The sequence below is a fragment of the Ornithodoros turicata genome, chromosome 3 (assembly GCF_037126465.1).
Source record: "Ornithodoros turicata isolate Travis chromosome 3, ASM3712646v1, whole genome shotgun sequence".
NCBI lineage: Eukaryota > Metazoa > Arthropoda > Arachnida > Ixodida > Argasidae > Ornithodoros > Ornithodoros turicata.
Window position 1 is genome coordinate 39,215,623 of NC_088203.1, and position 144,179 is coordinate 39,359,801.

The following is a 144,179-nucleotide window of genomic DNA, read 5'->3' on the forward strand; positions in this document are numbered from 1 at the left end:
AAAAAGAACAGCGATTTTCAACACACACATCACAAAATACGACAATCGTCGCTGCAACAACGATGGCGATGGCATGATGATGATGATGTTGGTGTCACTTCCGCTGGATTGGCATATGTGTTATTTAACTATTTAACATTTATCCTCCACCACCCAATTATAATGAACGGCCACAGAAATTAAAGTATTACAAAAACATAAGTACTCAAAAAGCACGAGCTAAAGCAATGGCAATGACATCTGCCCGTCTACCCAATCATCATCCATCATCCATCCATCCAACCAGTTCGAACCAGTTCAGTTTCAACGGTTGAAACTTCAAACTTTCCAGACGCGCAACGGGTAGCAGTTGGGGTCTTCGCGGCTGCATTCCACTGGTTGTTATACGAAAATCTTTCGAAGTTCTAATCTCCGGCGCGTTTTGTCTTGCAATTTTTGAGCATAGCGAGAACGTACGCCGTGCTGTCCAGTGATAAAAGCTGTTGAGCGCAGCAGAGCTCGCAGAGTACTGTGGTGGACAACGTTTCTTTGTTCTCTGGCTTTCAAGTTTAAGGGGTGAGTTCACTCTTCATTAAAGTATGTGCCTGTTTCTGTACACCAAATCGCATGTAGTAGATATGCGTGGCATAATATCGGAATATCGTTTCCTCTATTTCGGCTTCGTATCACCGATTGAAGCATATTGGAAGTGTGGGTTGACCTGACTGCACTTGCATTCAAAGTAGTGATTAACGTTGTATGTTCGGCAGTACAACGTTTCATTAAGTGCCTTGGTTCGTCTTGGTGCTAAAACAAATACGGTATCACTAATTAATCATCGAGATTCACGATTTTTCGATGACTGTTGAAGTCTTGAGTAAACGAAAGTCGACAGTTACGGTTTGCAGGGCGGACATGCCGGAACATAAATGCTGGTTAGTACATTGTCATGTCAACCCGACTTCGGTTGTTGCATTTTTCGCTGGTAGTGAAACTACACACTGAAAATTTTGCGCAAGTACTTTTGTTTGCATATCATGGTTTCATAGCAATTGAATTTTTCTCTTTATAGGTGCTTGGACTATCTTGCATCGGTGGATATGAAAATAGTGGTAACCTACCCTACGAAACAGCTATTTGCACATAAGCTTAACAGTTCCCTGTGAGGTGAGGGGAAGCAGTTGTCTCTGACGTGTGACTGTGTTGTCCTCCAATGTTCCTGATGTTCGATGTGCCCCCGAATCTTACTCTGGAGGGAGCCTCTTTAAATTTTTTGTAAATACAGTTGGTGGAAGACTCTAACTGCTTTCCATTCACATGGTTTCGAAATTTTTTTCAGATGCTGTGAAAGTCAGCAGGGAAGTGCGATGTAGAAGAAACGACTGCCAGAAGCTTGCTAAAGAACCGCACAACATGTGTGAGCAGCAGACAAAATATTCATCAAACGGTACAAAACTAGTATTTTTGTGCTTTGTCGTTTTGAGACATCCTTGGTATTGTATGGAGAACAGCGTGACTATGTCATTCCGTCTTACTTCACCCAAACAGCTATCTGGTAGTAGTGCAAGATTTGAGTTCCTAAAAGGTTTATTCACTGAAGTCACCTCAGCGCCATACTATAGGTCCCTCAATGTTTAGTCCTTGCATTTGTTCGCTGCATTATGCTTTTTAGGTGACTATTAACACAAAAAAATATGGAAATTGCTTGGATATTCTACAAATCACAGAGCAACAAGTTTTAAACACCAGATATGCGGTGAGTATAATATGGGTAACAGCTTGACTGAAATCTACAATCGGGCCGAGATCTACCAAGGCCGATGGCAGCAAATCTGCTAGCGACAGTGGCGGTCTCCTGCGGATGACGTCATGTGAATAAACTTGTATACTACTTGTACGTACTTATAATATTTGACGTGGTGATACAGGTTTTGCTTTGTATTGTCTTTTATAATATACACAGTGTTTATTTTTATCCTGTACAGAATTTTTGCACCAAAGTTATGAGAGCACCACAGATGTTGTTTTAGCGTAATGCAGTGATGGAAGTGCTGCGCCAATCATGCAGTGCTTAGCAGTCGCCTGCTCGACCAGGTAAGGCTGTGTGTCACGAGAAAACGCCTGTCACATTGATGTACTTTAACAGCGACAGCTGTTACATCCTCATTTCCCTGAGATCCTGGCAGCGTCCGCTAGAGCCCTGCGCAGATAAGATTTTTAGCATCTGCGTGCACATTATCCGATCCGCACCGTTGCATACGCAACCGTTTAGGTCCGCAAGTTTCGAAGGACGCGTAAACACAGCCGGAAAAATGTTGGTATAATTTCGGATGCCTCCATGCTCTCATGGAAGGACTCACGCCAAAATGCCTTCTCTCCTGTCTTGGCCGTGCATGGTCAAAGGTGAACCTGGGCATGCGCTTGCTGTCGGTGCGCAATACAAATAAATTGCTAGTAGAAAAAATACAGCATGCATCTGACCTCGAGCCATCTGATCCGCACACTGCAGAAAGTGATAAATTCTTGTCCGAATCCGCAAGTATCTTACGGATATCCACTTCCATCCGCAGATGGTGCAGGACTCTAGCGTCCACATCAGGTAGTGACGCGCAAACAGATTTTTAGCTGTTGCTGCAATTTGTGTTGCGTAGCTGTAACAGTTCTGTGATTTTTGTACGTGCCGCTTCTTTTCTTTGTGTCTCTCAGGTCAGTGTTGATACAGCTTTTACTCTTATGTGGCCAGACAAGCATCCCGTGAAAGAGTGTGCATAGCCACTAAACAAACTAGTTAGAACTAGCAGGCTACATGATGCTTTCTGACATGTTTTGTTCTATTTTCTAGCCACAGTGAGTCATTGGAGGCAGTGCTGCAGCGCCAACAATCACTCATTGGAAGAAAGGAATGAGGTGGCCATCAACACCCTGCTGCCAGTTCAACACTCCTCAGTCAAAACACAAGACGCCTGCTTGGCGGCAAAGTCAATCCAGTTTTAGACAGAGTTTTGTACCGTAGACTTCGTGTGTGGTTTACTGCAAATAAATGTTTATGTTGAGATCCGTGTTGCTATCAATTATATCACATTTCTGCATGAATGCATGCCAGGACGGTAGCAGGACTAGTCATGGTCTAAAATAGGTCTAAAGGTGGCTAAAGTAAGGTACAGGAAATGTATAACCCTAGACCTGTCGCCTGAATGGAGGGATAAAATTGGTCTAGCTGTAGACTTCATGTCTAATACATGGTTAAGTGTCTGACCCTGTTCCAGACATTCAGGTCAAAAGAATGTCTAAATCACGGCTAGACATCAGATGTCTAGGGCTAGATGGCTAGGTGGCGTAACGTTAGACGTGTTATTTGACGTCTAGTGGACGGATACTAGACATTTGGTCTAATTGCCTAGACATTCTATAGACATTCCTTATCTCTTTTTTTAGACGTTTACTAGCCCACCATGTGCTCCCTGGGTTATCTCAAGTGTGTTTCTGATTTTGTGTAGCACTAATAAACAAATAAACAAAGTCCTCGCTAACTGAGTACTGAGTACCTTTCAGTCTGAAGCAGGACCTCATGACTTCTGACTTCTCAGAAGAGTTATAGAACTTCAATATCGTTGGTCTCGGCTTGTCACTGCGGACGGAGTTGAGCCTATGTATGCGTTCGATGGAGCTGACTTGAACTTTTAAGATGTCTCCAAAGATAGAATCTCTAACTTTAGATAGCAAGTCGTCCTGAGACTCAGATTCCTTTTCCTCAATACCGTATATGATTAGGCTATTCCGACGGGAACGACTCTCGAGATCTTCTACTTTCTGCGATAAGGATGTTATGGTCTGCTCCAAAAGTGTAATACGCGAGAAGGAATCCTGGACGGCAGCTTTCACTGTTTCCAGATTTTTTACTTGGGATTCGATCTCTTCGACTTTTTTGGTAAGACCGCTAAGAGAAGCCTCCGTTTGTTTCTGGCTAAGCTGTATGGATTGTAAGAATTTCCTATTGGAATCCTGGTTGGCCAGTATCTGAGCTAACATCTGTTCCGAAGTAGGCCCCGGATTCTTCTCAACGTCCCCAGATAACATAAGTAAATCTAGAAACATGTCAAGGCATGCAAAAGGCAGGGCAAGAACACTCTGTGGGCACGGCAGGACAACAAGAAAAAGGTCATCGCTCTTGTAGGAATAAGTACATGAGTTTCTGAGACTGACCTGCAGTGCAAAACGGAAAGGTGTATCAGAGATCATGCTTTGTTGCGTGCCGTGCCCACAACTGAGATGATGCCGCAGTTGAAATCCGTTAAGTAGACTTCGGAGCATCACGTGGGCGGATGACGTAGCCGATGGAATATACACGAGGCAGCGTTGTAAATTTTCATCCACCTGAAGCGGAGAAACTGGCTGTGGAATCCAAAGTGGGACGCGGTCCAAATCGGTTGCCGTCGCTAACAGCGGGCTGTTGATAACCAGATAATCAAGGTGATACGTGAGCAGGCCTAAGGACAGCATCTGCAGTGCAAAACGGAAAGGTGTATCAGAGATCATGCTTTGTTGCGTGCCGTGCCCACAACTCAATTGAACAACTCAATTGAACCACAACTCAATTGAAATACAGAATCCACAGACTCGTTATCTGAAACCTCCACGAAGTTCGCTTTTGTCTGCCGCTCTTGCTTTCCACACATTATTTTCAAATGTCCCACTTTCGCACATTTGTGACACTTGTGCTTATTATACCAGCACTGACTTGGGCAATGCGATTTACCACATCGGTAACACTTTGTTTCAGATATACTCTTTTTCCTTCTTGCGGGGCCTTTCCTATTAGCCTGACTATACCCTTCGCCCTTCCCTTGTTTGCGAATTTCATTGACCTGCTCCACCCTTTTCACTTCGGCATGCATCACCTTAGTCTGCCGTTCCGCAAGCTCATGCTCCCGAGATATTTTGCACGCTTGTCAAATGTGAGGTCATCAACTGTAAAGAGCGCTCGTTGGGTTTCCTCGCTTCTCAGTCCGCTACTAGCCTGTCCCTTAGTGCTTCTGATAAAAAGGCGTTAAAATCGCATTTCCTTGATGCCTCCTTTAATGAAACGATAAAGTCGTCAACACTCGCACTCCTTGTTCCACCAAGGTTTCGGTCGCTTTGGCAAACGACCGGAAGTTACGGGAATACATTGTGTTGCTGCGTCAAGGATGACATTGGTAATGACATGGTTTGCTTCGTCAGTTGTCATCCTATCAACGGGGATTAAAGATAGGTCGCATTTTTCAGAAAAAGTGTTCCAGTCGGCTTGCTCCAGTTTCCACCTAGTGGGACACGTTGTCAAGATATCTACTTGAGGCAGATATTTCAATACTACTGGAAAGTGATCACTTCCCAATGGATTCTCTTTTACTGACCACTCTAGAACCCCGAAAAGAGATGGGCTACACAGGGATAAATCTAATGATGAGAAGGACTGTGTAGCGGAATGTACATATGTAGGTGCCCCTGTATTCAAAAGACCAGATGGATGATGAGAGCAAAAATTTCTCTAACATCTTGCCCCGACAATCAATCCTTGTACTACCCCAGAGGGGATTGTACGCGTTAAAATCGCCTAAGAGAATGAAAGGGGTTGGTAGTTGGCTGCATAAATCTTGTATGTCCTTTTCTGTAATGCTTGCTGTTGGCGGCAGATAAATGGAGGAAATGGTGACTATTCTGTCGAGGCACACCTGCGCCGCTACAGCCTCCAAATCTGTAGCAAGATTAACTGCCTTGGCTGGAAAAGATGCTCGTGTGACAATCGCCACACCACCGGATGCGCGATTTGTATCATTTCGATCCTTTCGGAATATTTTGTGTCTGCGTGAAGGAGTTGGGGCGCTTCTATTCAAGTAAGTTTCCTGGAGACAAAAGCATGCTGCATTGTAAGTATCGAAAAGATCATGAACATCATCCAGGTTTGAAAACAAACCACGGCAATTCCACTGGAGGAGATTCATAATAATGACTACTCCAAAGAGAAGGAGAATGGAGCGCAGCACTTGGTTACGCCGACTAAGAAACACCTGTTCCATTTAGGCAGGTTGGACCCTTCGCAGGGGTTGCTTCTGCAGTTCGCCAGTCTTTGAACCTCTTCCTCTGCCTTTTTCCCGTTTTTCTTTACCTTGTGTATCAAGGAGGCTTGATGATGACTTTTGTGACATTTTGTCGTCATCATCTACCTCCATACTTTGTAAGCCTTTTGGGAGGTGGCTTTAACGCCCCCGTCCCAAATGGACTCTGCGCCATCGACCTTTGAGCAGGCCGTTGCCGCTTCTTTGTGGCCAGTTGGACGGCTGGCCTCCGCAGGGGACACCTGAGTGTCTCCAGCTTTCTGTTGGGGTGTGACAGGTGGAGGCTCAGGACCAGGAAAACAGGTCTGCGTCTCCACGGACTTCCTCAGTGGTGCCACTCCCCTGCGCACCACGTCGGAAAAGCTGCCTTTTTTGTTAAAGTCGAGCTGTGCTCTTGCTGCTTTGTAAGATATGTTCTGTTTTGTCTTGATTTTCAATATCTGTTTTTCCTCTTTCCAACGCGGACAGGACCGAGAATATACTGGGTGGCCAACGTCACAGTTTGCGCAATGGAAGTCATTAGTGCAGGACTCAGGAGCGTGTTCTTTTCCTGCACATTTGGGACACACCAGGTGTCCTCGACACACTTGAGAACTGTGGCCAAAACGCTGGCACTTGAAACAACGGCGAGGATTAGGGATAAATGGTCTCACATGACAGTTCACATACCCAGCTTTGATGCTCGAAGGGAGTTGGTGCAATTTAAAGGAAAGGACGATATGCTTTGTGGGTATTTCCTTGCCATCTCTACGCATAACTATTTGCTTTGCGGAGACGACGCCTTGGTCTTTCAAACCCTCCTCAACCTCCGATTCAGTGCAATCGATAAGCTCATCTTCAGAGATGTCTCCTTTGACAGTGTTGAGTGTACGATGTGCTGTGATGGACACTGGTATCGTTCCGATGTTCATTAGTGACTGGAGTGCTGTACTTTGTGTCTTGTTATTTACTTCGGCCTGAAAGGACTTTCCGATCACCTGTTCAAGTGACCTTGCCACTATAAACGGAGATACTTTAGACAATGGTTTTGCTTCAATATCTGAGTGGATTATCAGGAATTTTGCAAACCATGGCTCTGGAGAACTTATGTCGAAAAAATTCAATGATCGTTCCTCGGTGCGGCTCCGTTTTAGGTGCCGATCAGATCTTTTGGAGTTTGTAGTATCCATAAAAATATAGAAATATGTTCAATGCAGCAGGTGTGTCGCCCACCATCGAGCCCAACTGAGGGAGTGTGCCCTGCACACAAACACTTGCCTCTGCACTATACCCTAGTGCAGCTTCTGGAGAGTGAAAGGACTGCCCAAGGTTGACCCTTGCCGCCAAAGAAGGTGAAGGGAGGAAAAAGAAGATAGTGAAGGGGTGGAGAAAGAAAAAGTAATGAAAGGGGAGATGGCGACTAGCTGAATAATCCTGGCCGGGACTTCCAGGACCACCCGACTATGGGAAGCAGGGGCCAAAGCGGTGTGTTGCTTTTCCGGAGGGGCCCCAAAGGGTCCTAAACAACCTCCGGGTCCGCTCAACCACTAGGATACCCCTTTCCCCAGACACGGGAAAGTCACGCACAGCTATACGTGGGGGTCTCCCTCCTGCTGCGACACAACCGTGAGTGCAGGAGGGGGCTACTGCGGCTGCTGCCGGGCGCCGCATGATGGAACTGTATAGAAAGGCCATCGCGGTGCAGTGGAATCCTCGCAGGGGGGAGGGGGCACAGCCTACGTAACAAGCTCCCAGATTTTAAATCTCATCTTTACCAGTACAAGTTTCCTTTCATAGCTGTATGCGAACATGGCATGGATGCAGCACATCGCGCTACTGGTTATACAATCTATCGATCTCATCAATCCTCTGCGAGCAGAACAGCGTTATACATTCGTAATTACCTCGTTGCTGCTCCCATAGTGTCAGTTTGTCATCGATCTTATGATTATGTCTCCTGTAAGATCCGCTTTGGGCACATGCTGTTAACCGTTGTCAGTATCTATCTACGTCCCGCGGTACAGGTTCTGTGAACTGACCTCCACCGCTTATTCAGTTCACTGGAATCCCCAGCTCTCATCATACAGCCTGGGGAAACCGTAGAACGAAGGATGGGGGAGGAGATTGTTAGAAGCAATGGAGGCTGCTCACATGTGCCTCCTAAACAACCGTCAGCTAACTTATATGCCATCACTAACGTCACTTGATGTCCTGGATCTTTCCTGGTACTCAGCGTACATGTCGTGCGCTACCGATGTCGACACCCGAGGTAGTGACCACTCCCATCTATATTTCGCACCAAAGACTGCCTCTGTCACCCACTGCTGGACTGATCCCTTTCACGAACTGGGCACTCTTTCGTGCTGGCCTCCGAACATCTGTGCACACCGGCATGTCCTCAGAGGTCCTCTTGCAAGCCATTCGTTCCGCCATGCAGGACGCGGTAGTCCTGTCTAAACAGGTGTAGGTCACGTCCGTCATTCTCCAGCAATTAGCCACCTCAAAGCATTACGTCGCCGAGCCGAGAGAGCGGCTCGCCGAACTGGGCAACTTCCTGACATTGTGGCGTACCGCCGGATGAAAGCTAAAGTAACATGAGAACTTAAGAAAGAGGACCGGGAGCGTTGGCGTAAGTTTTGTCAACACCTTTCACCATTTAACCCCGCCACAAAGATCTGGAGGACAATTCGAGCTCTGAAGGATGTGCCCCCACAAAAGAATCCTCTCGCCGCATTGGCTATCGTTAAGGGAGTAGACGAAACCACGCTAGCGACAGATTTCTCCGTCGTCCTAACGACACCAGCGGCTGCCTCAACGTCTGCAGTACACAACAGTTTCGTCCAGAGCCTGCAGACAGAAATCCACCAAGACTGGCCCCGTCCACCAGAGGTTATGGACCGCGACTTTACTCTCATTGAGCTGAAGACTGCGTTGAATCTTGTGAATGTGCGATCGTCCCCAGGACCAGATAAAACCACTTATGTCGCACTGCGAAACCTTGACGAGCCGTCACTCCAAGCTCTCCTTCATGTTTATAATACGTCTTGGCGACAGGAATCCGTACCATCTACTTGGAAGGAGCCTTTAGTTGTTCCAATCCTGAAACCAGGCAAACCCCCATATGCCCTATCCTCCTTTCGCCCCGTGAGCCTGAGAAGCTGTATGGGAAAACAGATGGAGAAAATGTAGATGGGTTACGATGGGTCACGATCCAGCGAACCGGTAGAGATGCAGGAAGGGAGTTGCCTCAGGACAGAAGCCGCCGATATTTCGAACAGAGACTGTTCGAAATATCGGCGGCTTCTGTCCTGAGGTAACTCCCTTCCTAGATGGAGAAAATGGTTTTGCATGGCCTCGACTGGTGGCTCGAAAAACAAGCTGCGTTCCCTCAGGAAATGGCTGGATTTCGCCGCCACCGAAGTTCTATGGATCCCGTTCTCGATCTGGTCTCTACAGTCCAACATGCTCGTGCTCATCGGCGGATCGTTGTATCGGTCTTCCTGGACATGAAGCGCTCCTATGATACCGTCTCGCACATCTGTGTGCTCCACAGGTTCCTTCCAGAAGAACAAGTAAATGACACTAGACGTGTTTGAAATTCAAAATTACAGATTAAGATGGCTTCTATGGCTGCACGCATTGAAACAGATACTCATGGAACGATGCGACAGCACCAGAGGACACGTGTTTCGCCGTGTTTGCGGCTCGTCAGCTCTGGGTGGCTGCGCATCGTTCGCGATTCGCAAACCAGGGGTCGCTCAGCGAGCGATATACACCTGGGAGGGTGACTGAGCACTCCTCAATGCAACAGTGCAAGCCAGTGAATTATAATGCAGGAAAAAAAGCATTGATGAGCATGTGGCATTGAGGAGTGCTCAGTCACCCTCCCAGGTGTATATCGCTCGCTGAGCGACCCCTGGTTTGCAAATCGCGAACGATGCGCAGCTACCCAGACCTGACGAGCCGCAAACACGGCGAAACACGTGTCCTCTGGTGCTGTCGCATCGTTCCATGAGTACATATATATACAACGCAACGTTTTGATGCAGATCCCTCATAAAACATATAATTTATTGAGTAATATTGAGGAAGCCCGACTTTTATACCTCTGAGCTTGTCGTATTGTCGAAGTGACACTCGGATTACACTGTGGCGGCGTGACCGCTCAGCCACATGGTCTCAAAATTCGCTGCACTTGCCTGCTATTTCCCCTGACTTCAGCTGCTTTGTAGCAAATTCATTGACCACCCCTTGATTTTTCGGTTTAGTATCCAATTTCCCTGGTAATCACCAGCTTTTCCAAGCTTTTAGACCATGTAGTTGTATATTATAGCTACTTGCATAAATGTCGTGACGAATCCAATGTGATTACTGGTGAATAATTTGTATATAATGTATATATTTACATACAAACATTGTTCTGATGACTCTCATGTGTTGAGTAGTTAACTTACACTCATGTAAAGTGCTGCCGTACGATTGCATTCCTGTAAAGGAATCCATCTTGCTGCCCCTTCGTAACGAGGCACCATTACAGGGTCGTCGTCGTCGGAATCGCTGGGGGACTCCCTCACTTCGCTGCCGAACTGCTTGGCGATGTTATGCAACACGCAGCACGCCGTGATGATGGGGCAGCAGTGCAGGGTTGCAGCACACAGTTCAGAGTGAAGGCAGTGAAACCGCCGCTTCAGCTTACCAATCGTCCTGCACTGCATATCAACCATGTTGTACAATGAAATGTTACAAAAGGTACAGGGTCAGTCAGCTTACCGTTCAACGACAGCCCGCGTTGTTGAATGCGAAGAGTTGTAATTCGCTTGTGGCCTGTCTCGTGGCTGGAGGAACGGAGTCATGAGCCAGCGTTTGCATGGGTAACAGCTGTCCCCCAGGAGAAGTCCGGTGTGGACCCCACGTTCAAACTCCCTGCCAATGGTGCTTTCGCGCAAAATCCGGGAGTCACGGGTGCTACCTCACCAGTTGGCGACCACATCCAAGATCCTACATTCAGCCTCTACGATCAGTTGAACATTGATCGAATGGTAGTTCTTGCGGTTGACGTAGGATCCCTCGTGTTCCGACGGTGCCTGGACGCGGACGTGCGTGCCGTCTGCAGTTCCCACGACTCCAGGAAAACCAGCCAACTCGTAGAAGTCCTGCTGCACTGCTCTTACTTCCTCAGCCGTTGGTCATCTGAAAAATACAGGTCATTGTAGATCGCAACAGAAAGTAAGGGCCCGAGAAGAGCAGAGACGTGTACTCAGGGGATGTAGCTGTTGACGCGCCTGCAAAGTGCAGCGACGACCCTGTGCAGAACGCGGCACGCCGCCAACTCATGCACAGTCACTATGTCACCTGCCATGATTAGAAATGTCCCGGTTGCGAGATACTGCAGCGTGAGGAGCGGCTGTAGCGACGGCGGAAGCGACTGACTTCGACGGGTCGAGGGCTCGATGTCGTAAGCGACGAGAGAGGTGATAAAAAATTATCCCTTCTCGCGTAAATCGAAACCTTCTTTGCAGTTAACCGTCGTGCAGGTACTCCAGCGGGTTCTCTGGGTCCCGATACACTCTCTGTCGTGACAGGAACAATGCGAGATACAGTTGGTGCCGACGACGAATCCTCGCTGTTCGGTCCATGGCGGCTGCCATGTTAGTCGTAAGCTTTAGTGCAGCTGTTTAGGGTGCTCCTAGGACCCTTAGCCGGCGCTCTAGTTTGCGCGGAGGTAGCGCCGCCACTTTAGTGTTCTAAAAGTTTCGTGCAAGCCACTTACAGCTCCAGCACTACACTAAGTGGAATAGTCGTTAAGTGTTGCGCTAAATACGTTTCGTGCAAGCGGGCCCTGCTGCGCTTCCGCGCCCCACATCCGGGACGCTCTCATGACGCTACTCTCGCAACCCGACGCCTATTTTTAGCTACAGAAATGAGAAACTTTTTCGATATGATGTTTTTTATTGCGGTAACTGAATGTGATTCCTACTTTTGCCAAATGTTGCATTTTGCACGCCGACAAAGGGCTGAGATCATTAGTATATATCCGTAACTTCACCTAAGCCAATAAGAACGTTCCAAGAATCGTCTGCTATCTCTATGAGGCGGTTCTCGCGCGCATTTCAGGTACCATTTGCAGCAAGTTTATAACTTGCACCTGGTAAGTTGCCTAGTTATATTTGGAAGTACCGCTACTGTGGCATAGCGGTTGTTTTGACCCGCAAACGCGAAAAAATGTTTGATGTACGTACTTCCAGCTCAAGCGAAACGGCAATGTCAGAAGCGCAGAAAATGCAGCTCCAATCCAACATGGAGGAGTTCCCGGAGCTGTGCAATTACCGGTAGTTGAAACGAGGCGAAACAACGGAGGACAGCCACAGGAAATGAGAAGAGATAGCGTCGTCTTTAAATCCTCTAGGCGGCATTATCAAGACAGCTGCCGGGTGGCAGGTGTTGTGGCGCAATCGGCGGTACCGAGTCCGCCAAAATGCACGGGCGACGTCGCCAACATTTTGAGTACCAGCGGAGGTGGCGGCATAACTGTCAACGACGGGACGGAGCCAGAAGACGAGGGCACAACGCGCGTCATCGACGTCGCTTCTAGGCTCCAGGGTCTCGATTCCCGTGTTATAGTACTACTGGGCTGGGACACAGTGACAGGTGTTGCCGGGGGTGCCAACCTTGCAGAAGATGGGACGCTCATCCCACAAGAAGTACGTAGAAGTAGTTTAGCGCTTTTGTGAAATAGTCAGTCTGAAAGTGTTAAAAACGACATGAAAAATACGTGCCAGCTTCAGGTACATCACGAGAAAAATGAAAAATAAATACTACATATAGCGATGCAGTTGCAATTACACGAAGGCTACCCAGGGGTGTTTACGGCAACGCTTGTCCATCTTCTCTTGAACTGAACGAATTATGGTGCACTTATACTTGGTACATGTGCCAGCATGCAATGCCAGTGGCACATATTTATTAAGGAGTACGAATACGAACAAGAATAGAAAATGCGACATTTTATTGTTGTAGATGCACACTTTGTTGGTGTAGCACACACTCTTGTCAACACATATTTACTCTTTTTCACGCACTACAGAGGCCACTATCTATCTACAAAACACTCGAAGATAAACACTGTTCTTGTTATGCAACACAGTGTGCTGTTTTGCAGATCTGTCTCCAGCCTGCACAGGACATCCAGCGTCAGGACAACCCTCGAATCATGGTACACAGAAGGTGACATGTCACAAGCAAGGGGAGACCGATAAGATATATGTTACAGGAAACTGCGGGACCAAGCCGTTCCACCTCTCCTCCCTTATCCAGTAGCGACCAATGTTACTAGGCCGCAAACTTCGACAGAGGAGCCTCGAGTGCAGCGACCACGTCAAGAACGTCGCTGCAGGCGCAGAAGGGTGCCCCTTCCTGTGGCTGACAGCATAGTAAGCGCGCAGGAACGGCTGACTAATGAGGTGGCACAGCTAAGGGAGGTAAAAATATCATTGGCACCAGGCTGCTCTTGATATTTCATTGAATGACTTCTGCACAATCACAACTCATTTCTTTACTGAGAAAGCCCTTGGTGTTACAATTACATTTCATTAGTTTTGGCTTGTTATGCACAGGTGCTTACGCCCCTCATTGACCCAATGACTGAGTACGTGACGTTATTGCTAGACAGAGAAAGAGGCATGCAAGCATGAGGTAAGTTTCATCCTCAGGACTCCTAGATTAGCCAGCCTTGCAAAACATGATTACCACTGGTTCACTTCCAGCTACGAGGGGTGTTCAAGTCAAACCGTGACTTTCTGTCTCCTGAGTGTACAAATGGCTCGCGCCACTTCTTTTTCGTCATTTTCACACGCGACAGGCCTCCGTGTTCACCATGTGGTGGTCCAAAGTTCGTGCAAAACAGAAGATTCATGCTGCACAAGATGGCCGACAACGATGTGAGCGCGCACATCGAACAGCGAATTGTCATGAAGTTTCTCTTGAATGAAGGCGTAAAGTCGTCTGAAATACACAGAAGACTTCAGGCTCAGTATGGCCACAGCCGCAGCAAAGCGTTTGAGTGGTGAAAACGGTTCCGAGACGGCCGTACATCAGTGCAGGACGATCCCGGCTGGGGCGGCTCAGAGCCCAGTGTCAGAGTTCCTGAGAACATCCAACTTGTGGAGCGCCTGATCCGCAAGGACCGACGGATAACATGTCTCGAACTGGCTCTAAAGACGGACCTTTCTGAGGGAACGTTGAACACTATCATTCATGAACACCTCCAGTTTCGGAATGTTAGTGGCCGTTGGGTCCCGAGGCAGCTCTCCGTGTTTGACCGGCAGAGAAGACTGGAAATCTCCCAAAAGCTAAGGTACCGTTTCGACAGTGAAGGACAGCCGTTCCTTGATAGGTTCATCACGTGCGATGAAACGTGGGTGCACCATTTCAGTCCTGAGTCTAAACGCGCATGAAAACAGTGGAAGCATCCGGGCTCACCACCTCCCAAGAAGTTCGCAAGCACTCCGTCTGCGAGTAAGGTCATGGCCATGGTTTTCTGGGACAAGGCTGGCGTTGTTCATGTTGATTTTCTACCCAATGGTACCACCATCAATAGTGCATATTACTGCCAGGTTCTCAGGGATGTGCATAAGGCGCTGAAGCAAAAGCGGCCGGGCCTCGTCACCAAAGGAGTCCTCCTCCTACAGGACAATGCACGCCCGCATACCGAGCATGTCACGACACGCACCTTACAGGAACTTGGCTGGGAGTTGCTGCCATATCCCCCTTACGGTCCAGACCTCGCCCCCAGCGATTTCCATCTCTTCGGGCCACTGAAGGTGTTCCTTGGGAGCCGCCACTTTAGCTGCGATAACGAGGTCAAGAATGCGGTCCGATCATGGCTGATACGCGCCGGTAAGGATTTCTACGCTGCTGGCACCCAAGCCCTCGTGAAAGGCTGGGACAAGTGCATTAGTGCAGCTAGAGATTATGTTGAAAAATGAAACTAATTTCTCGCCTGTAAGTTCATTTTACTTCTGCGAAAAATGACAAGTCAAGGTTTGACTTGAACACCCCTCGTAATGCAGTGCATCCCCGTTAATGTGACCCTCGATACTCACTTTATGACCGTTTCACTTCGGCACCTTTCTGTCGCCATTAAGTCCGCGTTGTCCGCTTATCTGACTATGACCAACATCTGGAGCTCTGTGAAGATGTATATTTCTTGATGTCGCACGGTAACGATATTGTGAGTAATGGTACGGTGCTAGCACTGAACTGTCAACAATATTGTACAGAAGAGTCCACCCCTCCTGACATGACAGTCGACAGTGCAGGAAGCTTTGCAATGCAGAGTGTTGCCACAGCTACTTATAACCCAACAAGTTGTCAGCAGGTGATATAATTTCTTATGTGTACCCTTTGATATTAGTAATACCTCGGGCTAACTTTTCACACCACTGGATTTTAAAAGATTATTGCACAGCGTGTTGTAATAAATGGTTTGTGTGTATTGTCGTCTTTACACGTGTCGTTCCCTTTTAAGCATCTGCTGCATGCATTGAATGTAACAATTAGTAGGCATTTTTCAGTATCCCATGCTATCCTGCACCTCCTGGGGGCTCCTGGAGACGTTGCAAGTGCCACTTTGCAGATGCAACGGAGCAGCAACGGTGGTGTCTCTGAATTTTCTCCTGTGATAGCAAGTAGCGAGGTGAGTAATGTGTGGAAGTCATGTGTGTAAAGCGTGGCGCAACTTAGAGAAACAGTAGTCACTAATCAGCAGAGGCCTGGTTCCTGGGCTTATGCCTAGATTTTCCGTGTCGTTCTAATAGTAGTGCCTTTCCAATACAAGAGCATGAATCGGGTGCTGGTGAACCTTCTGTATCATTTCGCTGGCGTCTCTAGATGCCTATTCCAGCATTGGTACTACCTATTTCGGTGCAAGTTTTTGCAAGTGTTTGCTTCCACATCTGTTGCATGCACGTACTGTAACGAGGCCCATATCTTCAGGTAGCTGAGTCACACCCTGCTCCATCTAGTCAACAATACATCTCCCAGTTCTCAGATGGAGCACGGAAATGTTGGTTTTCAATTTGCTGCTGCAGCAGCTTCTGTTTGGGGGCAAGGTGAGTAGCATCCCCAAAATTGAAAGTTCGATATGATTGTTTTTTTAAGTTATGGTTTCTGTGCTTTTCGTTTTACAGAATGGCGTAAATTTACAGGGACAAGAACTGCCTGAAGCCAACTCCACAAATGAGGCTGTGTTGCTCCCCGCAATGGCTACTGTTGACAATAAGGCGAACACATCCGTGCCCATATTTTCGGAGTTATGTTACTGACATGGTAGAACAACATCAGTTTCTTGTCTAGCAGTGCCTGACATAGGCAGAGACTTTTCAATCTGCTGTAGGAGGGTGGGGCACAACAGCCCCACCTTTGCCTTTCACACATACAGGCAGGATGTCTACACCCCCGAAGTGCTTGGGAGGGGGAGCATGTCCTAATCTTCCGGTGGTGTCTGTGTCGTCTGTGTCGGGATGGTCTATGCTTGGGCATTGGTGAGGCTTAAATGTTGGGTCATTCCAGTCAAAACCAGTCAGGGGTAAAAAAAAACAGTGTGCATTCCCTCAGGGGTGGGTATGTCAGATATCAACTTTTTTCTGGGGATTTTGTTTTCGTGAGCATTGGGGGTGTCTTGAACTTGACCCAAACATCAAAACGTGTTGTCCGTTATACGTGTACCCTTCTGACACATAGAGACAGCATATCTGCGTATACAGTGGAGCATGGTTACGAAAAAAAAAAACGGATTTTTCTCGGTTAAGGAAAAAAACTCCTCTACATTTTTAATATGTCATATGAGAGGGTTTGTCCTACAAATGGTACGACTTCCTAGGCGACCTCAAGTATGTGAAAATGCTATCTTAAACGTGTCATTTGTGACGAATGATCGATATTCTTGATTGCTTACTTAAGCAACGGCCACAGGTCATCTCCAGATCTTTACGTGAAGCGAATCTCCATATAGTAGCTTATGAGTGTAAATATTATTGGGCTCCTAATCGAAGGCTAACTTGCCAAAAAAATATCGTAAAGTTGGCCCGAAACGCGCTCTGTTTTTGAGCTCTTACGGCGTCACTGGATTTATTCTCGTTTCATATGCTGTTCAGGACGTTAGGCGGGCCCTGGCCCTCTAACACCAGATAAAGAAAGCACAGAAATGCTGTCTGTATGTGTCAGAAGGCATTCAGAACGGACAACACTTTTCCATGTCGAGGCACCCCAAATGCTCAAGAAAACAAAATCTTGCGAAAATTTTTTATCCTGCATATATACCCAATGAAGTATACTTATATAGAGTGTGAAAAGTCAGGTCCAGTAGTAGAGCAGACATTTGAAAAAATGGCAATGAAGCTTCCTAAAATTTATTACTTTTCTTCAGCGCGGGACAGCACATTTCGGCACTCCGTGTGGCGCAATGCGTGGACCAGCGTGACCCACGACCACGTGTGATTCAAAGTATTATTGCAGTCCCTCGTTGGATGTGTTGTTGACGTGCTGAATCGTCTTAAACGAAGGTTCTTGTCTTTACTCTTGTTTCCGTAATCTCCGACCATCACTCCTTCCCGAGGACGGGTACCAATTGTGCTATGGCTACAAAAAACGCGTTTCGACTTCTAGCCTTTGCTAAGCTTCCGAGAACCCTAAATTATGACGCAGCCCATCGTCTGTTTTTGGGAACCGTTGGTGATCGGTGGCACGAAATCCGGTGTCTTTTCTTGTGTTTTCATAACCTCCGGTCACCCCCACTTCGGCAGCAGATGCCATCACACGAAAGAGAACGAAGATCACTGATGTAAATTTCGAGTATCAGCTTCTTGTAAAGCGCAATTTCTCATTAATAATGAGTTGAAGGCAAGTGACGGTATGTTTGTTGGCTCCTTTAACTATGCGGCGGTAACGAAAAAGTAACTCGTTACCTGTGAGTAACGAGAACTCGTTACTTTCGTATGTTTGTAACGAGTAACGTATTTAGTTACTTTTTTCTGAAGTAACGGGTAACGGTATTTAGTTCCTATTTTTTGGTAACGGGCACAAGTCTGTCCGTGAGGAAGTGAATATGGCGCCTGATAGATGATTCTTGCAACGGTCAGCGCTGAATACAGAGGCCGACCAGGATGTCTTACTATTTCATTTTTCTTACGAACAGGGAGAGCTTAAGCAGACAACAGGACTATAGTACATATCGGAGGAAGAAAATCTCTTAGTGTTCTCTTACCCTCCTCCCAATATCTCTATCCCCTTTTTTACTTTTCCATGTACAGTTGTGCGAGTTTGCCCTTTCATTTTTGCCTGATGAAGCGTGGTCCACCACGCGAAAGCTCGTAATAAATTTGAGGGAGCTTCATTACCGTTTTTCAAGTGTCTACATATATCATAAGGGAATGCACACAATTTTTTCAGCGAAATCTGAGGGGGTCGAGCTACACCTGGCCGGTTTTGGCTGGAATTGCCAAGTTATGTTTGTCTGAATTATTCATTCAGCCTTTGTTGTCGTTCCTCATCAATATTTTTTCACAATTGCCCGTTTACGAGGCCCCCCAAGGGGATCTGCTCCATTTATCTCAGTTCATGAAATATGTGTGGCATCGCATAATCTAAAACAAAACAGCTTTACGTTCAACCAGTCCTCCATCTTGACCGGCCACCATTTAGTGGGATTTTACTCTGTATGTCCATTTGAATGTCGTATATATTTTGTTGTCGAAAAAATTTCACGTTTACATTAGCAGTGGAATATTTATTGCAGATGAGAAGATGACCTGAATGATGAAAACAAAATCAGATTCAAAATTTTTAAGAGAGCTGGTGCGGGTGATAAGGTCACCTGAGGAGCTTCGAGGTCGGAGCATCACGGGCAAGCCCTGTCAGAGGCCATTGAAACATGGGACAACCACCATATGGGCACTTACTCCTCGCAAGCAACTCACTTATGCTTACATATGGCTGTCACAAGCACGTATACTATTGGTGGACACCCACTACAGTACATATGATACAACAGTACTTGTTGATTGCTTTTCTTCACCAGCGATTATTACTTCACCGACAACTACAGCGACTACAAGCGACTACTTCACCAGATGGTATAGTAGTCTCAATCTCCTTCTCCCTTTTGCCATTTTTGAAATTGCTCTTTTTAATCTCCTTCTAGACGCATTTGAAGCATATGTTAACAAAAATGCTTGTCGCAAAGGCCTCGCCGTGCAACAGCGAATAGGAAAGAAAAATCGTCTCCTTGCTGACTTTCTCAAGACGATGTGATGTGTCGTGTGTTGTGCATAGTGTTGTAATAAAGTGTATTAAACTTATGTGCAATTTCCTACTTTTTGATATAGTGGATGGTTACTTCCCTCATCAAACGCCGCCTGCAAAGCCTCATACAGCTTGCAAGCTTTTTGCTGCAAGCTTTTTTCGTACAAGCTCACATGCATAATAGGTACAATCTACATATATTGAGGCTTTGTATGTATTTGTCCCTTCTATGTTGTTCCAGCCTCAGAACATCAGTTCTCTCATGTTACACAGTTGCCGCTTGCGTCGATCCCTGTCGTATGAATGTGTGTATGAGTGAGCAAAAATGTAAGAGTGAAATGAGGATGAGTGAGAGAGAGTAGCTGGTTTGTCCCTTCAGATGACACACCCTGGAAGTAGCTGGGAAGGCGTGTTAGCGTAGCTCAATTGGTAGAGCCCTGGACCGGTAATCCAGAACATGTGGGTTCGAGTCCTACAGCTGGCTAACCTTTTCAGTAACTTTGATCTTTCATCGTTAATTTCTTAGGCAATTTGAGGCTTTGTATGTATTTGTCCCATCTATGTTGTTCCAGCCTCAGAACATCAGTTCTCTCATGTTCCACAGTTGCCGCTTGCGACGATCCCTGTCGTATGAATGTGTGTATGAGTGAGCAAAAATGTAAGAGTGAAAAGAGGATGAGTGAGAGAGAGTGACTGGTGAGACCATACAACCTCTGCATCCTCCTTACAGCCTGTATGGTCCATACAGCCAATGGATTTCTATGATCTAAGCTGTCCAATAATTCTTTAAAGCGGGCGTACGGAGAAAAATGATATGGTTTGTTCTCATAGGGGCGGGCCCTTGAGTTAAATTCCAAAATAAAGATTGCCAAGCGATCAGAGTGGTTCTGTGGACGGCAAAATATCCATGATATTCTGCTTTCTATTTCTCTCGCTGGCTCTGTGGAATCTATGGAGCGGAACCGAAGGACATCAAAATTTATAATAGAAACGTACTTTTTCTAATCAGCAATTGTCACGAAGTCCACGCGATAGAGTGGTATGTTACCGTAAAGCAACCAATGCTGGCGGCATCGCTCGTTGTGTCGGTAGTGCAATATTGATCGTGCCTATTCTGCGAAAACTAATGCCATTCTTGGGCCTTTTTAGTGCCTTTTGAGGCGCCTAAAACGCACGTTTTTAGTTCCTTAAAATCCGCTTCCTAATAATAGGTCATGGTACAGCTTCGTCCAAACTTAACTTGGACACGGCGCCGGCCTGCGGAGCAAGAGGGACGACACCCTAGCGGCTCTAACTGGAATTATCGGGAGAGAGCGTTGAGGGCTGTCCTACTCGCATCACGGGGGTGCCCGTCTGAGAACCGGTGCTCGGCTTCGAATGGGCAATGACAGGAGACGCAAAGCTTCAGCTTGTTTGTAGTGATTACGTGCCCTTGTGCCACCTGATATCGCTGTGAAGCAACATCAGTTGCCTGAAAATGCCGTTTCCTTGCTGTAAACAGCGCGAGAGAAGCTTTGTGCGTTCAAGCGCTACAAGATAATTTCACTCGCATAACGAACCCGAGTTATTCTTGAAGCAGCATAGAAGTGGTAATGGACAGTGAACACGTGAATAATGCGAGCGAGTAACCACATTGTGATGTCGCATGGATAATTCCATTCTTACGACGTTCTACAAGGCCTTCTTTACCATAAATTATTTCGACACATAGCAAGCTGCTCATCCACGTTGCTGTTGTTTGCAGAAATAAAGAAAGAACGCTGGCTACTCCACATTATTTAATTAACATGTTTAACTTCTTCGCTAGCACACTGCGACACAAGGGGAATCACTGGGAGAATGGAACAAGCTTGACAACTGGCTGGCCATCGCGAACATATGATACCACGTGGCGCAGAATGCGGTGCTTTATGCAACAATCTTTTCCAGCATAATGCATTTACGTGTATTATTATTCCATTGCTTTCATTCTACTGCTTACTTCCAATCAATGTGACGCCGCTACAGCAATATGACGCATACCAATGACATGGTTGCTAACGGCGCGGACAATCACTATCAGATGGCGAAGATTTCAATCGCCCGCAGCAATCTCCAGAACAGACTGGAACGATGTGCAGATAACAAATATCAATGTAAAAGTCAGCGCCCGCTCGAAGCGGAGCACCAGTTCTCAGACGGGCACCCCTGTGATGCAAGTCTCCCGATCTCTCCCGATAATACAGTTAGAGCCGCTAGGGTGTCGTCCTTCTTGCTCCGTAGGCCGGCGCCGTGTTAAAGTTAAGTTTGCACGAAGCTGTACAGGCTGAAGAAGAAGAATTTGTGAAGCTTCAGCGCCATCGCCATTTATGGTACCTCTCTTATTGTATTCCACGTCACTTCTGAATTCTGTTGTGTCCAAAGGAACTCAAGAAGGCTTATTGAAGCATGGAGAAACGCTCCTTGAACATAGGAACCATTTTTTGCACAGCCTTCTGCTGCTTCGCTTTTTGGCACCGTAAGTTTGATAGTTGAAGGGTATGTTTGACCTGTACAGGCAACCGTTCTATTTGTCGTCCTTTGAGGTTACGAGGTTATAATCACATTGATGCAACTGCACTTATCTGAGCACCTGTCGTTGCAATGGCCTGTTGTAGTTCTACGGAAACTGCCACATAGGAAGCCGACCACCGTGCCAGATTCTGGAAAGCTACAACGTGGAATAACCATCTATGTGGTCACGCCGACGTACTACCGAGCTCTCCAAATTCCGGAACTCGTTCGCCTCTCGCAGACCTTGATCCTCGTGGAAAATTTGCACTGGGTCGTCGTGGAAGACTCGTATTCTTTACGTCCAAAGGTGAGGGTGTATTTATACTATCCGCTCTAGTGTTGCGAAAATGGGGGTGCCCGGAGGTGCACGGAATATAAGCCGCTTGTGCTCTCAGGACCGTTCCATACCTGAAAGTAAGCTTGCGGTCTTGGTGTGCGAAGTAGAACGAGGACCGCACTTGTTAGCTGGGACCTGGGGGTCGACAGCAGTAGGGAAGACATATTTCATTGCTCTCTTTCAACCACCTAGTTCCCAAGAAACCTGCTTTGTTCGTTGCGGTCAACCCTCAGTGGACTGTGAACAGCAACGTTCGGCCCATGGTTCGGCCTTCCATACTCAATAAGCGATATCTCGTGGCGAGCTCTCCTCCTGTCAAAGGCCCCTCACCTGGGAGGAATGATTGCTTATAATGTTTTCCCGGCTCATTTAAGCTCAAGAAGCTGAATGAGGCCAGGTGTGGGCTATATTATCCTTAATGTAATCTAAATGAAACCCAGTGCAGCACCTATGTGTTGGCGGAATCGGTTAAACAGAAAACAGAGAGAGGGCGCAGACAAGCTGGTTCATGATGACAAGGACGCGGGCTCGAATCTCTGCTATCTGAGGTTTTCCCTGGCTTTTCCGGCAGACGAATGTCGGCGCAGTTCTCCCTGAAGCCGGCCGAGGACGCATAATAGCCCCCACTCCATCTCTCCATCAGCCCACGTTTGCTCGCCGCTCACAACCATAACTGCTTCGTGGCGATAATACGGAATTTAAAAACAACTAAGAGACGTCGAGTTAGGCCTCTTCGTTCGCCCTAGTATTTCTGAGGAATTTGTTGTCTGATGTTTATTTCCCTGCCTCGGGTTGCATCCTAGTAAACAAAAAATACTTTATTCACTTTTGATCATTAAATGAATCATTACGAACGTACGGGCTAATGAATCATTGACATTAGTCAACGATAATTGCAATTTTGTGCCGACTGTTGCTCCTTCTTGTAGTGTTTGTGGCGCCACCTGTGTGAGTGGTGCAGAATGATTGGCGGGATGCTGCCTGGTGGGTGACAAATAAAGAGATCTTTGACAAAATGGCACCGTCTTATCAATTCCTCCACATGTTTGTCCATGTTTGGCCACCATACTTTGGTTCTTAGCAACTGTTTCGTCTTAACAATGCCTTGGTGTGTCTCATGAACTATGTCCAACACTCTTACCTGGAGTTCACTGGGAATTACAATTCTCGTTCCTTTAAGGAGTAGTCCCTCTTTCTCCGATAACTCAGACTCCACTCTTTTGTAGACACTGTCTTCATTGTTTGGTTCCCATCGTCCTTTCCGTACCTTGTCCAGTACTCTCTGCAGAACAGGATCTCCTTTCGTGGCTTTCCGAAGTTCATATTCGCTCAGTGCTTTTGGCGTTGCTTCTTTGATCACAAAGTTTACGTAGTCTTCAGACGCAGTCATTTGTTTCTCACTTCTCTGTTGCATAATTCTTGATAACGGATCCGCAATGTTCGTCTTCCCTGGCTGGTATATCACCTTGTACGTAAATGGCATCATTCTTAACAGCTATCTTTCAATCCGAGCTTAAGGTTTCGACCTTGGTCCGTAGATTATTTCTAAAGCTTTGTGGTCAGTTATGAGTTCAAACTCCACGCCGTACAGGTAGAGGCTACATCTTTCTACAGCCCATACGACTGCTAATGCTTCTTTCTCTGTCTGAGAATATTTCTTTTCTATGTCCGTCAATGCTCTGCTCAGATACACGACTGGTCTGAACATCTCTCCTCGTTTTGCTTGCAGTATAACTGCTCCTACTCCAGTGTTACTGGCATCCACCACGAGCCTTGTCCGTGCATTTTTATCGTAGAAAGCCAAAACAGTCTTGTCGGTCAGACAGTTCTTAAGTTCTGCAAAATCTTCATCATGCTCCGCTGTCCATTCCCACCTGACTTCTTTCTTTATGAGTTCTCTCAACCTTGTAGTCTTTGTAGCCAAATGTGGTATGTATCTAGCACAAAAGTAGATCAATCCAAGGAAGCTCCTCAACTCCGAAGCATTACTGGGTGTCCTTGCATCACGTATTGCTTTAATCTTCTCAGTGCTTGGACTGATGCCGTTGCCAGAAATGGTATGTCCCATAAAATTAAGTTTACTCAGCCCAAAATGGCATTTGCTTCTGTTAAGCGTTAGATGTTTCTCTCGAAACCTGCGAAGCACTCTATCCAGTCTATCATCATGTTCTTCTTGGTTTCTCCCGTACACAATTGTGTTGTCTGAGATGTTACGCACTCCTTCACATCCTTGCAGCACATCTTGAATAATCTTCTGAAATACTTCTGGTGCACAAGAAACACCGTAGATGAGCCTCTTGAATCTAAAATTTCCAACATGTGTCGAAAACGTTGTTATATCCCGTGATGCTTCGTCCAACTCAATATGGTGGTATCCTTCTCTATGATCTAATTCCGACAGCACTTGTGCTTCACCAATCTCCTCTAAGACGTCATCCACAGTCGGAATGGGATACCTTTCCCTTTTTACAGCTTGATTCGGGATTCTCATGTCCACGCATAATCTTATTTTGTCATTCGCTTTGGGCACCACCACAACGGGAGATGACCACGTGGTTGGTCCATTGACTGGCTCAATTACATCTTCGTTCAACAATCTTTGTAACTCTTCTTCCACTTTCTTTCTCAGCTGAAAGGGGATTCTACGATGTGGCTGTGCTACAGTCACTACGGATTCGTCTACATGAATCTTCAACTTGTAGTCTTTCAGTTTTCCCAAGCCTTCAAACACTTCTGCGTTTGTCGCAATGACGTTCTCCATCCTTGTCTTTCCTAGCCTAAATTCTAGCCTGTCTTGTGGTAGTACGACGAGTTTTAGATCAATGCTTGTTTGCTTTCCTAGCAAGGATACCGACTTGCCCTTCATCACGTGGAAATCAGCTTGTACTCGCCTGTCTCCTTTTGTAACTGGCGCTGTAAACTTTCCGATCAGCGGTAAAGGCTGTTCCATTCCGTAGGGAAACACCTTGGCACTTGTCTCGGACAGGTAGAGACCATGTCTCTGAAGTATGTTCCATTGCGCTTCATTGATAATGTTCAGCGAAGCTCCCGTATCCACAACCGCTGGAATGTCAACATCGTATAGCTTCACCATGACTGTATCATGGCAGTCCTTCGCTGTCACTTTGAACAGTTGATACTCGTCGCCCGAATGTTCCGTTGTTGTTTCATTCCTTTCCATCTCTCCTTGAACATTGTAGGTCTTGAACCTTGGTCGGTTTCTTCCGACGTTCGTACGACAGACACGTGCAAAGTGTCCCTTCAAACCACACTTGCTGCATGTTTTTCCTTGCGTTCGCTGACATGAATCTCCAAAATGTCCTTGTTGTCCACACCTGGTACACATTTTCGGTTCTTGATGACCTTTTATGTTGAAATGTGGCATTCCTTGTGTATACCTCTTCTGCGTCTGCCGATGTTCGATTCTAGGCCTAGACTTCCTGCCGACCAAATTTACTTCTTGGCGTTGGATTCCGTTGTTTTCTTCCATCACAGTAGCTTGTTTATCGCTTTGTTCCAGCAGTTTTGCCAGTTGTACTGCTCGTTCCAATGTGAGTTTTTCTTCTTGAAGTAGTCGGCGTCTTAAGTTCTTGTTTCGGCACCCATGAACAAGTTTATCTCTTATTACATTCGATTTCTCATTCCCGAACTCACAGTTCTCTGCAGCCAACTTAAGTCTTTGCATGAGTTGATCCACCGTTTCTTCTTGTTGCTGCTCAATCTTGTGGAATAAGTAGCGTTCATATGGAACGTTCTTCTTGTCTCCGAAGTGTGCGTCCAGCGCATCCAAAGCTGTTTTGTACGTTGTTCCTTGATCCGTCAGTGTAGAATACACTTCTTGGACTTTCTCTCCAGCCAGATGAAGAAGCAAAGCTCTCTTTCGCTTGTCGGGAATTTCTGGTTGTGCATCGATGAAGAACTGCCATCGTTGTTTCCATTTGCGCCATGCCTCACTTGGATTCGGGCCATCGGGGTCGAAATTATCCAGGTTTCCAAAACATATTGGCACCTCGATGTTTGTAGATCCTGTATTAGTGATGATAAGACAGTGCCCATCTTGTCAACTTGTAACAATAGAAAATCAACCACAGCCCATAAAGTCGACTCCACTACCTGCCAGGCCTTGGGAAGAGTTAGCACTTGATATTTGTAGACCTTTGCCATCTGCAGAATATGTTTTGGTTTTGGTGGACTATCATTCAAGATGGCCGGAAGCTGTGATCGTCAAGACGACGACAACCAATGTGATAATTACCTGGCTAAAAGAACTATTTGCAAGATTTGGTTACCCTAGAAGTATCAAGACGGATAATGGACCTCAGTTTGTCTCGAGAGATTTTGCGGAATATTTACAGCAGTGCAACATAAGACACGACAGGACTACACCTTATTGGCCGCAAGCGAATGGCGAAGTGGAAAGACTGAATAGATCTTTCCTGAAAGCACTGAAGATTGGTCGACTACAGAACCGGAATTTAAAAGGCATGCTTTTGAGTTTTCTTCAAGCGTACCGAAGTACACCACACTGCGTGACAGGAAGGTCACCAGCAGAACTTCTAATTGGAAGGTCCATGAGAACAAAGCTTCCAGAGGTAAAGATTGAGGAGAAGCGAGGAAACGTCGATGTGCATGACAAAGAAAGGAAGTTGTATGAAAAGCGATATGCGGACAGGAGGAGAAGAGCGAAGGAAAATGATATCCAAAGAGGAGACGAAGTATTGCTAAAGAGAATGACAAAGACGGACAAGTTGAGTACGGAGTACTGGCCGTAGAGGTGGAAAGTTGTTAATAGATATGGACCAACAATAACAGTGCAAGACAATGAAGGTGTTGTGCGCAAGCGAAATGTAACCCACGTAAAGAAGTTCTTCGGTGGAAGACTTGGCGATACTGAGCAGTATGAGGATGTATTTTGTCCACACACCGCAGATACATCGGAACCAGAGGGGCAACAAGTCACACAATGTGTGCCGGCACAGGAAAGATCCGAAGTTACGGAACGAGCCGGAGGAACAGAAACATTGGTGAACAGGCCGCGGAGGCAGGTACGCCAACCTACAAGATTTCAGGATTATGTGCTCTACCGCACAAACTTTTATTAACTGCAAGTGCGTGTTAAGTTTTGGGACTTACGGGACTAGGTGTTTGTGTTAACTTTTGGGACTTATGGGATTATGGTTTTCCGAGATAGTTAGATTGGGATTATTCTTATGATGGATGTTTGTGTTTGGAAAGAAAGAAAGAAGATGTAGTGTTTGTGGCGCCACCTGTGTGAGTGGTGCAGAATGATTGGCGGGATGCTGCCTGGTGGGTGACAAATAAAGAGATCTTTGACAAAATGGCACCGTAGCGTCGAGAAGTGTATGAATCATCAAGGGGGGGTTCAATCCAGGACATCAAAGAAACGACACTACACTTCTGTTGTGTCTTTGTGCATGTAACATACTCTTTATGTTATGCATCCTGAGATCCATGGAGGTGGCTTTTCACATCAGGGATTGAATATTGTATATCCCTGGCATTGAATTTGTCAAAGCCGTGTTTTCGTGGAGATTAATGCTGATATTTGACGTCCTTGCCACTGCACTGCTTATTTTGCGGCATTGCATCATTGGGAAAATTTTAATGGCAACTGCAGGATTCCCTCGCATACCGATTCGAGTTTCTTGCATTATTGATTATATTGTCAATATTTAATTGACTCTAGTCGACTTGTTAGTCGTTAGTTTTGTTAGTTGTGATTCGATTTATATGTCATTTTTGGGTGCTAAATTTCGATTGTCGTCTTTGGACTTCCACGCATGCTTTAGAGTTTGACGTATTTGACGCAAATTTGGCTTAGCCGTTCTGCTTTTTTATCCACGTAGTCAAGAAATATTGTTGTGTTATCCTGTGTTGTGTTTCTTGAAATCAATGACACACTTCGAGTGGCCTCTAATTTATTGGTCTCTCACTGTTTTCTGTTCTGCGCTTTGCTATTTCTTTCTTCGATTCTCTCTTTTTTTTTAGTGTTGATTGTCTACTGATGGCTTCTGGATGCCGTTGATTTTCAATTAGACGGCGATCCGACATAATGCATGAATGGAGACAAAAAAAAAAAAAAAATTCGCATATAGTTTGCCAGATTTCCGAATCTGAGCAAAACCGGCCAGTAACGGAGAAACAGTGCATTCCATTGGATTGGAGTTGTCGAACGTAATTGTGAGTTCCAGTGACGGTATCGAAGCACACAACCGGCAACCAGAGAAGTGTGGGAGCTCAAAAAGCCTGTTAGATGCTATATCTCCCGTGATTCTTCTTGGCTTGAAAACGATGTTTCTGCCGATCTACAGCTTTTACTATAACCATGTTTGGCGCATTATGACCTTTGTAGTCGCTGAGCTAGAAAAACCCTAATGATCATCATCATCATCTACAGCTTTTACTGCGTCATTTTTGAGGGCGAGATGGAAGCATGGTAGATTTTAATTTTTCCCGGATGTAAGTGGCATGGATTCACCAACCCGCTATTCACCTACTTCAATTTGATTCGGTATCGATTCACCTAGTTCAATATCTATATTAATGATGTAGTTAACATACCTCAGACAGATGAGAACACAGTTAAATTCAATTTCGTTATATATGCTGGTGACACTGCGTTACTTTTTACAGGACAGTCAATGCAAACAATAGAAAGAGTAGCAAATAATACCTTAAACAATTTGAAGTTATGGTCGGAGTGTAACTCACTAAACATTAATGTAACTAAAACAAAAGCTGCGTTATTTCGACCCAGAAACAAATTAGCTGGTGAAAGCGTAAACATCTGCTACAATAATAAACCTGTTGAAATGGTACATTTTTTTAAAACACTAGGTATAATATTCTCTCAACATATGTGCTGGGATGCGCACGTGAACTACATTGCAAAAAAGCTGGCCGTAATGAACGGAATCCTCGGTAGAAACCGCCATTTTCTGCTTGAAAGAGTAAGACTACACATATACAATTCTTTGTTCTCATCAAGGCACAACTATTGCTTCCTAGTATGGGGAACGACCACCATGAGGGATATAAATTATTTGCTTCGAATACAGAAAAGAGCATTCAGAATAGTAGCAGGTCTTGGCCGTCTTTCACATACAGCGGATTTGTTTCAACGCTTTAGGGCAGTGTTTCCCAAAGTGTGGTCCGCGGACCCCTGGGGGTCCGCCAGAATGTCCGTGGGGGTCCGCGACCGTTTCTCACATTTCAGTGAGAATTTTCGTCCCCACAAACACGCGCTCGTACATGCTGCCCGATTTCCAAACACCCAGAACTTCCAAAATTGCTACAAGCATGCTTCAACGGCTAGCTTCTAATTTCTGATAGGAAAGTCCTGCAATGCACGTTTGTCCGCGTCACACACATACAAACAAGAAGAAGAAACCAGTGCGGAATCGTTTCTGAAGCTGTATCGAAAGCACGCAACGGCTGACGACGCTGCTGGTTATGCACTGGCTAGCATGGGAAATACAGTGCGTCATATCGTTTTGCTTCGAGCTCGAACTGACTGAGAGTGTTCCTGTGTTTAGCGCATTTTATATTTGGCAGCCTGCGGACCTCTTGCAGCGATGGTGGCACTACAGATGATACCTCGCACTGAACGCGGCGTTGGAAGTCAACTTTGCTTCTGTCTACTTGACCATGTTTATGCTTGCACAAATGTAATTTCGTTCTTTGTTATACCCTGTCGCGCATATTAAACTCGGTCTGCAATGCAGTGTACACAGCGCGTATCCCGGTATATTTGTGGGGGGGGGGGGGGGGGGGGGGGTCCGTGAATTTGTTCTCATCGCTTCCGGGGGTCCGTCACCGCCAAAAGTTTGGGAAACGCTGCTTTAGGGTAATCTCTTTACCCAAACTGTGAGACTACAAATTAATCCTTATTTTTCAACCAGCACTCGATATAACAACAAAATTTATTGCAATTATGTCAACTTAAAAAGCGAGTTTCTAACTATTCGCTTCGAAGGGAAGAATGGCATATCCCTTTTTGCCGGACAAAATACGGCACACCTCATCGTCATTATTTAGCTATTACACTGAACAAAACATAAAAAACAGGAAAATAAACTGAAATTGAAATTGAAATGCTCATTGTTTTCAAAGGTAATGGAACCCTCGGATACCTTGGAATTTAAATGTGACGTTTTTAAGGTTTGGGAAACAGTTTTACACAGTCCTTGAAAACACGCGATTCTGCATCTGTTTCTTGCGCTCACGAAGCTGCTAGTGCAAATTGCGCTCATCTAGAGTCAGTCGAAATCCACAAGAGTTAGCGCTCTTTACAATAGGAAACGGCAGCTGAAGTGATTGGCACCCTTCGTTGCACTAATCGTTTCTTTTCTTTCTTTTTTTTTTCATTTTTGACATATGACCTTTAACATTAAGGAGTCACCAGTCACGCTTGTGAACGGATCGCCATTGTGCACTCGTGCGTATTTCTTCGTGCGATATCTGTTGCTTAGAAATATTTTTGTGAAACATTGAAGCCATGAAAGACGAAAGCCACTGAAAAGGTTAGCCAGCTGTAGGACTCGAACCCACATCTTCTGGATTGAAGCCATATTGAAGCCATGTTCAGAAGCTGTATTTTTGCATCCTGGTAAAACGATGGCTAGTACTTAAATGGTCCTTGAAAGACCCTGAGATTTTTGTTCAAGAATTCACACCCTTACATCTAGTGAAGAACCATCACAATCTCCTCTTCTTGCCTATCAGTTTTCGCGGAGAGAAAGCATATTCATTCCTTCTACTAGCGCGGATGGGTACCTTTCGTGGCGATCATAGGAGCACGAACATCTTCACATGTCTTCCGTTCATTAGTTATCAATCGATTTTCACGGAACTTCAGAAGAGCCTAATGAAAGCTTAAAGCTTAGGTTTCGAACATACAGCTTAGGCTCTGGATTGTATTTTATTGATTAACGTGATACTTATTACAGGGCTTCAACGAAGCCAAAACTCATCTCCTGTTCATACATCTTTTCCCGCCCTCTTCCCTAAAAAACTGCATATTTCGTCCTTAGGTGGCGCAAGTACTAGAAGAGAGCGGCTTGTCTTTCACTCACCTCGTGGGTCCCAAACCGACAGAGTACAGCAGAGTGTGGAAATACGGCCGTGGGGTCTCCAACCGCCTCCGTGCTCTGGAGTGGATAAGACAGAACGCCTCACTGCCGGGCGTACTCTATTTCGCTGACGACGATAATGCCTACGACGTTCGGCTGTTCGAAGAGGTATTTGTGAACACTACAATGCCCGTAGAAACTTCTCGGTAGGACAATGTCCAATTGGAGGAACCGGTGTGACGAACTAACTAACAAAACCGTCAGAGGGAAATAACTCTTCTGGGGCTGATACCATAGGTGGTGTTTTTTTATTTTTTATTTTTTTATTGAACCTGGCAACTCGTATTTACTCGAAGCGAGGGAAACTACAGAGTTGGCCAGGGTAGCGGGAACTCCCCTGCGAAAAATTACCAGGATCTAAATGCCACCCCGGACTCAGAAACAGCCTTTATTTTATTTAGTCCATGAAAAGGTGCCTCAAGGATTCTATACGCGAAATTTCAAACCTGAGGGGCTTAAGGCGGAATCAACCCAATGTATTCTCTATGGGCATTGCTTTGGGAAGTTCATCTCGAAAACTACCGCAGTAATGGAGCAGTACGCCGAGCTGGTAATACATGGGCAAATTCTGCACGTCCTGACATATTTTTTATCTGAATACAGCAAATAGGCGAATTTAGACGATTTTTTGTTTCTGTGAATGCGAATACATGGAGTCCTATGGGAGCAGCAAAAATCACTTCCTCAGATCTTTCAGCGACGAAATAAACGCCTGAAAAATATGTCAGGATGTGCATCTGTGTCCCCTGATGACAGTACAAGCTAAGTTGCAACGTTAACCTTCGTATTATTCAAGAAGAACGGGACAAATGTGTGGACATTTGTCGTCTGCTAGCATGGGCTGCATTGTGCTGCCCCCAGTGGGCTTCCGCTCCGGGAGAGGGGATACATCGAGATGGGAGGTGCGAGAGCGAGAGGGAAGGCAAACGGCTACGTGCACTGCGTGAGGTTGTTGTTTCAACCTGCCTTGGCGACGGGACAGAACGGCGCGTGTCTTATCATGGTGAATGACTTTGCCTGCTCTGTCCGGCGTCAGCGTCGTGCATCGATATTCCTCACGCATGGCCTGTTACTGCGACCTCGGCTGCAATCAGTAGGACATAAATTGGCGTAATCGTGGCGTAATGCACGATACAAATACGTGTTGAAGTGAAGGTACGTCTTGTACTTTCTGTGTGTCAGTTGCGTGATGTTTTCGGGGATGCGCTTGTTTTATTACACTGGTTCACGACCCAGTATATGCTTCAGTCTAAATATGGAGCGAAGGACAGTATTCATAGCTGAATCTGGCATGGTCAAGATGTGCTGACATCTCATGCGACCAACACAAGTGCACGATAACATGAGGTGTGCGTGATAAGGTGTCCAGGATGTTACTAAGCTGCCGCTACGGGAAGGATCGCCGTGAAATGTGGCTTGAGAACGAGAAGACGTGCCTTGATTTTGAACAAGTGTGTCGGAAAGACGCTTGAATTGTGTACCATTATTAATGTGTAGCATTCCACTCATGAGGACCTTTCGAACGCCGTGTGCGGCTGTCCTTATATACAACAGCAGGTTCTGTTCGTCATAAATCAGACCATCTGTTTATGGAATTTTATCGTGCATGTGCTTCTCTTCGTTCCTTAGTGCCACTTCTATGTACTCTGGGTCATTCCTAAGTGTGGGAGCTATGTGTACTAGTTGTCAAGAGGACAAAATTAAAGGCAATCAAATGGACTGTTCATCTGCATAGACAAGTGTTATTCATTTCTGCTTAGTTGCACCACGTACACACAGGTGAGCGCAAATAACATGTATGCGGGTGACCGTGACTACAAGAGGTACAAAAAAATCCAGCTAAAGTTATTGACACTGGGCATATAAGACGACGGTTGATCTTGCCTGCGCCTTGCTCGTTATGGATGTGAAAGAACTGATGTTCTGAGGCTGGAACAACATAGAAGGGACAAATACATACAATCCAGAAGATGTGGGTTCGAGTCCTACAGCTGGCTAACCTTTTCAGTGTCTTTCATCGTTATGGATGTCCGTTGAGTTTTTCCGGGTCTCGCTACAGGATTTGTGTGAGACCTACCACACGGCTTCATCCACAGTTATTCGCGTGCTTGCACCGATGGTTCAGCACATCATATTTTCGGCCGAGTACCTATGTTGAATTATGCGATTATGATACGTGAAATAACAGACGCAGGCAAGTCATGGGGATATTCCTGCCGTCACCCTATCCCCATGGTGTGATTTGCAAACATTTCGATGGGGGGATGGGGGGAGGGCGGATATATTGAAAGGAATATATATATATATATATATATAAAGAATGAAAGGGAAGCGCCAGCCATGCACAGTCAGATTGCTCCCGCAGTGCGCTCACAAACAGGAGCGTATACAGGGTGTTTCAAAAAACGTGTCATTCGGACTTTATAAAAAAAACGGGGCGACGGAAAAATACGGGGTAAACGGCATTTGTGTGGTAACTGAATTTGCCACCTTGTAAAAATATTTTCATTTGATTTTAATTAAAAGAAATTGAATTTCTTTAATTGAACTCCAAAATTTCCCAAGTCAACCTAACGTTTTTTTTTTTTACAGAATTAGAGAGTCCGTAGCGAACTTAGTCAGATCCACCAGAAATCCGCTCGATATTGCAAATGGAACTGCCCAAAAAAAGTCCCGAAGTTGAGGCTTCGGAGTTTCGGGTATTCAACGGCGCACCAAATCAGTCGCAAAGATGCGCGAAGGGCAGGACATGTTCCTGCCCCCATGGAGCTAGAACAGTTTATCGCCGGACCGGCGTCCAGCACAAGACGCGCCGATAACAAGGCGGGCGACATTCCACCATACGTTGATAAGCGGCAAACAAAATGATTCCGCCTCTTTTTTCCCGCCCTGCTTTTTTTTCGACCTTCTATCTTTCATGTGGGCAGGAGCAAGTCCTCCTCTCCACAAATCTTTGCGTCTGATTTCGTGCGCCGTTGAATACCCGAAACTTTGAAGCCTCAATTTCGGGACTTTTTTTGGGCAGTTCCATTTGCAATATCGAGCGGATTTCTTGGTGGATCTGACTAAGTTCGCTACAGGCTCTCTAATTCTGTAAAAAAACGTTAGGTTGACTTGGGAAATTTTGGAGTTCAATTAAAGAAATTCAATTTATTTTAAATAAAATCAAATGAAAATATTTTTGCAAGATGGCAAATTCAGTTGCCACACAAATGCCGTTTACCCCGTATTTTTCCATCGCCCCGTTTTTTTATAAAGTCCGAATGACACGTTTTTTGAAACACCCTGTATACAGTTGTGCATAGCCCGGGATTGCATTGCATGCAGACTGAGTCAGACGTGTACAAGATACTCGAAAATGTATTTAAGAAAATACAATAAATACTAACGTTAGATTGTAATTAAGATAGAGTATAAGCACATGAAAATCGAAGTATTTAAGATAGGGTAAAGTACTTCATATGGTATTTGAAATACAATTAAGGTACTATTCATCCTTGAACGCAAAAAGTCACTGGTCAATGCGGCAAGTTGCTGCTATGTGACATGAATCACCTAAACTCCGCGCACTACGCTAGCCGCCTCTGTGTGGTAGAAGTCATCTAAACATAAGTCCCAAAAAGATGACAAAGAGGTACCACATAACTCCACTAAGTATATGTGACCCAAAACAAAGCCAACTTCTAGCAGGTCCCTGCTCGACGAGGTCAGAATTCGGCGTCACCGCGTCAGGGCACACATAATTGAACCCTCACTGGCCAAGGATTAGTACACACAGGGCAAGATCTCTAAATGGAGACTTCCAAGAAGGGCCAATTTCCGGGTCAAGTCCGAAGCACTCAGGAAATTTCCACTGAACAAGCAAGATAATAGAAAGACGAGACACAAAGTCTGAGAGGGAGATCTAAAATATGTAATTAGGGTATGGAGTAGAAAATACCATAACATGCATTTTAAATAGCGTACAAATACACAAAACAAAACGTATTAAGTAGAGTGCCAAAATACCGCTAATGGTATTTGAAAGACATTATTTTAAATACAGTACTCAAAATACGTACAAGTCTGGACTGACCGTATACACACACGATATCTACACTCACTGCACGCGAATAGCATTCTTATGCAGCTTGCCAGGATGATGAAGTTGCCACAGAATTTAAAAAGTTCGTCCAGTTCGCTCATGTCCACTGCTTTATCCCGTAGTTCCATGTGTCTCGTGAATCGTGGATCAACTAGCTCAGGAATCATATATACTACATAAAAGTTCCTAATGTCAGGCAATATTTTTTGCCAGAACGCAAGGTTCCTATTGATGGTTACAACTTGCAGGTCCGTCGACGACCACACTGCGAGTGTGCAGTAGCGCCTCTTCGCAATGTTTAGCTGAGCTAGTATTTGATAGAAGTACTTGTGTGATTCTGGAAGATATAAGCTGCTGTCTTTCGATATTTTTACGCCGATGGAATGGTTGCGAGCGGTTTCTGCGATGGTCATGTAATTCTGTGCTGTTACAGGGCATCTTATTTCGAGGATTCCGTCGTTGTTGATAAGGCTGTCAGGAGTGGTGCATACTATCAGGGTCGACGAAAAGGCCACATTTTTTCACTTCAACGTTCGGGCATCTCGCTTGGAATGATGATGCTGCGTTTTCCTCGTGGTCGATGACGTACTGACAATCTTTGCTGCGGAACGACTTGGGATACATTATGACCTTCACTAAAGAAGAGTGCTTGAATGTTTTTCTATGTGGGCGACATATACTATGTATTCAGGTTGATGATATCCTCATCTTTCTTTGTGAGTGCCATAGGTCGGACTTGTTCTGTTCTAGTGTAGACTTCTGCAGACTGTGAGCTTCCTGGCTGGTCAACTGTATGCCACGCACAGAGTCTTTAGCTTTCTCAATAAAAATTGTCCTGTCAAGATCGGGTCTTTGAGACTGTCCTCCATAGCCCTTGTCTTCAACAGTACTTGCGAATTTGGTTGTTCTCGACATTGGAGCCTTTGCGCGTTTGTCTTGATGTTATTAGTTTCTTCAGAGCGGATGATGGACTTTTCGCGACGAACTTGCGCAGATAGAAGTCGTGCCATCTTTCACCTCTCATGTTGTATGCAAGTGCTGCGACGCGACATCTGTTACCGTAACTTTTACCCTTTGCCTAGTCAACGCGTTTGCCACCGACTGTACGCGCCACCATGCTCATGTAAGTCTCAGCGGCATTACTTGTTGCGTCGAGGAGCAGCATATCGGATCTGTCTGCAAGTACGTCTATTGCTTTCTTGATTTCAGTCATCATGTTGGATCTGAGAAGAAGATTGCCCTTTTCCGTTCTGCTTTCAAGTTCCACGGCATCTCGCCCCCCTTGACGGATCAGTGCTCGCTTGGACAGCCGCTGTGGATACTGAACAGGCGTAAGGAACCTGTTCCTGGACTGCAACGAAAACACTGCTATCTCCAATCAATGTAGTGTACCTAAGGGCGTACATTTCTTCACTTTCTTTGAATCCCTGTACAATAATGTCTCGCTCCATGGACGTTGAAGACGATTACCAGTTGCAAGAAAACGAGTGTGGTAGAGGCTCCTTATGCTCCTACTCAGCGCGTCGACAGGTTGTGCAGACTTGTTGCGTGCTCCGATGTAGAGAATCTTGCGCGTGTAACGACCGACAATGACAGCCACCCCGCTATTCGCATTGCACCCATGGCCGAAAGATCGCTTGCTCCATCCATCATCCATCTACAATGACTGGGATATTCGAAAAGCCGTCGGGATCGCGACACTCCTTCCGTTGTTTGGCAAGCTCAACCTTTTCGGCCGCGGCTCTCTTCAGGGAGTCTAATGTCGCTGACTGAAGGTTTTCCACAACTGTGTTCCCACATTTCTGGTAGAGCTTACGCGACAGGAATGGGAGGCCGACTGATGCTGTTAGTTCTTGTGCCTGCCTGTACCCGATCCCGATGGAAAGGCATCCTCTAACAACATCAAAATTTATGCTGTCGTTTGTGGCGGTCACTTTTTCCATCCACACGAAGTGAGTGAAACTGCACAGAGGTAACTTGGAACAACGATACTCCAGAGTGGAGATAAGTCCAACCCTGACTTCTTTGTACAACTGTATATATCACACCACAATATAGACAGTTTTGCTGGTGGTTCAAGGCAAAAAAGAAAGAAAGAAAAACAAACGATTAGTATTAGTTAATAATATAAAATATGTATGGAATAGAAGAGGTCACCCTGTACTTTGTTCGAAAATGCATTGTCGAAAGCAGAAGCTGTCCGCGGGAACAGATACAAATCTGTCGCAGGCGCCTGTTGTTTTTCCATTCTGACCTTTATGATTACATATGCGAAGTGGGCTTATTTTTTTCAACCTCTTCAACCTCCTGATATCAGTCATTGATGCGTTTCATTAGTGCAAAAACAGTACGAAAGAACAAGATTACTTCGTGTTTCCAGTGCACTTGAAAACGTTCACACATTCCGTGAACTTCCCATTCCATCGTCATTTCATTATTACGTGTGTGCGTGAGAGTATGTGTCAAGCAAGAAGACCGCTTCGTTTCATTATTTTATTTTTTATTTATTTGTTTTGTGTTCCACTATTCTTAAACAGGCACGCACACTCAAAATAAGGTGAGGCGCATGGCACGTGAAATCATAGCGATAGTGCGCCGCTGTGCAGCCTGTACTGTGTCTCCAGCCATAGTCAGAATGTAGTGGTTGTTTGGTTCCCCAAGTTCGCTATCTCCAACGCGTGGGCAGTAGAAGAGAAAGCCGGATACCAACATATAAACAGGAGACATGACCAGTGACTATGTCCATTCCTACCTTTATCGTTGCTCATAAAGCCATATAGGTGTGATTCCAACTGGGACTGCAGCAGACAGGTACAGAATACTGTGCTTTCTCTGTAATACGCCACGCATAGCTACTTGATAGATTTGTATCGCCTAATCCGCATGCTGTAATTGTGCACAATGTTATCATCACCCAAATTGCGAAGAACGAAAAATCAGACACAAGTTGGTCGCTCGGCTTTGCTCAGTTCCGTCTCCCCAATTAGCGTCCCTCATTCTGTAAGCAAGTCCAAATGTATTATCACTTCAAGCCGTTCCCGAAGCGGTCAGCAAAACTGCGAAGCGATGACAAACCAGCCGAGACGATCGGAGCAGTTGAGCCATACACGCCACATCTCGCGCACGCGCCGCCACTAAAAACAATAAAAGCATCGACAAATGTAGGAGCAAACGACACGTGAATCATACCTCAAGGTCAGGCCGCAACCCGCTTGCTCTCGACGGCTCCGCGCTTACTAGGAGGAAACCGTCACTTCCATAAAGGAGAGCAAGGAGCGTGAGAAAAAAAAAAGAAAAAGCGAAGCATAAAAAAATAGCTTTTTATACACCGATTGTTTTTTTTTTATCTACAGCCTTACATCACAAGCCTAGGGGATCCCACTTACTGGTCGTGTGTTCGAAAGAACGATTCTCAAAGGGCCACCAAGGCTATTGCATTTTGTTGAAGCAGCTGTATGCGTATATTCCCCCTCTCTTGATACTGTCACCATTTCATTCCACCTCTAAAAATCAGAATATTTCCCGAATCATTCAAACTCCAGAGTTTCAAGTCTGCAAACAGCCACAACAACACATACGGGATGATGATGACTGAGGAAATTCCACACTACAATATTGGACCACTACCCCATGGCTCACAGGGGGGTTATGAGATCTGTAATGATGATCATAATGAGAATGTGATGCGCAGAGCAGAAACTTGAGTTACGAGCCCAGGGTTGATGTAACACGCTGGACGCATGCACGACGTCATGGCCGACGAAAACAAAGTCCGCAAACTTGGACTGCATATTGCAGAAAACGAAAAGGCGCCAATGAAACGAGAAAAGTTTCGGCGCAATAGCGGCGTCAGGAGAGTTTCTCGTCTGTGCGCCTCACAGACGCAACACGGATCCCATTGAAACATATGGAATTGAGAGCAGCAGTTGTGTGAACAGTCCCATACACATAAATATGCTCGTGCTCGGCCCATGAAAACTTGTGTGAAACCAGCCTCGTTGCCACGTTCCCTCCGAGCGAAGGTTTCGGAAAGACCGCCGCGCGAGAGACAGAAGACAATTTCCTCCAAAGCCACTGCGATCTGCGACAGCGACACATGGGACATGCGCAAGCGGGATGCTCCGCCCCCAGCGCCGAGGGAAAAAAATATGAAGAAAACAATTTCGCAGCGGTGCTGCCATCCCTCGATGGTAGCGCGCAAACAAGGAGCGGAGAGCACAGCCTTAATCGCTTCATCGTCGTTACGGTCGTTACAAGCTAACGAGTGGCGGGAAATTCAAAAAGGCGGGCGGGAAATTGAAAAAAGTGGGCACGTGATAAAACACGTGCACGGCGCTCTTCGCGTGATACGTGAAGGCCGTGGTACACGTCACGCGCAATGTGTCACGTGCCCACCTTTTGAATTTCCCGCCACTCGTTAGATTGTAACGACAGTAACGACGATGAAGCGATTAAGCCCCCTGTTTATGAATGCTGTGCATTTCTGTCAATTTTTGGAAGATCAGCTGAGCCTCCACAAGTTTCGATGACGCGACGAGCGAGTGACGTAATCATAAGCCCACAAGTTACAATGATGTCATGTTCTAGAGAGGGCACTCGTCTCCTAGCAACGACGCCGGCATCCGCGGAGGGTAATGCGATCGAGAAGTCATGAGGCTGACCGAAAGAAGGGAAAATGGGAGAAAGGTTTTCTCGCTCCTTTGTGTTTTCTCGAAGGTTGCAGCGCTCGGATGATATGGCACGTGGGGCTCCGCTAACGAAGCGCAAAAGGTCAACCCCCCGGAAGACACGAAGGGTAACAACGAGAGCCGGGCGCTCCCTCGGAGGCCAACATGAGGTCACAGTTCTCAAAAATAAAAATTATCTTTCTCTAACTTTCGCGTCACGTGGAGCCAAAGTATTTCGCAGGAATATAAAGGGAGCCAAGAAGATTTCAATAACAGAAGTTTGTATGATTCTGAAGACACGAGATCTTGTCCGTAGTGGTACTTTAAGGCGGACTCACTTCTTAAGGAGTCTATGGGGAATTTTTGTTCGCAGGGTTCTCCTAAACATCGCTAAATTTCTACACAAAACAGGTGCAGGCGTGTTGCCCTCGAGTTTATCTAGGGAATGACATATTTTTGGAGGAAGGCATGACGCTATCCACTGATTGTTGGCGAATTAAAGCTTGTCAAATTTTCAATACAGGGGAGTCTATGGGAGATGAAACAAAATCGCTTCGCTTGGCCCGCTCGCCCGCGATTTTTGGTGCAAAATGATGTCATTCTCTACAGTAACAGTCAGGGAATTGATTGCAATCAACAAATTCCAGAGGCTTACTGCAGTTTTTGAGAACCTTGCGAATGAAAATAATGGTTCTGTCGTTTGCTGTCATGTTCTGCACGCTGGCGCCGATTACATTACTTCCTTAAAGCACGGGAGGAAAGCAAAGGGAAGAAACCAATTCTGCGACGGTGCAGCCAACTCTCTTGGAAAGCGAACGTTAACTGGACCGCATGAGTCCGCCTAACCCTGAACAGAAATTCTCTTCCAAAAGTAGAGTAACTGGGGTATGACGTCACAGCCACCCACCTGCATTCGCTTCGTGATAACCGAGTTTTGAAACCTTTACCTGTAGAGTTAGTGTAGGGAATTTTTCCAGTGTTATCTCTGTGGCCTAGTGCAAGATCACTACCTACATAGCTGAAGATCGAATCAGAAATGTAGACCACTTTCAGAACGTGCACAATGTACCAGCGTCTGCACCAAAAAGGGCTTGTTTTTTATTAACTGGAATCGCTAATATTTTGCAGTTCTGTCGGCGAAATTATACAGAACGTGGTTCTTATTCATAAGGTACGATTATTCGGGAGGGACTCGATATTCCCGGTTGCGAAATTCCTGATCTTTTAGAAATTCACGGCCTCGAAACAAGGACTGATGGTCGATTGCTTCGTAAGATCACAGTCCGTGTTTAAAAAACGCATATCGCTGATTAACCTCTTACCTTCACCAGATATCCGTCGTAGTGGTTTCAGCGAACGACAGCCAAATTTTAACGGCCATTATGCTTAGCAGAGCGGACACGCCAGCACAGTATGTCGGTTAATTTATTATTAGTCGGTTAATATTATCCCGCCCTTGATCCTGCTTCGCTTACAAGTTTATGCTAGTTTATAATGATTGCGAAGAAGAAAGGTAGAACGTTAATAAATCAGTTAGATGCGTTCCTTTGTATAGCCCCACTGTTAAAACATCGACAGGGATCGGACAGTGTGTTGTGAAGAAAAAATGTTTCAAAAATTTCGTGCATTTCATATGCATCTTCATATTTCAGTGCGGATATTTACTTCTTGATGTGTAACAACCTCGTGCAATACATATCATGTATCAAAGCAGTTGATGGAACACCAGACGGAACTATTGGTCCTGCGGGGTTTCGTGAGCCTAAAAATACAGGAGCGCCGCTGTGGACATTTGATGAAAGAGATCATAACCGTCTGTGCTATCATTTGCCCTCTGATTTGTTGAAATTGGTAGAAATGCTATTTAGTTAACATTGATGCTAATGAACAATAAAAGCTGCACACCATTCAATGAGGAACATAAAAGCTGCCGCTTGTATTGTGCGGATTGCGTCTGTTGCTTTTGTTCCGCTCTCTCTCTCTCTCACTTGCTTTTATTTTGCTGAGTTCAGGCAACCCGACAAAATAGACGATTTCAGAAATTGCATGGATGGCCCACCAGAGAGCGCCGTGTTGCTAAAGCCCGGGTGCACCTTGGGATTTAGTTTTCATGAGTCAAAGAGAAGAAGAAGAGCGCAAACGGTTTCAGTTTTCTCTCTCCTTCACCTCCCGCACCTTCGAGCAACAGGCAGACGAGCACGAATGTAAACTATTTCCCACGACGCATTGCGCGATGCGCGTGACTTGGGCGACGGAAGGCCCCCGTGCGGAGCACAAGGGCAATGTCTGAAATCGCCTTTTAGGAAGCTATACTTGAGCAATAACATATAAATCGTGACTATGACAAGGGGTGATTCACCGCTGGTGAGTCTCCGAGGTCCTGCTAACGTCAGCGTGTTTCTGGCACACAGGTTGGGAAAATGGCATGGAAGTATTAGAGGGTAGTGAGCAAAATGGCACGTCACCTTCTGCATTCGTACCAATGAAACTAACGCATATAAAGGCTTTAAACTGAGCTCACTATACCGAGGCTCCGACTTCACGCTCGCTGTACGTGGGTGCCGACGGATATAGTCGGGTGTAGTTTCAAACTCAACCTGGATTTTAGTATTTTCCTGTTGATCAGGCACTGATTTTGCGGTTGTTCTCTCATACTTTCTACATCGATGCACAGTATCTTCAGCTGAAGCGGAGCTGTAAGGGCAACGAAACAATGAATGAGTTGAGTACAGCTTTTATTGTCCATAAACTTCGACACAGGAAAGATGCAGGGGACAATAGTAAGCCCCGTGCCTTACCAACAGCAGAAATATACTAGCATCCAGCGAACGATATCGCTAGCGAACTACTGCAGCGAATATTACTTTTATGTTACTCATTGAATGACGTGTAGATTTCATTTCCCACACATGAAAAAAAAAAAACAAAGAAAGAAAAGAATGTCTCCCAGCTTCAACAAATCGGGAGAGCGAATGATAACACTTGATGGGCTGTGATGTTTTTCGTCAGCTATCATCAACTACGCCCCTGTATTTTTAGCCGCGCAGGCGCCTGCGGGACCGTTTTTTCCTACACCCGTGCAGGGAGAAATAACTAGAAAGCAAATTATTCAGCGCCCGTTTCTGTCGGTCCCTTATTTCTCCCCTGCCTGGGGCTCTAGCGTTTCTAAGCAAAGCAGATATTCCACAACATTCGAACTTTTCAATAAAGGACTGTTAGGCAGCAAGTATTTTAGCCACGTGTTGAAGGTCGACGACCTATGAAAATTGACCTACTTGAAGTCCACCTACTGTAGGTGCAGGACGTTGAAACATGAAATAATGAGACCCTTCACAATACGTTTGGAAGTCCTGTGGTGTGCAGAAAGGGTGAAGAGAGCCTTGAGGGCACAGCGTTGATGTATTGGATGTGGCCAGGAACCAAGCAATTTTGTGAGAGAGAGGGGGCGGGAGTCTAGCTCGTTGAGGGATCCGGAGGGTACGGTTCGGGAAGGTTTGTAGTGCTGACAATGAAGAAGAACGCGTAGCGCCACCAAGCGCTGAACATTGTAACGCTGTCGTTTAATTCAATGCTCCCTACAACTCGGCATGCTTGGTGGCGCATGTTCAATGTAGCTCAATGGCCATTGGCTTAAGAATAGTTGGAAAGTATGTACCTGTATTACAGGAGCCTAAAATGGACTTCTCCTTAGGGTACGATTTCGACTGTGCCGGCGTGGTGACAGGCACTTATGATCGGTGAAAGTAGTTGAACGAGTGACGGCACTTCGCGCTGTGACGTTCGGTCCGCTTAGCTATTTTGTTTAACTGCTGAGTCATCTGCGTATCTATTTCTTTCGTAAAATCAAGTGCCTCACAAACGAGGAATAAATAATTGTCCACCCTAATATATTAGTGTGTAATTCCTGGGGATCAGCAACAGTAGTGCGGCCTCGTTGAACCGCTATGTTGAGTTCACGCTCCCTTTGACGCTTACGGAGCCTTTTGCAAGTAACACGTATCATCCTCCAACTTCTCCTCCATCCTCTATCATCCTCCAAAACTCTGACTAGCTGAGACGGATACGTGGTACAAACCGGAGGGCGTGTACGATTCTCTAGAATTACGGTCTTTCTGTCCGCTGTTGCCAGTAACCTCTGTAAGTGCAATATTTTCCCCGTTGATTTGCAGTCTGCCGGAGCGCAGGCACGGCTGACAGTGCTCGATGGAGACAAGCCAGTAACTCCAACAATGGCTTCCTGCGCAAATTGAACCCTTAACTGATCTCACACAGTGTTTTGAGCCGTGCAAGGTCTAAGAATGTACGCCGAGAATACACAATGCCACACTAACACGCGGTGTATTAGTATCGCATGTAACATGACTTCTCAGATGACATTCAGATGACGCACCCTTGGAAGTCGCTGGGGAGGTGTGTTAGCTTAGCTCAATTGGTAGAGCTCTGGACCGGTGATCAAGAAGATGTGGGTTCGAGTCCTACAGCTGGCTAACCTTTTCAGTGACTTTCATCTTTCATGAAGTTCTCCTTTACCCACTGTCGCACGGACTACTGCAGATTCGCAAGACACGGAGGGTGTCTGTGTTTCCAGTTGGCTTGATGGCCAACATGGGCGTCAGCACGCCAATTGTCTACATGGGCAAAGTGGTTGGTTTCCACGACCCTTCTGCGGGCCGAGTCTTCATGGTGGACATGGCGGGATTCGCTGTCAACTTAGCAGTCCTGATGGGTGTCCATCCTGTCATGAACTACACGGCTGGCCTACTGGAAGAGACCTTTCTCCAGAGCCTCAAGATTACAGTCGAGGACCTGGAACCTTTGGCAAACAATTGCACCGAGGTAGGTTATGTACCTATTATTAATACGGATTAGTCAAGGATTGACAAAAGGGTACACAAGACTAAACAAGAGAAGAGGGTGTCGTTTTATTTGTAGGAATTTACGAGGGCTATTTCTGACGGTGTCGGCCACAGGAGTTGTATATTCTGTCTGTCTTTTCACTTCTCATTGTAACCCTCAAGAAGGATACCACACCTTGCAGCCCCCCCGCCCCCCAATATCATTGCTGCTTTTGTGCCCATAATCATCAATCATCAACATTCACGAAGGTCACTGCACCTTGTACATCACCACACAGTAACTGTGGTCATTCCATATAAGTTGGAGAAATGAAGGAACGGTTCGATACAGTGATATGTTCACACATCAGATGTCTTGGGATCCAACAGACGTTTGAAACATTGGAGACAAGAAAACATGGAACGGGTCAAATCAGCTAAACATGACAGATGCGGCTGCCCTATGCACCAAAGTTCGACCAATTTCGTTGGTGTACCAGCGAAGAGTGCGCTAGTAAGCCTCCGCTGCACAGATTGATTAAAAAAGCTCACTTGCATCAGCTGTGGAAGCTGCGAGAAGGACTTTGCCTCCTACTAACCTCAAGCCGATACGATCGTTCTCTGGACTAGCGGAATACTACGCGAAAATTATTCCATATACGCCTAAGTAGCGGAGCCGATGCGGGAGCTAGTGAGAAGCGGAGAACCATTCGCGGTGGACACAGAAAATTGAAGACAGTTTGAACCTTGTGAAATCTCTCGTTACTTCGTGCCCTATTCTACATACGTTCGACCCTCGCCTTCCTGTCATTGTGACCACAGACGCATCCTATTGCGTGCTAGGAACTGTCTTACAGCAACGGCAAGGATGTACTGTTGCCTTTGCTTCGCGAACATTCACCTCTCAAGAAAGTACTCCGTCGGGGAACGTGAAGCGCTCGCATGATTGCGAGCTTGCAAGCACTGGCATGTATATCTTTTGGGACGCGAGTTTACTTTACGTACAGATCTCCAAGTGCTGGTAGGTTGGTTGGGGTCTCAACGAACGGGCCATCGCCCACTACGTATTTTAAGATTGAGCTCACGACTTCATTACTACAACTTTATAGTAGAATACAGAAGAGGAGAATAGAACTCCATTACTTCGGATGATGAAATTGTTGGCTTGCTATCATCTGTAGTTAGAAAGAAAAAAATACAAGGAACATCAAGTATCGACTCTTCAATCTGCGAGGCAGTCAATTTTCAATCACGGCAGCATATCACCTTCGAATTTACCTTGGCATCTTTTGGCGTTCATCATTGTCGAAGCGAACAATGTTCCATGGACAGGCTTCTCCTCTGGGGAGAGTCGCGTTATTATTCCCGAAGCCTTACCAGCCGCCCACTGTCAGCGGTTCACGAGACTTACACAGACATCGTCCGCTGCAAACAACGGTTGAGACATCTCTACTGGTGCCCAGGAATGGACCTGTTGAAAGAGCAGTACGCTCCTGCTCTGTTTGCCAATCTTCTGACAAATCGGCAAAGGCCGCAACCTTTTCTTCCAGTGCCGTTTCCTTAAACAGCGTCGCCGACATTAGGCCTAGACATTGTTGGATCGTTTGAGGTGAGTTCATGGGTTCACTGCAGTGCCCTACGCCATGACGCTGGTGGATCACCACAGTAAATGGACAGAAGTTTCATTTGCATCGACTGTTACAGCTTTAACGGTAACCATATTTCTGATGCATGTTTTCAGTCGTTAAAGGTACCCAGAAAAAGTGATTACCGACAACGGACCACGTTTATTGCAAAATAATTTGAAGAGTCTCTTCTTCAACGTGTCACGCCCTTGTTTCAGTGTACTATCTTCAAGCCAACGGGCAGGTTCAACGTTTCGAATGTGTTCTCAAGGAGTTCAACTTGTTATAGTCGAGAATTAGCCTCTAAGATCTACACATCTGGAACACCTTACCGTACACACGCCCACTCTCCAAGCAACTGCTGGAGTGTCACCCTCAGTCCTCGTGCACCGCAGAAGTCTGCGATTCCGTCTAGAACAACACCATAGTACAACACAAGTACAACATAGAAAGGCGGGGGAGGATCGGAGGAGAGCAAAGGGCTCTTGAACGGGGCTCTTCCCTCTGTCAATGTAGGCGCCCGGGGAAAACCATATTGAATCACCCTAGGGCGTGTCCAACAGATGTTTCTGCAGACCGCTATATGTGCAGCGGACAGAAACGCTCTGAGGTACTTAAGGTACCAAACTGCTCCTCAAGAAGGACAACCTCTACCAAAGGTCGAAGTACGGAGAATGACTAGGGAAACGTCTCGGATGACTCCTAACAGCTTTCTCCTTGCGACAACCCTAGGTCATCATCTTCGACTGTTCGCCACACATTACTGGGTTACTCGAGGATTTTATATACGTTGATGACCCTGGGAGCCCAAAACGACGAGGAGGCTGTACAGAGATACAAAGACATACAAGCGATATTTCGCAAGGCCTCTATGTTACTACAATAATGGAGTCCCAATAGCTATCAAAAGTGTGAGAAATTCAAGGCAGAACCAAATGTCCTTTTTATTCCCACTACCACAGTTCTTGGGGTGACATGGAATCAAGAATGTGACACACCATCGCTACCCGTCACGGTTAGTCTCAAACCCGTGCTGGAGAATGTTGTCACGAAACGTCAAGTCTTTCGTCTTACTGCACAGATATATATGACCCGTTAGGACTTCTTCTACCCCGTACCGTCACTGGAAAGCTTCTGCTCCAGTTGATATGGAAAATAGAACTGGTTTGGGACACTCCACTATCTCCTTATCTCTACCATCAGTGGAGAGTTTAGTACAGCGATCTGCCTCTTCTACAAGACTGTGGCAAGCCTTTTCTACATACTTTAAAATCCCATGATACCATGGACCGTTTACTTCTGATTATACAGAGGCGGAGTTAGTTAGTTCTTTTCGGATGCTAGACCCTGCGCCTTAGGAACCGTCGTCTATCTTCGTTTAAATTCTGACCCCGAAACATATTCTGTTCAGCTTCTGACTGCAAGATCACGGATTGCACCCATGAAGGAGGTGACGCTGGGTAGGCTGGAGCTAGTAGGCGCACTAATGTCCGTACGTCTCTCTAAATATTTGCAAAACAACTTCAAACGGAAAACGCAGCATCACTTCTGTGCCGATTCCACCACTGCACTACATTGGATAAGAGGAGATCCAAGTCGTTGGGCACCGTTTGCGCGTAATAGGGTATTTGAAATACAACGCACCGTCAAACGAGATTGTTGGCGATCCGTTGACGGATACGTTGTTGACGTGAACCTGCTAGCTAGAGGAAGATCCTCAAGACAATTGCTTGCAACGCAGTTGTGATGGAACGGGCCGTCATGGCTACAAGCTCCCTCGAACAAGTGACCCATATTGGATACTCCAGGTAACACTCGAGGTAAACAACACCGTGTTCCATACCGTCGAATCCAGTTCAAATGCACTCCTGTACATGGAACGATTCAGCAAAGTAACTTTCTTTCATCGTGTGACAGTCTAGATTATGCGGTTCACCGCGAGTAGTAACCGCAAAGTAACCAGTAACCACAGTACGTTCGAGAGTAACCACAAATCTCACATGTCCACTTTCAGCGAACGAAGTTCAACACGAATAACGCTATTCGATTCAGTATCTGCAAGCTTCCGCATTTGAAAATGAAATCAGCTGCGTACCGGACAATCAGGTGATATCAAAGTCATCCAGGTTGCGAGATCTACGACCAGTCCGCAATCGTTTGCGTCGCGACACCATATCATCATTCCAGCTTGCACTCATTACGGCAAACTGTTGATTCTCGAAGCGCATCGTCACGTCCTTCATTCTGGTGTGCGTGACACTGGTTCAGCTTAGAAATCGTTTTTGGCTAGTGCGTGCACGTCAGAAGGTGAGGCAAGTTAAATGGAATTGTGTTACCTGCAGGAAGAACGAATCTAGGCGCATGGTTTCAATTACCAGTAGAACGTGCCACCATGCCCCACCTTTTGCCGGAGCCGCTCGCACTGAAACGAAGAGTTACCACAAAGAATATGTTGTTTTCTTCACCTGTGAGTTTACAAGGGCCGTACACCTCGGACTGTGCGAAGATATGTCGACCAACCAGTTTTTATAGGCCTTTCGCAGGTTCATTTACCGCAGAGGCATATATCGGTCGGTATATAGCGACAATACTAAGACGTTCCAGAGAGCGGCCAAAGAGCCCCGTGAAATGTGGAAGATAATTAAAACTCCACTCATCCAAGACCATTCTTCATCCAGAGGTACCCACTGGTACTCCATCGCATCCGTGGTGGGGTGGTTTTTATGAGCGCCTAGTACGGCCTGTAAAACCGGCCATCAGGGAGAAACTATCCAAAAGAAATGCAAACCCTGCTGATTAAGGTGGAGGCGACGATTTACTCCAGGCCGACAACTACGTCTATGACGAATGAACAGTACCCGTCCCCTTATCATGGGCAGCCATTTTAACGGGAAACCGACTCAGGGTTCGACTTTCGGATCAGCCCTCTCCCGAATTAAGCACATGTCGGATGCCACACAATCATCGGAACTAGTGAGAGGCACCTGGAGGGAGCACCAAGAACATATCAAGCAGGTACGGGACAGGTAGCACCTGTCCTACCTGGGAAACCTACCTGGGAAACAAATGAAGGGTACTCTGAAGTTTTCCGCCCATCTCAAGGTCATCGCATGGTCCGTGGTCATAGCTGCACGAGGACCATTATCATATCTCTTGGAAGATGGAGGCGTCCGTCACTCGTCCGTCAGTTTGCCCGTATCTCAGGACTCGTGATATCAGGAACGCAGACTAGCAAGTAACTTCCTCACCGTACGCTTGGTGGACAATTCCAAACGACGATATTGCTGAAATATTAGCAAAAACGTTAATGGCAACATTTAAAATATAAATTTAAATACCTCAAACCTCATGGTCTCAATCTTAGCCCAGGTTCCCTTATCAACTGATTTAAGCTTTTAGCCATTAACCTTTTTAAGATGTTCAATCACATGCAACTGCAGTTGTAGGCAACTTATTCCCCTTGTTTCATCAGCTTCATACAAGGCACCTAGGCAATCGCGCCTGATTGCTAATGTTGCTAAATGTCCTATTATTGGATATCTTTTCTCCCTTTGGTACATTTACAGCGCGCTATGGTGGATACGCCGCTCTCAACAGTCATGTCTAGTTAAAACTTGATCTCTTGACGTTTGGCAACGTGTCCCTGAGCTTGTGGAAAAGTGAAAAGACCAAATCCAAGGTGAATAGTTCAAGGCTCAATCCAGCAATAGAGATTTTAAAAGCGTAAAAATTTCAATATTAGCAGGTTCTGCGCAAGAAACCACAGTACGGGAAGGGGATGCCACTTTGCCCTCTGTGTAGTAGCTGATATGGCGTGAGATACCTGATTCATTAAACGGTTAGCGCTGAGTAAAACAAAGCAAGGGCCATCCAGACCAGAAGAGTATATTATAGATCGGAAAGAGAAGCTCTCTTGTTATACAACCCTCGCATTCTTACCCTCTTCCCAATACATCTCTCCTTCTCTTTCGTGTCCACGTATGCTTGTATGAGTTCACCATTTCATTCTCTATCTGATCTGATGAAGCGTGATCCGCCATGCGAAAGCTTGTTTCGGCCCAGTTTGTACTCATTATTCTGAATGTTCTACGGCCGTCTTGTACTTGACTCACCCTACGGCCGCTCTGACACTTAGGTACATGCTGTTAGCGTCGTTCACTACGTTATTGAAATGTACAGTGACCGTGTAAGAGAATAAACTATGAAAACAAACGTACCAGTAGCGTTAGACTGTCTCAAGACAAGCATTACTGAGGCGCTAGGTGGTACGCGCCAGGCTTTGCACTTGGTGATATTCTTTCCATTAACCAGACCTTACACCAGTTACAAGTCGCTGTCAGCAGTTAATTTTCCCCAAAATAAACATTTATTTAATAGCGACGACTGAAGCCTCTGATGCGGACGATCCGACGATTCAGGTACAGGGTAATGATAAATCATGACGACCAGCCTAGTAGTAAAGAGCGCGCAATCTGCAAAGATGAAGCATATTAGTAGGGTGTACCCCCTTGCTTTCTTCGAGGAACGCCCATGACATGAAATGAGCACAGCACAGGTGTACTTGGCTGCGATTTATATCCGCCGTTTATGCTGCACGACATATCCATAGTGTTACATCGACAGAACCATAGGCGTCTCGAACCTCGTGATCACGAAAGTAGTACGATGGACCGGAGAAAAAGCGGAGTGAATAAAAGCCTGCAGGATGAAGCACATTTCATGTACCGTTCAGCCACCTATAGGGTACTTCCAAGTATTTTCAAAAGTATACTGTGAGCAAGGGGCTGTAGAACTACCCATCCACAGACACCTATAGAGGCCGACGACGAAAGCGTTAAATGTGAGAAAAGCATACTGGCATAAAACCGTAAAATAGCAAATAGATAATACGCAAAGGGCGTGAAAAGAAGAAACATGTTTTGCAGGCCCCTCATAATCTACGGTAGGTGTTCACTAGCCACAACTAAAAAGCATAACGAGAGCAAAACGAGCAGTATATTCATTTGAACCCTCGAACGTGCTCCGGAGGACATTTCGTCAGTGTCGCTTCTGTGTGCCTCTTATGCGCGCGGAATGGCATTTGCAGTCCAAAGACACTGCTTATTGGAGACCAATGTAAGGTAAAGGTAATTATGCAACGCAAATGGAACGTTTTGTGAGTGCTGAATGTCTTATGAATTAATGTCTGAATTAATCCTTTGCAGGTTCAAAACATAGGATGACCTCTTACGATTAGTTTTCTCTTTATACAGGTTCTGGTATGGCACACGCAGACGCTCAACCCCTTGCTGGGCAATACATCACGCTCCATACCCGTGAACCAATATCCAAACTCAAACCTCAACGAGCTAGCAAAAGCACTGTCATATTGAATATTACCGGCCGCCACTGAACCAATAATAACAATTTTCTTATTCACACACTGGCTTTGTCTTTTACGTACCACTGACGATTGTCCGGTTTTGTCTAGCACAAGCGACGGTGCCCGTGGCAATTTTCTGAAAATGTGCTGCTAGCAGGAACGAACTGTGGAAACCCGGTACATTATCGCGGTGATCTTGAAAGCGGAAGTTAGCAAGCTATCTAGTGTAAACTTCGTCTAGGTGTCATAAACACAGGGTTATGATATCTCGTTACGACAAATCGGACCGTGGTTCGTATTTCGCAGCGGTCACCACACAAACATCTGGTGATCACATCGTAATGAAGCGCTATTTTAGGTCTACTCGTCCGCACCTGAGAACCTTCGTGTCTGTGTAGATAGAGAGAGGAAGAACAGATCACTGAGTAGCGTACTGCAGACAGATTTTATAAACAAAAAGTGGATACCTGTACAGTACATACCTGAGAACCCTTTACTGTTTGCGGTTTCGATCCCTTTATTTGTTTTATTTATACGGTATATTTGAATACAATCTGGACAATTTGTGCTTACGTACCCCAAGAACACGCTGACATCCTGTCAGTGTCACTGTGGGACAGAAATGACATCCTGGGAATATCACAAACAGGATCCTCAATTTAGGATGAGACGGGTTAGAATGAGACTCTAGGGATGATCCTAGGGACAACATCTGGGGACAAAAATAGGAGTCTCAGGATGATGACGATGATTAGTATTTTAATGGCGCAGCAGCGACGGAGGCTATAATACGCCAAAACATTGCCAAAAGTGTACTTGTTAAAAATGGGGGGGATATGTTTATTATATATAAAAAAATAAGAGGGAAAGGTTAGCCACCGGTATGGCGGCTTGCTATTCCCAGGAAAAAAGGGGAAATGTTAAAAATGGAATAAGGTTAAAAACAGTGCATGATACCAATTAACTCAAGTACTGTGTTTTCAAAAAAAGTTTCCTTAAAATTACAAGGCGTTTAAAAAACCAGTGTCTCTAATAAAATTATAGACTCTACTAAACGGTAAAAGACCGTCATCACCCAGCAGTAGTGCTGGGTGGAGCGGTAGGTGATTTCTATAAAACTCGTGGAAGTGACGATGGCGCAGAGGTTCATACAGAGGAGTCTCAGGAGCATAATAGGATCATGTCCTTCTGCATGTAGGTATAGCGACTATTCTTTCATTTCTGTCTTTTAGGAGTGAGCAGACGTTTATAGTATATTAACTCTTTTTTGCAGTTTTCCAACCTCGGCCACCAGCTTGTCATTTTATGTTTCTCCTCTTCGATTGTGTTTGGTGACCAACAATAGGCGCCGCGGTATAAAAAGCAAAAATATAATACGTCCTCTGCCACTAGGTCTTTGAAAGAAATATGCGACAGTGGCTGAAGTAGCTAAGCTTAATTCAATTTCATGTGTATGCAACACTGCAGTGATGAATTCCTTGTAGTATTAGGTTACGACCAAGGTAACTTCCGTGTTTCTTACATCGTTGATTTAAAACATCCATCACTTTCCTGTACCTTCCACGAGCATGCTCCGTGTAGCATTCTGTCAGGGAGCTTGCTCGGATGTTCATGGCAGCACGATCTCAATGAGAGATATAGCAAGCTGTATTTTATCGCACATTGAACCCAGTGCATGGAGTATCCATTGAAATAATTCAGTTTGTATTTGTACCGCTGTATCATTGTATTTTCTCTTGGTAGTATTTTAGTAGTTTATACATGATTACTGTTGGTTCGGTTGAATTTGGACAAACAAACCGGAACACTAACTAATGGGCATTGTAATGCACAACGCAGTATTAAAGTTACTTCCATATATGTGCTCCGGCTAACGTACGCAGGACGTACGCAAATGACTATCACTGGAAGATCCCATGATGACACACTCTGGATGTTCTCCGGCATCCCATCACGGACGAGGACACGATGACACATTGAGGACGTCCTGAGGATCGCGAGTGTTCTTTAAATTTATACTTTGTAAGTACATGCAGGTACCCCGAATGTGGTCTAGGACTACGTTTCCAAAGTTCACTGCTGCAGTTTCATTTCAAAATATATGTGCAATATGTGCTCGTCACAAGCTACATACATGTGAGAAGCACATTGTTGCGACTGTAGCATAGTTTCCCTGTTGGCCCCTGGGCGGCGTTCATGTGAGTTGGTTTTGCTGTACACAAAATCTTATTACTCTGTCTTCAAGGCATCACCAATTATTTATGATGTGTTTGAGACGAGCGCCACTATATTCACTTTCCGAAATGAGCTTCCGTTCTTGCCTCATCTCTCTCAAGGTGCTCCTCACTCCCCCCCGCGTCATCGCGACGTCCTGAGACGTTCATCTTCGTCTAACACTGAACACCTCTTCGAAATTCGCCGGAATACACTCAACGGAAAGGTGTCCTCGGCCTCAAATATGTCTGCACGTTTGAAGAGGCACAAATGCCTTTTACGGCGGCTTGCCTACAATAGGATCTATAAGAATCCGCAACGTTTGAATTTGTCTCAGTAGTGACGACATGGCATTCTTTCGTCGGTGGTTCCTCGTCTGCTTTCCACCGTATTGGATTTGTTTGCTTCGTCCAATGACCAAGAGAATTGAAACGACATCTGTTATCGGTACCATCCTGTCCTCGAAGGAAAGTGAAGAATATTCAGGTATTTTAGAGTGACCGGAAAATACCACTACCTTTCTGCACTCCCCAAAATCATACATGACTAGAGCAGCCCCAAACATGTTACAAACGTTGGGCATCCGTCAGAAGGAAGTTCCGCTAACGAGCTGAAATTCTTTAATAGCAATGGAGGAACCTGTCGAGAAGAAGCTGAAAAGTTTTTAAAGATCTCGGAATGGTGTAGGTCACCTAAAATTTACGTATCGCTGCTGAGAAATAGCTCGCCTCCTGTCCTGTAGCTAGAAGATTACGATGATGATTATGATTGGAAGTTTAATGGCGCATTGCTTAATGCGCCATAAACTGAGGTATGATTGAGACAGTGGTGATGTTATGGTTATTTAAGAGTAAACACGATGACTAATAAAAGATGAGTGTATACGTGTAAGACTACAAAAGGCTAATACCAACGTCTCTCAGGAAATCAAAGACGCTTGTAGGTGGTAGTGGTGGTGGTGGTGGTGATGGTGAAAGGGCTTGTAAAGCCGCTTGTAAAAGGGACGAGAGCCTCTTCACCAAGCAATAGGGCTGGGTGAAGAGGTAAGAAGTGTTTATAAAATGTTGATGTTTATAATTTTGTGTTTATAAAAGTGATGTTTGCGATGTATTTCATGATGTGTGCATGTGATGAGTAAGTGTACAACAGACAGCAGCTGACCACAGTGCGCACACTGAGGTGGCTCCTCTCCCCGAAGTAAGAACCCGTGTGTAAGGTATGTATGGCCTATACGTAACCTTGCTCGTAAAGTGCACAACAGGCGGTTTTCCAGCCGGTCTCCTGTATCCTGTATGTGAGGTTTAACCAAGTGGAGCTTGTTATTTGTCTCTGTGTTCCAAAAGGCTTGCCACAATCTGTGCAGTGATTTCTTGAGTGCCGATCTCACGTCTTGCACGGACATCTCAAAAGGTGTGATGTCATTTTGGAGAGCAGCTGCTTGATCTGCCAACTCATTGCCTTTGATGCCTACGTGGCTGGGCACCCACCATAGGATGAGGGAGTACCCCTTTGTTCTTATCAAACTGGCTAAAGATCTTGCTCACTGCACAAGAAAGTTCTGTTGTTGTGTGCTGACTACAAATTGCGTTAATGGAACTCAAGGAGTCTGTATATATAACAGAGGACTTTATGGAATCTTGAAGGATGTAGTTGAGAGCCAAGATAATGGCGTAAACCTCGGCAGTAAAAATTGCTGCAAATGTTTCTATACGATGAGATCTTGTGTGTGCTCCACAAATCATGGCACAAGTCACTCCTGCACTAGACTTGGACCCATATGTGTAAATCTTAGTATGGTTATCGAAGCTGTCTTTCAAGTGTGCAAACTCTTCTTGAAGTACTGTTTCTTGTATTTTGCCAAAGAGGTGTCATACCTTGGAGATGGTTCCCAGGGTGGGATCTTTCTGCTGAACTCTACGACTTGAAGGTCACAGGACGACAAACCATGACAATCAAACTCTGATGTAATTCGTAAAGAGAATGGAGGGACAACAGAGAGCTTGATAATAAACAGCTGTTTAAAGCGTGTATGCTTGACGCAAGTTGAGGCTGGATTTTAGGGTAGACTACGAATTCTAGGTGCGTATGACGTACCGAGGTAAGAACGCTGTCTTTTCAAGGAGCATTCCTTCGATTCAACATACAGACTCTCTACCGGAGACGTTCGGAAGGCGCCAAGCACGAGCCTGAGCGTGATGGACAGGGTCTAAGGCTTTCAACACAGACTCTCGAGCAGAGCCGTACACAAAGGACCCATAATCAATTTTGGAACGAATACATGCAGTATACACATGGTGCAGTGTTTCCTGGTCTGCACCCCAAGATCTGTGAGATATAATTTTTAGAATGTTTAGTGACTTGACACACTTTATCTTTAGGTTCTGGACATGTGCCTTGAAGGTCAGCTTCGAGTCGAAAGTGATGCCAAGAAATTTGGCTTCTGGTTGAACAAGGATATCTTGTCGGTTAAGCTGCAGCGTAGGCGGTGAAAACAGTCCTCTAATCCTAGAGAAATGGACACACAGAGTTTTCTCAGCTGAAAATTTAAATCCATTTGATGAAGACCACTTGGCCATATTATTGATCGCCACCTGCATCTGTCGTTCGCATATTGACAGGTTCGTGGAGCAACAAGATATTTGAATGGCATCCACGTACAAGGATAAAGATATGGATGGTGGGATGACATTGGTCACAGAGTTGATTTTCACAATAAATAAGACAACACTGAGAACGGATCCCTGCGGGAGAGACCACTCATTGGTTTCTACGTAAAGGCTCTCGACAGGCGAGGTCCGGAAAGCTCCAAGGACCAGGCGCAGTCCCAGGTGATGTACAGGGTGCAACATTTTCAGAGCAGAAGGGTGCTGACCCATACACCACACAACCGTAATCAAATTTTGAAAGGACAGTGGAGACATAGATCCGGTGTAATGTATTACGATCTGCTCCCCAGGATTGGTGTGAGAGTACCTTTAAAATGTTCAAAGACTTTATGCATTTTTTCTTGAAGGTTTTCAGGTGAGCTGAGAATGAGAATTTTTCGTCGAAAATGAGACCGAGGAATTTGTGTTCAGATTTCACGCTTATACTTTGGTTGCACATAGAAAGAGTGGGCTCTGGGAACTTCCCCGAACCTTCGAGAAACGAACACAAACTGTCTTGTCGGGAGAGAATTTGAAGTCATTTTCCTGAGACCATTTAACCGGTTTATTTATTGTGAGCTGTAGCTGACGTTCGCACACCGATAGGTTAGAGGAGCAATAAGAAATCTGAACATCGTCGACGTACAACGAGTATTTGATTGATGAAGGGATAACACTTGCTAAAGAGTTAATCTTTACGATGAAAAGGGTCACGCTAAGTACGGATCCCTGCGGGACACCATTTTGCTGGATGAATAGACGAGATAGTGTTGTCCCAACTTGTACCCTGAAAGTTCTCCCCTGTAGGAAATTGGTGATACATTGGAACATTCTGCCACGTATACCAAGTACATGCAAGTCTCGAAGGATACCATATCGCCATGCTGTATCGTATACCTTCTCTAAATCGAAGAAAACAGGCATACAGTGCTGTTTCCTGACGAAGGCTTCTCTAATGGTAGTCTCCAAACGCAAAAGTTGGTCGAGTGTTGAGCACGCAGCTCTAAAGCCACACTGATATTTATCTAAACAATTATTTTATTCTAGAAAATACATAAGACGGTTGTTGACCATGCGCTCAAAGGTCTTTCCCAGACAACTTGTCAGCGCTATGGGTCGGTAACTGCACGGGTACGAGGGATCTTTTCCTGGGTTCAGCAGTGGAACTGTGGTTGCCTCCTTCCAGCCAGAAGGGAAAACACCTTCTCGCCAGATAAAATTGAAGAAATCCAGGAGAGACTTTAATGAAGTTAAAGACATATGTTTAAGCATGGAGTACACTATGCGATCAGGTCCAGGTGCCGAATTTTTAGGGGATGACAGAGCCCTTTGTAGGTCCGCCATTGAAAAAGGTGAGTTGTAACAACACCTCTCATCTGACCCATTGTCAATTGCTTGCCTTTCAGCAGATGATTTAATTTTTAGGAAATCTTTGCTGTAATGGGATGAACTTGACACTTGTTGGAAATGTTCCCCGAGGGCATTGGCCTGCTCCTCCATACTTTGACACACTGCACCATTTATTTCTAACAATGGTACACAAACAATGGTTGGACGCGAAGGCAAGCAAAGAAAGAGTCTTGGAGAAATTTCGTATCATCCTTAAATAGTAACACCCCATCAAAAATAATATGGGACAGACTAAAGAAAAATAAAGGGCGACTATACAAGCTTGTATATATCATGGAGCTTGTATAGCCGCCCTTTATTTTCTTTAGTCTGTCCCATATTATTTTTGATGGGGTGTTACTATTTAAGGATGATACGAAATTTCTCCAAGACTCTTTCTTTGCTTGCCTTCGCGTCCAACGTGCTTTCGCCCGAGCTCTCCTGAAAGCAATTAGGTTTGTTGTAGTGGGGTGGCCGTCGAAAGACACCCCACGCCCGGTTTTGTTCTTTGCGTGTGCTTCCACAATCGCTCGTCCACCAAGGCTTGGAGCGCTTGGGGAGGCGGCCAAGTGTTTGCGGAATGGACTGTTCAGCGGCATTTATAATTGTATGAGTGATCAACTTATTTGCCTCCTTAACATTCAAACCCTGAAAAACAGAAGACAGGAAATTTGCTTCTCTTTCAAATATGTCCCAATTTGCCTCTTATAATTTCCACCGTGGTGGACGAGTTTTTATGTTGTTAGTGCAACCATGCAATTTAATAATACCCGGAAAATGATCGCTACCTTGGGGATTCTGTTCAACTCTCCAGTCCATGCAGTGGAAAAGAGAAGAACTGCACAAGGAGATGTCTATTGCGGAAAACGACCTTGATGCAGAGTTTACATATGCTGGCAATCCCGTATTTAGTAAGCAGACAGTCCTTGCAAGGAAGACTCGTTCCAACATTCTCCCACGACTATCCGTTTTTTTGGCTCCCCCACAAGATGTTGTGTGCATTGAAATCTCCAAGCAGAATGAACGGTGGGGGAAGCTGGTCCAAAATATGTTCTATTTGTTTCTGTTCAACAGCTATCGAAGGTGGAAGATAAAGCGAACATACAGTTATTACATTATCGAGACAAATGTGAATAGCAACAGCCTCAAGTGTTGTGTTTAGTGGAATGTACCTTGCAGGTAGGTGTTTTCGTGTCAGAACTGCGACACCTCCAGAAGCCCGTGCTGTGTTGGATCGGTCCTTCCTAAAGAGATTCCATTGTCTGAATGGGTTAGGGTTACAGGGGTTCAGATAAGTTTCCTGCAAACAAATACAGGCTGCAGTGTGTGTTTCACAAACATCGTGATCATCATCTATATTTGCGAGCAGGCCTCGGCAATTCGACTGAAGGATATTGCTAGGATTCACTAAGATAATTACGAGGAGGAAAAGGAACACCCGCATTGTGTAGTGTGTGTGTATTTTATGTGAGTTTTGTGTTGTCTCTGCATGGCTTTATGGAGCCTGTATTCTTGGTGGGGGTATTTTCTGCTGCTCCTTATGCTTTCCTCTACCTCTACCACCTGACTTCTCCCGCTTGTCCTTCCCCTGAGAAGAACCAGCTGGAAGACACGACGACGACTTCTGTGATGAGCGGTCGTCGTCGTCAACTTCCATTGTTATGGTTTGGGACGGATAGCTTGTAATCTCGTCCCAAACAGAAGGGGAGCCAGGAACCTCTGATGAGGTTGTTGCCGTCCCGTTTGGGCTGGCAGTTTGGCCAGCCTGAGGGGACACTTCCGTGACCCTCTCTTTTCTTTGGGGAGTGTGGAGTGGAGGTCCAGGAGTCTGGGTCTCCACAGATACTCCGAGTGGTGCCACTCCCCTGCGCACCACTTCGGAGAAAGTGCCTTTTTACTGAAATTCCAGTTGTGTCTTAGCTGCTTTGTATGTGATGTTTTCTTCTGTCTTTATTTTTAAGATTTGTTTTTCTTCTTGAAATCGGGGGCACGACCTGGAGTAGACGGGGTGCTCACCACGACAGTTTACACATTTTACATTGCTTTGGCAAGGCTCTGGTGTGTGGCTGCATTGTGGGCATGTTGCATGTCCCCTGCAGGTCTGCGAGCTGTGTCCAAAGTGTTGGCATTTAAAGCAGCGCCTCGGGCTAGGAACATATGCCCTTACTTGACAGTTGATGTATCCTGCCTTCAAGGAAGAAGGAGTGTATGGAGCTGAAAGGACAGGACTAATCATATAGTCCTGTCCTTTCAGCTCCATACACTCCTTCTTCCTTGATTGATGATTAGTTGGTATTTCCTTGCCTTCCCTGCGCATTAGAATTCTTTTTGCGAGCACGACTCCCTCATCTTGTAAGCCTTCTTCTATTTCGGTATTTGAGCATGGGAGCAATTCATCCACAGAAATCACACCTTTTACAATGTCCAGAGTGCGATGTGCTGTGACAGATACAGCTGCATCGCCAATTTTTCTTTAGTGAATGGAGGGCTGCGCTCTGTTGTTTTGTCTGAACTAGAACCTGAATGTCACCTGTTTTTAGCTTTTTGGCCTCATAGGATTTCTCTATTAACTGCTCTAGAGCCTTTGCAGTCACAAAGGGAGATATCTTTTCGAGTGGGCAGTTCTGGTCTTCTGAGTGTAGGATAAGAAACTTTGGGAACCAGGGTTCTTGAGTCACATTAAGAAGACTCGTAGTTAGTGCCTCGTTGCGGCTTCTTTTAGGAGGCCGATCACGTCTTTTAGAGGTTTGAGTGTCCATGCAAAAATATATGGTGTTCAGTGCAGTAGGTGTGTCGGCCACCACCAACCCCAACCAAGGGAACATACTCTGCACATTAACACATCCCTCTGCACTATACCCAAGTGCAGCTTCTGGAGAGTGAAAAGACTGCCCAAGGTTGACCCTTGCCGCCAAAGAAGGTGAAGGGAGGAGAAAGAAAAAAAGTAATCAAAAGGGAGATGGCGACTAGCTGAATAATCCTGGCTGGGCCTTCCAGGACCACCCTTCTATGGGAAGCTGGGGCCAAAGCGGTGTGTTGCTTTCCCGGAGGGGCCCCGAAGGGTCCTAAACAACCTCCGGGTCCACTCAACCGCCAGGATCCCCCTTTCCCCAGACACGGGAAAGCCACGCACAGCTATACGTCGGGGTCTCCCTCCTGCGGCGACCCAACCGTGAATGCAGGAGGGGGCTACTGCGGCTGCTGCCGGGAGATGGGGGCGCCAATTTCCCGACGCCGGGCGATACAAATTCGGCGACAACGTATCGATTGCATTAATCAACGCTGGATTCAAGCGGCCGATAATAAGACATCATTATGTAATACATTCCGAATTCATCAATCAAGACAACAAACGAAAAACTTCAAAGATTGGAATAGGACAGTTGTAATTTATCGGAATAAACAAGCATATAACTGAAACAATAAATGTAAACTTTGTCATCATTATAATGAATTCTACGCATCACAATGAAAAACACTTCGCATTAGGCATGGCTAGACTGAGAACAGTGATCGCTAAGGAAACGAATATTCCACACTGTGTGTAAGAATTCTCATATGGAATCAGAGCTGACAATGAAATAGGATTTACCCGACTACACTCTGTACAGGTTCAACACCCGAAGGATAGAATTGCCGGAGAAGGATCGGTCATTGAAATTTAGAGGCATCATACATCAGTCTATGATTACAAAAAAAAAAGGATCACTAATCTTTTGTGAAAACGTATCATCTTTCATGAATTAAATTCAGTGAATGTATATTTCTCAAACAGTTGCACTAGCCCAGACGTAGGAAAAGAAGAAAAGGCGTCTTTGACAAGCAACCCGATTGGAGTGCGGAATAAATATTTTCATCAACACAGTTGTCCGTTTGTATGACTGGATAGGAAAAATGAGCCGTCGAAGATAGGGCAAAAGACAGACATGTACAAGATACTCAAAAATGTATTTAAGATAAGATAATAAATACTGACGTTAGAATGTAATTAAGATAGAGTATAAATACATGAAAATTAAAGTAATTAAAATAAAGTACGAAATACTTCAAAAAGTATTTGAAATAGAATTAAGATACTATTTATCTACTTGCACTATTTACTGTTACTATTTGAACGCAAAACGTCACTGGTCAATGCGGCAAGTCGCCGCTATGTGACATGAATCACCCGCGTACTACGCAAGCCGCCCCTGCGTGATAGGAGTCATCTAAACACAAGTCCCAAAAAGATGACAAAGAGATACCACATAACACCACTAAGCACATGTGACCCAGAACAAAGCAAACTTCTACAGGTCCCTGCCCGGCGAGGTCAGAATTCGGCGTTACCGCGTCAGGGCACACAAATAGAACCCTCACTCGCCGAGGATTAGTACACACGGGGCAAGATCTCTAAATGGAAACTTCCAAGAAGGGCCAATGTCCGAGTCAAGTCCGAGGAAATTGTCACAGAACAGGCAAGGTAATGGAAAGACGAGACACAGAAAGTTTGAGAGGGAGATCCAAAATATGTAACTAGAGTATTGAGTAGAAAATACCATAAAATGTATTTTAAATAGAGTACAAATACACAAAACCGAAAGTATTGAGTAGAGTACCAAAATACCGCAAATTGTATTTAAAATACAGTAATTTAAATACAATACTCCAAATACGTACAAGTCTGGGCAAAACGGGAAATAAGGCAACATAACTGATTGCGGCGGGATAAGTCAGAGCGTTCGCGACACAGTGTCATCAACTTTTACAATTGCATTCGGGTTCAGTGCCTGCGAGATAATACGAAGCCTTCGCGAAAAGCAAGTCTATTATCAAATGCCGCGATGCAAGTGGAGGATTTTACAAGCATGATGTGCAGGTGAAGTCTACATTTCTAATCACGTAATCTTCGTAACAGAACGGCACACAAACGTATATGAAATAATTTCCAAGTGGCAATGAGATTTTGGGAGGAGCGGGTTACACAACTGTCATCAGAAATGCTTAACCAATATACAATGAAGATGAGCATTATGCATGAACACAATGGAAGATATGTTATATTAATTATAATAAGCAGATCAGCACAGGTCACACATAAACGTCGATACAATTCACAAAATATACTCGAGATTTCCCGTAGCCATACTGAAAAACTTATTTTAGTGTCATAGCATCCGGGCACTACAAATGGAAAGGCCATACTTTAATTTTATAAGTTTTTAGCTCATAACGTTGTAAAGCGCAAACTCCACATTAAAGATCATTTTCTTCTTTAAATTTCCGAAGTCAAAACTGCAAAGCTATTTCTTGCATTTTTTTAAATATACAGATTAAAAAGTTGTGCATATAGTCACACATGCTATAAAATATATTTGATTGTGGCTTAAATTTATCGATTCACATTCAGGAGAAGTGGTGACTACCACACATCAGTAAGATTAAATTAATTTTTAAATTAAATCTTAATCAATATATATATATATATCAATAAATATAAATCAATTAAATCTTAATAATTAAAATTTGAACAGGTGTTGCGATTTACGATCAGTGTTGTAGAATGTGTAATTTCACAATACGCAAGCTTTAGCGCGCTCACCTTGACGAGCACTCTTTCATTATTGACAGAGAATGTAATCGAATGGATTGATATTGTCTATATACGGCTATAACGTAATACGAATTCTCTATGTCGTGGATATTAAAAGTTACGAGTATCTTTCGAACGAAATTACTCAAAACTCGAAGAAAGGGTGACCCTCGTCGACGATCCCGTTTCCGGAAAAAGCAACACGCTCACGTGCAGTACCGCGTTAACGCGTCGGGCGCAGAATCGCGTTCGGTTTCTGGTACGGCGTTGGGGAAACGCGGCCTGGCGTGTTGCCGAAAGGTCTTCGCGGACGCGGGTGACCCTTTCTTCGAGTTTTGAGTAAATTTCATTCGAAAAATATTCGTAACTTTTAATATCCACGACATAGAGAATTCGGATTACGTTATAGTGTATATAGGAAATGTCAATTCCACATACATTTTATGTGTCACGGGGCCTTCCTGCAGAAAAGGAGGTAGAGATGGAGAATAATACGCACATCATTCTGCCCAATGTAGCAAGGAAAACCCTGTTTTACTGCACTTGCAATTATAAATGGTGTAGTTGTCCACGAAGCGTGGCTGTTGGTGGGAATACTTTTATACTTTACTTTACTTATACTTAGGGTTCCGAGATTTCGGAGTTTTCATTTTGGAAAATTCGGAGGGTGTTTATTGGAGTTTTCAGCTTTTCGGAAATTCGGAGTTTCTCGGAGGAGTAAAAAGTCTGAAAAATGAACGGCGCCGATTTCGGAGTATTGCGCACCAGTCATCGCAGAGACAATGCAAAGAAGGATGTGCAAAAGTGACTGGGACCACACGATGTAACGCACGGATGTTTTAATACCCAGCTAGAGCTATTGAAGTAAAAACAAGCGTACTTGCACAAATTGTGAACGGTACGCAGACTAAAAATGAGTAGCAGCTGTGACGAACACACAACTGTTCTGTGCCAAACCAGCCCAGTACCCGGGGTCAAGTAGAGTCACTAGGGTCGAGGATACATAGAATAGATCGGACAAGTGCGTATAGTATCCTCCTTGTGTGCATAGAAGCACCACAAGGGCTCCTTGCAGATGAAGGAGGAGGCGAGTGCCCCCTTCTGTAACTGCTCAGGTGGTGGTGAGCAGCAGCGGAAGCTCGTCGATGAGCAGAAGAAGGTGAGGGACTCACTAAACAGACTCTGTGAGGTAAAGGGAAAGCATTAAATGCAACGACGCACACAGAGGACAGTGATAGATAACAGAACTATGATTTATTTACTTTGAGGGTTATAGTCCACTTAACACAGCAGTTCTGTTGTCATAAACATGTATACAATTTCTTGAGTAATGATAGCTCTACACTGTACTGTACAATACTAAAACTGCAATGAAATAGTTGCTGGCACACAGTTGTGCCTCATTAATAGGGGCTCCTTTAGTTCCCATCAAAATTTTCCATAAAGCAGATAGTCCCTATTATCGAGTACTAAGGAAGTAACAGTACTCAATGAAACAGTTCAAGCTTGACATTACAGGTGAATGATGCCTGTCATGGTACGCTCCCAAGATTTTTCCCTCAAAGTTCTTGTGTCCTCATAAAGAAAATCACAATAAAAAAAATGGGCGTAGCTTTCATTTGTACAAGACACTACTTGTACTGTAGTGTTTTCAGAAGTTCTCCTGTTCAATATGGGGAGAGAGTTGCTCAACTTCTCCTGCCTCAATGCTGATACCAACCATAATAATGAGCCAGAAAACATGAACTACATGGGGTTTTTACATTGTTCTACTGTTCATGGGGTAGAGTATTGCGCTTGGTGATGGAACTCTACAATCACCATCGTAGCAAAGGTGTCGGAAAAGCGAGTTTCCATATTAATGAGGTCCATATTAACCAGGCACATGTGTGCTTCTGTCTATAGTAGACGAATGAAAAATTTACAGGGTCTGTGTATAGTTCTAGTTGTGTATAGATAGTATATCCTATTTACAGCTATTCTCTGATATGAGTTCATACTTTGCTCATGCAGGAGGGCAGGTTCCAACCAGTGAGGTGAGTCATCTGAAACACTGTCCGATAAGCAGGCTTCTGCGTTGTGATGCAAGATTTCTCACGGACACAGGATCAGGCTCATAGTCTTCTGCTCCCTCCTCCTCCGTTTGGCGCCACCTTCCGCCCGTTCCTCACCAGCGTCGTCCAGGGGTTCAACAGTGTTGTACACTAAGCACATGTTATGGAGGACGGCGCATGCGTTGATTATCTTGCAGCTCCGATCCGGAGCGTAGTGCAATGTGCAGTATCTCTGGAGGCACCGAAATCGCATCTTCAGTACCCCAAAGAAGTGATCAATGTACACACGGGCCCTCCTGTGTGCAGTGTTATAACTCTGTTCCTCGGGTGTTGAGGGCGAACGGACTGAACGGACTTTCATAGTAAAATTAATTATTCTAAAAACGTACATTGTACAAATGTACATGCTCAACTGCAAATAAATGAGTAATGCATGGAATAAAAATTAATCATTTCTTGGCACTGGTGCAGTGAGTAACAATTACTAGGCATGGTATGCTTTTCAGCCAGTTACAAACAAATCATTTTCGCAATAAAGAACTCAGGGACAATGTGCTGATGCCAGGGTTCGAAACCTGGATCTTTCTGGTCAGATATGCTACCATTACGTGTGTTTGTCGTCCCTGGTGAAGCCTGCCTCGGCTAATACATGTTGGAGTCTTTTTCAGTATTTAAAGGTGCCAGAACTCAATATGCAAAGCTGCGTTGTTGTGCGTAATCGGTACACAAACATCTCATACCACGTAGCAACACTCCATCTTCGAATACAGTGGCAGCTGCTTGGTGCAGATTGCAGGCTGTCCATGCAGATGCATCGTGGCATGATCCGGGAAACCTTGCGTTCGCAAAAGAATCCGCCTCGAGGAGGAAGAAACCTAACGGGCGTTAGTGTTGTTAACTGTCGTGACATTTATCCTTGGTACATAAAAGGCAAGAATACCACATATTACTACAGATGAGGCATGGGATAATAAATAATTGTGTCTCTGCAATAATGGGTTCAGCTGAAAAATGTCTGTTGCAAAAAAGCTGAAGCACCAAAATGCTCTCCAATCTGCACCCAGCGCTAACAGCACTGTAGTGGTTCGGTTCACACAATGCTTATGAAAATACCCCTATAACTTGGTCAGCGTCGCTTGACTTGCAAACACTCCTACTGTATGCGACATATCGAGAGATATTATGCGATATTTTTGGGGAGTGTCATTAAATTGTGGCTGGCGTTGCAGTGGCATATTAAATAAATAAGCACGTACCATCAAGACGTTCATGGAGTGATAGCCTTTATGGCAATAGTAATTACCATCAGCAAACCGCGGACCAGAGAGGCTTGGCTGCATAATTGCGAACTGCGTACCGCCGATAGCCCCTGAAAGTAATGCACAGAATTACACACTGTGGGAGAGAGCCCCTCTGCTTTGTTAATAAGATCAACCAACATATGAAAACACATGAGTTCACAACAAACTCCAGTCTTCAGAATTAGTGGCCTGAATCGTGTACTGGTATTCACGATGAATAAACGTTATACCCAGTTAATGGTGCACTTATAAGTTATAATCTACATATTATTCTATATTCGTTACGTAATAAATCTACAGGTATTCCCGGTGATTTTAATCCAAGCGTCATCGAAATTAATCCACGTGCCATGCAAACTTTATGGGGCATGGATTAATCTGGCTGGCACTTGGATTAAAATCGCCGGGAAAACCTGTAGTTACAAATACGCACTCAAGACAAAGCATGAATAATACAAAATAGGTTGTTCTGAGTAGTAAGTACTGACCACGCTTATCCGGAAACGCTACAAGGCTTCTGGACGCCATTAATTAGCAATTAGAGCTAATTGGGACCCCCCACATTAATCAGCATCATCCAATGAGTCATCACACTAATTGGGGAGCGTCTAACTAGTGTCCAGACCACCCTGTGCGTTTCCGGATAAACGTGGTCATAAAAAATAAAAAAATAGATAGAGATAGAGTGGAGAGAAGGAGTTTAGTTGAAGATCAACGACGCCATCTTGAAGGAAGCGGCCCGGAAAGGCCGCTGACCATCGCCGGGCGACGGAGCACAGAGGCAGGTTGCAAAGCATCCCAGCTATGACCACAAGTTCCGGACATCCTGTGACGTCAGCTGTGACGTCATCATGGCATGTCTGGGCAAGTTAGGACAGCTCTGGACATGCAAGGAGAAAAACACTCGTAATACAGAGGCTGGGAAAGCAAGAGTATGCAAACCATCATTAGCTAACAAGAAAAAACAATTAGTTACACAACAAATGAGCCCACCAGAACAGGAGCGCAGAACCATGCGACTGCTCCATCCGAGAGGCAGGCAGAAACTGACTCGTAATGCTTTTTTGTCCTGTATAAAGCCCCGCAGCTGCACCCCCTAGCGGTTACTTTCTCAACTAATCTCACAACAAAATTATTAAGAATCACGCCAGCGCTACTCCCGGTCCCAAGGCAGAAGATGATAGAAAATGGCGGGAACGCCCGGACAACAGCAACCAGCACTGGCACGAAAATCGCAAACAAAGCGGGAACAAAGTTGACGAAAGCATTAGTTACGCAACAAATCACCTCACCACAGCAGGAGCGCAGACCGATGCGACTGCTCTCGTCGACAGCCAGGGATCAAGTGACGACGGAGCGAACGACCGCACGTCTTTTCCCAACGAGAGCCAGAGGTGGACTGACGTAAGCGCCACTCTACGGGTGCTACGCATGCGCGCGCTCGTAGCGCCCTCTGCGCGCTCCTACCGCCACCTGCGAGAGGCTAAGAGAGAAGAGCATTCCTGCGCCCCCTGCTGGCCGTTCTCATTGGTCGTGAGGCTAAGTGAGAAGAGCATTCCTGCGCCCCCTGCTGGCAGTTCTCATTGGTCCAGACATCATCCTATTGTCTCAGGGCTACACTGTTTTTTTCCCACTAATGCTCCTTTGGTCAATCTGCAGTGAAGCCACGGTATGACGTCATCATGCACCTGCGTGGCTCAAGGACGCGTGCGCTCTAGACAGGGGACCTATTATTTATTGAATCACTATCACAAGATTATTTCCTTTATTCTTCTATAACGATTGCATAGGAAACTATTGCAGAAGAGCACCATGCATGAAAACTGATCGTAGGAATTCCAAAGTCTTACTAAATGAGACTTGCAAAAGAACAAAACATCCTAACATGTAACTCCATCAATGGCTAATAAGAGGACTAGGCACTCAACAAATCAACGCGCGCAGAACTCGGGGCAGCACTATCGTCAAGACGACAATGTTCCTTGTCAAAAAAGAAAAAAATACTAAGCGTCAACAAAGGAAAGCATGCATATCGGGGCATATCAGGACAAATTCGTACGACTGCTGGGCAACAGAGGAAAACAAACACTTGAACAGAGTGAAAAAGGCACTCACCATCATTTTTCCCGTTCACAGCATTCCCTCATTGTAAATCCGCTCGTCACAAAATCCACCTGCATCGTCGAACACCATTCACCAGTGACGAACCACACATCCGCACCCCATCAGAGGCAGACAGAACCCCACCTAAGCTACGCTCTTCCACTGACGGCCAACGCCAGGAGCAGAATTTGCGTGTCGAGACCCGTCAGTGTCCAAGAGAGAAGTGAATCCTTGCGCCCCCTGCAGGCCGTTCTCATTGGTCGTAACGGCATCCTATTGTCTCAGGGCTACACAGTTTTTTTCCACTAATGCTCCTCTAGACAAGGTCAACCTGAAACAATAGTCTCTCGGTATGCGGTCATCATGCAGGTGCGTGGCTCAAGGACGCGTACGCTCTAGACAAGGGACATATTATTTATTGAATCACTATCCCAAGATTATTTCCTTTATTCTACTATAATGATTGCGTGGGGAATTATTGCAGAAAAACACCATAGACAAGAGGAGATTGTAGCATTTCATTCCCAAAGTCTTACTGTACAGGAAAAAAAATGGTTCAGCAAGACATAAAGTCACACACCTGTCCCCCTCGCGGTTACTCTCTGAACTAAATGAATCGCAAAATTATTAAGAATAGCTCTACTCCCATTCAAGGCAGCACTATCGTCAAGAATATGTCTTGTACAAAAAGAAAAAAACTACATGCAGAAGGAAAGCATGTCAGAACAAGCCCAGGCATGTCAGCACATGTTTGTCAGACAAGGGGGGAAAAAGCGAAAAGAAACAAAGAAGGAAACCAGCATCAAACTATTTCTTCTTATTCAAAAACAGTGCTCATCATAAATCTGCCCAGGACAATACACACCATTTTTCTATTGCCACACTTTTTTCCAGTAACGGTCAATGCATTGCTACAGACTGCGTGACGTCATCACATCCTGTCCGAAGAAGAAGACACCGGCAAAGACTCCTATTATTTATTGAATCGCAAGATTATTTCCTTTGTCCTACTCTTAATGACATTGATTCTCTCATTAAAATTCAACAAAAAAGCACCCTGCATATTAACGATTTTCACCCCAAAGGCTCATCATGGTCATTAGAATTACAGTAAACTACCACTGCTCTTTAAAATAATAAGTGAGTCCACTCCACATCACCTCCAGGCCCACCCGAGAGCCAGGCAGATAATTGAATAATGATGCTTTGTTCCTCCTGAATAAAGTCACACAGCTGTCCCCCTCGCGGTTATACTCTCTGAACTAAATGAATCGCAAAAGTATTAAGAATAGCACTATTCCCATTCAAGGCAGCACTATCGTCAAGAATGTTTCTCTTCAAAAAGGAAAAATCTACATCTAGAAGGAAAGCATGTCAGAACAAGCCCAGGCATGTCAGCGCATGTTTGTCAGACAACAAGGGGGAAAAAGCGAAAAGAAACAAAGAAGGAAACCAGCATCAAACTATTTCCAAGCACACGCACTCCTCTTGTTCAAAAACAGTGCACATCATAAATCCGTCCAGGGCAATACACACCATTTTTCTATTGCTACACTTTTTTTCCAGTGACGGTCAATGCATTGCTACAGACTGCGTGTCGTCATCACATCCTGTCTGAAGAAGAAGACAGCGGCAAAGACTTCTATTAATTATTGAATCGCAAGATTATTTCCTTTGTCCTACTCTTAATGACATTGATTCTCTCATTAAAATTCAACAAAAAAGCACCCGCATATTAACGATTTTCACCCCAAAGGCTCATCATGGTCATTAGAATTACAGTAAACTGCCACTGCTCTTTTAAAATAATAAGTGAGACCACTCAACATCACCTCCAGGCTTATGTAATACGTGACCCTTTCTATGCTCATACATTCGTTGTCTGAGGCTACACCCGCGAGCAAAAAAGGCGCGGAAGCCGGGTGGGCAAAGTTCCATTCGCGCATTGCGAGCATGAAGGCGGGAAAGGCTGCGAGCAAAGTTCTATTCGCGCATTCCAAAGCACAAGACAGAACGCCTTTACGGGAACACGATAGCATTCCTATACTATATTAATGATTATTGCATTGCAGTTTAGAAAAACTACAACTAAACTATAATTTTAGGAGCCCATTAAAATTCTACTTTCTATGGAAACTATAATTGCCCTATTACTTGGATCGCTACTAATGAAGCGCTCCAATTTTTTCTCTCTTCCCATTTCAGCCTTGTCATGCAGGGAAGCAGACTCATATCCAACATAATTAATTTACACTGAGGGTGCCGTGCTTCAGGAATTCCTATCCTGCGCTCAGGTGCAAGCATTTCTTCACGGATACCTTTAACAGCTGACTTCCTCAACATATCGAACACCCAACAAAATCAAACAAACAATCAGAGAAACCCTCTTCTCAGCTGTACCATGCGACTGTCTTCTTCGTAAAATCGGTGATCTGAGGAAGAGAGCAGCGAAAAATTGCGCGCACTTGTGCTTGACTTAAAAAAACCTGAAGCATATGCCAATAAACCAAGAAAAGGACACTCATGTCTGGTATCTGATAGTGCCACATACACAGACGCATTGTCGCAAAGAAAGCACAGGACAGGGATACACAAATTTCCTTAGGTGAGCAGGGAAAAGGCTTAAGACCTCAGGAATAATCGGAGAATCACCGCTTATCGCTACGCGGCTAACACAAGATAACAAGATAATAGCGGCGGGTAAAATTGCAACACTGCTAAACAAGCCCCAACATGCCATCATGACGTCGCAATCCAGGAAAAAGAAGCACGCGCGCGCACACAGCAGCTCAGGAATGCACAAGGAGAGGTGCTTTATAGGAATTTCTACTCCACACACTCAGATACCAGCATTTCTGCACAAATACCTATAACGGCTGACTTCCTCAACATATCGAGGAAAGCGAATACTAACACTCAACATATAACAAAAAACAAACAAATTCCATTCTCATGAACTCTCTCCTCTGCCGAGCGGCTTTCTCCTGCTCTACCTGGATGCTGACTGTTTCCCCTCATCTACATTCTGAGTAAAAGCCGTGAAAGGAGAAAAGAACCGCGAAAAATTACACGTATGTGTGCTCCAATAGCTGTAACTGCAAGAAACCGTAGCGCACGCCAATACACTGAGAAAAATACGCCTATTTCTGCCACCAGATAATTCTTGCATAATGCCACATACACAGTCGCATTACCCTTGCGTAAAGAAAGCACAGGACAGGGATACACAAATTTCCTTAGGTGAGCAGGGAAAAGGCTTAAGACCTCAGGTCACCACACATCGCCACGCGGCTAGCACAACATGACACCAACAAGATACTAGCAGCGGGAAGAACTGCAACACTGCTAAACAAGTCCAGACATGCCACGAGGACGTCACAAATCAGGAGAAAAAAAGCACACGCATGCACGCAAAGAGGACAACGCATTAAACACACGGAGCGCTCAGGAATAATCGTAGCGTTACCGCACATCGCTACGAAGCTCAACGTCTAACACAAGACGACAACAACAACAAGATATTAACGAAGGGTAAAAATTGCAACACTGAACAAGTCCAGACATGCGACATCGCATACAAAACACTGCTCATCGGGGAAAAGGCCTAAGCCCGCGGCGGATCATCATAGAGCATACACAACTTCATTTTTCTACTTCGCGTAAACTAAACGCGGTCTGCTTGGAAAACGACGTACAAATTTTCTTAAGGAGCAGAGAAATATAGAAATTTCTACTCCGTGCTCAGATACCAGCATTTCTGCTCAAAAACCTGCAAAATTAAGCACTGCTTACTTCGTCAAGATATCGAACACCCAACAAAATCAAACAAACAACCCCACTTCCACTGGTAGAACACTATTCAGCTTTTACGCAGGAGGCTTTCTTCTACATAAAAGTAGAGAAAATAAGAAAAAGAGCAGCGAAATATTACACGCACTTTTGCTTGACTTAAAAAACCTGAAGCATATGCCAATAAACCAAGAAAAAGACACTCATGTCTGCTATATGATAGTGCCACATACACAGACGCATTACCCTTGCGTAAAGAAAGCACAGGACAGGGATACACAAATTTCCTTCAGTGAGCAGGGAAAAGGCTTAAGCCGTACCGCCTAGGAATAATCGGAGAATCACCGCTTATCGCTACGCGGCTAGCACAACATGACAGCAACAAGATATCAGCGAAGGGTAAAAATTGCAGCAAGAAAGACACTACTGAACAAGTCTAGACATGCGACATCGAATGCCAAAACACTGGTGATCGGGGAAAAGGGCTAAGCCTGCGGCGGATCATCATAGAGCATACATAAGTTCATTTCGCGTAAACTAAACGCGGTCTGCTTGGAAAACGACGTACAAAGTTTCTTAGGGAGCAGAGAAATATAGCAATTTCTACTCCGTGCTCAGATACCAGCATTTCTGCTCAAAAACCTGCAAAATTAAGCACTGCTTACTTCATCAAGATATCGAACACCCAACAAAATCAAACAAACAACCCCACTTCCACTGATAGAACACTATTCAGCTTTTACGCAGGAGGCTTTCTTCTACATAAAAGTAGAGAAAATAAGAAAAGAGCAGCGAAAAATTACACACACTTTTGCTCGCATAGCAATAAGAGAAAAAAATAAAATAAAATAAAATATCGACACACACGCTAATAAACTGTGACAAAGACACCCATTTCTGCTATCAGATAATTATTGCATAATGCTAAATACTCATTTGCATTGTCCCTGCGTGAAGAAAGCACAGGGCAGGGATACACAATTTATCTTAAGCGAGCAGGGAAAGTCACTTCTACTCGAACAGCTTAATACCATAAAGTCTGAATTTTTGCAAAGCAAATAAAGCTTGAACAGCGCTACGAACGTGACAGACACATACTAACAAACAAACAAATAAACATACAAACAAACAAACAAACAAACACTTCTATTCATTTCTATTGATAAAGGCGTAAACCACACTACAAGAACAAAGCACGCTGCTTCAGGAAAGCGTATCAAATGCATCGCAACAGGACCGGCTCTCATAAAATAGCCTGCCCAAAACGAAGACTTCACCAGGTTCGCGAGGTAATTCCATTAAAAACGCTCTCGGTCTATCCTACAGATAGCAATGCAAGCGCTGCTTCCCTTATTTTTTAAGCCACTATTCCACGCAATGGTACATAAATGTATCACTCGTGTCACATGAAAAAGCACACACAAAGAACTTACTTGTCAAGTGGGATCCCTGGTTCAGGAAAGCGCGCGCGCACACACAGACACACACTCACATTTTCACAATCACAAACACAACGTCTATTCTCACAACCACATAAATCCATATTATTCCTCAGGTCAATAATTATCCTACCATCGTCAAAAGATGGCTCACTCTTGTATGCGATCGCAAAGCGATAGGTCCTCGTTCCGGATGTAATAGGATATCGCCACTCGGCCGACGCGAACCAAAAAAGAAAGAAAGGAATGCGCGTTCGCTATACCTCCACAAAGAAAACGGTGCCGTGCTTCTACGCAGCGCTCATCATACAGGAGTGAATTGTCTTCTTCGTTTTCCTTTTATTTTCTTGCACCCATATACTTTGCAAGAATACTATAGAGCAGAACGGACAAATGTGAACATCATTCGCTACACACTGTAGCTCTCATCATTTTTAAACCAAACCACTTAACATGTGTTCATAGGTCTTCACTAAATAGGTGAGCCGATAATGACTCAAAATGAAATGAAATCAAATAAAATAATCATTCCAGCATCGCTGGCTGCAAGCTTGGGTACCCTGCTTGGGTCTGCTGGCGCTGGAATAAAAGATTTATCGCGAGGGTACTACAATGGTGAGCTCTGCTGCTGTTTAAGTGATAAAACAGTGCACCTGCTCGGGGAAAGGGATCGCGCGCGTCCAAACCGCGAGGCCCGCGTTGCGCTCGCACGGGGAATCGCGCGCGTCGCGTCCCGAGAACGGCTCCGCGCGCGGCTCGCGTGGGGCGCGGTTCGGGAGCACTGTTTTATCACTTAAACAGCAGCAGAGCTCACCATTGTAGTACCCTCGCGATAAATCTTTTATTCCAGCGCCAGCAGACCCAAGCAGGGTACCCAAGCTTGCAGCCAGCGATGCTGGAATGATTATTTTATTTGATTTCATTTCATTTTGAGTCATTATCGGCTCACCTATTTAGTGAAGACCTATGAACACATGTTAAGTGGTTTGGTTTAAAAATGATGAGAGCTACAGTGTGTAGCGAATGATGTTCACATTTGTCCGTTCTGCTCTATAGTATTCTTGCAAAGTATATGGGTGCAAGAAAATAAAAGGAAAACGAAGAAGACAATTCACTCCTGTATGATGAGCGCTGCGTAGAAGCACGGCACCGTTTTCTTTGTGGAGGTATAGCGAACGCGCATTCCTTTCTTTCTTTTTTGGTTCGCGTCGGCCGAGTGGCGATATCCTATTACATCCGGAACGAGGACCTATCGCTTTGCGATCGCATACAAGAGTGAGCCATCTTTTGACGATGGTAGGATAATTATTGACCTGAGGAATAATATGGATTTATGTGGTTGTGAGAATAGACGTTGTGTTTGTGATTGTGAAAATGTGAGTGTGTGTCTGTGTGTGCGCGCGCGCTTTCCTGAACCAGGGATCCCACTTGACAAGTAAGTTCTTTGTGTGTGCTTTTTCATGTGACACGAGTGATACATTTATGTACCATTGCGTGGAATAGTGGCTTAAAAAATAAGGGAAGCAGCGCTTGCATTGCTATCTGTAGGATAGACCGAGAGCGTTTTTAATGGAATTACCTCGCGAACCTGGTGAAGTCTTCGTTTTGGGCAGGCTATTTTATGAGAGCCGGTCCTGTTGCGATGCATTTGATACGCTTTCCTGAAGCAGCGTGCTTTGTTCTTGTAGTGTGGTTTACGCCTTTATCAATAGAAATGAATAGAAGTGTTTGTTTGTTGTTTGTTTGTTTGTTTGTATGTTTATTTGTTTGTTTGTTAGTATGTGTCTGTCACGTTCGTAGCGCTGTTCAAGCTTTATTTGCTTTGCAAAAATTCAGACTTTATGGTATTAAGCTGTTCGAGTAGAAGTGACTTTCCCTGCTCGCTTAAGATAAATTGTGTATCCCTGCCCTGTGCTTTCTTCACGCAGGGACAATGCAAATGAGTATTTAGCATTATGCAATAATTATCTGATAGCAGAAATGGGTGTCTTTGTCACAGTTTATTAGCGTGTGTGTCGATATTTTATTTTATTTTATTTTTTTCTCTTATTGCTATGCGAGCAAAAGTGTGTGTAATTTTTCGCTGCTCTTTTCTTATTTTCTCTACTTTTATGTAGAAGAAAGCCTCCTGCGTAAAAGCTGAATAGTGTTCTATCAGTGGAAGTGGGGTTGTTTGTTTGATTTTGTTGGGTGTTCGATATCTTGATGAAGTAAGCAGTGCTTAATTTTGCAGGTTTTTGAGCAGAAATGCTGGTATCTGAGCACGGAGTAGAAATTGCTATATTTCTCTGCTCCCTAAGAAACTTTGTACGTCGTTTTCCAAGCAGACCGCGTTTAGTTTACGCGAAATGAACTTATGTATGCTCTATGATGATCCGCCGCAGGCTTAGCCCTTTTCCCCGATCACCAGTGTTTTGGCATTCGATGACGCATGTCTAGACTTGTTCAGTAGTGTCTTTCTTGCTGCAATTTTTACCCTTCGCTGATATCTTGTTGCTGTCATGTTGTGCTAGCCGCGTAGCGATAAGCGGTGATTCTCCGATTATTCCTAGGCGGTACGGCTTAAGCCTTTTCCCTGCTCACTGAAGGAAATTTGTGTATCCCTGTCCTGTGCTTTCTTTACGCAAGGGTAATGCGTCTGTGTATGTGGCACTATCATATAGCAGACATGAGTGTCTTTTTCTTGGTTTATTGGCATATGCTTCAGGTTTTTTAAGTCAAGCAAAAGTGCGTGTAATATTTCGCTGCTCTTTTTCTTATTTTCTCTACTTTTATGTAGAAGAAAGCCTCCTGCGTAAAAGCTGAATAGTGTTCTACCAGTGGAAGTGGGGTTGTTTGTTTGATTTTGTTGGGTGTTCGATATCTTGACGAAGTAAGCAGTGCTTAATTTTGCAGGTTTTTGAGCAGAAATGCTGGTATCTGAGCACGGAGTAGAAATTTCTATATTTCTCTGCTCCTTAAGAAAATTTGTACGTCGTTTTCCAAGCAGACCGCGTTTAGTTTACGCGAAGTAGAAAAATGAAGTTGTGTATGCTCTATGATGATCCGCCGCGGGCTTAGGCCTTTTCCCCGATGAGCAGTGTTTTGTATGCGATGTCGCATGTCTGGACTTGTTCAGTGTTGCAATTTTTACCCTTCGTTAATATCTTGTTGTTGTTGTCGTCTTGTGTTAGACGTTGAGCTTCGTAGCGATGTGCGGTAACGCTACGATTATTCCTGAGCGCTCCGTGTGTTTAATGCGTTGTCCTCTTTGCGTGCATGCGTGTGCTTTTTTTCTCCTGATTTGTGACGTCCTCGTGGCATGTCTGGACTTGTTTAGCAGTGTTGCAGTTCTTCCCGCTGCTAGTATCTTGTTGGTGTCATGTTGTGCTAGCCGCGTGGCGATGTGTGGTGACCTGAGGTCTTAAGCCTTTTCCCTGCTCACCTAAGGAAATTTGTGTATCCCTGTCCTGTGCTTTCTTTACGCAAGGGTAATGCGACTGTGTATGTGGCATTATGCAAGAATTATCTGGTGGCAGAAATAGGCGTATTTTTCTCAGTGTATTGGCGTGCGCTACGGTTTCTTGCAGTTACAGCTATTGGAGCACACATACGTGTAATTTTTCGCGGTTCTTTTCTCCTTTCACGGCTTTTACTCAGAATGTAGATGAGGGGAAACAGTCAGCATCCAGGTAGAGCAGGAGAAAGCCGCTCGGCAGAGGAGAGAGTTCATGAGAATGGAATTTGTTTGTTTTTTGTTATATGTTGAGTGTTAGTATTCGCTTTCCTCGATATGTTGAGGAAGTCAGCCGTTATAGGTATTTGTGCAGAAATGCTGGTATCTGAGTGTGTGGAGTAGAAATTCCTATAAAGCACCTCTCCTTGTGCATTCCTGAGCTGCTGTGTGCGCGCGCGTGCTTCTTTTTCCTGGATTGCGACGTCATGATGGCATGTTGGGGCTTGTTTAGCAGTGTTGCAATTTTACCCGCCGCTATTATCTTGTTATCTTGTGTTAGCCGCGTAGCGATAAGCGGTGATTCTCCGATTATTCCTGAGGTCTTAAGCCTTTTCCCTGCTCACCTAAGGAAATTTGTGTATCCCTGTCCTGTGCTTTCTTTGCGACAATGCGTCTGTGTATGTGGCACTATCAGATACCAGACATGAGTGTCCTTTTCTTGGTTTATTGGCATATGCTTCAGGTTTTTTTAAGTCAAGCACAAGTGCGCGCAATTTTTCGCTGCTCTCTTCCTCAGATCACCGATTTTACGAAGAAGACAGTCGCATGGTACAGCTGAGAAGAGGGTTTCTCTGATTGTTTGTTTGATTTTGTTGGGTGTTCGATATGTTGAGGAAGTCAGCTGTTAAAGGTATCCGTGAAGAAATGCTTGCACCTGAGCGCAGGATAGGAATTCCTGAAGCACGGCACCCTCGGTGTAAATTAATTATGTTGGATATGAGTCTGCTTCCCTGCATGACAAGGCTGAAATGGGAAGAGAGAAAAAATTGGAGCGCTTCATTAGTAGCGATCCAAGTAATAGGGCAATTATAGTTTCCATAGAAAGTAGAATTTTAATGGGCTCCTAAAATTATAGTTTAGTTGTAGTTTTTCTAAACTGCAATGCAATAATCATTAATATAGTATAGGAATGCTATCGTGTTCCCGTAAAGGCGTTCTGTCTTGTGCTTTGGAATGCGCGAATAGAACTTTGCTCGCAGCCTTTCCCGCCTTCATGCTCGCAATGCGCGAATGGAACTTTGCCCACCCGGCTTCCGCGCCTTTTTTGCTCGCGGGTGTAGCCTCAGACAACGAATGTATGAGCATAGAAAGGGTCACGTATTACATAAGCCTGGAGGTGATGTTGAGTGGTCTCACTTATTATTTTAAAAGAGCAGTGGCAGTTTACTGTAATTCTAATGACCATGATGAGCCTTTGGGGTGAAAATCGTTAATATGCGGGTGCTTTTTTGTTGAATTTTAATGAGAGAATCAATGTCATTAAGAGTAGGACAAAGGAAATAATCTTGCGATTCAATAATTAATAGAAGTCTTTGCCGCTGTCTTCTTCTTCAGACAGGATGTGATGACGACATGCAGTCTGTAGCAATGCATTGACCGTCACTGGAAAAAAAGTGTAGCAATAGAAAAATGGTGTGTATTGCCCTGGACGGATTTATGATGTGCACTGTTTTTGAACAAGAGGAGTGCATGTGCTTGGAAATAGTTTGATGCTGGTTTCCTTCTTTGTTTCTTTTCGCTTTTTCCCCCTTGTTGTCTGACAAACATGCGCTGACATGCCTGGGCTTGTTCTGACATGCTTTCCTTCTAGATGTAGATTTTTCCTTTTTGAAGAGAAACATTCTTGACGATAGTGCTGCCTTGAATGGGAATAGTGCTATTCTTAATACTTTTGCGATTCATTTAGTTCAGAGAGTATAACCGCGAGGGGGACAGCTGTGTGACTTTATTCAGGAGGAACAAAGCATCATTATTCAATTATCTGCCTGGCTCTCGGGTGGGCCTGGAGGTGATGTGGAGTGGACTCACTTATTATTTTAAAGAGCAGTGGTAGTTTACTGTAATTCTAATGACCATGATGAGCCTTTGGGGTGAAAATCGTTAATATGCAGGGTGCTTTTTTGTTGAATTATAATGAGAGAATCAATGTCATTAAGAGTAGGACAAAGGAAATAATCTTGCGATTCAATAAATAATAGGAGTCTTTGCCGGTGTCTTCTTCTTCGGACAGGATGTGATGACGTCACGCAGTCTGTAGCAATGCATTGACCGTTACTGGAAAAAAGTGTGGCAATAGAAAAATGGTGTGTATTGTCCTGGGCAGATTTATGATGAGCACTGTTTTTGAATAAGAAGAAATAGTTTGATGCTGGTTTCCTTCTTTGTTTCTTTTCGCTTTTTCCCCCCTTGTCTGACAAACATGTGCTGACATGCCTGGGCTTGTTCTGACATGCTTTCCTTCTGCATGTAGTTTTTTTCTTTTTGTACAAGACATATTCTTGACGATAGTGCTGCCTTGAATGGGAGTAGAGCTATTCTTAATAATTTTGCGATTCATTTAGTTCAGAGAGTAACCGCGAGGGGGACAGGTGTGTGACTTTATGTCTTGCTGAACCATTTTTTTTCCTGTACAGTAAGACTTTGGGAATGAAATGCTACAATCTCCTCTTGTCTATGGTGTTTTTCTGCAATAATTCCCCACGCAATCATTATAGTAGAATAAAGGAAATAATCTTGGGATAGTGATTCAATAAATAATATGTCCCTTGTCTAGAGCGTACGCGTCCTTGAGCCACGCACCTGCATGATGACCGCATACCGAGAGACTATTGTTTCAGGTTGACCTTGTCTAGAGGAGCATTAGTGGAAAAAAACTGTGTAGCCCTGAGACAATAGGATGCCGTTACGACCAATGAGAACGGCCTGCAGGGGGCGCAAGGATTCACTTCTCTCTTGGACACTGACGGGTCTCGACACGCAAATTCTGCTCCTGGCGTTGGCCGTCAGTGGAAGAGCGTAGCTTAGGTGGGGTTCTGTCTGCCTCTGATGGGGTGCGGATGTGTGGTTCGTCACTGGTGAATGGTGTTCGACGATGCAGGTGGATTTTGTGACGAGCGGATTTACAATGAGGGAATGCTGTGAACGGGAAAAATGATGGTGAGTGCCTTTTTCACTCTGTTCAAGTGTTTGTTTTCCTCTGTTGCCCAGCAGTCGTACGAATTTGTCCTGATATGCCCCGATATGCATGCTTTCCTTTGTTGACGCTTAGTATTTTTTTCTTTTTTGACAAGGAACATTGTCGTCTTGACGATAGTGCTGCCCCGAGTTCTGCGCGCGTTGATTTGTTGAGTGCCTAGTCCTCTTATTAGCCATTGATGGAGTTACATGTTAGGATGTTTTGTTCTTTTGCAAGTCTCATTTAGTAAGACTTTGGAATTCCTACGATCAGTTTTCATGCATGGTGCTCTTCTGCAATAGTTTCCTATGCAATCGTTATAGAAGAATAAAGGAAATAATCTTGTGATAGTGATTCAATAAATAATAGGTCCCCTGTCTAGAGCGCACGCGTCCTTGAGCCACGCAGGTGCATGATGACGTCATACCGTGGCTTCACTGCAGATTGACCAAAGGAGCATTAGTGGGAAAAAAACAGTGTAGCCCTGAGACAATAGGATGATGTCTGGACCAATGAGAACTGCCAGCAGGGGGCGCAGGAATGCTCTTCTCACTTAGCCTCACGACCAATGAGAACGGCCAGCAGGGGGCGCAGGAATGCTCTTCTCTCTTAGCCTCTCGCAGGTGGCGGTAGGAGCGCGCAGAGGGCGCTACGAGCGCGCGCATGCGTAGCACCCGTAGAGTGGCGCTTACGTCAGTCCACCTCTGGCTCTCGTTGGGAAAAGACGTGCGGTCGTTCGCTCCGTCGTCACTTGATCCCTGGCTGTCGACGAGAGCAGTCGCATCGGTCTGCGCTCCTGCTGTGGTGAGGTGATTTGTTGCGTAACTAATGCTTTCGTCAACTTTGTTCCCGCTTTGTTTGCGATTTTCGTGCCAGTGCTGGTTGCTGTTGTCCGGGCGTTCCCGCCATTTTCTATCATCTTCTGCCTTGGGACCGGGAGTAGCGCTGGCGTGATTCTTAATAATTTTGTTGTGAGATTAGTTGAGAAAGTAACCGCTAGGGGGTGCAGCTGCGGGGCTTTATACAGGACAAAAAAGCATTACGAGTCAGTTTCTGCCTGCCTCTCGGATGGAGCAGTCGCATGGTTCTGCGCTCCTGTTCTGGTGGGCTCATTTGTTGTGTAACTAATTGTTTTTTCTTGTTAGCTAATGATGGTTTGCATACTCTTGCTTTCCCAGCCTCTGTATTACGAGTGTTTTTCTCCTTGCATGTCCAGAGCTGTCCTAACTTGCCCAGACATGCCATGATGACGTCACAGCTGACGTCACAGGATGTCCGGAACTTGTGGTCATAGCTGGGATGCTTTGCAACCTGCCTCTGTGCTCCGTCGCCCGGCGATGGTCAGCGGCCTTTCCGGGCCGCTTCCTTCAAGATGGCGTCGTTGATCTTCAACTAAACTCCTTCTCTCCACTCTATCTCTATCTATTTTTTTATTTTTTATGACCACGTTTATCCGGAAACGCACAGGGTGGTCTGGACACTAGTTAGACGCTCCCCAATTAGTGTGATGACTCATTGGATGATGCTGATTAATGTGGGGGGTCCCAATTAGCTCTAATTGCTAATTAATGGCGTCCAGAAGCCTTGTAGCGTTTCCGGATAAGCGTGGTCAGTACTTACTACTGTTCTGCACAGCAAGCATACACTAACACAATAATGGTAACATACCAACACAGCCTGGGAAGCCGGTCAGTTCGTAGAAGCCACGCTTCACTTGTAGCTAATCCTCTGGCGTGACCGGGAATCGCAGGCACTTCTGTGCGAGGTTCTTTGACTCGGTGACCTCGTGAATAGCCTCCGGTACCGCGTGTTTGCTGCAGGAGATTGTGTCTTCCCTCGCAAGAGTCCCCAGAAATGCTCCAGTGGCGGCGAAACCCGTTTACTGTGTCTACCCTGGTGCAGGAACCGGGTTATCTGAGCATGCTCGCGAAGCGCACCACGTAGTGCTCTTGTTGCTGCGGCAACGGGGACGCACGACGCGAGATCGCAATGGACCTTTTCCATATTCGCGTCGCCCCTGGCGGCGGAATGTCGAACGTCGTGTCTATCCCTCTAATAATGGTGACGCTTTACGAACTGGCACGTACGTTGCGTGGGAAAGTAGCCAAAGAAGATTGGAAGAAGACTGCGGAAAGAGTGAAAGCGCATTGTACTCATTACCAGACCTCAAACGTCCGCGTAAGTAGTAAAGAGGCGGTCAGCAACTACGACAGGGCACTACGGCACCCCTGCCCCTGAGCCCTGCGCGTATTTTTCCCAGCGCGGCGCGTGTGCGGAGGGTTGTCCACGTGATTATCGGCGGGGGAGGGCTGCGTGCGCGCTTACCCTCTCACATTTTTCGGCCTGGGCAGACTTCTTTGGCCGACCTCAGATATTTTTTCGATACAACAGGTGAGCCGTTTACATGCAGAGACATGCAAAGAAGTGTCATACACAAAAAAGGACAAGTGAAAATATATTTATTAATGCCAATCAAGTTGAGATATATTTATTAAAGCCAATAGTGCTGGGAATTGTGTCAATCAGGTGGAGGAGAAAAACCCAGCCGAAAAACCTTCACCACCTGTAACAGGGCGGTGCTCGGGTGGAGGGTTGCTGTGGTGGGCGGAGCGTGAACGGAGGGCTGCGTGCGCGCTTACCCTTCATCCTGGGCTGACTTCTTTCACCATTTTCCTACTTGGGTCGACTTCCTTCCCGCGACAGGTGGGCGGCGCTCGAGTGGAGGGCTGCTGTTGTGGGCGTCGCGTGGCCGGAGGGCTGCGTGCGCGTTTACCAATCAGCCTGGGCCGCCGACTTTCGTCATTTTTCAGCCTGAGTCGACTTGAATCGTAATTTTTCCAGCTACAACAGGTGTGCAGTAGGCTGTCTACATGCAAAAGATAGCCATACACAAAAGTACAAGTGAAAATATATTTATTAAAGTCATTATGAATTATGTTATGACTCTGCGTGAATGGGAAAAACTTAGCCAAAAATCTGAAATACAAGGAACACAATACACGTAACAAAGAATATACTTATTACAGGTATGATACATTAGCATTGAATAGGTATCACAAATCAAACACAATATTTTTATTAACAGTAATCACAAGTTTTCAATGAATCAGAAGTGATAACACAATTAATCAAAGAAGATATTCTTAATCAATATGATTATAAACAAAATTACAAATTGTATTATAAAAAGTCTAATATTCCTATACGTGAGAACCATCAGTGCAATAGCGGGAAGTTCTGATAGTTGTATGTAATTAAATGTGAACAGCACAGACCCTGGAAGACTATGGGACACGAACACAAGATTTAAAAAAAATCTATACCACTACATTGATTAATCAAAACAACATAGTAATCTATCATTCAGAAAATCAAAACAAGAAAAAATCAAACTCATCAGAAAATAGACGTGTTAAAAATGTCTATAAAAAAAACTTCACCACATAGCACACTCCTAGCCAACTACCAGGTCTGATTATATTTACCCTGATTTGTTGAAGACGGCTGCCAATAGATGCATGGAAGACCACGGAACACGAACGACAAGAACGACAAGAGGAAATAAAATCTATACCACTACAAAGAAGATATTCCTAACCAAACAACGGAGTCATCTATCATTAAGAAAATCAGAAGAAAAAATCAAACTCATCAGAAAATAGACATGTTAAAAATGAACTTCACCACATAGCACGCTCCTAACCAACAAACAGAACAAAGAACGACACGAGCACAAGAGGAAATAAAATCTATACCACCACAAAGAAGATATTCCTAATCAAAACAACAGGGTAATCTATCATTCAGGAAATCAAAAGAAGAAAAAATCAAACTCATCAGAAAATAGACATGTTAAAAATGAACTTCACCACATAGCACACTCCTAGCCAACAACCAGATCTGATGACATTTACCCTGATTTGTTGAAGACGGCTGCCAACAGGTGCATGGAAGACCACGGAACACGAACGACAAGAACGACAAGAGGAAATAAAATCTATACCAGTACAAAGAAGATATTCCTAACCAAACAACAGAGTAATCTATCATTCAGAAAATCAGAAGAAAAAATCAAACTCATCAGAAAATAGACATGTTAAAAATGAACTTCACCACATACGTGGTCCGTACGTCCCAAGGCCAAAGCCCTCAGTATCCTGTTCCTCAAGTAGTCCCCCATGGAAGCGTTCTCAGCCCGACACTCTTTAACGTGGTGATGGCCGGCCTACAATCAGTAATTCCTCGCAGAGTGTCGTTCTCCGTGTATGCAGACGACGTCGCCCTTTGGACAGTAGGCAAATCACGCCCGGCTCTCCAGCGCCGCCTGCAGCTCGCTTTAAACAATATCCATACGTACCTCACGCACCTCGGGATGGACCTTTCACCCGAAAAGTGTGTCGAGCTCCCTTTCACGCGTAAAGCTATGGCCAATTTCCCTCTTTGGCTTGGTTTAAAGAAGCTTGAACCGGTACGCTTTCACCGCTTCCTTGGCGTGGTAATTGACTCGGACTTGCGCTGGGCTCGGCACATTAAACACCTTGAAACTAAAGTGCAGCGATGGCTCCCCGCAATTCAACATCTTTCTGGCTCAGGATGGGGCTGTGATCAGCGTTCCCTGCTCGCGGTTCACGCGGCATTGGTAAGGGCAACTGTGCTTTACAGCCTTCCTATTCTGCACAGGATATCAACAACTTCATTAAATACACTTCGGTCCCTGTTTGCTCGAAGCCTTCGTCGATGCCTCGGAGTTCCAAGAATGGCTGAAACACGGCAAGTACTGGCTGAAGCTGGTGAGCTCCCGATTGAAGTTCTCCGTGAACGGGAAACGGCTCGGCACTACCTCCGTTTGCGTGCTCACATTCCCCGCCACCCGCTACTCAGGAAAATTCGATACCGCCCTGAAAGCGACTTCTATCTAGTAGCGCAGAGGACACGCCAGACTCTCACTGGTTTCATAACTAAGGACACTATACCTCCGGAAGCCCCCTGGTCTCTACCGGTACCTCCCACTTTTGTACGCCTCCCAAACCTTCTGGAAATAAGAGATCAGGTCCCCCCTCAAGTCCTCCGAGCCCATTTTCATGCTCTGGTAGACAAGAAGTTTTCTACGTTTACGGCAGCATATACTGATGGCGCATCCCGAAACAACAAGTCCGCCTCAGCCTTCGTCATTCCATCCGAAGGCGTCGTGCACGGAAGACGCCTTTCACATCCAACCTCCTCCACAGCTGCGGAACTCTATGCCGTCGTTTTCTTTCTACAACACATCGCTGATTTTCCACCCCGGGAATGGGCAGTCTTTACAGACTCCAAATCTGCACTTCAAGCAATTGAAAATTCCGGCATACGAGGCCCATCCGCACCCCTAGTCACAGACGTGTTAATGGCTTACCACACTATCTACGCCGCAGGCCACAGGCTAGTTCTCCAGTGGGTTCCAGCCCATTGTGGTGTCGTGGGGAACGAGCAGGCCGACAGCGCCGCAGAAGCAGCACTCTCGTATCGGCAACGGACCCGTATTGTTCTGCTGAGAGGAGACCGCCGTTCAATTCTGCGACGCCTAGTGACACCCCTGGCTTCCCGCCAACGGACAACAGACATTCTTCCCCCCTCTATGTTGAACAGAGTTGATCCCACGCTCGCTTTCCGCATGCCACGAAACACCTCTCGTCAAGATGCTGCATTAGTCCACCGAATGCGCCTCGATGTGGCCTTTACAGCTCAGTGGCGTTACCGCTTGAGACAAGTTGACTCTCCCTCCTGCTGCCACTGTGGTGCTCTTGAGGATCTGGAGCACATTCTTCTTCATTGCCCTCACTACGAACCTTACCGAACCACACTCTCCGGGTCTCTTCGTCAGCTGGACTCTCGCCCTTTCTCCCTATCGATTTGCTTGGTCCCTGGCCCAATCCAGCCCAGCAACGCTCTGCGCTCAAAGCTCTTCTAACATTTCTGGACACCATCGGACTTCGATCGTTATTGTGAAGGGACTCGTTACTTTATTCCCCCCATTTCATCCAGCAATGGGGTAGAGTATCGCCTGTGGAGATGAAACTCCCCACTCTCCAAGGTCGAAAATAAAGTTGTTGTTGTTCACCACATAGCACGCTGCTAGCCAACAAACAGAACAAAGAACGACACGAACACAAGAGGAAATAAAATCTATACCACCACAAAGAAGATATTCCTAATCAAAACAACAGAGTAATCTATCATTCACAAAATCAGAAGAAAAAATCAAACTCATCAGAAAATAGACATGTTAAAAATGAACTTCACCACATAGCACGCTCCTAGCTAACAAACAGAACAAAGAACGACACGAACACAAGATGAAATAAAATCTATACCACTACAAAGAAGATATTCCTAATCTAAACAACAGAGTAATGTATCATTCAGAAAATCAGAAGAAAAAATCAACCTCATCAGAAAATAGACATTTTAAAAATGAACTTCACCACATAGCACGCTCCTAGCCAACAAACAGAACTAATGATATCTGCCCTGATTTGTTGAAGACGGGTGCCAATAGATGTATGGAAGACCACGGAACACGAACGACACGAGGAAATAGAATCTATACCAATACAAAGAAGATATTCTTAATCAATACGATTACAATCAAATTGCAAGTTATATTATAAAAAGTCTAATATTCCTATATGTGAGAACCATCATTGCAATAGCGTGAATATCTGTCATAACATTTCGAGCGCAATAGGGAATCTTAATTTCATATTCCAACATTACTCAACTTTTAATTTCTTATTAAGTGAATAGCATAGACGTAAGGAAATAGCGAGAAACAACACAATCAACAGCTACAATTAATAGAGAGCCAAAACCTGCACACCATCCAACACATAGAGAAATAATAGCTAATCAATCTATCAAAGGCGAAATAGCACAGACTTAACAATATAGCACAGACTTAACACTGAAGAACAGAGGAACACGTATACAACAACAGAGGAAAATAATCAATCAATGAACCATCATAAAATCGACCAATATACAATTTTCATTCTAACAAACATTACGAACCTTGATGGAGGTATCCAAGACGTAGAAAATATGTACTGTTTTCACTCTTTTCCTCAAAGCCAGGATACTTTATGTCTCTATCTATGTGACCATAGCACCGCGCATGCTTTATCACTCAAAGGGTTATGGGCTATATTACTTCGTCCAGCAAACGGGACGCTCTAGATGTCAGATCAGAGAGTTCAAAGGCGATATATTTTATTGTACAGCGCAAATAGATGTCGATATCACTCGCTGGGGTCACTACCTTTTCGCATCCTTTCCCTGAAACGGAAATCTTTCGTCAAAGTGGTTGACAAGTCGGCTAAGTTTGTAGAGATGCGATATTGTTATTGAAGATGTAGAGAAAGTCCAAATTATTAATTGGCCACAACGATTTCATTACATCAATTTTTGTAATATCTTGCAATAGAAATTTCTAATGAACCACACAGAAATATCAAATGTGAAATGCAACTCAGAGTTATGAGGCATTCCCATATTAGAGGTACTTACTTATGTCAATCGAGTGAACAATTGAAACAAATACAAGACAATAATTATTTCGAGCGGTAAGTTCACAACGCATAGAATATCACTAGAGTGAATACTTGAAACAAAATCAAAACAATAATTCTCACGACAGGTGGAGATTATAGCATTCTAAACCAGATAATAAAATTTTAATCAAGAAAATAAACATAGATATGCTTTTAATTAAGTGTAGATGTGCACTTGAAAACAGAAGAGACAATTGCTCTACATTGAAAAGATGGACAGATTTTGTACTCGATACCATAAGTCATGGGAAGATGTGATAAAAAACTGCTTCGAAAAAGAGGAGCCGCGAAACGATTTCATTATCGCTGCATTTCAATACGTCCTAGACATGGTCGTATTCGGGGATATGGTACAAACTACAGAACTGAAGGTGCAAGAATTTATATGCCGCATCTACAATACTTATAAAAATATCTGCACATCAACGTCGGAAGGGCCACTAGGATTGATGGCGGAGTTTTTGAGATTTGCTAACGAAGAATACGAATAATTGAAATACACTAGACCAGATGTAATTGTAATCATTGAAATGGGCATTGCCTTCATCAAGAAAGCAGTCGGATCAAATTATCATATACAAGCGGCCTATATCGCACGATTCATTACGGATTTGTTGAAATTACACATATGTGAGATGGAAAGTACATAAAATTTTACCACATGATATGTTCCACTACCACGGCAACGCAATTATTTTATTCTACCAGTCTCTGCAAAGATGTCGAATGAACAGAAGTTCAATATTGTCGTGCAAGGTCTGATGTATCATCATTTATTGAAACTCAACAAACATATCAACTGCGGTGGACCACCGGATGATTTTCATCTAATACTCTCTTGTACGCCATTCAAAAATCTTCATACAAAGAAATGAAACATCAATAAGAGACTGTGGAAGTTCATCGCGACAAAGTGCAAGTTGTTGAAGCAATACAAACACGGCGACAACATATCGTGCGTTACAACATATATGCGTTAATCAACGCTGGATTCAAGCGCCCAATAATCAGAACAAACTACATAATGTCTTCGGAATTCATGAATCAAGACAACAAACGAAAACTTCAGAGTTTGGAATAGAATTGTAATTTATCGGAATAAACAAGCATATAATTGAAGTAATAATTGTATTCTTTGTCATCATTGTAACGTATTCTACATATCGCAACGAAAACAGTTTATGATTAGATTGAAGATCGCTAAGGAAACAAATATTCCACAATTTGTGTAAGAATTCTCATATGGAATGAGACCTGCCCAACAAATAGGTTTTACTTGACTACACTCTGTACAAGTTCAACACCCGAAGGATAGAATTGCCGGAGAATGATCGGTCATTGAAATTTAGAGACATGATACATCAGTCTATGATTACAAAAAGGATCACTACTCTAATGTGAAAACTTATCATATTTCTCAATCAGTTGCACTAGCCCAGACATAGTAAAAGAAGAAGAAAAGGCGCCTTTGACATGCAACCCGATTGGAGTGCGGAACAAATAAATAAATATTTTTGTCAACACAGTTGTCCGTTTGTATGACTGGATAGGAAAAATGAGCCGTCCAAGATGGAGCAAAATGGGAAATAAGGCAAGATAACTGATTGCGGCGGGATAAGTCAAAGCGTTGGCGACACAGTGTCATCGACTTTTACAATCGCATTCGGGTTCAGTGCCCGGGAGATAATACGAAGCCTTCGCGAAAAGCGAATCTATTATCAGATGCCACAATGCAAACGAAAGATTTTACGGGCATGATGTGCAGGCCAAGTCTACATTTCTAATCACATAGTCTTCGTAACACACAGCACACAAACGTATATGAAATAATTTTCAAGTGGCAATCAGATTTTGGGAGAAGCGGATCACACAACAGCCATCAGAAGTGCTTAACCAATATACAATGAAGATGAGCGTTATGCATAAACACAATGGAAGATATGGTATATTAATTATAATAACCAGATAAGCGCAGGTCACACATAAATGTAGATCAAATTCACAAAATATACTCGAGATTTCCCGTCTTTAGCGTCTTTAGCTCATAACGTTTTAAAACGCAAATTCCACACTAAAGATCATTTTCTTCTTTAAATTTTCAAAGTCAAAACTGCACGCTATTTCTTGCATTTTTCTAAAGATATAGATTAAAAAGTTGTGCATGTACTCACACATACTATACAAGATATTTGATTGTGGATTAATTGCTAAAATTTATCGATTCACATTCAGGAGAAGTGGTGACTACCACACATCAGTAAGAGTTTAATTACAATTTGAACAGGTATTGCGATTTTTGATCACTGTTGTAGAATGTGTAATTTCACAATACGCAAGCTTTAGGTCGCTCACTTTGACGAGCACTCTTTCACTATGTCAGAGAGGTTATTCGAATGGATTGATATTTTCTGTATACACTATAACATAATGCGAATTCTTTATGTCGTGGATACTAAAAGTTACGAATATTTTCCGAACGAAATTTACTTAAAACTCGAAGAAAGGGTCACCCGCGTCGTCGAAGACGTTTCGGCAACACGCCGGGCCGCGTTTCCCTAATGCCGTACCCGAAACCGAACGCGATTCTGCGCCCGACGTGTTAACACGGTACCCCACGCGAGCGGTGTTGCTTTTTCCGGAAACGGGTTCGTCGATGCGGGTGACCCTTCCTTCGAGTTTTAAGTAAATTTCGTTCGGAAAATATTCGTAACTTTTAGTATCCACGACATAAAGAATTCGCATTATGTTATAGTGTATACAGAAAATATCAATCCATTCGAATAACCTCTCTGACATCGTGAAAGAGTGCTCGTCAAAGTGAGCGACCTAAAGCTTGCGTATTGTGAAATTACACATTCTACAACAGTGATCATAAATCGCAATACCTGTTCAAATTGTAATTAAACCCTTACTGATGTGTGGTACTCACCACTTCTTCTGAATGTGAATCGATAAATTTTAGCAGTTAATCCACAATCAAATATCTTGTATAGCATGTGTGAGTACATGCACAACTTTTTAATCTAATAATAATTGGGTGTTTACGTCGCGAGACAACTGAGATCATGAGCGACGCCACAGCGGTCGGTCTGTGGATTGCTTTTGCCCACCTGAGGGTTCTTTAACGTGCGATGAAAGCTCATCACACGGCACCCCGTATTTAACGTCCCTCGCGGAAGACGGCGTGTCTAAGCAACTTGTACCCTGCCACCAAGTTGCTGGCGTCCTCGGCCGGGTTCGAACCCGCGATCTCGGGATCAGAAGGCGAACACGCTACCGACTGAGCCACCGAGGCCGGTACTTTTTAATCTATATCTTTAGAAAAATGCAAGAAATACCGTGCAGTTTTGACTTTGAAAATTTAAAGAGTGATATTAAACGGTAGGAACAACTTATTTATTTACACATGGTAAACAAGACTTTCGTGCACGAGACTGCACTTCTTCAGGTTACAAAAATAGAAACACGGTACAGGCACATATATACAGTTGAAGGGGGAGTTCTGGCATGGGAGGGTAACAGATCGATGGAAAGGATGCAAACACAGATAAAAATCGAAAGAACATAAATACAAAAGCAGGGGTATCAGAAGCGAAACATAACGCGAGCCCAAGGGCTCATACACAGGAAACGAGAACACTTGTTGGTGACGTTCGAGGAATTAAGGATAAAAAAAAAGGGGGGGGGGGGGGTTACGGCGACGGAATGAGGACACAGGTGCGGACTACAAAGGTGACCAGTGGACCGTGAGAATGTGAAGACGGAGGTGGTCTCAGGAGAGAGACAACCGAAGAAAATGTGGAAATTGGAGAGTTGTGTATGTGTGTTTATCATTATATTTTTTTTTTTGAAAAATTATATTTACGGATTCAATAATTGTAGTGGGCCTGCGTGGATGTTCAAACCATGAGGCTTAAGAGACTGGAATTTTGCAATTAAAAAGGATTCGCGATTTTTGCGCTTCATGTCACTGTTATAACCCGATTCAAGGATAACGATTTTGAGGTCTGTACCTAAAGCGTGTCCAGGAAGGTTAAAACGTGTAGAAACGGGTGTAGGATGGTTATTAACAATAACGGATTTATAGCCGTAAAACTTTTCCCTCATGGTGTTCGCGGTTTCTCCAATATACTGAATACAACATTTAGTGCACATAATAAGGTAACATACGTTAAAAGAGTTGCCGTGCAATCCCTGTCGGATTTCGAAAATAAAAGAGTTTGAGGTGCTCGAGATAAATGGGCTGTACGCCGAAATAAATCTTTTAAAATAAAACATTAAAAATCCACGCTTAAAATTACACCCTTCAAAATCCATTTTCTGAAATAAACCGCTTAAAAATACACGCCCTCAAAATAAACACTGTTAAAGTAAATCATGGTTAGGCTTAGGAATGAATTGTTCCGTATGATAGCTTATCGGCGACACGATGTTTTTTCTCGGCGGAACACGCTATTATGATGTTTCTTGTAAGGTAGAAGAAGAGGACCAGAGAAGAAGAAGAAGAAGAAGGAGGAGGATAGAAGGTTTTTGAGATTGAGATAGCGAGGAATAAAGAGCAACTGTTACAATTGGCGCAGCCGACTCTCAGAATGTGGGTAGAACTGTAGGTGAAAAAGGACCCGAAAGGCGATATGCTGTTCACCCAGTGTACAACGGTGGACGAAGACCCCATCGACCTCCCCAAAGAGGTGAGCGACTACCAATTTCGTACGTTTGTCTTGTCAAAGACAAAAAAGACCGTCGATGAAATATTGAACGAAGGCATGGTAAAAGTTAACATCAAAGTAGCGGACTACACCCACTACGTCACAAGTCGCTTGGAATTGACAACTACCGCACAAGGAGAGACCGATAGGATGCTACTGCGTTTGATCGAGGCGCAGGGGCAACAACAGGTCCCCCAAGGTCGCCATTTTCCCATGTATTTGTTCCTATCCCGATGCGTGCAATGCCGGAGGCCGCCCTTAGATACCCCATTGTTACCAGACGTTGGCTTGCGTGGATTGTAGCGCGCTAAAGATCCAGTTCAAGCACAATCCAAGCCAGGCCAAGTCACCGAAGGAGAAATGGACGACTGCAGCGCCTGCGGCGCCTGGTACGACAGGTACGCTATGTGATGCACGCAGCCGTGCACTAGATCCTTCCGATCGCTCAACACGTTTAAAAACGGGACCAAAAAGTGAAACACGACAGAGAAAGTTGTTATACGCGTCTTATTTGGACATATAAAGACTAGATTCATTCGCAGAAACAACAAAAACATTTTGCCACTAAACTTAGCGCGCTGAAGTGATCCGGAACGGCAACAGTGGGGTATCTAGTGGCGGCCTTCTTCGTTGCATGCTTTTCCGAGGTGAGTTTGGGGGACCTGGGCAACAACTCATTAGGTGCCAAGAGGCCTTGAACTCTGTGCTTCGAACAGCCTCTGTAGGCCGTCATTTTGAAACTGTGAAGCCAGACATCTTCGACAACCGGTCGACGACTCCGCAAGCATGGATGTCAACATACGAACACGCCTGCGAATGCAACAGTTGGTCAGGTGACAGAGAGAAAATTAACAATATGTGCCAGTTCCTATCAGGAATAGCAAGGAAATGGTACGACTTGCACCTGGCTAGGTGCAGTGGTGACACTTGGTCACAATGGAAAGACAGTTTTCTCAAGGCTTTCCGGGAAAATCCCATCGAAAGTTGGGACAGAGCAATATTCTTCGAATACAGAGGAGGCTCGATTATGGATTACTTCTTCGAAAAGAGTCGCCTCCTGAACACTGCGGAACCAGATCTTCCAGAAAAAGCAATGATCAACTTGATCATCCATGGACTTCCCAAGGAAACACAGGCCCAGGTACTCATCAGCGAGCCCACTACTAGTGAAGGACTGTTGAACTCTATGAGAAACATCAGCGTTAGAAGTTACCCCCCACGCAATGCTGAAGGTGTACCACAACCCCGATCGTCTGGTAGACAAAGACCACCGATAGTACCAGGCGCGTATGAGAGACCACCAGCAAGCATACAGCAAGGCAATGCTGTCACAGCAAGTGAGGAAAACGAAACATATCAGCAACTGGAAAACGCTTTAAACGATTAAACGAGGGTGCTCAGCCCCACCTAAAGACACAAAATGAGAGTGTCTTACTGGTTCATACAACCTTACTCTTCATCACCGTCCTCATTAATGACTGCCCTACAAAAGCATTCATTGGCACCGGAGCTTCTCTGTCTGTCATCAACAGAAACAAGGTAGACCCTGATCGAATTACAACCGGGAGACAAGCTAATGTACAGGGATACGATGGCCACATTACCTCTCACAACACATGGGCTGACATTTTGCTGACGTACCAACAACGTGTCCTCTCTGTACACGCTCTGGTTCTCTCGGGAGTCCAGTATGACTTCCTGCTGTCACGACCGGACATGAAATCCCTCAAACTAAACCTGTATTGGGATGACAGGGTGGATGTTGACCCACGTGAATCTAGTATCAGCCATGCGTTTTGCATCCAAGAGAAAGACGACATAAAGGAACTTTTCCCAGAGCTCGTCTGCCCCCAGGGATATCCTCCAGCAATCACTAATTTTTCTGTCCCTTTCAAGCTCAGTGACACAGCGGTCGTCAAGCAGAAGCCGTATCCAATTTCCAGAGAGAAGAAGAAATGGCTCGAACAGGAAATTGAAAACATGCTGCAAGCCGGTGTCAACAGACGTTCCACTTCTCCTTTTGCGTCACCAGTCACCATAGTACCGAAGGAAGACGGGTCTCTACGTTTATGCACGGACTACCGAAAAATCAACAGTCACACGGACCTTCTTCCGTACCCGATGCCACGAATAGACGATATCATCAACGAAACTGGTGGTTCAGTTTGCTTCTCCAGGATTGACTTGTGTAAAGGGTTCTGGCAAATTCCCATCACAGAAGAAACAAAACAGTATACTGCTTTCACAACATTCAACGGCTTGTTTGAATACAACAGACTGCCGTTTGGATGGAAAAATTCTCCAGGATATTTCCAAAAGATGATGACCGAGGTACTTCAACCATTTCTTGGAAAATTTTGCCAAGTGTACATCGACGATATTCTGGTGTACTCTAAGTGCCTTTCTGACCACGGTAATCATTTGCGACAAGTGTTAGAGGCGCTACGCGCGGCATCGCTTAAGGTCAACTTCAAGAAAAGCGAATTTTTCAAGCAACGCGTTACCTTCCTAGGAAGGGTATTCGATGGTTTTACGAAGACAACAAAAGCTGAGTCTGTAGCTAGAATCAAGCAACTTCCGAAACCTCACAACCTGCACTCACTCCGTGTTTTCCTCGGTTTGGCAGGGCACTTCCGTGCTTTCATAAAGGACTATGCGAGGAAGACGAAATGCCTAACTACGCTTACACAGAAAAATGTACCCTTCGTCTGGACACCAGACTGTGAAGCCGCATACGAATATCTCGTAGGGGCGATTTCTTCAGAACCAGTTCTCACGATACCAGATTTCCAACTGCCGTTCGAACTACACACAGATGCTTCGTATTGTGGTACCGGATCGGTGCTATATCAGCGCAACCTCTCAGCTCCAACCAAACAACAACTACGTGTGATCGGGTTCCAGTCGTACACATTCACCAAGCCGGAACTAAACTACTCTGTAAAAGAAAAGGAGACCCTTGCAGTCCTTGTAGCCTTACGCTATTTCCAACCGTTTCTCGATGGTAGAAGGTACTGTCTGGTAACAGATAACAGCGCGTTGACTCATCTTCTCCAAACAGCACGACCTAGAAATCGTATTGCCAGATGGATACTGGAACTCCAGCAGTACGATTACGACGTGACGCACCGTCCGGGGCAGCAGCTGCAAGATGCCGATGCCCTTTCAAGACTACCACACAACCACGCCATAACTGGCCTCAGTGTACTAGACGTGTCGGAAGACCTAGACTTCAAGGATGGCAAATACTACGTTCCGCCGTCACTACGGGCACAAGTCCTTTCCCTCTATCATGACAGCCCGCACTCTGGTGGCCATGATGGGTTTCCAAGAACGTACGGCAAGATCAAGCAGCGCTTCATCTGGCCTGGCATGAAGGCTCGTGTGAAAGAATATGTTCGTTCGTATCACACATGTCAACTAGCAAAAGCAAAGTTTCAACCACAGCCCGATGTGTTAACGTTGCCCGAGCACTCGTCAGTGCCTTTCGAAGTGATTCTTCTCGACTTCGCGGAGTTAAAGAAAAAGTCGGATACAAACAGACAGACACAGTCCTTCATCCTGAGCATCGACCAGTGTACACGCATGGTTGCGGCGCGACCAGGTAAAGAAAGCAGCCATGCTATTATAGCACTCATGAGCAGAGACATGTTTTCCAACACTAAAACCATAGTGTCGGATAATGCAATGGCCTTTAAGAGCAAAATGCTACAGGACTGGGCTAGACAGCGGGGCATTACGCTCACATATACTTCACCGTACCATCCTGCCGGTAATGGCCTTGCAGAAAGGGCTATTCGGGATGTAAAACAATATCTCACGTTGTACACTACGTTCCCGGGTGGGTGGAAGTGTTGCTTAGAAGCGGCCGCTCAACACCACAATCGGACTGAAACAGCTGCCCTGGGCTGTTCCCCACGATTCGCCGCTACAGGCCAACCAACATTTCTTCCGGCCGACATGCGCCTACGCATCGATGAAGGCATTCAACTCCAAGAACAACGGCTCACTCCCAAACAAGAACGAACTTATAGGGAGTCTATGAAGGGGTCCTACGACAAGAGGCACTCATCGAGAATTCCCAAGCTTCAAGCAGGGGACTTCGTCCTCGTACGGAAAGGACTGCCTGGGCCATCTCGCCAGATTCTTGGTCCCTTCTTGGTTATCAGAACAGCACACAAGCAGGGAATACTCAAAAATATTGTCTACTCTGGACTTAGCGGCGAAGAAGAATGCGCTTCGGCAAGCAACGTAATTCCTTATCATCTCAGGAGAGATGAAAATCAGACGGGGGAGTAATGTAAGGTAGAAGAAGAGGACCAGAGAAGAAGAAGAAGAAGGAGGAGGATAGAAGGTTTTTGAGATTGAGATAGCGAGGAATAAAGAGCAACTGTTACATTTCTTACTTATGTTTGTACTGTAATCAATTACATTTCTTCAAATAACAACTTCGGATATCGAAATATCCAGTTTAAAAGTGACCAGGACGATGCGCGTATGAATACAGGACACGCAATTGACGCTTGAGCAAACTGAGCTGTGAACGAGGCTAACAGTTCCGGTTGGGGGAGAAGATGGCTATGGCGGTGCGTGGTCGGAATGCGGCGACGGTCATTCGCACTGGATGTTTATGCCAGCGCTCTGTTACTCGTGGCAGAATTTAAAGTGGCGGCGCAATGTGAGTTAAGGCTAGAGGAGACAGCGCTTCGAATTCGAATCTTTACGGGTGCCTCCGCAGTTTTGTAATGCAAAGGGGACACAGTTGCCCACATGCTCGCTTGATACGGTGGGCATAAGTAGGATTCACTGCCTTTATATTGAATCTCACTAGTTTGTGGCGTACTTTCTTTTTCCTGGTGGTACACATGAGGTCAAGGTTCCAGTGTCACCGAAATTATTTGTGAGTTCTGAGAGCTTAACGCTTAAAGGTCAGCTATGCCGATATCTTGAACTATTGAAACGGTTGTTATATTCTGAAAGCCCACATTGAACTGTCCCGAAAATGCACCACCGTTCTCGCAGTTCGGTCTCTTATCACGTCAAAAAGACAGGTAATTAATTCCGAAACACACATGGGCGCAGCCATGTTTATGACGTAGATGCGCCCGACCGGGCACTGTGACGTGTACGCGCCTTCGTACTTCTGAGTGGATTACAGCTACGGCTTTTCGTGGCTTCATGATTCTATACTCGAAGTCTAGTTATGGCGGTCCATTGTTTACGTTGTTACTGAAGAGTTCCGTGGTGATTGTTACCTAGTTAACAGTGTGGCATGTGCAAACTCACCAGTGATGAGAGAACTGATGTTCTGAGGCTGGAACCAGTGATCTCAGTGAGGCTCAGTGTGAGATTGTGACTGCAATACGACTTTGGCATAAGTGCTTCATTATTTCTCGTCCACGTTAGCCCTTTTACTGCAGTTGCACAGTTACCGTGTAGTGGCAAAGATAGGACGAAATTGGCTACCATTTCGATAGTGTTTTCGGTAACGAACCGACGCCTCTGTTTCCTATTTACAGAAAGAGCGTGTTTCGTGTATGAGAAGTCGCGTGAACCTATCTGACAAATTCTGCGTATGACTGATCAGTGTTCGAGACCAACGATGACATATTATGGAGCGACGGGCGAGATAAGACAGTGTACAATTCACCCTTTCAACCATTCTGTGGGATCATATGTTTTCCAGAAGTTTTGTTTGAAGTCGTACAGTACTATGCTGTTATACAATGATGCAAGTTATGGTGCGTCGTGTAGACGTGTTCTGAAATCCATCAGAAGGTGCGCCATTTCCACCTTGTGTAAAACAGAAATATAAGCTGATGTGTTGACTACATCTTGCTGTACTCTTCGAACTCATATGTCCTCGCATGGTGCGTTACAGTAATACAGGCCACATGGGGCAGATTATAGTGGTCATCAAGTGCATTAATTCTGCTCACACAAATATCTGCATATCACGTAGCAGTGCCATTGACCTCTTTCGTAGTTACATATACCCTTAGCTGTGTACACAGATGACAATAGCTGTCTTCGATTAGCGAGAAAGTGCAAGAGGCAGTATAAAAGAGTGCAAAAAAAGTGCACGACAAGTGCTGCTCTTGTGCAAAGTACACTGAGCCCAATCGAAAAGAAAGGTGTAAACTTCACATAGTCTCAACAACATTTGCACTGCACTGAGAGGGATTGTTGCCTATAAATTGACACAAGGAGTAACAAGAGGCCCATCTTAACAAAACTGATTGACAGTAAGCTCCATATCAATGATAAAATATTACCCAAAATGACAGCTAACCTATTCACATAATCTGCTCCACAATGCATGAAACGTTGCACGGACATTGGAGATGGTGCAGTTTTCGTGAACTCGTTCTGCACTCCCACTGCAGTTTTCCCAATCGAATGGTAGAGCGTAGTGCAGAGGCTGCAATCTCTGCTGAATAGATCAAACCGTTCGCACTAGTACAGAAAGTGCAGCCCAATTGAAGACAGGGGGTCTAGGACATCTCGGTGCAGGGCAATTCGGTGTGGGACAATTCGGTGCGGACATCTCGGTGCACGGACATCTCGGTGCGCGGACATCTCGGTGCGCGGACATTTCGGTGCGCGGATATTTCGGTGCACGGATATCTCGGTGCACGGATATCTCGGTGCGCGGACATCCCGCTGCACGGACATTTCGGTGCGCGGACATTTCGGTGCGCGGACATCTCGGTGCACGGACATTTCGGTGTATGCGTCACATGTTTAGTCGTCGTTTCACGTCGTTACAGCGTCACATGTTTAGTGCAGACCCAACAGCGGATTTCCATCGCATTCACTGTGTGTATATTTCATATTGCGTCACTTTACTAAAAAAAAAGGAAAACTACCAACCTTCTTCGTTTGTTACGTTTTAGTAGACGAATATGAAATGCCTGACGTAGCCTTGACGTTGGATCCCCACCAATTCGGGGTAAGGGAACATGGCAGGAGATCGGCAAATAATGTAATAAGCATGAGGCGAAATGGCGATAGGCGAAGTGGGAAGACACGTTTCATTTCGTTTTTCATTTCCGTCTGATAACTTTTTATTCATATAAACCCCAAAGACCCTCGTGGCACCAACATGGTAGCTACTATACAGGGTGGTATTTTCCTTTTTATCTGCAAGTAATTTTTATTCGAAAGTGAGTAATTAATCCGGCATCCCAATTGTTTCCCAGCGACGTGCGCCAAAGGTAGACTTTTACTTTTGGTACAAGAAAAAAAAAAAAAAGGAAGAAAACGCGCAAGACACGAAAAGTACCAGAGAGCGCTCCAACGTCTCACTCTCTCTCTTTTGTTCATGCAGAGCATCTTGTCGTTTTTAAAGACACGGTTTAAATAGACTTTTTAAAGACACCCTCTATATTCAAATGAACAAGGATACCGACGTAAAACATTAAGCTGGGCCTGTTTTTAAGATATGACCGATAAAAGCGCTAAAACCAAGACGAAGGACGAGATACACAGGTAGCGGTACCTGTGTGTGTCGTCCTTCGTCTTTGTTTTAGTACTTTTAGACGTCATAATATCGAATCCGCGTTTGCACATTTTACGAATGTGCAAAACTTGCTGCATAATTGTCTTTATGCTTGCAATGTATGTTTGCCGGTGCATTAATAATTATTTGCTAGAGATACCACGCAAATCATCACTTTCAGCGCTATCGACATAGCCCCCAACACCCTCTTCGTCTTTTTCTTCCCTGTTGCCCGTGCACCGAAATGTCCGTGCATCGAAGTGTCCGCACACCGAAGTGTCCGCGCACCGAAATGTCCGTGCACCGAAATGTCCGTGCACCGAAATGTCCGTGCACCGAGATGTCCGTGCACCGAGATGTCTTGCACCGAAATGCCCCTGCACCGAGATGTCCGCACCGAGATGTCCTGCACCGAATTGTCCTGCACCGAGATGTCCGTCGCCCGAAGACAGGCAATAGGAATATGCACAAAGGCAAAAGAGATATACCAGCTTTACCACACTTCAACTGTAGAGGTTTCATTTCTTGTGAACAATGAATGAGAAGATAGAGATTGTGCATTCTTTGGCAATCAGTACAATCTGTTTATTTACATTTCACATCAACCAAGCAATGTTGGGAACTGGTACAGGCACAAGTGTCAGCAAAGAAAGCATTTTACAAATACAGATGGATATTGTGTATGCTTTTGCCAGCAGTGCAGTCCGTTTGCTTATATTTCAAAGCAATGTTAGGAACCTGTGTAAATAGAAGTGTCACCAAAGAACCCTTCACAAGCCAGATTCCAATACAGCCTCGTCATGGTTGATTGTATGTTTAACCAAAGTGCAACTCCTAACAAACAAACTTTGACAAACCGCACAGGATGAGAAGCTTTCACATATCTTAAGCACATCTTTTCACATAAAACACCAACAAGAGGCTTTACCATCAAAGTTCCGAAAGGCAAGATTATAGTAGAAAAGCCTGAATAATGGCTTGCCGCTGCGATGTGTATAGGGATACACATTTCTTGAATGGAACACACTATCTCATTATGTTGCCTCTATGTCATCTGCAGAACAGCTTTCTGGTCGCCTCAAGTCCCAAGTGAGAATCTGTCTACATAGCACTGCCAATTAAACAAAATTTAGCTTACTTGGTCGTCAGTCAGAGAAGTATTTTGTCAGTACCACACTACCTCTTTGTGTCACTACAAGTATCATATGATAAAATGAAAGCATTCATTGCAAGGCATCTTTTATGGTGATGAGACTCTTTCCAAATATAAAATGGAAGTATATGAATGGAACTATATGCCTATCATCATTGTGTGGGCTTTCAAGATCAGTGTTGCGGAAGTAGCAGAATGCTATTGCAATATCCATATACCTCAGCAGAGACAGCCTTTTTTGAAATAAACACTCCCTTAAAAAGTGTGCGTTCATTGATTTTTTAAATATTTTATTTATGCGCATACGCTACACCGCCTTACGGCATTACAGTAGCGGGGTAGAATAACCAACAAATCAAGAAAGTAACAATATTGACATCGGTAAGCAAAAACACCTGTACAACACTATGCGAACACAGCGAACCGACCTCTCCTGTCAGCACTCAAGACGATTCCACTCGCCTATCGTTTTCGGGAAAAACGAGTGAAGAAAAACATGTGTTCTGCACCTATATGGCTGGATTTTCTTGTAATGATGGGATCTTGGAGAAATATACAGAGGGGGTTTCAGATATCTTTCCTTCCTTATGCCCGTCTTATCATTTACGATATTTCCTAAAAATTCCAATCTAAGTTTCCTTCTTCGGTTTGCTAAGTCTTCCCACTCTAGCCTTGACTTTAAATCACTTGCACTAACAATAGATCCCATACAACTAAACACCAGGCGAGCCACAATATTTTGAACCCTCTCAAGTCTTTGAATTAGTAACATTTCGTGCGGGTCCCAAACCGTACACCCATATTCCAAGATTGGCCGGATCATAGTAACATATGCATCACTTTTAGCTTTTAAACCAGCCTGTCTAATGTTGCGAAAAATAAAATGGAGCGTTCTGATTGCTTTCGCAGAAACGTAATTTACGTGGTGGGCCCATCTAAGATCGCTGCTAAAGAAAACACCAAGTATTTGTACTCAGAAACTGTATCCAAATATAAAGAATGAAGCTTATAAGAAAACTTGATTACACTAGATTTTATTGTAACATGCATTACCTTACATTTGCTAGTATTTAAGCTCATGCCCCATTTGTCACACCAAGAAACGATTCGACTTACATCTGCCTGGAGAAGTTGGGCATCTGAAAGATTTAAAATGTCTTTATATAAAACGCAATCGTCTGCGAACAGCCTAGTTTTGGAGTTGATTGACTGTGTTATGTCATTAATAAAAATAAGAAATAAGAGAGGTCCCAGAACTGATCCCTGTGGGACACCAGACCGCACGCAACTTGCCGAGGATGCTTTACCTTCGACTACTACACGTTGAACCCTGTTACTTAGGTAATCGGCAAGCCACTGTAAAACATCCCTATCTATGCCAAGGAAGAAAAGTTTGTGTAAGACATAGGCGTGTAGAACCATATCAAATGCCTTCCGAAAATCTACAAAACAACGTCTGTTTGTACACCCTTATCAAAAGAGGAGACGAGATCATGATGGAATTCAGTAAGTTGAGTGGTACATGAATAAGTCTGATGAAAACCATGCTGTACTTCAGAAAAATAATTATTGCCACTCAAATGCTCGACAATACCTGAGTAAATTATGTGCTCTAATATCTTAGATGAATGAAGATTTTTATGTACCCCTTATGTAATGCCCTTTTCGTGATGTAGTTATCAGGAAAAAAACCTAAACAATTAAGCAGCTACACAATTCCACTACAGAAATACACATAAGTATATGGAGGATCACAGTAGACACTGTATTTGAATGTACAAATATATTGCTTACAGAGGAAAGGCCGACTTGAAGCCGCTTTGTTCTACTTTGTGTGGAAAGATATGAAATAAGTGTCAACGAAATATCTTAAACCAGATGTTTACACTGCCAGCACAGTTGGATGGAAGTGCTAAAACTTATAGCGTCCTTAGGCCTGTTTGACCAACCCTGATTAAGATTTGAACCGATATCAGTGGTCCCTCAACTTGAATTTCACCTCTAAGTCTCCTTCACCAAGGGATATTATTGTCACGGAAACATCTGTCATGTCAAGTTTTAGTGTCTCTTGATCTCAGTTCAGAGCTAACCATTTTTGGTTGAACAGTGCCGTAGTCTCCTGGCGCACAGGCCTGAAGAGTAGAGCTGCTAGAAGGTCAGGGATTATGTGGGGAGGTAATCATTACAGAATCTATCTTGATGCAGCCACATGCTTGTGGGTGACTGAATAACTGGCAGTATAACTTCAAGGTTAATAATTTCCAGGAAATCAGTGGAACATCAGGAGTCTCAGTTTCAGATTGCAATGTGTGATGCACAAAATTATCTCGTCAACCCCAAAAAATGATGATAATACCACTGACTGCAAGAAATGGGTGGAGAGCAGCACTTTCATGAAGGTAGACTGATTATCACATTTTGTCAACAGACAAAGTGTTGCATTAAGTGCTACATGAAAAAGACAGGCTCATACTTACAGGAGAAGCACTGTGTTACACTGACCACTCAAATGATAAAATGCAAATAGTTGACATGCATAGTTGCATAATAGACATGTTATCCCATACAGGCTAGCTTACATTCAAACACAAAACAGTTCAGTTAATATGTGGGTGCAAGTGCTTTCAGTTAATAAACCAGGATATTCCACTAGTTATTCAAAGTTCGTGTCCGATGGGAGACCGGACGACCAGGCTTGCACAAGACACAATCTCTTGCTTTGCTTCACCAGCACTACAACACTTTCACACATCCCCATGTAGCTGTAACTTTACTGTAACCTCAGATGCTCCTTGTCCCTCGCCTACCACAATTCTGCCACCTTGAAAAAGCAACTCTGATTTGGCCTTCTGTAGACCACATGAAAGCAACCATAGTTTCATGGAATTGCTCCTTTCAAAAATGTGATATTCAGTTTACAAAAAATACCAGTAAGTGTAGCAGACTTCAACAATAGTGAGAGAGAGAAAAACGAGAAAGAACACCAGACAGTTGCTATGTTCCCATAATCTCACAGCTGAAAACTAACTAAAATGAACATTTTCGAACTGGTGTGACCTGGGTGGACACAATAGGTTAAAGAGAGCTGAGAAATGAAATACATGGTTAAGTGCACCCAACTGACATAAACATTTGTCTTGCAATGACAGCCTTCCTTCCTGCTTTCATGCTCTGCCAATCATCCTGCATTGATGAAGTACAAAGATACTACTTCAAATTGGAGTGGTGTTGCAAACTCCTTTTACAGAACATGAAGAGTGCTACACAGTGAAAAGGAAAGGACAATGAAAATAATTTGTGGCTTTATGTATTGAAACAACTACGACCGTGGGTGATGGTTTGGGGTTTGATCTTGCACCCCTCATCATTCCTCAACTTTGCTAAATTCTCAGCATGCATCAATGCATATTTATCAGCTGTCAGAAAAGGAGTGCACAGAAACTTTCTGTATATGCCAGAAAGATGCCAGCCAACTGGACTACAGAATACGCTGCAGACTACATACATTACACGTTAATCGGCATGATCAGCCCAGATCATGCTGATTAATGCTCTTGGTACCTTCCCTTGTGTGCACGCACAGCCTCTTCTAGTTGAGGCTTTGGTCCTGCCCTACTGGCTAGTGTCTTGTGCACTTGAGTGCGCTTTGCATTGGATGCAGCAATGGTGTAGGAAGGCCACCGCGAACACAGTTCTAGTACACAGTCTGTCAACTTCATGACATACTCTGAAATTGAAAGTAAAGTATGCAGTTATGATGTGACATCAGTGGTGCATAGCCAGATCTCCGAGGTAGGGGAGGTGTGATCTGAAAACTAGCCCCTCCGCCAATTAATCAGGAGTGCGCCAGCACACATATACGTGTGCAAATAGTGAGATGAGAGATGCGAATATACAGGTTGTTCAAAATTAAGCTTTACCTAGCACTTTATAAATATGCGAATAAAAAGAAAACTGGTGCTATTTTTCTGTTCCTTGAGTAAGAAACAGGTGCTACATAATTAGCAGCACCTGTTTCTTACACAAGTAGCGTAAAGTTATCGTCCAATTTCCCGTCATCGCTGTGTTTGCGTAGCGCTCGTGAAAGCTTAATTTTGAACACCCTGTAGAATATGAACGTTCAAGATGTGATTATGTATTGGCTATCATGACTAATGACTGGTGAGTCCACTACATGAGAATGGAATAGGTTGAAAAATGTGTGATACGCACATATACCTGAATATATACTCACCGAATGTGGGCTTAGTTTTTACTACAGCGACAGCCCAAGACTTTCGTGCCTTTGAAAACTTCAGCACGTACTCTGCGGTTTCTCTGCCAGCATTACTGTTGAAATGAAGTGCTGCTATCAGGGTTCTAGAGCAAGCAAAACAAATGTCACAGTTATTTTCCAATGTGTGCTGTTATTCCCAGATATGGCAGAAAAATTGGTTGTTACAGAGCAATTTGGGCACAACCACCTCGAATACTGCAAGTTCAACATGTGTAAAGTCATAGCACATATGCAATAGCTGCTATTTGTAAGAAACTGAGAAATTGTGATGTGCGGGCAGTGCTGCAGCCTGGGGGGTGTGGATCTAGAGGGGGTGTCAGGATGTCCTTACTCCTTCCTCAGTTTCTGTCTTCACATAGTGTTTAGTTGACCTAGATCGGTATTTACCATGCTGGCCAAGACCATGGAACCCCATCTCAGAAAAATTGTGGATCTGCCCCTGGAAGGGGAGGGGGTGAATAAACCTTCTTCGGTTGTGCATTTGGGAGAGGGAAACTACTTGTCCATTTGCTGTTGGTGTATCCACGCCCAGGGTTTTTTATCCCGTCGTAATGGTGACATTGCCGCTTTTTCATGACGAGCCGCCACCTCACGATGGACATTTAGTATACGTGCTTTCTTTGTTAACAATCTGTATTAGTCATTCTTACTGCAGACGTGCACAAGCAACGTATGATAATGTTAGGGAACATAACTTAGAAATGAGCGCGTGCAACCTTTCACTGCGCGCGCGCACTCCCTCGGATCTCGCTCATGGGACATTCCAGTCGCCGCGCGCTAGTGAGACGTTTCGAAAGTAGCAATGTCAAACCGCGCCATGGAAAGAGTCATGAGCTTCGAAAGGACGGGTGCAAACGTATCGTCGAGTGACGAAGCGACAAGTGACGCGACGTCTGTTTACGATGATTTCCAAAGTGACTGGTTTTTGGAAGACGAATTTGATGATGGTCCCTTCAGTATGGATCCCCGCCCTATCGCAAGCGCAGAACGGCAGCATCCAAGTGCGTCACCCGAAACCGGCCCGCTTCCCTTGGACGACGAGCTACGCAATAATTTTCGGTATGCGTAACTATATATAGGAACTACGTCGTTACTGCGCATCGGTAACAGACACTACTTCACTGCCTTATTTTAATAGGTGTGACTGCTGTTGCTGCAACCCGGAAAATTCGGACGAGTATACTTGCTGCAGCGAAGTGGACAAGATACGAGGGATGTGCACCAGCGCTGGTGTCACTTGCATTTCTTTGCATCCTCTACTTCAGCTGCTACAGCTGCTCTTTCATCTGAGGTCAGTCGTTTTGATGTACCCTTTCAAGATCTCCGACCTACACTTATGAGGGCCATAAATAACAAATGGCAACAGCACTGGGATACACTGCACAGCAACAAGCTTCATCTAGTTAAGCCCAGCATTGTAAAACGGACAGAAATTTTTAACAGTCGTCTTCACGAAGTCGTTTGTGCCAGGCTGAGGATTTTGCACACGCATTTGACCCACAGTCACCTCCTCCGCAATGAAGAGGCTCCACATTGCATGCGATGCGACGAGACAAAATCAGTCCTTCACATGCTCATTACATGTCCATCATACGACACACACCGACTTCACCATTTTCACGAACTGTACACATACCATACACCTCTACATCCCTCCCTGTTGCTGGGGGATGAGGCTCTTTTACCACTTGAACGGGTTTTTAACTTCTTTCAAGACATTGGTATTTTAACTGCATTGTAGTTTTCGTTATTTGATTTCTATGTCCTTTGATACTCGAACTGTAAAGTTTTGTTTTAACTAAATCAATATACTTTTAACTTGTACTTTTCTTACCATTGTCTTGGCGCATTATGGCCTTCGTCGCTTATGCGCCAGGAAAACCTGAATCATCATCATCATCATCATCCTCTATTTCACCCATTATGCCTAAACCAAGAATTGTTACAAGTTCACATGCGGCGCGTGATATATTACACACCTTCATATATGGAACAGTGTCCTGATAACAACAGGTAATGTTTAAAAAGTAAGCTTTTCAAAGCATTGTGCTATGTAGCGTTATGTCTTGGGGCATTATCAGAAGGCAGTTTGTGGAATGATCACGGAATAGTTGCAGCTTGTCACAAAAGATGCATCAACAAGCCATGTATTTTATGAAGTTGATAAAAGCTACGTCAATAGAGGATACATACAAAGCTCAATTATGTTTAGAAGTTGGATTATTCAATATGATCTTGGCTATTTGGATAAACAGTGCAGCCTCACTTGCTCCTCATCGTGAACACTTTTGTAAAGGGTAAGCAAGGTGCGCCTGGATAGCAGGAGCTTATAGAGCCTTCTTACATATTCCATTAGTTTCTTTATCATATTTATATCTCAAATGTTGTTCCCCATTACAGCATGACAGTCGTGCATATAGAAACTATTACTGAATATCTGCAAACCTGTAGCCACACTAATGGAAATGTTATCTATAGCAAGCTGCGGTTCACTGCATACTCAAACTTTACGTTCTGGGTGTGGGGTCATCTTGGACGAGGAAGCGTAAAAAGATCCCTGGTTGCTGCGTATCCAAAATAAGGCACACATTTTCCTCTCCATCTTATCGAGGCTTCATTGGTACGTAACTGTCCTGATGTTGGTTTTAAAAGCATGCATTGTGATAATTTTGTCCTTTCATTCAGATGTTCCACTACAGTTACGGGCACTAAAAGGTGTGTTGCTTGGTGTTATACTGTTCTTGGTTTTGCTTCTTTGAGGAAAGCACACTGAGTACTTGACTGCTACGTTCTTCGTCATCAGTTGAACTCCACTGACATGAAAGTATCTGTGTACCCATTGCATAGTGCAATAAAAATTTCACAGTCAAATATTTCAGCAATACAAGCCCCACATTGTTGCCACTCATGTGCCTCAAAGATGTGCTACCCTTCCTCACAGGGTGAATTCAGCCCTTCAACTATCCCTTCCTGTGCTGTATACCAGTTCCCTTTGCTGACATTTGAAAAATTTCTTGTAAAGATCTTAAAAAGGATACAGATTACTGCTCAGTTTTCGCTCCTGGCTTTCTATAAGTGGTAAGAGTACTGTTTTAGGCATATCTCCAATATGAGCGGGCAAAAAAAAAGATAATTCACCACATAGGTACATCACGGATGGAATATTCATACTACAAACAGCAAAGTTTAAATGCAAATACTTTTCTTCCATGCATAAGGCAGAGGTACCACAGCAGGGATATCAAACTCTCAATGTACACTCGACTCTCGGCCATTCTGAAACTGTAGTGCCCTTGACCGCTCAAGGAAGATACCTTCTAAAGGAATGGGAAATGAGACGGGATCTTCAAGCACTGTATGTTGCTCTATCCGGCATTTTTCCTGCTCCACTGCTCTAGTCTGTATTAGGCAGCACATGTGTACGTGAGGACTTCATTTGCTATATCAGCCAAGTCGTGATTCCAAGGAAGCTCGTCCATAGGGTGGGGGAGGGGTGGGAGGAATGCACTCAACGGTGTACTGCAAACTGTATTTACTGATGTACCGTTGCTAACCTTCCCCTAGAACACTCAGCTAAAGGGTTTTGCAAGGCTTTCACTGGGGGTTAATATTTTATTCCATCACAATTAAAATGTCGCATTGGTAAGCTAACATACATACCAGTTACCAAGATTGCAACAGCAGCAGCCTCTGAATACATATACTGTCAGCCTTCGATTTGTGAACCCTTGATACTTGAATTCCCTCCATTTACAAACTGTTTGTCATGGAACGAGACACTTCCCATGGATTTCTCCCTCGGTTTATGAACTCTCTATATCCGAACAGTGAACATATTTTGTTTGCACTGAATAGAGGAAACAATTTTTTTTACCTCTATTTATGAACAGTGCAACTCTGTTCGCCCATGTCAATAGCACAGAAGGGTGAATAAATGTTACGGGAGGTACAGCAATTCAACATTATCTGGGGTAGAGGCTATACGGAGGATGGCAAATTCAGCAAGTCGATGACTGTGGAGGTGTAACACAGTGGCTCATATGACTAACAGTGAGAAAATCCAGAAGTGCCTGCACAAGGTTACATTCTGCTTTTTTGTCACATGCATGCTGCCACTTTAGAGACCAACTCCAAAATGGAAGGCCATGTGAGCTTTAGGTGACAAGAATGATGTCTCTGGTATTACATTATTTTCTTCTCTACTGGGCAAAATAAACGCTGGAGAGTCAATGCGCCAGAGTATTATTACAAACGTTTGCGACACTTAATCGAAGTCAACGAAATAAGAATAGGCTAAAATTGCCATCAACCGTCAGCCTCTTACTTTCATCAGCGCTGATCCGCTTTCATACCTCGATTTAGTAATTCCTCTTTTTCTGGACAATTTTCAACGAAACTGTTACTGTTCACAAATTGAGGGCTCACTATGTGTAAAACGTGTAATTATCGACATAAGCGAGTCCTAACTACATGTGCACTTCTGAACGTTAACTTGCTTTTCTTTTGCGTTGTTTCTTGCACAATATTGAACATAGCGCCCGCTCATACTGTACGAGCCAAGGAGCTTGCCAAGCTAGAACCTAGCATTCTGTCCTGTGCTCCACCACCATTTGTAGAAATAAAGCTCAGTTTGTCGTGAGCGCAGGATTAAAAGGACATATTGTTTACAGGGGTCATGGCATTTTGTATTTCTACAATTCATATTAATGTAGCAAGCCATAATGTGTGAACACAATACAATATGTGAACAGGATATAATTTCAGTGCTTGTGAACGTTTGTCATAATTCATCTGTGGAAGTTCAGTATAGCAACCAAATTATTTTTTCATTTACAGAACACCTGAGTTAGAAATGCACAGAACGTTTCTGGCTAACAACCCGTCTTCAAAGTTTGAGATTCTGCTCCTGTGTATAGTACACTCTTAAAAATGAACTTCACCGCATAGCATGCTCCTAGCCAACCATCATCTCGAATGATATCGTTATCTGCCCTGATTTGTTGAAAACGGGAGGCGTACGCCTTTTTGTGACCCTTATGCTGTTCATAATCCTCACAAAAAAGGCGTTAGCCTCCCGTTTTCAACAAAATCAGGGCAGGTAACAATATCATTTGAGATGATGGTTGGCCAGGAGCGTGCTATGCGGTGAAGTTCATTTTTAAGAGTGTATGTATGTGTTCATATTTTAACGTTGTTGCATTTTAGTGTATTCTATTGAAAGAGTGGTCATTTCTTTTCTGTGTGACCCTCTGTGGTATACTGTACTCTAAACTCAATACCCCTTCAACTAAAGCAAAATTACTTGAGCTTACCGTGCATGCATGCCGTCATGTGAAAATTTCGATGACTTTGGTGCAAAATGAATGATTACAGCATGGAATGCCTCAAGTCCGAAGGTCTGTTTATGCGGTGACAGCATTGGGACATCCTTCTTCAAGAGAGGTGATGCCACAATTTTTTCCAGCCTTTTGAAGGTTTCCGTCCCTGTTGTTAAATAATTTGGTAAAATTCATTAACCTAAGTGATTAGAAGCTTCACTACATACCTTCATGCAGCCAGAGCCTCTCCCCAATGTCACCGTGGGCACATCTTTCATAGAGGCTGTCAGGATGCTCGTGGATATCGATGACATGGCGCAGGATCGTTTTCCATTTTGCCAAAGTCAACTCTCCGTTGTCATCACTGGTCCTTGCACACCAATATAGATGGTTCACTATCGTTGGGGACCACATCTGCAATACCTGATGCTGCTTTGTGCGTGACACAGCACTGATTTTCTTACGTATGCCTGGGCGTAAATAAAAAGTATATCCTTTAAATGTATAAAAAATAGAAATGTGGCATTTTACTAGTACCTTTGGCTACGTGCCAGACATCAAAACGGTGCTGCACTTCTGGGTGTGAAGCCTTCATAAAGGCTTTAATTTCAGTGTGCCTGTCAGTGATGAGTGTTTTCACGGTCATGCCCTGGTCCTGTAGGTAGTTGAGAGCTCTTTGTAGCCCTTCCTTTTCCATTTTATTGCTGGAGGTAACCTCAGTAGACTGTATGTAATGAAAATAAGAGCGAATAGTACATGAATAGAAATTCTGCCACTGTGTCACCAAAGGAATTAGAACTGTGGTTGACACTGGTCCGTAGTCCTAGAGCTAATATGATAATGTCATTTGCAAATAGAAGCCTCTTGACATTTGACTGAAAACAACTCCAATGCACATATTTTTGTTTTGCTTATACACATTGCAGACTAGAAGAACCAGATGCTTCTTTTTTCAGCAAATCCCCTTACATTCAAACGCAACATCCATTACGTTCCAAATTCTAGCACTGCAACATACCCAGGTGAGACATGCACACTAAAGCAAAGAAGCTAAAGGATGTTCATGGCAAAGCTGAGGCAGGACACCAGTTTGTTTGTTTACCAAGAGACCTGTGGATGTTCAGATAATATTACAGCCTTATCTGCGTAACATGACATTGCATGGCATCAAAGTTTGAAATCAAGATAATTGCCTCAGTAAGTGTAGACGCAGCTGAAAATCTGGAAACACTATCATGTAAAATTAAAAGAGTAGGGGCTTAATTCCCACAGAATATTTAGATGTCTTGCTTGTGATAGTAAATGGCAGAAAAATTACACTAAGGGCACAGGCTACAAATTGCAAAGTTTTAGTGCAAAAGGCACGTATTGTAAAATTAGTGCTAATATTCGATTCGGTATTCAGCATTTTTTTTTTCCCATTCGACTTCAAATATTCGAATCCCCACACCCCTCGTAGTTACATTTTCTTTGAGCACAATGTTAGAATGAATTTAAATCAAATGGGCTCACTTTCAAAAATACTTGTTTAAAAATATTGTGATTGGCAGGGCCTTTGGCTTTCCTTCAATATTTCTACATATACCTCAAAGCCTGCTCTCGAAGCTACCCACTTGATCTGCTGAAGTGATGTGAAGTGTGTTTGAGGAAGTGACTAAATTGTTAGTGCACTTTCTGTGGAGTGTCATTAAAGAATCCTGTGTGAAGTACGCAAACGACACTAAGCGCAAGTGTTACTGTTTCTAAGTGGCACTAAATCAGTCCGTGTGACAGGGGTATTAAACTATAGTATAAAATGGACTTCAACCTAGTCGGTTTGGAGGCATATAACTTAAAGGTGTGCTACATGTGACGTTGAGAACATTACCTTCACCAGCTCCAGATAAATAATACGGTTAGCTGCAGTGTCCATAAGTGAGTACGTGCCGAAATCTGCAGAATGTCCCGGGGAATCTGCACGGCCATCGCCAGCGAGGCACAGAGCTTGGTTTTTCAGCTCTGTCAACAGCAGCTGCTGCTCATTGTTCCATACCTAACGAGAATAATAATGCCACCTGGTGCACCTCAGGGTACACTGTGTTATACATAATTCACCTCAGTAACTGCAGGGAAAATATAGCGCCGCTGAACTTTGAAATACTGCGCTGCCTTCAAGGTCTGCACGCCCAGGAAGCTCAACATCCTAAGTGCCTGTGTCGGGCTGCTTCCGGAGAACAGTATTGCACTGCACAGTAGGACATTTCCCAGCGGTTTTCCTTGGCACATTGGCTGGCTTGACCACTTAGTGATATGTGATCGGGGGCAGACAACCGTGGCCTTCACCATTGTCCCGATGCAGAACAGGTCCACACTACAGTCTGGAGTCAGGCACTGTGGGCACCTCTGGAGGAGCTGCTTCAGGCATGACTTGAAGACAATGTATTTTGCTTCATATGCAGTTCCGACCTCTGGCTCTTCAATGATGGAGCTAGAAATTTATGAGATATAAAGATGAGCTGCCAAAGACAAATGTAAAAATCAACATGTAACGACAGCCAGGTATGCAACAATGAACTCACCAGTCACCTTCACTGCACTGCTCTGGGCGATATGATGTGTCATTTGGGTCAGTACTATTCACAGGGAAAATGAGTATACATGAGCATATGCTGCAGTTACAAATGTAGTCAAGCTACATGTGTTGTTCAGGACTGACGTCTACTTTTGGCCAGGGAGACAAGTGGGAAATTTGCACTCCATGTATTCTTGCATCCCGAAAGGTGTGTGTTTGGTGCCCTCTGGGATGGGAAGGGGGGGAGGAGGGGGGGTCAACATCAGAGGTGCCCCCCCCCTCTGCTGTTGCTATTATATCTATGATTTATGTCTGCATTCTTGTAGTGTAACAAAAAGAAACACCCTCTTTATCATGAGTCATATTTTACAAAACAGTAATCTAGTTACTTGTTTTTGGCATGCAATACATGGCAACAAGCATATTCAGGCACCTGTGCACTCTTCGAGGTGAAGTCTCCTAACCTCTTAACGAGGAAGTGTAAAGAAGCAGCATATTTCATCTACCATCAGCCGGCAAACAACAACTCTGAAAAGCCTCTAAAGTGGCACAGAATGCTTAGACATGCTTGGGAAAGTGGTGTATCCCTTGTTCTAAACAATCAGATTTACAGAAGTTTCACATTTATTGTGAATTTCTTTGCAGTGGTACAGCATTAATTATAATAGCTATATACTGACCACGTTGTTATCCTGCCTCTATCCTACATGAGTACTTTCCCCATTGCAGACATGAAAAACTATTTTTCGTTCCACACAGTTGTTCATCTACATAATGCTTACTCAGTGCATCTTTCACACACAGCGCCCAGACAGTAACTGCACAAACTTTTGAAAGATTTTAGACAATGAGGCTTCTCTGAGAAACGCAGGATCCAGGTCTGCTATGTGAAAATGAAATATAGCTCACCACTCGTCATCCACTGAATCTTCATCAGAGGATGAGGGCTCCTCGTCCCAAAGGGACTCTCTTTCTTGCACGAGTCCTAAATGCTCCTCATCACTGAGGAAAAAAACTTAGTATAAACAAGAAAGCAATGTTGATATCTACTCTGTTACAATGATTCTGCACTGAGGTGAACTTTGCATAATGTACAAATTAAAAAAAGGACATCATGACACTGCTTCGATATTTTTGCCTACTGAGCTTTTGCCTACCGAGCTTGTGTACATGATGTTTGTGCTAAAATTGTACAGCTGACCCTCTAAAAGTGCAATGCAAGTGGTATTGCAAATTACAGTAACACACCAAGCATAAAACATACATGATCTACAATGTGTGTATATTTCTGATGTGTTAATCCAATAACAGAATCCACGGTGAACTTGTGATTGAAATATAGATATCCTTTTCCTTAGTTATCAGGACACAGGCAACTAATTAATAAAGGTAAACAATGCTAAGATACCTTTGGGGAACTTCCTCAATGAAACATTCGCTGACAGGAAAGACATCCTCCCCAACGGGTGTTGATGACCTCGGGACTTGTTGATCGTCAGGGACATCATCAGGTGCTGCATTTTAGAAGGAATTGTAGCTCGAACAGTTATCGAGTTAGCAGCAAGAAAAATGTGCAAAATAAGGCAAACTAACTGAACTAATATTGTGTACCTGCTATGTCAGAAAGTGAAGTTTGTACTGATTCATCGATCAGAGCCACTGTTCTGCCACCAAGTGTGCCAGAACCGGGGGGGGGGGGGTAGCAGCTGACCGCAATGATGGCAGTACCCTTCGTTTTGAGGCTTTGATGGCAGAAGTTGTGATGTTGATGGCTGATTCAGTGGTCCCCAAGTGTCTGTGTTGGAGTGCCCAACAAATGAGGCCAAATATTCATCTCTACTCAAATTATAATTTCACATTGTCGTACCTGCTTGTGGCTGCTGGGCTGTAAGTTCCTCATGAAGCAGATGTGACCCAGAGCCAGTTTCATTTCCACCATCATCTTGCACCTGTGGTCATTCACAAATCAGATTATCCATACTTTATCACACATGAATGCATTAGCGCGTCAGTTCTGTGAACAACGTAGATTTCGCCTCGACTTACCTGCACTCGCTGTCTTTTTCCTCCTTGATCATCCGCAACCGGGTCAAAAATTGTGGGTACGGCATTCCGCTTGAGATGCTTTCGTGCAGGAATTCCAAATTCCTCCTGCAGCAGCGGATTAACTTCATAGCTATCAGGGACGAAATGCTTCGAGCAGATCGTTGCTTTCGGCGAGGGAACCCAGTCCGTACGGGAACCTATCGCTAAAAGCCAAGAGCTTCGCACCACTTCGTCTTTTGGAAACTTGTGGTAGGAAACACTTGGGTTTTCGGATGATGTGTTCGAACAGCCAGGAGCGTAGCACCGTCGCATTCTCAAATACTTCGCCGTGGCACGAAGATAGAGCGTGGACGTCTCTTCGGCTCAAGCAAGCAATTGCTCTTGCCCGGCCACGGAAATACATTATATCCATATGTGGGAAAATGAGGAGGAAAGGAAAAACGACAGCTTATTATGCCGCGCTAATCAAAGGTCCACAAGCGGCGAGCGGTTCTCCAAAGAGGATTCTTGTTTCCGGCCTTGGGGTTCATAATTGCCGCTTAGTCAATAACACCTGTTTCGTTTTTGTCCAAGCACCCACGGAATACAACATACTACGGTGTGTGGCAGTGAACGAAGATTTCTCTCCGTATACCGAACATTATTTTCACTAGAAAGCGAGCCCACTGTTTCCGACGGTAAAAACCAAAGAAACACCTCGCTCAATGCTCAGTAACCACACATCGTTCCGCCGAAGCCAACAATAGATTAACCCAAAAGAGCCAAGCCGGCCAAGCCAAGACGCTCAAGACCTAGAGCAATGACGTCGGTGCGCCCGTGCGCAGGGTTTGCCGACGGTCGGGCGGGCGGGCCGGGAAACTAAAAAAATATTTTTCTAAAAAAATACGAACTGTTGGAGGCCGATATTTTGCACACATATTCAGTGTTCGCTCATGAACACACAGCGCGAGTATCGCTCAGTTCTGCGGCACTTCAAAATCGGCATATCTGACCTTTAACTCATCGATGTGTTAATGAAAAGTGAGCCACTGAATGAGCTTCATTCCGCAAGAGAGGCTTGTGTGGTTGTTGAACTCTTTAGTTTGATTTCTCTGCAGAAACCATTACCATGTTTTTTTTTCTACTCAGCAACTGATTTGCCATTTCACTCATTTGTGAAATAAAATCTGCACAAATTTACAAACACTCGCTAGTACAATCTCAATCCTGACTATTACCGAAAAACAGTAGTCACTTTGCTAAGGTTCTCGCTGAGAATTGGGTGATAGGAAGCAGAGCTCCTCTGGTGGCGAAAAACATATAACCTCACACAGGCTAAAAAGTCACATTTATTAAAATTATTTACAGTCACATTATTACTACTTTCATTAGTCACATTATTTATTAAAAAGTCACATTTACAACATGAAAGTCATGCAGACTAATGAAAGTAGCATTTATTTACACACAAAGTACGCTTGCAAAAGGGAAGTCACGTGTAGACGCGCTTAATTTCCTGCAATACAATGTCAAACTTATTTACAGTTATAGATTTGAAGAATTATTTACGTGATGAGGCAGTTGAAATTACTTACAGTTGGAGGCTACAATGTAGAAATTACTCATAAATACAAATTGCGTTCTTGAATTTTTTTAAGTCCCAGGTTACAATGCCGCACATATTTAAAATCCCACACTACGATGACAAAGCTGTTCGCAATTATGGAGGACTATCATGGCTGGAAACTTAAGAACCACATGTATGAATTAAAAAATCGTCACAAAGTTGCATTTCAGTCATCTTGACCACAGAAAGAAGTGCTCAGAACCCACAAAATGCCTGAGCTCTGAATAATACATCAATATTGATCTCTCCAGTGGAAAGCTTCTGTTCGAGCTGGAGGATCGCATCCTTCCTTTTCCACTTTTTGCACCGTTGCCTTTGTGCAGCTCCATTTGCTGCTTGTAGGTGTCCAATACGTGGGGATGACTCAATCGAGCGAAGAGCTTCAAGGCAAGTGTAGATGTTCGGATGCAGCCTGCCGATCACCCTCTTCAGCTTTCTGTAACAAATTTGACAGATCAACTTGCACAAATTTTATTACAGGAAATGTTAGTGTTACGACTCAATATTTCATCTCAATGGTCATCACTGGCCATGTGCCAGCAGCGAAAAGCCCTCACCCTTGAGAGGTGGGGGTGGGGATTCAAAAAAAAAAAATCATGCATATAATAAACATATACAGGGTTCGCCAAGATAAACTTCGGAGTTTGTAATGAAGATAAAACAAATAAGAACAGTGTCGGAAAGCCAAAGTAGATGTTGGAGGACGTGTTATGCCCCAAAATTTCATGTCAATAATTCCGCTTGGTGTGTTTCTCTACGAAAAAATCGTGAAAATTAAAAACCCGCCGCTGGCTAATCGGCTATACCTGTGCTTTAGCTCCTTCCTGTCAGATGGTGAAACGGTCACGTGCGGCATTGCAGATGACATCAAACCAAGTGAACAAGTAAGTGGAACTGAATGCAGACTCGTACTCTGCAACGCTGCGTTCGACAGTGTCGCCATGACGGGAAGGAGCTGAAACACAGGTATAGCCGATTAGGCAGCGGCTTTTTTTTTTTTTTTTCACGATTTATCCGTAGAGAAACACAGCAAGCGGAATTATTTACATAAAATTTTGGGGCATAATACATCCTCTAACATCTACTTTGGCTTTCCGACACTGTTCTTATTAGTTTTATCTTCATTACAAACCCCAAAGTTTATCTTGGCGAGCCCTGTACATGTTATACATGTGTATACATATAAACATGTTTAATAAACATATCAGCCATTCGAATCTGCACAGAGCTTATGCTGATATTCGGGTTACAATTCTGCACACGCCCCATATTTTTTTTATGTATGAGATTCAAAACGGTTATGTTAATATGGATAATTACATCTGACATTTTATCTAGAGGACGATTCCTTCTAACATAAGCGCTAAAGGATGACACAAAATAGACAGGGCAAGACATACCTCTGTTTTTCTCGTTTTTTGCTATAGCTTATGTGAACATTTACTAATGTGCCCGAATTACGACCACCTTACAATAGAAGCTACAGACAAAGCTACGAAAGCTTCGGAGGAGCATTTCTTTATGCAAGAAGTTTGTACATATGTCACATCCCTTCTGTTTCTATTGTAACTGCGTGGCGAACTGTGGGCAACGACGATGGACACATGGCCTCACAGCTGATGGCCCGACATCACCTGACAGCATCAACATCACCTCATGGTAACACCACCTGATTACATGCTAGGATATCACTTCAACAGGACGACTTCTCGTCCAGGCACCCTCGACTTGCTCGTTACCGATCACGACAATGACTCAAGCACAACCATACCCAATTTGACCGAAGGTCATTCCTTCATGGCTTCGACTCCATCACCTGTTCATCGCACCATGTGGCACATGTGCACAGCCAGCCGTAGCACGAGAGCAACACGCTCACCTTCCGGTCTCTGCTTTTGCAGCAGCAGACGCTGCAGCATGATTCAGCCAGCGCCAGCAGTGCTCCCACGGCTAACGCAGCCTCAAGTTCCTGGGACTCTCTGAGCTACTGCTCCCGTGCTACTGCTGGCGACACCCCAGGCCACAATTTCAACAGCACCTCTGGCTTATCCTTTCATGTTCCGAACACAGACTTCAGCAGCACTGTTACACAACTCATTTCTACACTGTGACGAGCAGCTAACGAGTGAAGTGGTTTGCGTGCTGTGTACAATGCACGTCTTCACAGTCGTCCTTGCTCTCCTTCTCCAGTGAATGCATGGTTCCCTCAGTTTCATCTGCACTCCACGTCTGAGGTGGGGGGGGGGGGGGGAGTGATGTGGTGTACAGATAGCAACAATGAAGATGGACACACGCCTGTCAGTTCCATTGGCGTCGATTTCAGAGTGTGGTCACGTCCATCTGCCCCTCCGTGACCATCATTGCTGACTGGGACATCTTCACCGCACCTGTATCTGTACTTATAGCCCTTTTGAGTTCCTGTTTTCATCCGTCACTATGTGTAATTTTACTATCGTGAACATTATAAGAAGGAACAAAGAGTGAATGATAGGTAACTACTTGATCCAACCTGAGAAAAGGGATAACTAAATGTGGGTGCTACCAAGGCATGAGACAGACAGCCTCTGTCATTCGTGATCCACAAGACAACTGGGTGCTGCCACAAGTTGGCTCTGATGACATCTGCCACCCACTCAGTGTTCCCTGTCATAAGTATTCACAATAGTACATACAAGGCGAAATGGAGCTATGAAAGCAATGTAGATTACACTTTTTGCATATAGACTGCTGAAACAGAACACCATGTAAACACTCACAGCTTGTCATTCCAAATTTCATATTTCTTTACGCGCAAGAACCACTGTTTTGAGAGGCACAAATTGCCAGCTGCGCTCATTTTGTTGTCAAGGAGCGCAGCAAGAGGGACCCTTTGTTTCCACTTTCAGTGTGATCGCCGTAGATGAGAGAAGACAGACAAACAATTCGTGGTGACCTTAGGATGCTGTTATGAGCAGGTAGTGTGATGCTGAGAGGGAAGTTGAATGGGTGGAGCGACGGTCCCTCTTACACTACTTCCTGACTGAAATGAGAGCACCTGGCACTTTGTGGACCTCAAAACGGCGCTGCTTGCATTCTTGTTTTTTTTTTTTTTTTTTTTTTGCTGGTACAGGGAACGTTTTTACGCTGCATTGCACTACTTGCTAAGTGGACTGTCTATTTCTCACAGTTACGTCGCTTGAATTATTAATCTCCCAAACTTTGCAAAAATGATGTGGGAACTGGAGGAGCGCATAGCGGGGCCTACTAGCACGCCCGTACAGTCTGCCCGTTCTGTATGCTGCTGGACAAACAAACCTCTTATTGCCGCCACTGACACCAACAGCAGATATTGAAGCACCTCTGTGCACGTGCCCCAGTTGGTGTGTGACGTGGAGGGTCTATATAACATCACGTTTTTTCACAGCCACTTCTCCTATGCTTTTTGTTAATTTGGGAGTTAAATTAGGGGCATGTGACCGCTCTGAGATTTGTAAAATAAAAGAGGGTTACCAGCAATGCTGCTATTTAAGTCTTTCCAGGAAAGCCATAATTAAAAAGTTAGTAAATTGATTTTAATTAATTCAAATTACAATCGCGGACTACAAGTTGTCCTCCAGGCCGTATAACACCTGCGAAAACCGCATCTAGTTATCTTTAATGGTCCTATTATAAAAATTATGTAAAAGATTAAAAAACACCCGATACATGCTTCTCTCAATTCTCTCTTAACTAGCGCCTGTTGACTTGCTTTTCTTGCTATATAATACCTCTCTATGCTAATACGCTCCATATAGCTAGCCCGCTTTCTCACTTTACATATGCGTTGTCAGAACTAAACTCTTACCTGTGCCATGCTTCTGTTGCGTTGTTTGTCCTGAGTCCCCTGTTACCGTGCTGATTCCATATTGCACAGGGGTATGGCCCTCTGATCCATGTAGCTTCGAAATAGCTTTTGAACTCCTCCACGTGGGGCAGTTGGGATGCAGTCCTCTTCAGCGTATCCCATGCATTGCGTACGAATGCGACAGGCAAGAATGCGAGGCTGACCATTTGCCGAACAAAGGTTCGGAATTGTTCATTCTGCTCGTACACAGTAACTAAGCCATGTGCCTGAACATTTCGCCACACTGCTTGGCCAAAATGAAAATGGCATCCCCGATGTCGAGCAGGTGTGAACACTGACTGTAGTGCTGCGAAGAGGGCCTGCTCAAAGTCACTGCGCGTATACTCCAGGTTCTATCCTGCATCTTCTGCAGCAGCGTTTGAAAGGCAAACACATAATCCTCCCTGCTTCGGCTGCTCATGAAGAGAAATGCCACGATCAGGTGTTTGCCATCTTTGTCAATACTTAGGGTGAGAAGCTAATGGAAGAGCTCAGGGCACGTAAAGAAAGTGCCATCGGCAAACACTTCTCTTGCCTCGGACAGCAGCCGAAGCTGCTCATCAGTTGAAAAACATAAAGTGTATTTGCCATTGTTTGCTTCACTAAAAAGGAAGAATCTTCTTCCATTGACTGTGCGGCTGTAATGGCCACTGAGTTCGATGTCTGCAGCTGTCCGTGGCAAGGGAGGCTGCTTTCTCCTCCTCTCTCTGTATATCGTACCTTGCAGTGTATGATATGATGGTAGCGAGGCGAGTACTTCATCGCCTACCTGGAATGAGCAAGCACTCCCATATTAGCTTCTCTACTGTTGAAAAGCCTATTTCCTTTCCGTATTTTGCATTTGGAAATATGGTGTTGTGGCCCATTTTTTTGTCTCTCTTTTCTGGAATATTCCTGATGTAAATAGATTGCTGATCTTTGTATTTTTCTGAGGCTTTTCTTTCTAGGTTGTTGAATCTGTATCGTGTTTGTTCCTTCAGTAAACTGTGCTAATACTCTATTATACAGTGTGCCTCAGCAAACATGCACTAAGGGTTTAGAAAAAAGTGAAGATGTTTAATGTGATTGCCAGTAATTTTTGTATTGCTCTTAGTTGGACAGGCTAACCCATTTACAGACTTTCTACTAATTGACATTAGAACCTAGTGTAAACGCGGAAGTTGCAGAGCGCATTGAGAAACAGTCATCGCAACTATTTCCAGTAACGTACGCCACACGAATGCTTTTCTCTCTCTCTTTTTTTTTCTGCTAAAAAACACTCAACACAAAAAATTACCACTTTACCACGCTGAGCTCGCGCTCCAATGTTGTGTGAAACAACCATACCACCTGATCTTTTGCTGGTAACGTTTGTGAAGGATGCTTGTCACCACACCCAACAAGTTTGCATGTTGTGGCAATAAGAACACACATAACGTATAGTAATAACAGCAGTTGGGTTCTGCTTAATGTTACTGCTTCTGCATTCTACTTACCTGAAGCGTATCGAGGCCCACAGTTTCTTGGTTATAAATTTCAAGAGCTGCCGTGTGTGGCTGCTCTCGAGTCCTCTGTTTTAGACTTTCCCGCAGCCTGTCCTCTCTTGCGCGAGCAGGTTCGGGGGAGGGGGTGAGTGTGATATCCTTGAACACAAGCACCAGTCATGTTGTGAGACGTAGTAGTCAATTTCAATATCGAGAAACCATGCTCATTCCTGACAATGTCCGTCAAATCATCACGTCGTTTCATCGCTGCGCCTGACAGAATAAAAGTGCAAAAATGTCTCTATGGGGAGCTGACTGCTCACAAGATACACTGTAGCACAATTTACACCGCAAAGAAGAAATAAAATTCACGCTTCTTAGTGTCAAAGCCTATGACCACCCCTTCGGAACAAAAGATCTGTCCTTCCGTGACCAAATTGTATGATCTTTGTGCTCTCTCCATCCTTTCTTTTTCTTTTTTCATTTTCCCGCGGCTGACACGGCACACTGTGATCCCTAGCTATAACAAATCAGGTGGCGCAGTGAGAGGACGTTAGGTTGCATATTGTGCAGAAGTTTCTAGCCTAAATAGAGAGCTGTGTGATGTAGCTTACCAGTGACTTCCTGGAGGTGCCTCTCAAACGTCCGAGCTACAGCAGGGCAGTTGTTCGTGCTCCAATATTCCTTGCATCGCCATGTGGTATACATCAGGTTGTGCCGTTGAAAAACATACTTGTAACCGTCAACATGCAACGCGTCCTTTCCCTTTTGTGTGGCAATAAACTGGACGTATATCTTCGCTTGCAACAGTCAAGTGTCTGAGTCCAACACGTGCGCCTGTGGCGGCCCGTGTGTGATGACGAAGACGTGCCTCTGCTGCCACGCGCTACGGCTCTGGCACGGCAGTTCTACCGGCACCGTCCTAGCGTGAGGCCACGACCATCTGCCCGCTGGGACATTCCATCATCGCCGGTCAGGACTCATGTAGAGGGACACCACCTCCTCTACATTTGGTGACCCGAACAACGAACACCATGTTCGGCATAATTCGGCCAAGCACCATCCCAAATTACTGCAAGCCCACCTCCGAAGGTACGGTGCAACGTTCTACCGAGGAACCGCTAGGCGACGACGTCAATTCACCGCGGCTCCACTCATCGCAACGCCCGGCCGCGAAACGCCGTAGTTGTACCCATCTACCCAGCTCACGTCGCAATGGTCTCACACTCCACGTCACGTCGCCACACGCTTCGTGATGGCACTCCTCGGGCTTCCACCAGCGGCACCTTCCCGAGCATCACGCTCCTGTACCGGTCGCGGTACGCCGCTGTCGACCGCCCCACCCGCATCTGCTACGCTTGCGGTCCAAGAACCCTGCCCGCCTCGCCGTCCCACCAGGCTTCCATACAAAACACTGGCAGCTCGTCTAGATACGGTCAAGAGGCTCCGGGACCAACATTCCACCGGGGACACGCACGGAGGCCACAGTGAGTTTTACTCCCGGTCTCCCCGTGCTTCACGATGGTCCTCCCCGCAGTCTCCTTGGCGACAATACTACGAGCCCAGCGCTCACGAACCGGTCGCGGTTCTGTCGCCCCTCTCTGAATTACTTCGGCATACCTGCCCTCACACCGCCCCTGGAACCCGCCCGGTCAGCGCTTGCCCGCACCAACCATTCTGCTGCTACTGCGATTTCTGAACAAGTCGTCCCTGTACTACGTGTCGCCTGTCTTCCTCCACTTCACGTATCAACGCGGACCCCAACCGCTAGCTCTACACCGCTCCGCGTCTGAGGGGGGGAGTGATGTGGCGGCCCGTGTGTGATGACGAAGACGTGCCTCTGCTGCCACGCGCTACGGCTCTGGCACGGCAGTTCTACCGGCACCGTCCTAGCGTGAGGCCACGACCATCTGCCCGCTGGGACATTCCATCATCGCCGGTCAGGACTCATGTAGAGGGACACCACCTCCTCTACACGCCGTTGGTGCGGGTGTAAAACAATCGGCTTCTCCCAACTGCCTCCCAGTGTACCCGTCCCATTTCCTTCCTTCAGGTCAGCGTTCCCGAAAACGCACGACAGGAGAATGGGTCTAGGACTGTTCCGGGACACTTGATCGAACACCGTTTGGTCGAAAGCCGTTTGATCGAAACGGCAGCTGTCGTTTGATTGATTTTATTTATTGCTTCAGCTGGAGCGTTGAAGATGAAAAAAGAAAAGAACAAAGGAAAGCTTCAGTTTTAAATGACGTTATCCTTAGGAACATTTAACATGCCATACATTACTTTAACCATTAATCCCCCACCCCTTTGTCAAATAATTCATATCAAATAATAAACATTTTTGACGAATAAGTAAATAAAATAAACAGTGACATTCTTGGATGACTTATTCACGTCGAACGTGGACAAATTTTAACAATGTATCATTAATCAACTAACCATTGTATAGGAGAAAGAACAGCTTTAGTTTATTTGCTTTGCGCATATGTGCGAGTGAATCTAAATTTAGTTCTTGCACATACATGTAACTGAACGAGTCCTCCGAAACCTGGACAAGATGAGTAGGGCAGCTGATCTTTGTACTTTCTCTATTTTTTCGGATAGCGTACATGTGTAGTGATCTCAGACTGCAGATATGTACCCTAATTTTCCTCCTTAGCATCCACAGACTTCCCACACTTTCGCGCTCGTATGGCTATCCCATTTCAGATCCAGATCAACTTTAGATCCCTTCATATCCACTTCAGATCCTCTTTAAATATACCGTCAGCCAGGGATTTCCCTAGACACCCCCCAGGAGGATGGTACACCCTCCCTGCATTTTTGCAAACCCCCCCCCCCCCTGAAATTTCTCAGGTGACCCCACCCAGCTCGGCCACCAACACGTTCTGGTAGTGAGTTCGGCGCAGCGAATTACATCCTGTACTGTCAAACTTGGGCTGTAGGACCGCAGTCATGCAAATGATCGTACCATGCATTTGTCCGAAACCATTTGAAAGTGACTGTTCAATGCATATATTGCGCGCATATACGAACAAAAATGCGTACGGGCACGCAAACTCAATGTGGATCATCAAGAACCATTTGCGCTTAACTCAATCAAGCGAGGTATTCTGCTTTTTTCGTCTAAGGTTTTCACCGTTGGTTGGTAGGTATTCGTTGAGCTTCGTGAGACAAGGTGCATACTTTTTTCTTTGTCGGTCGTGCGATTATGCATCTTAATGTTGAAATGCCTTTCATAATGAATCTGTTTTCTAACGTACTGTGCTTTAACGCAATAGCATGTACAAATAAAATGGGAAACCTGCACAGATATGCCACCACTGTGCCATGATTCTTTCCGTGTCTAAGAAAAATTCCGTAAGTGGAACCTTCACCAAGCTTCCCCCCCCCCCCACACACACACCAAGCAGTGAATTTCTGGGGAAATCACTGCCGTCAGCAATGAGAAGGGTGCCCAGAAGAAGCACAGACTATCGTCTGCTTCCAACCTGAGGCTACTTTCTTCAATATGTGTCGTACTGGTTCGCCGGATTTCTCCCCACTGTTCTATTCAACTGTGCTGTTCGTAAATGCGTCTGCAAATAACCAATGGTCTCCCCTCGTCGGTGGCAAAAAATAAAAATAAAAAAAAGCAGAGGATTGCCTGCACGTTGTGCTCGAGTCAAAAGTTGCAGAAAAAGAGGTGCGGACAACACACTGCATGGAGCTTTGAACTCTCTTCGAACAAACGCCTTTCGAACAAACGGCGTCGATCAAACGCCTTCGATCAAACGGCTTTCAACCCGGACCGTCTAGGACATTTCAGTGAATGGACAATTCGGTGTGCCTTCTTTTCCCCGGGAAAAGCGAAAAGAAAAGTTACAACAACGACGTTTAGGCAAAATGAATGCGGCGTGTTGTGTGACAGTTCAAGTGTATGCTCAGTGTAACACTCAGAAGCTTTTTGTGTCACTATTTCGCCTCACTTTTAATGTACTGAGAGACCACGTATGCACTTATGAGAGAGCGTCTCTTTCTGGAGATTTTTCGCTGGTAAACCTGATAAACACTACTGACACGGACACATGATAATTTGAAGAGCCGTCGTTTAGCTACGACGCGGATGGACGACTCAACTTGCAGCTGTTTGTGTTGAAAGCATTTATTACAAGGTCAAGGAAGTACAAAGGTGCGGAACAAAAATGTTAGAAAATACACCAACAGCCGGGAGATTACGTACTGTAAAAAAACTGTGTTTACTCCGCCTTGACGCAATAACTTAAGAAATAAAAAGTAGACGTTTCACCACCCGTACAGGTGGCACCCTCAGTGAGCCGACTACTTATTTATCCAGCTATACTTTTCTATCACTGTGTACTGATGATGTACTGACAAGTATGATTATTTATCGTTCTTGAATGTTATTGCGTCAAGCTGGGGTAAACGCATCTTTTTTTTTATAAAAACGTCAGTGTACTTTCCGCTTTGTATTCGCCATTTGTGTTGTAGTGGTTTTCCAAGAACAGAGGAAATAATGGGGGATCAAAAACCTTCCAGTCCTGGTATCTGTACAGGGAATACTATTAGAAAGAAGAACAGCACCTCTCATACACAAGACAGGATTCCGTGTCACCGCTTCCACTGGTGGATAAGATGGCACGTTGGATGAAACAACTCGGCGGATGAGATGGCGCGGCATGGACCTTTCAGCTCTGTGGATGTCTTAACCCCATGGATGACTCAGTTCGGTGGATGAGATGGAAGGGTAGACGATGATACTATCGCGACCTACTTTAGCTCCCCAACTGACCCAGTATGATATATGCACTATATATGCACGCATATCTCCCCACTTTCCTGGGTTCGATAAGTAGAGATTTGAAATGGTTTTTCAATTGACAATATATTCCGGTCACAGCACTAGAAGCGTAACAACCGCGCTTATCTACAACGCGTCCTAGCACTCAAGAACAAAGGGCTGTGACACGAACGACGATATTTGTGTGAAGTACTCAAATGTGCATGTGTTTTGAGTTAGTGTTGTCCGTGCCTGTTCAACACTACACAGAATTTCTCCAACGAGGCTCTTTTTACAATTGTGTCAAGGGGCTCTTCTACCAGAGCGAATACATGTGACAAATTTTCTTAGCTAACAAAACAAACACTGGAATTGTGATGTTTGTGGTAGAAATGTCTCAACATGTGGCCGCTGATTGAACAATTGAACATAAAAGCTGCTCTGCAGCGGCAGGGTCAGGTAAATTTGAACGGAAGACAGCAAAAATTGTATTGTAGCTGAAATGGGTAAGTCAAAATTGAGTGAAAGGAAAAATTGTCAGCCGCGTTTGGGTAGCTAAGGATGATAGGGTGCAGAGTGTTCAACCAGACATTTACGGGAACGTAGATCAAAGACCCTGCTCCACCCAGAGGACCGCCAGCACCACTTGGACTGCTTGTAGTCGTTGGCAGTGGGTCCACAAGGCGTCATCACCAGACCTCGGATTTATATGCAGTAATTGTTTTTATGTTAATGCCTAGATCGCGGATTTGCATATTCCGTTCCTGGATATGCAAGGCATTATCCACTAACACTAACATCCGAAATATACATTTTCACGCACTATAAAGCGCACGCTACCGTGTTCATACAGCCCCACAGCGTGCACATGCACTTCATTTGAGGCCGGGGATCGGAACCGTTATTTTTTGTTCCGTTTGGTCCGCTGTCAGGTTCAGGCATACTGGTTCGGTTCGGGTTTAGCTCCACAGCAGAGCAAAATATCGGTTCGAACCGGCTCAGGAAACCGTAGCAGATTGCCATGGGTTAAAAGTGAGCACATCCTTACGATTCTCAAATAACAGAAATGTAATTTTGTTGTTGTTGCCAACACAGCAGTGTTTCGCAGCAACACTGCGTGTTATAGATCTGCATTCCCTGTACAACGTTGCATAGTTGCAATGTTGCAGTGTGAGGTCCATGCTGTACTCGTTCACTCGTTGTATACGCTATCTTGCTCAGGGACAGGCCATTATTTTCACAGCTCAAAATATTATTTACAGAATAAGAGAATTATGACGAGTGTTATAGCGTTGTCCTTCACGGCAAGTGTTCTTCAGAGGAGCTAACCGTCACCGACTTCATAAGAACGAGAAACAAAAGAAACTTCGTCGCAATTGTGCCACCTAACATAAACTAGCGTGCATGCTCAGTGTTGGCTCAGGCCTGTTGAACCAAATGGCGCCTTCCCGAAAGCGCAGCCAAACGGTACTTTTTCTCCTTTAGGAGCAAGAAATTTTTCTCGCCATTGCACAATCCCCAACGATGTCATTTAGGATGTCATACCTCGCGCACTTGGGTCCAAGTTTTGTTTTCTTCAATTTCGGTTTCGAATTTGTTTGGCAACGCGGTTCAAACCTCTGTGTCACTCGTAGTTCCGATCTCCCACAAAGCACATTACGTCTGAACCGCTTAGCAAACCGCTAACCGCCGTAAATTTTTTCCGGTTCAGTTCCGGTTCGGTTCAACATGAACAAAATATTTTGGTTCGGTTCAGTTCCGGTTCTGCGAAAAATACGGGTTTTTAGGGGTTTTCGGTTCGGGATCAGTTTCGGCTCCGATCCCTATTTGAGGCCGTGTATATCCAGGAAAGAAATATGCAAAAGATGCAAATCCGCGATCTGGTCATCGCCTTTTGGAAATACAAAGGAAAAGGCACACGTCCCGCAAACAGTAACATACACATAAATTCGGTTTATATTGTTGCAAACAAAAATCATTTATTGCTCAGTTGAACGCGAAAGAGCTCAATGTCTCGTCGTACCACCTGCTGATCGGACGGCTTTGCAACAGCCACGGGGTCGTGTTATAGTGAAGTTCTATGAGTACCCCGAGCGGTGGATGCCTGTTGGGGAGTTCGTTGCTAACTCCATTATGCCATTCTTCAACGGCATTTGTCATTCGAGGACCAACTTGCCCGAACTGGCTCCACAATCCTTTGATGCTCTCATTATCTATCCAGAAGCTCTGGAAGTATGCAGAGAAGCATTGGAGCTGAGCATCAGCGAGGCCTCCCGGTTCTGTGATGTGCACTGATTAGGTCACGATCAGTGCAGCCTGAATTCATCTGGCACGAACAAAAGGCACCGTACCCGTGAGAACCATAACAATCATGTCTCCTCTATGCGGTGGTTTATAATTTAAAATTTCAGATCGACAAAACAAAAAAGAAAAATAGATGAAGCGCCTTGTTCGAGTTCGTTATGCGATTTGTAATGCAAAGTGCATGCTTGTTAGATAACACTATTTATTACTGTTTTTCACCTTACAAGCGAACAAACAAACTCCAAGTGCGATCCCGGACATTTAAAATTTAGGATGGATTAAAAAATTATGAAGACAGCACAGTGAACAAACACCGGTTTCTGGATGATAGTGAATGACCAAGCCGGATGACACGGCACGGTGGATGGGGTGGCACTTTGGATGAGGCGGCCACACGCGACGAAGCAGGACCGCTCCCTGAGATCTGACGTAGAAAAAGACGTTTCCGATGTTCACCTACCCAGAGAAATTCCATCCCTCGTAGGATAACGCTATGGAGTCATCCGACAGATTATACTGATATATATCATAATAAAGTTGTTGGTTATAGTGATAACCTTTCCGGCGTCCCACCATATAGTATGTACAATGGCGAAGAAAAGAAAAATAATTTGGCGGCCAAAACTTTCACAAAACCACCACAGGGCTTATATGCGCGCCCACTGTATTTCCCGGAGTCAGGGTTAAAATCTGCGGGTGGATTAGTCTACTTCGGCCTTGGTGGCTCAGTCGGTAGCGTGTTCGCCTTCTTATCCCGAGATCGCGGGTTCGAACCCGGCCGAGGACGGCAGCAACTTGGTGGCAGGGTACAAGTTGCTTACACACGCAGTCTTCCAAGAGGGACGTTAAATACGGGGTGCCGTGTGCTGAGCTTTCATCGCACGTTAAAGAAGCCTCATGTTGGCAAAAGCAATCCACAGACAGACCGCTGTGGCATCGCTCATGATCTCAGTTGTCTCGCGACGTAAAACAAAAAGAAAACAACAAAAGAAGGAATTAGTCTACTTATCACTAAGCTGGACATTACCCTCACAGCATTTTGCAAAAGCAGCATTGATAAAACGGATTATTTTTATACGCTTCTGTAGTTTCGATCACAGAAAAACGCTTCTGTATCGATTTTTTGCGGTTTGGATACCACAAGGTCGTGGTTTACAACCTTGAAATTGAAACCACCAGCATATTTCCACCGATTGAGAAGATTAATATGAAGGTTCATTGGACGCCTACACTAATAACTGATGCCGTACCACCTTTAGGTAGGCCGCATAATGAACACACATATTCACCGACTTTTCAGGAAGAAAATCAAATCAGGAATTTAAGAAATATTTGGTCAATTTTACGTGACGCACGCTGTATATGTATATATGAGAAAAATTATTATAATCCGGGGCTATACTTCGCGAGACAAATCGTCAGTGAAAGAGCGTACTGGATTGCTATGATTCCGCAAAATTGGTCTGTTCTCCGAAATTTTGCAACGAAAGCGACAATACGTTTTACCACGGGCTTCGTTGGCGCTTCTGAGGCTGTCTCAGCGATGTGAGCGAGGGGAAAAATAAATGTGAATAATAAGACAGTGTACTTGTTTGTCGGCGAGAGCATAAAGTCGTATCAAATCTTGTGTTGAGAAGAAATGTTGTAAAAGTGGCCCTTCAATTTCGCGCAGAAAGAGGCTTAAAATGGCGAGGCAGCGCGTTGGATGACGTGGCACAGTCGATGAGGCGACACAAAATTGCATCACATTGCACGGTACATGAGTTGGCACTGTGGATGATGCGGCAACAAGCGATCTTATAACCGATCGTTAATGGAAAGGCAAAATATTGCGGCGGGGACATGCTTTCCGGATCCCTCACTCACACCTGGTGCAAGAAATAATAAGAATAAAACGCCTTAAGTTGCGAAACAACTGTGATCATAACGACGCAACTGGTCACCAAATGGCGGTCGTCCTTGGACGGAATCAGACGCGAAGTCTCTTTAAGAAATGAACAAATAAATAAAATAAGTAAGTAAACTGCACGATGGAGTAGAAATCCGAGATTTCATAAATCAGGATTTATATCCTCATTAGTGCCATTCAGATCTGATTTGGATTTCATTTTCAAGTATTTTATTGAGCGGGATTCAGGCCTGGATTAAATGGCGTTTCCGTGAACGGTTTCGATTTGAAATGAACTCAGTTTCCCCGATGGCTCTTGATTATGATGGAGTACAGCTTTTAACGAGATAAGTCATGTCTCGCTTATCCGGAATTCAATTATCCGCGTTACGTCACCGGGAACGAAGTTGCTACCGTTGGTCTTTGGTACGGTTATGCGGAATTCGTTGTCCGTAGATCCTGACGTTACATCTCATATGGCCCGAGTGTGCATAAGGCCCAAGTGATCAGAACGCCCAAATGTTCATAAGACCCGAAAAAAATTGGCCTTTTGAGCATTTGGGTCGAATGAGCAGGCTAGGATAAGGTGTCCAGAAGGGGAACCGGAAGAAATGTCCCCGGAAGAAATGTCCCCTCGAAAAAATGTCCCCTCGAGAAATATCCAGTTTTGGTGCGCGTGGAATTTTTGCGAAATCCCCGGTTGCGATATTGCAGATCTTGAAGTCCTCGGGCTAAAAATAAATACTAAAATTCCTAACCATTGTTGTATTCCAATATATGTTGTATATGTATCCAATTACGGTTATTCAACAAGTCACTTAATTTATTCGTATTCAATTCCATTTTAAAATGACTATTCACACATAGCATTTCTTTACCTAGGTAGTCGCTGTGCGTCAGTTTTGGTGAATTTACTTCATTGTGCCTTGCAACAATGCGGCCTGTACAGTCATGGGGCTCCCGAGATGTGATACCGCTAGACATATTGAAATATATTTTTGTCTGTCAATTTTGTTGCTTTCCCCCCGCATTTTATTTTCCTCTTTACACATCACCGTGCACGTCGATCTGCACACTTCTAAAAAAGAACTTGACATGCTCCTCGTCAATCCGAATGACGTCTTCTCTCCTGATTTGTTGAAACTGGACGGCGTACTACTTTCTGTGACACTTCACATTTGTGCTAATTAGCAGAGAAAATGTTTTTCCGTGTTAGCGCTGCGAAGCTATTGCTGTACGCGGTGTACAGGCGTGGACAGAGGACAGCAGGAGGGAGGGTGACAGGGGGTTAGTATGCGTCCTGGGCCGATTTCAGGGCTAAGTGAGCCGACATTCATCAGGAAAGTCCGACGGAAAACCCAGGGAAAACCTCAGAGAGCACACCTGGTGACAGGATTCGAACCCGTGTCACGTTGTATCAACGAACGTGAAATTGATTGCGGTGTATTCCCTACGAGAAATCGTAAGTGAAAGTAGGTCGAGCTTTCAAAGTAAAAACCCTTAGTAAGTGGTTAGGAATTTTAGTATTTATTTTGAGCCGGAGGACTTCAAGACCTGCAATATCGCAACCGGGGATTTCGCAAAAATTCCACGCGTACCAAGAGTGGATGTTTCTCGAGGGGACATTTTTTCCGGGGGACATATTTTCCAGGGGACATTTCTTCCGGGAACATTTTTGCCGGGGACATTTTTTCCGGGAACATTTTTCCGGTTCCCCAGGATTTCGGGCCATATGACCATTTGGGCCATATGACTATTTTGGCTTTCTGGGCATTTCGGCCTTCTGGACAACTTACCCTGCCCTGTTCATTTGACCCAAATGCTCAAAATGTTTTCGGGTATTATGAACATTTGGGCGTTCTGATCACTTGGGCCATATGAGATGATACCAGATCCGGAAACGATCAGCTCGAACCAATCTTGCAGAAGCGGTGATTCCAGAAAAGTGTCAACGTCCTCTCTCAATGGCACTTTCTGGTGTTTGCACTGTTCGGGAAGAAGGTATCCATTTGTATTGAGTGACAAAAGTCGCCCACTCCCAGAGCATTCTATTCCTTTTGCCCCTGGTGCCCACTGTAAACATCAGTTACAATGCGTATGTCAGTGTTCCATCTGTGGCTAACGTACGGGACGGTGCATGATAACATATTAGGCGGAGAATTTCTATTTCTTTTCACGTCACAAAGGACCTTTTGGCAACGCATTTGATAAATCTGGCTTAAACAAACATTTTTGACATATTCGTATTGAATGTTTAATATTATTCGATTGATGAAAATGATTTTAAGTCCGAAACTGGTATGGAATGAACTTGTAGCGTTCTGAGGATTGTATTTGAATCCGTTCTTGATTGTCACACCAAAGGCCGTCATTCTTGTGCCTTATCCGTCATCTTCTATGAGCCCCGTCGACGCAGTACAGTTGATAGATTTTCACGTGAGCATTGTGACCGTGAACACCAAGTGAAGAGTAAATGACCTCGTGCACGACAAATAGAATGACTTGTATATAGACGAGAGCGACAACAACCAAAGCCTCTGTACATGACAAGTGTAGAGAGGAGGCTTTCCAATAACACCAAGGAGAGACACCAGTAAGCTTTCTTATTTACGTTGTCCGTAGGGCGCCGCAACAAGTTGTGTGATGTCGTGTCGGTGTTCCCTGTTACGCTTCGTTCCCTGTTACTCGGATGCTTCAAATGGAGAACTGTGAGATTCCGGGATGAGGTGCACTGCCATGATTAAGCCGCTGTTGCTAGGCACGAACAAAATAAAATTGGGAGCAGAGTACTCAAATACTTGAAAAGCTCCTACTTAAAGTATATTTAATAAATGATGATGATGATGATGATGATTCGGAGTTTAATGGCGCAAGGGCAGCTTAGGCCATAATGCGCCAAGACACATGTTGAGCTTTAATAAATGTGCATGACACTTCAGCGTGACTCCCAGGCAATCAATTGAATACTGAGTACGTGAATAAGAGTCAAAATGCAGGCCAAAAACAGGTGAAGCATGATGGAAAATGAAACCTCGAAGCAGAGGAGTACGCAAGCAAACACAAGGAATTCTCGGGGACAACTGATGATGATGATGATGATTAGGATTTTATTGGCGCAAAGGCAACTTTGGCCATAGGGCGCCACGACAATGGTATGAATCAAAGCTAGTTAAACATAATCGATTTCATTTAAAGTCAAAATAGGAAAGGTAAAAAGTAGTGAAAATATTTGCATGTTCACAGGTCCTTTAGGTAACTTATGTCTCTTAAAAAGTTGTACACATGGTTAAAACTGATGAGAGGCTCGTCCCCCAGCAAAAGCGCTGGGTGAAGAGGAATCCTATACTTGTAAAACAGCGAGAAGTGTTGTTGACGATGGTGTTCGTGATGAGTACAAACTATGAGTATATGCATAATGGACAAGGCTATCCCGCAATGCTCGCACTGTGGTATCTGCTCACCTCGGAGAAGATACCCGTGTGTTAAGAAGGTGTGTCCAGCTCTCAGACGGCTGAATAGAACTTCATTCAATCGATTTTCGAAGTGTTGTGCACACTGTCTTATCCGTGGTTTGATAGTGTGCAATTTGTTCAATGTTTGCGTGTCCCAAGAGCTTTGCCATTCTTTATTGATAACATGTCTGAGGCCTCTCAGGAGATCACTGAGAGGAATCTCAAATGCCGTAATGTCGGTATGCTGAGCTGCAGCGGCAGCACGATCCGCGCTCTCATTTCCCTTTATGCCTACATGGCTGGGCACCCAACAAATGCGTAAACTGTGGCCCTTTCCTTGTATGAGACTCGCAAGATACTGTGCTCGTCTTACCAGCAGGTTTTTGTGCATGTGGAGACCACATATGGCATGAACTGCACTAAGAGAGTCTGTGTATATAACCGATGATGATGTGTGCGTTTGCAAGATATGGTTGACCGCAACAATGATGCCATAAACCTCAGCACTAAAAATTGACAAAATATTGCTTAAACGGTGTGGCTTAGTGTATATGCCAGATACCATGGCACATGATACTCCTGTATTTGTTTTCGAAGCATCAGTGTATATTTCGACATGGTCGCCAAAGTTTTGCTTGAGGGCTTCACATTCTTGTTGTATTTGCAGGGCTGGGCATTTCTGTTTGTCAAATTTCAGAAGAGTTGTATCATGTTGTACAGGTGGATACCAAGGAGATACCAGCTTACTGCACAACAAGGGCGGTAGATTATAGCTCGTAAAATTGTAACGTTCTATATCCCGCTGGACACGAATACTAAATGGAGCCACAGCATTTGGCTTATTAATAAAGAGCCGTTGGAAACAAGTGCTGGTTACAGTGGAGTGTGCAGGATGCTGTGGATAGCTCCTTACTCTCTGCCCATAAGACACTGCAAGGTAAAAGCGTCGCCTTTCCAAGGACCACTCGTTTGACCCAACATATAAGCTTTGAACCGGTGTGGTTCTAAAATCCCCAAGTACCAGCCGCAAGCCAAGGTGGTGCACTGGGTCGAGAGCTTTCAGGACTGATAAGCGTGCTGATCCATATGCAACACATCCATAATCTAGTTTAGAACGAACAACAGAACTGTATATGCGGCGAAGAGTCTCTCTGTCTGCATCCCAGGAACGGTGTGAAATGGTTTTAAGGATATTTAAAGATTTCAAGCATTTTGCTTTCAAGATCTTGACGTGCAGCACGAAAGTGAGTTTTTTATCAAAGATGACGCCAAGGAATTTGTGTTCCTCACGTACAGCAAGAGCGTGACTATCAATACTCAGTGTGGGGTCTGGGTACAGTCCCCTTCTCCTGGAAAACAGGACACAAACATTTTTTTCTGAAGAGAATTTAAAACCATTTTGATCGGCCCATTTGAGTAGTTTGTTAATTGCGAGTTGCAGCTGCCTCTCACAAGTACTCAAATTTCTGGACGAATAAGAAATCTGTACATCGTCCACATACAAAGAGTATGAAATAGAAGAGGGAATAACGCTCGCTACTGAGTTCATTTTAACTATAAAAAGTGTTACGCTTAGTACTGAACCTTGTGGAACTCCGTTTTCTTGAATAAAAGGTCGCGACAGCGTTGTTCCCAGTTGAACTCTGAAGGTCCTACCTTGTAAAAAGTTGGTTATGCAACTGAGAAGTCGGCCCCGTACTCCTAATGAGTAAAGGTCTCGGACGATACCATACCGCCAAGCAGTATCATAGGCCTTTCTAAGTCAAAGAAAACAGACGCACAGTGATTTCCTCTGACAAAAGCCTCTCGAATAGTGGATTCCAACCGGATGAGGTGGTCTGCTGTCGACCGTGCATTTCGAAAACCACACTGGTTATTATTAAGACAGTTATTAACCTCAAGATAGTGCATCAGCCGGTTGTTAACTGTCCTCTCGAAAGTTTTTCCCAGACAACTTGTCAGTGCAATCGGTCGGTAACTGGTTGGGTTTGAAGCATCCTTCCCAGGCTTCAGGAAGGGGATGACCGTTGCTACCTTCCATGTTGATGGCATTTGGCCCTTTTCCCAGACATTATTAAAAAACTTGAGCAAACATTCTTTAGATTCGCTTGACAGGTGAGTGAGCATAGAATATGCAATGCGGCCTTGCCCCGGGGCACTGACCTTTACTAACGACAGTCCTCTCAGGAGCTCTACCATGGTAAAGGGCTTGTTATATTGAAGGTTCTCACCACCTGTGACTGGGATGGCTTGTTTTTCACCTTGTTGCTTTATGGAGAGGAAATTCTTGTTATAATGAGAATAACTCGATATGTTGTGAAAATGCTGACCGAGTAGGTCAGCCTGCTCGCCCAAGTTTTGACATGGGGCCCCATTTACTTGAAGTAAGGGGATAGAAAAGCCTGTATAATCTCCTTTAATTTTCCGAAGTCTATCCCAAACGACCTTTGATGGAGTGTTGTGTGTTAAGGAGGAGATAAAACTGCACCACGAAGAGCGCTTTGCCTGCTTTCTCGTCCATTTGGCTTTCGCACGTGCTCTTTTAAATGCAAGGAGGTTCTCTGGAGTGGGGTATCTGCGAAAGATACCCCAAGCTCTGTTCTGTTCTTTGCGTGTTTTCCCACAATCGTTTGTCCACCAAGGTTTGGGACGCTTGGGGAGACGGCCAGATGTTTGTGGTACGGATTTCAAAGCAGCATTTATTATTGTATTCGTGATAACATTATTCACTTCTTCAATGCTAGTGTCCTCAAAAGATAATGACACAAGGTTTGCGTCTTTCTGAAACAAGTTCCAGTCTGCTTCAGAAAGTTTCCATCGTGGAGGTCGTGACCTTAGAGAATTTGTTGGACCACGAAATTTTATAATGATAGGAAAATGGTCACTACCACGAGGGTTTTGCTCAACTGTCCGCTCCACACGTGAAAAAAGTGTAGGACTGCACAGCGAAAGGTCTAACGAAGAGAAACTTTGCGTTGAAGAATTTATGTATGTTGGTAACCCTGAATTTAGGAGACATATTGGCCTTGAGAGAAGAAGCCTTTCCAACATTTTCCCTCGTCTATCTACTTTTGAGCTGCCCCACAAGGGATTGTGAGCGTTAAAGTCGCCTGAGATGATGTAGGGCTGAGGAAGTTGATCGCATAGCTTTTCAAGTTCTCTTTGTTCTATTAATGATGATGGTGGCAAGTATAATGAACACACTGTCAAGACAGTGTGCAGACTTGAACGGCAACTGCCTCCAAGTCTGTGACAAGCGGAAGTTGTCTTGCAGCTATACTCTGCGGGAGGGCCACAGCCACTCCGCCAGATGCACGAGCCCCAGTTGTACGGTCCTTCCTAAAAATATTATGTCTGCGGAAAGGATTATAATTTTCTTCGTGTAAGTATGTTTCTTGTAAGCAGAAGCAGATGGCACTGTACTTTTCAAACAGGTCATGTATATCATCTATGTTAGTGTGAAGGCCTCGACAGTTCCACTGAAGGAATACTTGCCCCATAATGAGAGTGTGAATGGTAATTAAAGGGACCAACAACTCAAGAGTTACTACCTGAAGCATAACTTATGTTTAAGGTGGCAGCACCCTTTGGGGGACAGGCCTTCGCTGCTCACTGGAAGGAGCGTTAGGCTTAGAGCCCCTACCTCTTCCTTTATCTGGTCTCTCTCTTTTTTCTTTTCCAGGCAAGCTGGATACACTCGATGAAGACTTCTGCGACATGCTGTCATCCTCATCGATGTCCATACTATGAGATATTTGGGAAGGGACCTTTAAGTTCCCGTCCCAGACAGACTGTGCGGCATCGACCTTGGACAAGGTCGCGGCTCCTTTGTTGTGGCCAGTCTCTTGATTGGCCGCTGGCAACGTGGGAGGCAGTTGCGTGTCTCCCACATCCTGCTGGGGGGTGTGGAGTGGAGTCTCAGTTTCCTGAAAACAGGTCTGAGTCTCCACAGACCTCCTCGGTCTCCACAGACCCCCCTGCGCACCACGTCGGAAAAACTACCCTTCTTTGCAAAGTCAAGTTGTGCCTTTGCAGCTTTGTATGTGAGATTCTGCTCAGTCTTCTGCTCAGTCTCAGATTCAGCTTATCTGTTTCTCGTCTTTCCAACAGGGACATGATCTTGAGTACACCGGATGGTTTCCCTCACAGTTTGCACAATGGAACTGATTACTACAGCTTTCCGGAGTATGGTCTTTTCCGGCGCATTTTGGGCAAACAAGATTCCCGCGGCAGACTTGTGAACTGTGCCCAAAGCGCTGACATTTAAAGCAGCGCCTTGGGTTAGGAACATATGGTCTCACGTTAGAGTTCAGATAACCGGCTTTGACACTTGAGGGTAGTGAATGAAGCTTGAATGAGAGTACAATGTGTTTAGTTTGGATCTCTTGGCCATCTCTCCTTATGACTATTCTTTTTGTGTCACAACTCCCTGATCTTTCATGCCCTCTTCAATTTCTGATTCCGAACAGGAAAGCAGTTCCTCCTCTGATATTACACCCTTTACAATATTGAGTGTACGATGTGTACTGATTGTTACTGGTGTGTCTCCTATCCCTTTCAGTGACTGAAGTGATATGCTTTGCTGCTTTGTATGTACTTCCACTTGGATGGAACCTGAGCTCAATTTCTTTGCTTGCTATGATTTGCCTATTACTTGTTCAAGAGCTTTTGCTACAAGAAATGGCGACGCTTTTGCCAAGGACATGTTTTCATCATTTGGCTGAACAATCAAAAACTTTGGGAACCAGGGTTCTGGCGATAAGTCAGTGATATTCAGTGTTTGCCGTTCGGTGCGGCTCCTTTTCAGGCGCCGATCAGATTTATTTGATTGTGACGTTTCCATAAAAGAGTGTCAAGATTCAGTGCAGTAGGGGAGTCGCCCACCACCGAGCCCAACCATGGGAACGTGTCCAGCACGCTAACACGTACCTCTGCACTATACCCTAGTGCAGGTTTCAGAAGACAGAAAAGACCGCACAAGGTTGACCCTCGCCGCCAAAGAAGGTGAAACGGAAGAATGAGAAGCAAGAGAAGAAGACAAATGGGAAAGCAATGAGCGTGGGAGATGGCGACTGAGCTGAATAGCCCTGGCCGGGCCTTCCAGGACCACCCGTCTATGGGAAGCAGGGGCCAAAGGGGTGTATTGCTTTCCAAGAGGGGCCCCGAAGGGTCCAAAACAACCTCTGGGTCCACTCAACCACCAGGATCCCCCTTTCCCCAGACACGGGACAGCCACGCACAGCTATACGCTCCGCAAGTCCGCGAGTTTAGTGCGCATGACGTCACGGTGACGTTTCCAGGACGCTCCCGATTGGCCGAAGGAACCATGTGCGCGCTTCAAGAAGGTAAACAAAGGCACATTCCATGCACAGAGTGCCCCTGGGAGGGACAAAACAGCTCTGGTTTCTGTATTAGAGGTCCCACTTTTCGTTGGGAATGATCTTGGTTTATCGACGAAAGACAAACGAAAGGTTAACGCAATATATTTGCTGAAGTTTCAACTATTCGGCTCTGGTTTAAGTTCGCTCGTGCGAGCATCCTGCAAACATTTTCCCCATTTTGTTCAAATTACGGTCTCACTGAGTTGACAGCTGTCTAGCGCGAACAGCGAGTGTCCTCGTAGACATGGTAAATTTAGTCACATGGCAGCTACAATAGTCTAAACTACCGTGAACGACAGGACGACGACAGCCGTGCCTCAGCACGCGTACGAACTTTCGTCTTCCACTGTGAAGCAACTGGAGCCTGGTGCAGTTGCACCCGAACAGACAATGATCATGCTCGTTCCTGGTAAGGTGTGAGACTCCACTGTTATTAGACGTTAGAACTACTATGAGACCACTCAAAACAGCTAATTAAACTGTGACCTGCCGCGGCGCTCTTCGTCACTGCCACGAAAGCAGAGCCTTGGGAGTGCACCGTGTTTGAACACTTTCTGTAGTCAACGTAAATCACTGCACAACACACACGCACACAAACACTCCCCCGGTCGTAGAATGCCGTTTGAACCCGCCAGCAGCAGCAACAGTTAATCGCGTTCTCCCACCGTCAGCGAATCCGTGTGCGCTTTGGAAATAAATAAGTGACACTACATCCAAATGCGACGAAGTACAGTCATAAATGCAGTAGGTGTTTAACACCGTATCACTTAGCAAAGCGAAAAACACACAAAACGTATGGCGGGTTCCCTCCTGTTTACCTTTTTCTGGTTCGCACGTGGAGGCGACAGGGGCCTTGACGAATGGAAGCGCGACACGCCGCCGCGCACGTCATTTTACACCCTCGCCCTCTTCTGCTGCGCAGAAACGTAGTACTTGCGGAGCGTATACGTGGGGGTCTCCCTCCTGCGGCGACCCAACCGTGAGTGCAGGAGGGGGCTACTGCGGCTGCTGCCGGGCGATGGGGGCGCCAAGTTCCCGACGCCGGGTGAGTGACAAATGCCTGTGAGATTTCAAGGGCAGAGCACATGTTTTTGTTATCAGGGGGCAAGCTGGGAATTAATCTGGAATAGCAGTAAAATGTTACTCGAGTGTATGAAACAGGATACGAAAAGATTTTGAAGACGGCGCGTAAGTGTTACAGCAGACTCCTTATACAGTAACAATGGCAGCATCAGCGGAAAGTATGCAGGTGTTACTTGAATTCTGTGGCAGCATCACCAGCCTGCACACCAATAAGATGTTCGTGCTGTTGCCAGAAACCTTTTTGCATTCTATTTTGCGCATTGTTTAGGCAGCTTTTCATATCGAATCACATTCGAATTGTCCTCTCAGGTAATGAGAACTCGTTCTTTCTCAGTTCGGAAATCCACAGGTACTATTTCCGTATCTGGAGTACAGGAAATATCAGGCTGGTGGGTTTTTGAAGACACCACCGTGTAGATGACATTTGGTCTCACCGTAAATGAAAAAGAACAAGAACAAAAACATTCATCCTGTTCAAAAATTAAATAATTCAGCTGTTCACTCTAACTGGATGAAACTGGTTTCAAGATGCCACTACGCGCAGCAAGTGCTAGTTCTTAATCGATGTGGATCATCAGATTTGTGCAGGGCTGTGAACAACGTCAAAGTCGAGCAGGTGGTTCAGGTGTGTCAATTTAAAGAGCAAAGCATGTGTAACTTAGTCACTTAGCCTGTTGCTGCTACCTTGTATCAAAGGAGTGTTAATTGTCAAAGCAATAAAAATCTCTTATGTTAAGCCTATAGTTTGGAACCATTCAGTAGCTTGTAAAAAATGTTGAATACCATTTGCAGCAAATGATGTATTTCTGCTGTATGTTCGAACTGCCAGTACACCTTGGTGTAAGTGACTAAACTAGATTTATATTTATACGTTCTGGCCAGGAACTGGTGCAGTTAGCGAGTACTTCAGGGAAACAGAATTTATTGCAACGGTGCTTCGTTTTGGCGCATTTTTTGTGTGGGGGTGGAAGGTCCCCCCACTCCCAGGGGAATCAAGTGACTCCCCCTATGGGGTCACTTGATGCCGGTAGGAGTCAAAATAGATCTATGGAAGTGTGAGTCAAATGACTCACCTTGATGGCATCAAATGACCCCCCTGCCTTGATGGAGTCATAGTGACCCCAGGAGGGGGGTTATATATGTGGCAGGGTTTGACTCCCCCAAAGGGAGTCATCCTGACTCCCTTATTTTTTAGAGTGTGCCAACGCAGTGAGAGCGTCTTGCGGTTCCTGTTTCTGGTCGCATGCCGCCATGTGCGTCGAGCGATGGCTGTATCTGTGCAGCTGTTTATTTTTTGTATGTGCCTGCACCAGCTCTGTTTTATGACACACTTGCTGTCATGGATGATCTTGCACCTGAACCTCTTAGCGGTGGGGTTTTGGCGGGCTTCATGTACGCACATCCGCAGCCTGACATCCAGATCCTGTACAAATGTGAGTTTCGGGTGGTCCGTTCATGTGTTCGCCGTAATGCCTGGTAAGTATATCGTTTTGTTGCCTTTATATAAGTACAAACAGAACTACTGAAAGTGTATGATTTAGTTGGGGCAGAGCTGATTAGCTGTCATGGGCCGGAGAGAAATTACCTGGCAGCCGTGGGACTTCTCACGTCAGACTCTACACACAAGATTACATGCACAGGAACATGTGTTAGCTGGGTGACATTGGACATACACATACTCCATAATGTGAAGTATTTGTGTACTCGTGACAGTAGCTAATTGTTTTTAAGTTACAGTGAGTGAAACTCGCTGTAATTTTTAAGGACTCGCTGTATTTTTTCAAGGACGGTAGCACCGCAAATAAGCTTACGTACTTGACGCACACAGAAGTGGTCCAAAATACATCGAATTCATTAACCAAATGAAAGGACGTTTCTTGTGGTGCCGCGGAAACGTGTAATGAAATAAGCACCCTGTCAAAGTACCTCAGGAAGTAAAGTTGTTACTTGAAGTTACCCTGAAAAGTAATTTGAATATATTATTTAGCTGCGTACATTTGTCATGCAATAACATAATGAATGTCCCACAGAACTTTAGTGCTCTGCTCCACCGCACAAGAAGCGAGCCATCTGGACAAAGCAACGGAACACCGACTG

General features: G+C 44.7%; 1 protein-coding gene and 4 long non-coding RNA genes across 15 annotated transcripts; 3 read left to right on the forward strand and 2 right to left on the reverse strand.

The window, feature by feature from the left end:
- Nucleotides 1–421: 421 nt before the first annotated feature.
- Nucleotides 422–1,794, forward strand: LOC135386884 (uncharacterized). Its single transcript, XR_010420687.1, has 3 exons — nucleotides 422–555; nucleotides 1,052–1,146; nucleotides 1,319–1,794. It is a non-coding gene; the product is annotated as an uncharacterized LOC135386884 (long non-coding RNA).
- A 19,897-nt stretch (nucleotides 1,795–21,691) lies between these two features.
- LOC135388418 (galactosylgalactosylxylosylprotein 3-beta-glucuronosyltransferase S-like) lies at nucleotides 21,692–51,996 on the forward strand. The gene is made up of 5 exons (XM_064617976.1): nucleotides 21,692–21,849; nucleotides 21,989–22,191; nucleotides 31,275–31,481; nucleotides 44,679–44,960; nucleotides 51,837–51,996. Exons 1-5 carry the CDS (start codon nucleotides 21,780–21,782, stop codon nucleotides 51,954–51,956), a joined length of 882 nt encoding a protein of 293 aa, XP_064474046.1. The 5' UTR covers nucleotides 21,692–21,779; the 3' UTR covers nucleotides 51,957–51,996.
- LOC135388419 (uncharacterized) lies at nucleotides 49,746–74,625 on the reverse strand. 10 transcript variants are annotated; one of them, XR_010421358.1, is made up of 3 exons: nucleotides 67,077–73,634; nucleotides 66,561–66,695; nucleotides 49,746–49,868 (listed from the first exon to the last, which is right to left on the reverse strand). It is a non-coding gene; the product is annotated as an uncharacterized LOC135388419 (long non-coding RNA). The 10 variants fall into 10 exon arrangements; XR_010421356.1 differs by lacking the exon at nucleotides 49,746–49,868 and adding an exon at nucleotides 74,447–74,625 and having other exon boundaries at nucleotides 65,002–66,695; nucleotides 67,077–69,555; XR_010421355.1 differs by lacking the exon at nucleotides 49,746–49,868 and adding an exon at nucleotides 65,002–66,052 and having other exon boundaries at nucleotides 67,077–73,629.
- Nucleotides 74,626–75,688: 1,063 nt separating this feature from the next.
- Nucleotides 75,689–84,055, forward strand: LOC135388421 (uncharacterized). Of its 2 annotated transcripts, none has more exons than XR_010421364.1 (2): nucleotides 75,689–75,887; nucleotides 80,786–84,055. It is a non-coding gene; the product is annotated as an uncharacterized LOC135388421 (long non-coding RNA). The 2 variants fall into 2 exon arrangements; XR_010421365.1 differs by lacking the exon at nucleotides 75,689–75,887 and adding an exon at nucleotides 76,195–79,580.
- A 28,011-nt stretch (nucleotides 84,056–112,066) lies between these two features.
- Nucleotides 112,067–113,694, reverse strand: LOC135386885 (uncharacterized). The gene is made up of 3 exons (XR_010420688.1): nucleotides 113,534–113,694; nucleotides 112,204–112,390; nucleotides 112,067–112,136 (listed from the first exon to the last, which is right to left on the reverse strand). It is a non-coding gene; the product is annotated as an uncharacterized LOC135386885 (long non-coding RNA).
- Between the last annotated feature and the right edge of the window lie 30,485 nt (nucleotides 113,695–144,179).

Coding starts and splice junctions, on each gene's coding strand:
- LOC135388418 (XM_064617976.1), top strand. CDS start 21,780: ATGGAGAAACGCTCCTTGAACATAGGAACCATTTTTTGCACAGCCTTC. Junction 22,192..31,274: donor CGTATTCTTTACGTCCAAAG/GTGAGGGTGTAT, acceptor TTTCGTCCTTAG/GTGGCGCAAGTACTAGAAGA. Junction 44,961..51,836: donor TGGCAAACAATTGCACCGAG/GTAGGTTATGTA, acceptor CTCTTTATACAG/GTTCTGGTATGGCACACGCA.